The sequence below is a fragment of the Poecilia mexicana genome, unplaced genomic scaffold (genome assembly GCF_051168715.1).
Source record: "Poecilia mexicana isolate PSO_F unplaced genomic scaffold, ASM5116871v1 scaffold_8, whole genome shotgun sequence".
In the NCBI taxonomy this organism is placed as follows: Eukaryota; Metazoa; Chordata; class Actinopteri; order Cyprinodontiformes; family Poeciliidae; genus Poecilia; species Poecilia mexicana.
The window spans coordinates 23,512,056-23,622,829 of record NW_028263377.1 but is presented as its reverse complement, the minus strand read 5'-3'; the positions used below and the strand labels follow the sequence as shown (position 1 = coordinate 23,622,829).

Sequence of the window (110,774 nt, the reverse complement as noted above, 5' to 3'; positions counted from 1 at the left end):
TTTGTGCATACAGTGGAGACAATGGGCCCTCATGATCTGACAGAAGTGTTTATTGATACACTGAGAGGCAGCAATGTTTTAAAATTGGATCAGACTCGTCCTGGAAGGCATGGTGGCGAATAAAAAGGCCAATCTGGGAGTGGGATGTTGCGTTGCACGGCGCTGTCGCTGCCAGTACTGAGGTCTGGTTGTGTTTTCACACCGACACACGGGCAGGATGCTTGGCAGATTTAATTTCTGGGTGGGCTGTGGCGAGTGGCTGGTGTTAGGAAAGTGTGGAGCGGGTGTTTGAATCCCCGTTCCTGGGCCGTCTCCATGAGAAAGTGATGCCCAGTGTTTACTGTCAGAGACCTGGCTCCGCTTTCGTCCAGATGGTCCCTTCCTGCATCTGAGAGAGCCCCATCACCCCAGAGCCCAGATCTCCCTCTCTTTTCTCTTCTCTTATCTCATCCTCTTTTTCCACGCCATCTTATCTTTCATTCAAACCCGCTCTCCTTCTCCTCTTTCTAGTTTTCCTTTCATGTCCCACTTTAAACATCATTTTCATCAGTTTCTTACTTTTTTCCTCCTCTTTTCCCCCTGCTCTGTTTCCCTGCTTTCCTCCCCTCCCACCTTGGCATCTGTCATCATTTCTCCCCTTTTCAGTTTGAGTCGTTGGCAAATCAACCTCTCCACATGACCCCCGGCCCCTGTGACCAGCTCGGCTTCCTCCAGAGACATTAATATTCAAATTTAGCGCCGGGAATCGCCTGTATGTCAGGTAGAAGGAGGCCTAAACGCCGCCAGCGGCGCGCTCTCCATCTTCCTTTTGCCGGAGAGCCTTGAACACTTGCAGGTATTTAATGAGGCAATGGCTGCCATTAAAGGTGCTACATTAGCTGTCAGAAATGAGAGATAAGAACAAAAAAGGAAGGAGGCTGAATGGGCACTTCTGAAGGGAATTCAAGATTAATACACGAGGCTGAGATTGGATTCTGAGACATGTAAAGTCTTAAGTTATGTGAAGAAACCGCAGCGAACTTAAAGTGTGTCGTTAGTCATCCAGAGGGGTTACGGTGTTGATTGACAACGTTGGACTTCCTGCTGTAGAGTGTGTGTTGATTGACTAAAGGGAGGGAAAAGGATTGTTTTGGAGGGAAAAGTTTACGGGGAAATATATCTGTCAGTCATCTTAAATTGGCTACTGAGAAGCAGAGGAACACAGCAGACCACCTTCACTCAGAGGGAAAGCTGCTGGGCGTTCTGGAAACTTCTTCCTCCTCATCAAAGCAAAAATAAACCAAAATATCTCCTGTTTTTTTTAACTAAGTGAAAATATATGAAAGTTATTAGTGACTGACTGAAAATACTGGTGTTTAAATCATGTTTGGCCTGAACCCATTGTGACCAATTAGCTTTTTTTTTTTTTTAATTTTATCCGTTTTTGTTTTCTGTCTGCTGTTTAAACTTTACCTTTAATAACATAAAGTTACCTCATTTTTAAAGTGCAATCAGTAATACCTTTATAACAAATTTATATCAGTAATGATTTCTTGGTTAATGTCAAGTTGTCATAACAAAGACATTTTGAATAATGTCAACTTTGTATTAAAAGTGTCATAATTTACCGAATGACGCTTTATGACAACAGTCATAAATATTCATGAAGGCTTATTCATGTTCATGACAGGTGTTATGTCATGTTTATTACAGTGTCATGACAGTCTTATTCAACCTCCTTCAAATAAAGTGTTACCAAAAGTTCTAGAATAAGGGAAATAATCTGCCAGTTAGAACGGGACGATATGGCTGGAAAAGGAATCACGATATCAGCGCTTCATTTCAGTCCACATTGATAATTACTGAACATTTCTTTGTTTTAAATATCAGAAATACTAAAATAATATCAGAAATAAATAATAATCTAAAATGTGTGCCATTTTACAATAAGGCTCCACTTAGTAACAGTTCATAGATATGTTATTACATAATCTCTAGAAACTTTATAAATCCTTATAACTGTTTATTATCCATTAATTAAGAGAGAAGGAAACAAAATCTACTGGCTTCTTGCCAAATAGTGAACCAGATTTTATCTAGAAATGTTTTGTTTCGTTATACTAAACATTTCAAACTTCCTTGTAAGCACAAAGGGAGCCGTAGAGATGTGATAAAAAATAAAGAAAAATCAGAGCAAGTCCAATGTTTCGTTTGAATTATTGACTTAAAGCTCCTATGTCTTGCTGAGAAGTTACTTGTAAGTTAGTTTCATCTTTTACAGTAGAAACTAGACAAAAATCCTTGTTAGGATTTTGTTGTTTTTTGCAGCATGCTTTTGTTTTATTCCTCTCTCAATCACGTCCTGGTGTGATTTCCAGGGTACCTTTTGCTACCTGTTTGGAAGTCCTCTCCTCCAGCCTGTCCCTCCTAGAGCGAGGCGGTGGGAGGAGAATAAATGAGTCGGGTGCTGATGTTCAGCTGTTTCTTCCTTCTCCTCATGGTGTTAGCGCGGCTCGCCTCTCCTGTCGGTGGGTAAGCACTTTGCCGGGTGACAGCACCCATCCTTCACCGGGCCCTGCCATATGCTGTGCTGCTGTCAGAGGAGACAACTGCAGATGCTCCAGCTGCTCTCTCCCTGCACACTGAACAACACACACACAGCTTTCTGAGCCAAATAAAGAGGCAGAGGTGGAAAGAAACACAGCCGAGAGGAGTGCATGTTGACTTTAGTTTCTTTAAGGAAAAGTCGAGAGGTGGAAACCATGTTTGGGTATCATAAAATCTGGATCTGCATGTTAAGATGTGTGTTTGTTGAATAGAAAAAAAGGGATGAGAAACAAATGTTTTATTACTGGGACAAAAGGAAATAAATTACAGTATTTTGTTTGTGTGAACAGAAGAAGCTGCAGATGGGAAATGAGTAAAATGAATTGGATCAAAGAAGCTGATTGAGGGCAACAACGTGTAAGGAAAAAGAAAATACTTTATGTTTACTGTAATAGGTTTCTGACACTCTGGCTGGTGTGTTTGTATTCATTCAGCAAACATTTCCTTAAAGCACTAGATTGTTCATGACTCCTAAAGCTATTTCTCTCTCTGTTCTTTTGGAAGTGAAAACAAAAAAATGTTTAGCAAGAAATAAATAAATAAAAGTAGGAAAGCCCAGTGGGTTTTACTCACAGTCAACATGCAGAGGATCATGGCCGCTGCTGGTGCTGATACTGCTGAACGTCTGTGTCTGCATGTATATTCATTGGAACAAAAGCTGTCCAGGCACAACACTTGGCTGTGAATCAGTGCTGAAACCACGACACTCGTTCAGCAGCTTGGCTTCAAATCATGCATGAAATTTGCCTCTGTCTCACAGATTCCCACAAATACCTCTGTGTCTCTGTGCCATCGGTGGGCCGACAAGTCCGTGGGCCCGCTGCTGAGTTCTCAAAGTATTGCATATCAGAATCTGTTTGTTGGTATTCTGCTAATGTTGGAAAAACACTATTTCACAATTAAATAAAAAGTACAATTAAAATCACATGTGAATATGTTTACTAACACAATAAGCCATTAAAAAACATGGCCTCACCATTATCCTTCTGCCACTTCCTGTTGTCGTCTTTGTCGTTTCTGCCAGTAGTAACATCCAGTTGTCGATAACATGCATCCTGTGATGTGAAAAAAGTGTTTCCTTTGCAGTTTTAGACATTTAAAACAAAAAACAAATAACTATTATTGATATTTACTGATATGAAGCGTTTATATAGTGTTTTTCAGCCATGTTGTTAACCACTTTAAAGCATTTTAGCAAAGATTTATGTTATTAAAAATGCCTATTATTTTATAGCTAATTGTGCTAGCTTACATATAGGATATTCTAGGCAACTCACTCGCTCTTTGGTTACCTAGCAACAACCTGTTAAGCAACTTGTGGTTACCTAGCAACAACCTGTTAAGCAACTTGTGGTTACCAAGCAACACCCTGTTGAGTAACTTGTGGTTACCTAGCAACACCCTGTTGAGTAATTTGCGCAGCAGCAGTTTCAGATTTCGCCTCCGCGCCTCATAACTGCTTATAAATAAAAAACTGTGAAAACTGGTGGATAAAAGAGGAAAGGTCACGCTGCCAGTTTGACAATATCTTAGATATTTAAAGCAAAAAAAAAAATAAATCAATAGTTATTGACATCGACTGATATGAAATATTTACATAGTGATACATTTTTCAGCCATACTGTGTCCAAACCTTTAAAGCATTTTAGCCGATATTAATGTGATAAAAACGGCTAATATGTTACAGGTCATTCTAAGAAGCTTACCAATCACAAATCTTACATTAGAACAACTAAACTACTCAATTTCAGAAGATTGCTTTGGTTATTAATTATGATTCCAGCATTCCTGCATCCAAATGCTTCCTAACTCAAACATCCTGTCATTGCTTGTGATGATTTTAAATTGTGTTAGCAACAGGATCAAAGCCTGGGCAGTGGGAAGGAATAGCAAAGGGAGAAAGCTTCGGAGTAGCTCCGTGACATGGAGCCTGTTTACTCTTGCCGGCTGCAGAGCCGGGTGAGACGAGGGCGAGTCATGCATTATAAAAAGCTGCTGATGGGTTTTGTGCTCGGGGGTTCAAGCGACAAGTTTAAAGATCACAGATCTATTAAGCTGCTGAGATGAAATGAGCTTGTGTGCATGTTTGAGGGTGCATTAATGTGGTTTTGATGAAATTACTGCAGTCACTGGTAACTTCATTATTTGTTTTAGAAGTTGACTTTTTTTTCAACTCAGAGGATCCATTTCATTTATTATTTCAAGTCTACGATGACGCTGCACCGCATTTTGAAACTGTTTCATGATATTTACTTTTACCAAATCAGTAACACACATATGTGTATGTTGACAATCAAGTTCACTGTATTTAAAAGAGGAAATCAAGTTGGTGGTTAACATCAGTCCAGCAGCTTCTGCCTCTGATTCATTAAATAAAACATTTTTAAAAACCCTAAACAAACTACAAAGCAGTAGCTCCCAATGAACAGCTAGCATCAGTTAGCAGTTGTAAAATTAAACATAGCTTAAATGGACAACATTAATAATGATAAGAACATATACAAAATATGGCAAAGTTATTCATGAAACACTGTATGTGATTGGACTTGTGTGAACTATATATGAAAATATAATATTGGTAAAGAAAACAGAGTTGATCCTCTAATACACGTGTCAAACTCAAGGCCCAGGGGCCAAAAGTGGCCCGGCGTAGCCTTCTTTAGACTCCAAATTACGTCGATAAATCACTCCAGTTTTTCGCAAACCTGCAAGATTCACACAAAAGTAATAGATCCCCACATTTTTGTCAGATTTTTACTGCATATTTCTCTCAAAATTGGCCAAAACATTGGCTTTAAGTGACTGCTGCCTCAGTCTTGTCAAGTTATAGTCCATGATTGATCAATACAGAGATTAATTAAAAAGTCACATTTAATATACATACATTATCACAAATATTGTAAAAGTTTCTTACAAATATTTTTAAATTATCACCACAAAATCTGTGATTTTGATTGCAAAAAAACCAACAACAAAAAAAAAAAACACACAAAATATCCCGAAATCCTTTTCAGTGTGAAAAGATGTTCAATATTATTTAAATTTAAGAAACGCTTACTGAATGCTGAAACTATTTATTGGTATTTTAACAGTTTAGTGGGTTTTATCAATACATTCTGTCACTACCGGCCCTTTAAGAACATTCAGATTTTTGATGAGGCCCAAACTGAGAACGCGTTTGTTTGCTCTAACACAGCTACAAATGGCAACAGGAAAAAAGGGGGCGGAGTTGTCAGTTACCGGTTGCTATGGTAACCACCAACTGCCAAGAGCATCTTAACAAAACTGAATACACCAACAAAAGTTTGGAGAAACAACTTCCTGACTAAACAAAATACATTGAAAGAATAAATAAAGAGATTTTGACAAACTTCACATCTGTAATATTTTTAAAATAAAACCTATGTTGTACATGTAGTGAGCTGCATAACCGCCGTTTTGCTGCAGTGAGTTTTGTAAAAGATACGATGGAAATGATTTATTGGTCAGTGCCAGCAGTTGTGTTCATGTTTGTTTATGTTTCAGAGTTATCTCTATGGAGCTCAGTAGCATTTCTTTTTCCAGATGCCTCAAGCTGCAAGATTTAGGTGACTTCCAACATGTTGGTATGCTGCAGTTGTTGCTACAGGATGTTTTTTGTCAACTTCTGGGGAGAAATTTGACTTGTTTTTTCCTCTAACTTTGAATCCAAGTTGCCAGAATTTCATGTTATCCATTGAACTTAAAAGTAGTTCTGTAGGCTGTCTGAAAAATAGTTTCGACTTTGGCTGCTCTTTCATTTTCTCTCAGGAAATGAATGTTGTGTCTACGAAGAACACACTGCAAAAAAACAAAAATCAATCCAAGTAATTTTTGTCAAGTTTCTATTTGGAATATTTTATAAATATGTAATAAGACAAAACTAGCTGTTCAGCAAGATATAGGTGCTTGTTTTAAGAAAATAATTTCTTAATTCTGATTAAAAAGCACTCATTTCATTGGCAGATTATTTCACTTATTACATGGGGAAAACATATAATCTGCCAGTGGAACTCGAACTGAGTTGCTAGGTAACGGGCTGGGCTTGGCTGGGGTTGCTAGGTGACGGGCTGGGGTTGGCTGGGGTTGCTAGGTAACGGTGCCAATGGAACTCGTACTTTATCATCAATTATAAGGATTTATTGACTTAAAACAAACTCCTATATCTTCAGTTAATTTCGTCTTATTTCATGTTTTCTAAGATATTCCCACTAGAAACTTGACATGAATACTTGGTAAGATTTAGATGTTTTGCAGTGTACCAATTTTAAATGCCCCCCAAAAAACAATACGTTTCCACTTTATTAGTTCAGTTTAAGCTGATCAACAGCACATAAAGTTTTAAACGATTATTTAAAACTTTTGTAGAGCACTTTGAAATATGTTCAGCCTTACTTTCAGCTCATTTAAGTAATATTGTTGCCTTAATGTTGCACTCTGCAGCCAAGCAGACAAGCCGGCCTAATACGAACATTCAAATAGCAATTTCATTTAAACATTGGGAGCCCTGTGTTATTATAATTAGAAGAGAATGGAATACATTTAAAACCATGAAGCAGTGGCTGTGGGCTACAGCAGGTGCAGAGTGGTCCAGCAGTTTATATTCTGAATCGAATGAATCATAAAATGATTTCAATGATACTTTTCATCAGATGAGAAGCTGCTCTCAACCTTTCCTCAGATACTGCAAATGACCTGACCTTGCAAATGTGTAATTTAAAATGCATTCAGAGAACAGCCTCTGTTCTGTCTGTCCTGATTATTTCCTGGTATGATCGAGTCCAACGCGCAGTGAGAAATGTATGTTTGTGTCAGGATTTTTCCTTTGTATTTTCAGTCAGGTGTGCTGTGGCTTAAAAAAAAAAGTATTCATAACCTGAAAATGTTTCCATCATGTAAAGGTGAAACTTTTCCCAAGTCTAACATTTTTTTTCACCATTTAATAGATTTTCTTTAACCTCCTACTTTCTTCCTATGACCCCCACAGCATGATACAGCCACCACCATGTTTCATGATAGAAATTGGTTATTCAGGTTGATGCGGCTAATCAGTTAGCAACTTATTCTTCAACATGCTTTATTAGCACTAATAGGATAAAATGAAAATGTAACGTTTTGGTCAGCGTACAAAATGATGGAACACCACCGTTATACTGCAAAAAATGAAAATCTTTGAAAATTAGAAACAAGACAAAACTGCTTTTATAAATAACTTTTGAGCAAAATATGATGTTTTTTAAGTCAATAATTCCTTAATATTGATTAAAAATCAATTGTCAGATTGTTTCACTTGTTGCATTGGAAAATTGTCTTGTTACAAGTGAAATACTTTTCATTAATATTAAATAATTATTGACTTAAACCAATCTCCATTTTCTTGCTAAAAAAGCTACATGTAAGACAGTTTTGTCATATTTCAAGTTTTCTGAGATATTTCTACTAAGATCTTGATGAAAAATACTTGGTAAGATTTAGATTTTTTGCAGTGTAGTGGTAGAGTTCCACCATTACATTGTTGTTTTATCCTACCAGAATTAGTTGCTAACTAATTAGCTGTAACTGGATTTTATTAAGTGTAACAGCGTAACTGGGGTTGAAGATGCCACGATTTTACATAATTCTTTACAAAACGTTTGAACGCTGTTGCTGCACAGTTGAGTTTTGTTTTTCTCTTGGAGTTTGGAGCATCATTATTCATGACGTTATTTCTCCGGTTAGAAACAATTATAAAGTGTCTGGATTCTGGCAGCCGCTCTTTACTGACGCTGGCAGCCATTTCTGAAAGTTTCTGGCTCAGCTTGCGGAATTGGACGCCGATTATTTTCCTCCTCGTTTTTGTCACTTTAATAATTACTTTGAAAAACGACTAAGAAAGTTAATGAATTTAAGCAAAATAATTGGCTCTATGTTGCAAAAGCATATCTCCATAAAACAGGTGCTGATTGTTGAAGGAAAATGATATGTTGCGTGTAAAATGAGACTAATGGGAAATTAGGACGTGTGATTTGCAGTGCCAGTCGTGCTGCTGCAGAGAATCACACTGAGTCAGATCAGTGTGTGCCGTTTGATGAGGTGAGTGTTTGAATGCTTCCCTCCAAGTGTCTGAAGTGTCTGTCTGAACCGGCGACGTTTGCCAATGCTCTGGACGCAACCGAGGAAATGAGACTTGGAAGTTAAAACAAAAAAACAAGAACTGTTTCATAACTTAATGAATTTTATTAGATTTTTTTCCCCTCTCCCTTTTCAAACTATTTCACGCATGGTGAAACACTGTAAATCCATAAGCAAGCAGATAAACAAGCAGAAAAAGATTGATGTATTATGAATAAATCATCGGGTTGCTAAAACTCAATATTAACTGTGCGTTGCCTGGAGGCTTTAGCGGGAGCTTACGACAGATCCATCTTGATGTCTGAGGAGCTGACTGCAAGGCAACTGCTTTAGCAAGTACTTATCCTGGGAACTTAATTACCAAAACAAATGATGATTGTGATGATACAACGGCGATGATTCTTCATTACTGTTATTCTTTACCTAGGGTTGTATACAGAAAGTGTTTTTGTCATTATGATTATCAGCGTTGAAAACTCCTGGGTAATAAATAAAACCCAGTCGGTTATTCAGTCTGCGGATTGATTAGCCGAACGCCTTCATATCTTCATCACTGCCGGCTGTGTTGCTGTAAGTTGTAAATATATTTTTATGTTCCAGGCAGCAAATCACAATCAGAGTGTAACAATAGGTTTGTTCATTATGATGTTATTAAAGTTCTTAGAAACGTCAGCCTCTTCAAACACGGAGCAGAGCTTTTTATAATGAGCATTAGAGGAATCTGGATGTGGGAAAAACCGGAAATGATAAGATTTTCATTGATGAACCAAAATTAGAAGAAAAGGAGAACGGTGAATGTAGTGGGCAAAGTGTTGAACAAGACCTGCCAAAAACCAAAGATTAGGTTTTCTGTTATTGACTTAATACCAAGTAAATACAGAGCCAGTATCGCCAATAATATTTTTCATTTAAGTTTGATGTTCCATCAAACTTCTGAACTTTGGGTGTTTTGTAGTTTTTTTCTTTACATTATTTTGTTCACACTATCAGAAGAAAAGGAGAATTTGAATAAAGCTCATAATTAACATAAATTTACTTAACAAACAAGCAAAAAATGCACAAAAAAATAGTAATTTGAGAGAAAATCAACACAAAATCTGTTTTGAAGTGAGATGTAAAATGAAATCTAAAGCATCAATCTGTCCATGCTGGTACCGACCCAGAACTGATACCAACTTGGTATCGATGTTTAGGCTCAATCCGCCCACCTCTACTTCTAGGATGCAGTAAAAATCAAAATATAGAGGATTAGTTTGAAAGAGGAATGTGTCATGTGTCAAACCTAAGGCCCGGGGGCCAAATCTGGCCCACCACAGCTTTTTACGTGGCCCTCTAGACTCCAAATTACATCAATAAGTCCCTCCAGTTTTTCACAAATCTGCAAAATTCACACAAAATCAACAGATTCCAACATTTTTGTCTGATTTTTACTGCAATTTCTTTTTAAAATTGGCCAAAAACATCAAATTTAAGTGACTGCTATCTGAGATTTTACTGAAGTAAAAGTAAAAAGTAGATGTCCAAAAAATGACTCAACAGCAAAAGGTATTTGGTAAAAAGTCTACTGGAATAAGTGATGAAATTATAAATTGTTTAATATTTAATAATGAGATAATCAAACGGATGAAAATATAAAGCTAAGTGGAAATTTTGGACCAAAATGACAATAATTCATATAAATAAAAAATTTACAAAATCAGGAAAAAGAAAAACATTTCCAAATCAGTTTCTGGTGAATTTGTTGGTAAAATGTTTGTTCATCATTCAGTGGGTAGAAAATCCAGAAATTTTACTCAAGTAGGAGTAGAAATACTTCCTAATAAAATTACTCAAGTAAAAAGTAAAACTAGTCTTAAAGCTAAATGTTTTCAAAGAAGTTACTCAAGTAAATGTAATTACTACCAACTCTGCTTGTGATGCAATAGCAATGCAAAAAAGGTGTAATTGCATGTGGAAATTTATTTTGAAATAAGAAAATTACAACATCAGTTACACCAAAATATGTTACCACACCGCCTTCAGAGCCTGGTGCGGTGTGTGAACTCGTGTGTTTTGAGGAGGAAGACGTTGACAGTGACTGGAGATGACAGCTGAGAGCGTGAAGCCCGACAGGGCAGCCGGTGTTTCTAAATAACCAGGTGCTGCGATTTGCTTTCTGCCTGGTTAAACACTGGAATAATTGGTCAAGTTAGCCAGTAATTAGACCGGCTCTGCCACGCTGCATCTCAGAACCCAACGACGTCTCTGCAATACTAATTGGGCTATTTATACCGAAACACATTGACCAGGCTCTTTGGCTTCACTTTCAATTCGCTCTTCAGCACTTGTTTTTTTTTGTGGCAAGAACTCGGGACGCGGTGTTGGACTCTCCCTCTCTCACATTCCCTTTTCTCTCTCCTCTGAACTTCTGTCTTCTGCCCTCTGTTTCTTTGTCCTTCCATCTGTCTCCTTGTTTTTTCTGCTCTGTGCACAGAAGCTGCATCTCTCCCCGGCTTTATGTGCTGCTTATCAGCGTTTCATGAATGCCAGTTTCTGTCCCTTCCTCCTGTGATGTTTTGCGAGCATTCCTCTGTGAAAATGGAGAGATGGAAGTATGTCAGTCAGTCATCCAGACCTGCATCCCTCTGATTACATAGAGCCAGCTGTGGAAACCAGATGCCCTCACACCCACATGGATTCCTGCTCCTTTCTTTAGAAAAGTCACATTTTCTTATCTCTCCATCTCTTTCTGCCCTTGTCATTTTTCCACCAGAAATTAGCTGCGGCTAGAAGAGGCCATCTCAAACCGTAGATCCCCTCCAACATTTTGCTCACACTCTTTGTGTGTTATTAGTTTTCTGCTCTGTCTATCACATGGCATCCCTGTATCTGTATTATTCCTCTTCCCTCCCTTTAAGGCTTACCCTCGAACCCCCATCAGGACCAAACAAGGCTCCTTGACATTCAATTTCTTGCTTGCCACGCACTTCTCTTTTGTATGTACCTCGCCTCCCATTACAGGACTCTTTTTGTGCAGGTTGAATAGGTAGATGGAAGTGGCATTGGCTGCACAGCTGGGCAGATGGCTGAAGAGGGAACCTGGCTGTTTTTGTGTGTGTCTGTTTGCATGTCAGCCTTTTCTTTCAGCGCTTTTCCACCAAGGTCAGTTTGGGGGGATGCTTTCGTTGTTTTTTTGCCCATTTTACTGAAATAACTCAGGGAAACAGGGCAATGATGATTATGCTTTTATTTCTTTGATGCTAGGCATCTGAATAGCTGCAATTGTGCACAGGCTGATAAACAACGTACTAAACGGTTTGATAGCCTAATAAAGTCTGCTGTAATAAAGAAGTAAAGGAGCCTCTTTAAAATTCAATTTTGTACTTTTAATATCTCGTGCTTAATAATTATTTTCTCATAATCATAATAGTGTTAATGGAACTTTGTATCACACTGTCATGACAGAAATATTACCCAGTAAAGGAAACTGTTTGTAATTACCTCAGTGTTGTTATGGCAATCTTAACAAGAACTCTATGTTCTTGTTATGCTAGCAAAAATTATAAAAAATAATGTAGAATAAAAGCCTTTGATTAATATTTAAAGTGTGCAGCCGAAGTAGATTGTTTGTATTGTTTCAAAATCCACTTTATATTACTTCAATAAGACTACAGAGGACAAGTAATCACAGATCTGGAAACATGCTGTATTGTTTCCAGATCTGAAAAGAGAAACTTTAGTAAATTAACTGTTTTAAGTCTTACATTCCACATTTAAAGGAATAAAGTTTAAACAGTGTCTTTGTGCTAATTAAGAAGCTACTGTGCCTTTCATTGTGCTAACTAGCTGCTAATGTACAAAACAATCCATAAAACCACAAGCATATCATCATCATTGTGCTTGATTTAACCAGCACAGTTTACCCCTTGAACACTCTACATTAAATAAAAATGTCGGCATTAAACCCCACTGTGGAATAAACTAAATAAACAACATTGTGCTAACTAGCCTTTAATGTACAAAACAATCCGTAAAACCACCAGCACTTTCATCAGCTTAAAGCTAATTGGCTGAAACCAACATGTAGAACAAAAACTCACCTCTTAATAGCTTACATTTAAGATGGCCATGGAAGAAGGTTGAGTTTGTGATTAGTGAAGTATTTTTAGACCTTTTCTCTGCTGAAAAACCCAATGACGTTCCATTTTTGGTGTTGAATTCACTCCTCTCATTCCACTAGGGGGCTCTACAGTTTATTTGTGTCGGTTCAAGTGACCGCACGTAAAACCGGAAGTAACTTGACGACGAACCGGGAGTAGTTTATGTTATCGAAAGCTGACGCAAGCTAGTTAAATGAATCTTAAAACTGCTTCATACTGACGTAGAGTTCTGCCCAATGTGGTGAGTTAAATGTTATGAGTTATTAAGAGATGTGTTTTCTATTCTTCACGTGGGTTTAGGGCAACTAGCTATAAGCTAATAAAAGTGCCAGCGGTTTTAAGGATTGTTTTATACATTAGTAGCTAGTTAGCGCAATGCTATCTCTCGTTTAGGTAGGTTTTAATGCTGATGTTTTATTTACTGTAGCGTGTTTAAAGGGTAAATTTTATAATATGCTGGTTAAATCAAGCATAATTTGTGATGATATGATTATATGGTTCACTTTAAAGGTTTACATCTGTGATTTCAGTTTGTGTTGATTTGAATATTATACAACCATCATATCTGCCTAATGCACGTATGTCAAACTCGAGGCCCGTGGGTCAAATCCGGCCCGCCATAGCTGTTTATCTGACCCTCTAAATTCTGGACTAAACACTAGAGGTGTTTAAATATTAAGTTTTCAATTAAATCAATGCAGTTTTTATTTGTTTACTGACACATTATATCAGTCAGTCCCTCCAGTTTTTTGAGAATTATTGTGGAAATTCAAGCAAAAATCAATAAATCCCTGCACTTTTTTACGCTAAAACACAATTGGGACTTTATTGCAGATTTTTTTCAAATTGTCAAAAACTTAATTGTACTAAACAGCTGCCTCAGCCTTAACTGATGTCAGATTATAGTCCATGATCTACACAGCGAGTAATAAAAAGTCGCATTTACCGTCATAAATAAGCGCAAATTTTTCCAAAGTGTGACCACAAAAGCTTTTTTTTTTTTATATATCACAGAAAGTATCACAAAATCTTGAAGGAACTGAAAAGATGTTCAATAATATTATTTAATTTTAAGAATTTATTGATATTTTAGCAGTTTGTGATCAGGTTTTATCAATATATTCTGGAACAACCGGCCCTTTAAGAGCATTCAGGATCTTGATTTGGTCCAAAACAAAAATGAGTTTGACACCGCTGCTCTAATAAATAAATAAATAAATAAATATGATAACAAGAACAATGACTAACTTATGTTCTTTGTAAGAGTTTTTCAAAGAGATTTAAACTCTGACATCATTCCTCAGGTCTGTGGAAGGGAAACAGGCTTTTTCACACCACCTACAGAAAGCCTTAATGAAAACTCTTCTGACCAAAACACATCAGTTTAGTTTCTATGGTGTTTACCAAACTCCAAATTTAAATTTTCATTATGTCCCGAACAACAGCTGGCGTGAAAGTAAACCATTTTTAAGTGGCTTAGGAAAACAAACCTTTGTATCATGTTATAATTATACCTCAGGGAAGCAGAAAGTGACGGGTTAGTGTTGCATTTTTTACACCACAGGGAGGAAACCCCAAGGCTGACCCAGAACTTGTTGTGAATGTTGCATCCCTTCTGGCCCGGGAACATCCTGGGATCCTCCAGGAGGAACTGAAGACTGTCACTGGGGGACAAGGATGTCTGGGTCTCACCTCCCGAAATTTTACTTCTGCATTTCCTTCAGGTGAACACAAACAATGGATGGATTTACAAAAAGTAGGGACTTTTGTTATGTTTGTATGTTAAATATACAACTTTGGAAAAAATGAAGAGCCCACTGCTCTGAACCCCATTAAAAACCTCCTGGTTTTTCCACCAAATACTGATTTCTGGACTCTTCCTGAGTTAAACATTAGTTTTGTTGTTTCTAAATGAATATTAACCTGTTAAATTTGCATTATTTCAGGTCTGAAAGCACTGTATCTTTTTCTCACTTTCTGCAAATAAATACAAAATTTCTGCTTGTAATTTCGGAGACATGTTATCAGTAGTTCATAGAATAAAAGAACAATGTTCACTTTACAAAAACATAAACCTATAAAGAGTAAAATCTGAGAAACTGATCATTTTAAGCGGTTTCTTAATTTTTTCCAGAGCTGTAATTATGCAGACACAACTGTAACTTTTTGCTATGCACTTGCATTATGAAAAGGTAGCCACATTAAATGTTAGTGTTTTACCTTGTTTAGTGTTTTACCTTGCTAATGTCCAGCTTTATTTCTGTGTTTTGGCTGAAAACACATTAATTCAGTTTGGCAGTAAACTTCATTCATTGTGTCCGGTCAGTGAATTAATGGAAAGCTGCTAGAACTAATTACTGCCCATCCACCTATTGTGAATAAAACACATAAACTCAGCTAAATATGAAGCGCTAGCTTAGACAACAGATAATAAATATGTAATTTAATCAGTATTCTAATTTTTCTAATTATAAACAAACACATTGCTAAGTACAACATGTACCGTATGCATCACCAACTGAGTGTTGTTGCCTAAACGGAGCTTCTGCCTGGCATTTTAAAGCTGCAAGTCTGTCCATCGTCTGTCAGAAATTACCCAGTAATTATTGCATGTGATGTGCAGCCGTGTGTGTGTGTGTGTGTGCATGTGTGTGTTTCTGCAACGAGTCCTGCCGAGAGATAAATGAGTCTGGTTGACATTGTCTGGAACAGGTGGCGAAATCAGCGGGGAAGACGCTCAGACTGTTCCTGTGCATGGAGAAACGCACACTCTCAGGCTCTCCCAATTTGACTTGAATGCCTGGCTTGTTCAGGAGAGTTGCTAGTCTGATTGGATAAAGAGAGAACAATAGCTCGTCTTTGAAACGCTTCCATATTGAGTGGCTGGTTTATTGATTACAGAGGCATAGAGACCACATTAATCATTCAAAGCATGTTTGATTGACTTTCTCATCTCTTCTAATGAACTCTGCTATTTATATTTCTTTGTATGAGGCGGTTTAGTTCCTGTTTTGAAACATTTTCTGTGTTGGTTTACAGTAAAATGTGTCAAACTCAAAGCCTGGGGGCCAAATGTGGCCCATCGTAGCTTTTTATGTGGCCCTCTAGACTCCAGATTACATAAATACATCCCTCTAATTTGTCAACAAATCTGCAAAACTCAAAGTTCACACAAAATCTACAGATTTTCAGATTTTTACTACAAAATTTTGGGTTTAAGTGACTGCTGCCTCATATTGATGTCAAGATACAATCCAATACGGCGATGAATAAAAAGTCATGTTCAACACTAAACATTAGAGCAAATATCAGAAGAATTCTTGACAAATATTTCTAAATTAGTGCCACAAAATCTTTGATTTTGACTGCAAAAAAACCACAAAAACAGTCATGAAATCCTGGATGGACTGATCAGTGTGAAGATGTTCAGATTTTAAGAAACAAACAGCTATTTATTTATATTTTAACAGTTTACTGGGTTTTATCAATACATTCTGGCACAACAACTGGGATATTTACCTGCCATTCAATACATAGTCATTTGTGATATTTCAGTTTTTCTTTTTTAATAAATTTCTAAATTTCTGTTTTCTTTCTGTAAAGATGGGATGCTGAGAGTACATTCATGAGAAATAATCTGATCTTTTTTGATTTTGGTAAACGACTGCTATGAAACAAAAAGTGGAAAATGTAAAGGAATCTGAATATTCACCCCAGTTACATTTTTCATTTGAATTCCAGCTCCACTAACTCTATGCACAGTTTGGAGATGTGTGCCCAACTGGACCTTATTAAGGTATATTGGCATTGAGATTTACATTTTTCTGACATCCTTCTGTTTTCATCTGGTGCAAAAGTAGCTTTGTTGCCAAGAGAATCACAATAATTTACTTGGGAGTGTTGCCAGTTCTGTGTTTGCATGAAGACATGTAACCAGTCCTTATTGACCTCTGATGAACAATAACACGCCACCATGCTAATGTGAGCTCTCTAACACCCTATGAAGGTCATTTTTGGCTAAATTTTAACGATGTGGTCAGATGTTTTTCTGGTGTTGTTGTGAAATGACTGCAGGCAGTGTGTTGTGTGCGTACTGGGCAGTTTGAGTCCAGATTGTTCTAATTTTTGGCTCCACAAGGTTGGAACGAGCAACCAAATGGTATCATAAAAGACGGGCCCATTGTGAATTCATATTCTCCAACAATGACATACGCTACTTTAGCATCAGAGCATTTAATGATTTCCTATCCAACTTGGAGATTTTTGTCTCTGAGCTGCAGAATATAACCAGAAAAGCGTCTTAAATCTTAAATTAACCAGAAAAGCATCTTAAAACTTAAATTTCACGTTCTTTTTTATTGGTAAGAAGAAAAAAACAATAATCAACAGACTACAGACTCTAAATCTTTACAAAGACAAAAATAAGAAAACATTCAAAAATATTGTAAGGTTAAGCAGCAAATTCCATATTTTAAAATATGCAAATTCAGAACTACAAGAAAAACATTTGACGATGTTCAAACATGAAACTGTTCAAATTATTATATAAACACATGAGTACTGATGGATATAATATGTAATATTAGTCAGTTATTTTTGGTGTTTTTGTTAGTGATACTTGTTTTGTTTTTGGTGAAATTTAAAGATATAATGATTATTCATCAATCAAATTGATAGTTGAACTATTAACTATGAGTTTAGTTTTTATATGTGTGATTATACATGCCATAAATGTAAGATAAATGAATCAAAAGTGAAAATGTTGATAAGTTTATACCTCCACTCACTCTATGTAAAAACAAAAGTTTTGACATTATGCTTCATGCTGTATGTTTTCTGTACATATTCAAAAAATAAACAGATAAATTGGTAAATATGTGTATTGTAATTGCTTAGCGATTTTAGTATGATCCAAATGGAGGAAACGTTATTATTCAAGCTTCATTGTCTAAATTCTGTTTCACTGAGACAATAATTACATTTTTACTTTAATTTCTTATCAAATGTCTAATATTAATGTTTAACTTTCCATTCTTGTATTTTAATACATTCAGCATCTTTTGCAAACTGCTGTGTCCTGCAGGTGAGATTAAAACCTTTTTAGCTCAAACGAACGTGAACTCATTCCATATATTGCTGCTTTAATGACAGCTGGCGTCAGACTGAAAAGTTTGAGGAACCAGTGAACTGTGTGTCTCCGCGGAGACCAGGTGGGGGGTGGGCGAGGGTGTTCATTATTGGATTTGTTGAAACGTGTGTGTGAGGAGCCATTTTAATTATGTGCTGCTGTGGTTTGGGGTCTTCCCCTCGCTCTCTCGCTTCCTCTCCCTCCGTCTGCGCTCGGCTCGGTCCAGGTGACGTCCTTACCCTCCTTCTCGTTATTCCCTCTCTCGCCTGTTCCCGTGACAACTCTCTGGGCCGTTAATCACTGTGGAGACGGACACGGAGGGATCAAACGAAGGAGGGAGAGCAGCTCAAATTGACTCAATGCTGGATGTGTGGTCTCTGTGCCTGATTCTCTTTGTGGCTCTTACCTTCAGTTTATTTATTCCTCTACACCTTCTTCTACTTTCTTTTTGGTTTTCAATTTTCCTTTTGTATTACCTCCTGTTCCTTGTCTTATTCTAAAATTTCTCCCTCACCTGTCTACCTTTCTTCGTCCCTGCTTTGTTGTCCTCTCTCTCCATGCCTCGCTCCTCTTCTCTCGCTCGCCCATATTTTGTTGCTGCAGTATGAGCTCACCACTGTTCGGCTGCACAATAGAAACTTACCCGATATCTGTCCCAGGAGTTATACCTTCACATTTAGCAATGAGTTTGGTTTCTGTGGAAAGTATTTCACAGTATCACTGTGTGTAAAACTGCAGCCACAGAGCACTGCTTCGATGCAATAATTAGTAAAATTAGACGATTCTTTTACTTGCCGTCCAGAGCCGCGCTGCCGTGGCAGAACAAATCTGTTAACGAAATGAAACCTGGAGATGTAGGTATTATTAATTCAGTGTAGTGCACCACGCAAAGGGAAAAATAACAGAATAACTGTCGAAGAACAACTCAAAACCACTGGTATCGTCTCTTTTCTCTTTCTCTCTGTGCCGGATACACAGAACCGTTGCCGTAGCAACTGACTGACAACAGCTCCACTAGCGTGTCTGTATTCAACACCAAAAAACACACAAACGTTTCCCACTAAAGGACAGAACATTCAGTCCGTTACAGTTTTATGTTTGTATTGTAATAATTAATAAGCGATCATCTGAATAGTAGCAGTGATTGATTAGGTAATTTAAACCTCTGCGCTATTGATCATCTGTCAGAAAGTTGGTGTGTGGGTGGCCACTTTTTTTTTTTTTTACTGAACGGAAACACATCTACATGTTAAGATTGTCACAGTCAAGCTAGCGTAGCTCTCCTTCAGTGCTGTTTTCCTGACCACATTGCATCATGTTCATAGTTCAAGTCTTACATTCACACTCTGTGAATCTGTAACAATTGACCAGTTGGATGGACTTTAACTGTCCCACCTGAAATTTCATTACTTTAATGTTCATAAAAGTAATGAAGAGAATCGGTGACAAAGGGCAGCCTTGGCGGAGTCCAACTCTCACCGGAAACGAGCCCGACTTACTGCCGGCAATGCGGACCAGACTCTGACACCGGTCATACGGGGACCTAACAGCCCATATCAAAGGGCCTGGTACCCCATACTCCAGGAGAACCCCCAAGAGCTCTCTGCAGGGTCTGTGGACTCTCCCTTAGAGATGGGGTGAGAAGCTTGGTCATCTGGGAGGGACTCAGTAAAGCTGCTGAGAGTAATGCCCGAGTCAGCTGAGGTGACTCGGGCATCTGGTCAGGATGCATCCTGGACGCCTCCCTGGTGAGGTGAGGTGTTCTGGGCACATCCCACAGGGAGGAGGCCCCAGGAGAGACCCAGGACACCCTGGGGGGACGATGTTTCTCGGCTGGCCTGGGAACGCCTTGGGAATCCCCCTGGAGGAGCTGGAACAAGTGGCTGGGGAGAGGGAAGGCTGGGCCTCCCTTCTTACCCACTTCTGTTTAACCCCGGATAAACAGAAGTGGACGGACGGACGGACGGAGTTTCCCTAAAATACTGTGTAAATCTTTTGTTTGGGACCAAACTGAACGATGTTAAATGATGTCAAGATGTTTTCTCCACATTCCACAATTTAAAAAAAACAATCAAAAATGTGACTTCTGCTCAAAAAGCCATTAATTTCCCAATGCTTAATGGTGTCAGCAGCTTGAGTAGCAGATTAAACTAGTTATTAATGTACTTATTTGTGGTTTTTCTTGAGGTGATGGATAACACCAAATCCCCAAATGAGTCATTCAGTGGTTAGCTGCTTGAGCTACATATTATTAAGTAGTTGAATTAATTAACAAATCATGGACTTTGGCACATAATTAGTAATGTTAAAGTTTAATCGCTTGCTAATTAAGTATTCCTTTCTTAATGATAATTCCGAGTGTTGCCCTGTGAGCGCATAATGTGCATTGAAAGCATCACAAAATGGGGACATGATGCGTAAAACACGACCCTTTCTGCAGGGATAAATCTCCCTCCGCTGGTAAACATTTATCTGGTAATCGGCTCCATCTGTGAGGTCCGGCCCGGCCGGTGCCGGAGCGAACCGCTGTCACGGCTCGGATGATAAGAGCAAAAATACACAGCGGCGGCAGCGGCACCTCAAGCTGAGGAGCGGCACCAAGATGGGGTGATTATTTTAATCTTGCAGAGTTATTATACAGCAGTGATTTTAAGTAGCAGAAGTTGGAGTGATTTATTAAATTTGAAGCGCTGTAGTTGGTCCGGTCTGACCCGTCTGTGGTGGAGATTAAACATGACCTCTTCTGCCGCGGTCACGGCTGGAATAATCGACAGTAGCACAACAACCCAGGCGCTCTGGTTTCCGTCCATGCAGCTGAAGAATAGTTTTAGTTTTTTAGTTTTGATCTGTAACAGGGGTGTCGAACTCATTTTCATTTTGGGCCATATCAAAAATCTGAATCTTCTCGGTGTAATCGTGGATTTGCAGCGAACACTTTTTATAAGGTAAGAAGACTAACGTTCATACATTTTATAAGCATGATTAGAACACTTGCCATACATAAGGCACGATTAGACTGCCCTAACCAGTGGTAACCATGGAGACAAACATGTAGCCGAACATGTATGAAAAAACTGATTAGCAACTGGTCTTCCGTACGTTTCAAAGGCTACTCCGGTTTAAGGGGAAAAGCAGTTTATGTCACAGTATGATATAAATCATGTGGTGTGAATTCAAGCAAAGTCGGTAGTTTGACCAACACGTCAGGAGGGAGGAGGTACGGGTCCTTTTCTTAGTTATTTCCAACTTACTTAAATACCACCGTCTATGAGCCCCAGCCAGGTGTGTTACGTTCACAGACAAATTAGCTCGACTCGAACAAGTAGAAGCTATGAATAACCTGGCAAACACAACTTTGGAAAATAATTTCAGTCGTTATGTTCAAAACTCCCGTCCCTCACTTCCGACTGTCCGTAATGGCGCTTCGAATGATCAAGTAACAAAGGGTCAGTATCAAATATGGCATTACGGAGAAGGTACGAGTCTAACGGTTGGTAACCATGGAGACAGTGCCGCGCCGTCATGTAGCCTAGCATGTATGGGGAAAAAACTGGCTAGCATTTCGTCTTTTGTACGTTTTTAATGCTGCTCCGGTGTAAAGGGAAACTGTTTGTGACATAGTGATATAAATCATGTGGTGTGAATACAGGCAAATTGGTAATTTCATCAACACGTAATGAGGGAGGAGGTACGGCTCGGTTTCTAAGTTAGCTATTTCCAACTGTTACAAATACCGCCATCTGAGCCCCAACCAGGTGTGTTACGTTCAAAGACAAATTAGCTCGACTTCATCGCGGAGTACTACAAAATCTTCTTTGACTGACTGACTTCATGCGCCATATAGTGCGGAAAATACGGTACTCAAATCAATATTTTTTATTTATGTTCTACATTATTAGAATATTTGTTTTTAATATTTTCCAGGTGAAACAGAAACGAACAACGCTGATGTATACCAGCCTACTTTGTTGTGGAGAATGTGTATTCTCTAATATGCATTTTGTCCAATTTTGTCCAACCAAGGACTGGGTTTGCAAATTCGGCCTTTAGTTAGAAAACCTTCATACAAAACAACGGTTGCAAAACAACATTTACATGATAAAACTGCGCTGTCCTTGATTAAATGAAGTTTAAGTCAGTTTCCACATGCTGCTCCTGCAACACTCATTGCTGTCAATCATCCCATTGCTCTCCTTGTGCCCTGTGGCAACTCTGTCACAGATATCAGAGACTCCACCATGCTAGCAACTTTACCCACAATAACACCCAGCCTTTGTCTTCGGTTTGTCTGTTTCGCTCGCTTGCTGATGTTTAGAGCAATGCTTGAGCATGAAATGGTAGAAAATATGAAGGGGGGTTTTGTTTTCTCTTTCAACAACCAGTTGTTTTTTTCTCCTGTTGAGTTTTCTTTAGACTGCAACAGTGTCATGTTTTACTATTTAAGTAATATGTGTTTAATTCTTGTGATTTTGACATCTTTTCTGAAAGTAGATTTTGTTTGTAGACAAAAGAAAAAGACGCAACTGTTGCTACTTTAAACATGCACATTATTTTTAGCTGCAGCACTTTTTATAGGGACCTCAACTTAAATCTAAAGTAGAATATGAATAAATTGCTCAAAGGGATGAAAACACTCACAGGTAAATGCAAAGTGAAGAACTGATACAGTTTTTATAAGGCGTATATTTAATGGAAAACTAGCTCCTGTTTATATTAATTTATTTAAATCAAGTCTAGGGCAATTATTTTAGTAATAGAGTATTCTATCGATTATTCTTACGATTAATTGAGTATAATAAAAAATTTGATTAAGTGAAAAATATTGGTCAATTTCACCATTACAGCAGGATTACACCATCAGCCCAATTTTTCATATTTGCGCATCTCCAACATTTACTTTTCTGTAGCATAAAAAACTAAACTGTAACAATAATAACATTAATCAATAAAATTGGATGTTATGCTCCTGGCTCTTAGCACTTAGCAACCACCCAGAGGTGGAAGTGAGAGTGTTGCGCAACATAAATAATCACCGGCTGGAACACGGTGCGCTAAACAATAAAACATAACTTAACAAAGCTTCAAAGGAGATTATTTTCCCCGAGGAATTTTAATATTGAGGTACTCGAATCATTTGAGGAATCGTTACAGCCCTAATCAAGTCTTCATTCTAAAAAAGATAACATTTTGTTTCATGTAGGTTAGGACAGAAAAATGAGGGACGCAAAAACGCTGGTGGAAACTTTAACAGAAGAAAAACAGAAAAGTGTCCTTTTGCACCACTGACAGGACAAACGGTAAAACAGGTATCAGTTGGCCTGTTGCAAAAAGCAATAAATCAGTTAATCGCATAATAAATTAAAATGAACTCAGTAATTTCCATTTGCATGATTTATTGTTTTTTCCTCTCTCTTTTTACCAAAAACTGGATGATAAGTCTTCAGTCTGGTGCTTTGGTCTCAACTAGCCCTTTTTTGACGGATAATTTTGTTTACAGAGACTTTATAGTTCATTTTATCTGCTGTTTCTGTTGTTTTTGTTTATTTTGGATATTTAAGATGTCTTCCAGTTCCAGTGTTTGATTAGAATTTAAAATTTATTGATCTTTGATCTTTATTATGCCATTTTTACCATTATATTAGTTGAAAATGATCTAAAATGAAATTATTATTGCAATAATTACTGGAACATTTTATCATCCAGCAGAATATTATTGTGACAAGCTAGTCTCAGGAAACATTTTTTCAGCTGCAGTATTCTCCACTTTGCATCAAAACAAAGATGACTGCCTGCTGTGCTTTAGAGAAAACAATTTCAAACACAAGAGTACAATTATTAACAAGAACAACTGGCTTTTTTGTAGCAATTAGTGAGCTAATGATATTGCTGCATAAAAATAATCCCCCCTTACATCTCCTCTTTCTGTTGCACTTAAATGTTCTCACACAAATCAAAGAAAATTTAATGCTTAAGTATTGTGGTAGCAAATATTTCTTCACAGCTCTGTGATTTGCAATTCAGCCTCCCTAATTGGGATAAAGCTATAGTTTCTATAAATCTAGGTAAACAAGCATTTAATTGCCTGCTACAGTTAGGAATCTTTGTGAAATTCATGTAAATCCACCTAATATCCTCTGAAGTTAAGTTGTGAAAAGCTCAGAGTCCCCATGACACAGTTTGTTGTTTCCATCCGATGGGGGGTGGCGAGATTGAGCCGTGGTGATTTAGCCATCATGTCAGCGGAATATTGATGCCTGCGCAGCTCAAATGGGGAAATTATAAAGCACACGCCAGGAAATGCATCTTAATTGCTGCTTAACTGGGCATCTTCATCAGAAACGGGGAGAAATGGTGGGCCACGTCCCCATATGATTCAGAGAAAACGGATAGATGAGTTAACACTCCTCTGCAGCGCTCTATAGAGGAGAGACAAATGAGCTCATAAAGAAAGGCTCTAATAGAGGGCTGCTCTGTGAATATGGGGGAGCGGGAGACGCTGTAACTACAGGAGAGTTTTCCGTTTATGAGACAATTTCTGCGTTACGGAGGGATATCCTGTTACTTTTTTTTCTCATGTGACATCTGAGTGTTTGTTGTTTCCTTTCATTTCATCCAACACGTTTCAGGAGTCAGAAAGACGAGAGCGGTCGCCTCAACCCCAAACATGAGCGAGCAATAACCAACCAGGTGCATTTTCCCACCGCATTCGTAAAGAAGGAAACTTCAGCAAGTTCAGACAAGCTGCTGTTAGAGTTGATTATTTGTCAGGGTGGTTGTGTTGCTGCTCGGCGCTCGGAGTTGACACAAACACAGTAAACTGTTAGCACACCCAGCCTGACCCTGCTAAAACGCCTTTGGGTGCCTGGCTGACAATAAAGCCTTGTTATAATTGGTTTATTGCAGTGTTCCTCCTCTTACTGTGGAGGGGAAGGTTCAGGTTACAGTCACTGTGACACGGGGCAATATTGGCTGGCTTCAGGCACAGTCGAGCAGGAAGGTGTACCTTTTAGAAATCAGTAGAAATGCTCAAAACATGTTATAGTGTACAGATCTTGAAACAGACTTTGGTATGATATTAATTTGCAGTTGTGAAATGATCTCTTATTTTGCTGAAGTCAGGGGTGTCGAACTCATTTTCATTCTGGGCAATGTCAAATCTGAATGTTCTTAAAGGGCCAGTTGTTCTAGAACGTATTGATAAAACCACTAAACTATTAAAATATCAATAGATAGTTTTAGTATTCAATAACCATTAATTAAAATTAAATAATATTGAACATCTTTTCACACTGATCAGTGCTTCCAGGATTTTTGTGGGAGTTTTTTTTGCAATCAAAATCACAGATTTTATGGCACTAATTTAGAAATATTTGTAAGGAATCAATACGGCTATTAATTAAAAACCATATCGATTCCTTCACTGACTATAATTTCACATCAAGTAAGGCTGAGGAACCCAATGTTTTTGGCCAATTTTGAGGAAAATTTTGCAGCAAAAATCTTTTTGTTTTTTTGTGAATTTGTGAGTATAGAGCAGTGTTTCTCAACCCTGGTCCTCACCGCCCCCCTGTCCTGCATGTTTTCGGTATTTCCCTTCTGCCACACCTGAATTGCATCTCTGGGTGATTAACAGGCTTCTGCAGTACTTGATGGTCATGCAATCCTTTGAATCAGCTGTTCTGGAATAGAGGCACATCTAAAACATGCAGAGCAGGGGGGCGCTGAGGACCAGGATTGAGAAACACCGGTCTAGAGGGCCACATAAAGAGCTACGGCGGTCCACATTTGGCCCCCGGGCCTTGAGTTGGACACATGGCTTAAGTGGAAGAATGAAATGCAGCATATGAGTTCAAGATTTTTTTGTAGAACTTCTCAACTTGACACCTTGAAATTGGCCTCTGTCTCTTTAAGAAGCTCCAACTCTTTCTGACGCTCCGCATCCATTGTTGTCATCACAACAATGGCTGCTCTTCCATTGAGTATGTAATTGCTCAAAGTGGAATTATGAAACTAAATTCGCTCAATGGAAACACGCCAATTTAGAAAGAAACATACGTTTTTCGATGAAAAGTTTTTGAATGCGGACCAAAAGAGCAAATTTTAATGTCTGCCAAAATACCTACGTCTTGGTTTGATTAAAGTGAACTCTGGTGCAGTTTGAATGCTTATGTGAATGCAGGCCAATCTAATGGCAGGAAACTGTCACCAGGCATTCTGGGTAAGTTCAACCAAAACAAACTCGCACGTCTTGCGCTAGCGCAAGAAATACCTTGTAGGAGAAATCCTATAAATGCTAACGTGACGATACTCCATTTCTGTTTACATTTTGTGAAGAAGGAAGTTGCACTGAGGTTTTCATGTCGTTTCCATCAGTGGTTCTTGGTGCAGCGCCCCCACAGGTGAGGAGGGGGACACAGTTCAGTGTGAAAGTTTTAAATGTAACAAATGTTGCGATTTTGATCCCCCAATCGAACCGAATCTACCGGACTATGAGGTGTGAAAACGCCCTCAAAGCAGTCGTCCTTTTGTTCTCTTGGCTCTTTTGTTGTTAAACCTTTGTAGGTTTTCACCTGCAGTGTCCTCTCCGTTCGTTCAGAGCCGCGCGGAGATAAATGAGCCAGATGTCTTCAAAGAGACGACGTGCTTCATCTACAGAAGCAAGACGCCCAACCTGCACAAGATGGCCGATGACCTGCTGGCTGCAGCTGACCAGGTGGGCAATGTGTGTACTTACACCTGTTGCACTCCAGACATCCTGCACTGATCAGCCATGATGTTGAACTTCTTATCTGGTATTGAAAGCAGATTTTCAGACTTTTAAATCATTTACTTTGGTGCCGCTGGCTCAACTTTCTTATTTGTTTCTAATTAGCATTTCAGCCTGATGGTACATATAAGATATTTTTATAGGCTGTTAGTTTAAACTTGCACCCGAGAATAGCTTCATAAACCTGCAAATGCCACATTAAAGTTGTAGGAAGTGTGTACGTACATTAATAATGTCAACTGAAACTAAAAATAAGCCAATTAATTATGTCCCTTCTGTTTTGTTTAGCATATATAAGAAGTGCTAAGAAAACCTCTCATATTACTGGTTAAAACTATAGCAAAGAAAAAGGATAAAATGACAGTTGACTTTAAATAATTGCAGAAAAATAGACATAAATGTTCTCCAATAGTACATAGCCATGTTTTTATTGTGCTTATGCTCAGCGACAGAGTTTTAACTGCAGATTAAAGTCGCACCAAGTAAATAAGAAAAAGGAATGATTGTACCTTTGGAAGTTTTTGTTTAACACAAAGCATAACCAATGTGTTATTTTTCAGTCTGAAAAAAGAGGCGTAAGACATTTAACAACTCCACAGTTAGAAAATACGGTAGAGTGAATAGTGAACAATATTGTAATTTCCTGTCACTAGTATGAAAACTTGTGTTGAACCATTTTTGGAACTGGTTAACTTGAATAAGTCACTGATTATTTTCAAACTAATAAACAAATAATAATAATAATACTAAAAAAGCACTTGGATCTGAATGCAACATGTCCAAGTAATGCAACACCTTATAGAAATGTACAGGTGTAGAAAACACACATATTTACTGTAAAATGTAGTGGAATAGTGTCTTGTAAAATTGACGTTTTTGAGCTTTACATCATGTTATAATGTTATTCCTCAATCAAAAACATACCTGGAGTTTTGCTTTGATTCTTTCATGTGTGTTTGAGAGATCCTTTAATCTCCATGGCAACCATTCAGCTGTGAAAAACGCCTGGTTGGACTTAGCCCCGCCTTCGGGACTCAGCTCCTCCTCAGAGCTGCAGTTTCCAAGTTTCACAACTCCACCACTCAGCTCCTTCAGACTAGCCAGCAGCAATTAGCAAACAGCTTCTTATAGGAGCTGCTTCTCAGTGAAATGCTGGCAAAGGGTTGATATGATGTTGTGATGACTTCCTGCAGGCGGAGTTTCAGAAAGAGCAGATTTTAAAGCGACAGACGCCCAAATTTAAGGTGTTAATTTACAAAGTCATGTTTCTTTTAGCATCTAAAGTTAACGTAGTTACTTGATTGTGTTATAAAATGACTGGAAAACACGTAATGCTGTCTCTTTAAGTGAACTTCAAATCCATGATCAATTCCCTCAGTAGGGCAAACTGTAGCTGCGTTTACACGACTAATGTGCACAAAATTGAAATTGAAATTATGATATTTTTCAAAATTGCAGTGTTTCCATTAGGAGAATTTATTTTCTTACTCCAGTTTGCATAATTTTATGGTCAGTGGAAACGCAGATGCCGACATCTGCAGATTCCAGCAACGACTTTTGCCCTAAGCAGTCACCAGTGGCCTGAAACTGAAGTGTAACCGTTCAGCTCAACAGAGAGACTTCATGACTTTATTTTATTTTTCTGTATTTAAATTCCTCCACATTTTCCTATCATTTCTCCCTCTGTTTGCATGGTTATTTTCTCCTTCTCCGTCATATTTTCCCTCCCTCCAGTTGAATCCTCGCTGTTCCTGCAGTGAAGTAATTCTGTCTGTGTGTCATTACACGGTGCAGCAGTAGCTGTCAGTGACGCTGCTGTTCAAGTAATTCAGTTTGCCTGCCGTGTGTCGTCTCATGGTGTCGGCAGAGACTCTTGTCCTCTCTGACCTGACGCACGATTTCCGCTTCACCACCATCTCAACTACATGCTTTAAATAATTAGAGCAATTATCTGCTTTGTCACCTACAAAGCAAAATGTTATTTTTACTGAAAAGCTGCTTTTTTGCGATGAGTTCTTATCAGACAGTTTAGTCACATCATGTTTGGCCATTTAATGATAAACTTCAACTGAAGCTGGTAATTATGCTGCAAGCTGCCTTTTCAGAGAAGAAGGTGCTTATTAGCATCAATAGCTGCTGTTTTTGTCTGCAGAGAGGGGATTCATCCAGTGTTTCTGCAAACAAAAGCTTCCCCTTGGTCACCATCTAATTTGCTTATTATCTTCCCTGTGTTTTCTTAATTCTCTGTCTCATAGCCAGGCACATCTCCCATCCTTTTGTTCTGCTCTCTCTTACCTTTTTCTCTAGCTTTACTCCGTCTCCTGGCCCTCTTACCTCCTCTCCCGTCTCCCCTCTCTTTTCCTCGCCTTTATTTCTCTGCTGTTCTGTGCTCAAGAGCTCATGTGTGCTGAAAGGTGTTCAGTAATGCAGATTTCAGCCCCTAATCCCTGTCATTAATTGTGGTTATGGGCGTTATGACAGTTTAATTTTCGACTGCGCTGTTGTGGCGCTGGGAAAATTGGCCACGGGGGACTCCTGGCCAGCAAAGCGCTATCAACCCTCCTCCTGCGGACACAATCGACAGCAACAAAAGCAGCAAAACAAAAATCAATTTGGAGGGTGAATATCGAAAACAGACGGCCGCAGAGGAACCAATAATCCTGCCCCCAGCAGCCCCTCAACCTCTTTCCAGGCCCGCTTCTTACAGCCATTTAGTGAAGACAATCGGAGTTCGTTTTAGTGCGGCTCTGTCTCGTTTATTTATCGTCCCCAGGGACGACGCGAAGAGTCAAGAGCACAACTCTCCTTATCTACTTTGTTTATTAACTTAACCCAGTGAGACACAGACCTGTAATATTTCTATTTTAAGAAAAAAAATGTAGAAATACTGACTTCTGGTTTTTCACCCAAACTTAGAGACTGAAAGGGTCACAAAATACGACAACTGAGTAGTAATTAGTAATTGAGTAGTAATTAGTTACATGTACTTGAGTAACTTTTTTGAAAAAACCTTAATTTATAAGTAATATTACTCCTCTGTACTTTTTACTGGAGTAATTTGATTATGAAGTATTTTTACTCTTACTTGAGTAAAATGTCTGGATTTTTTAGCCACTGGATGAAAAACAAGCATTTTTTAACCAAAAATCCACCAGACACAGAAACACATTGGCATTTTTTTGTGCTAATGCATAGTTGTGAGTTTACAAAAACATATATTTGCAGTGATGCCAACTCCCACCTGCAGGTGGCAGTATATCTTACTTCTGCACTTCTGCCTCGGCTTTACTTGATGTCAAGTTCTAGACTGTGATGAAAAGTCACATTTACCATCATACATAAGTGAAAATATTACAAAATTTCTTAAAAACAATTAAAATTAGGAATTTATTGGGAAAAAATTGCAAAAGGAAAAAAAAGAGAAATTCTGGAGGGATTGATCAATGTGAAAAACTGTTGAATATTAATTGTAAGAACCGGCCCTTTAAGAACATTCGTGATGTTAATGTGGCCCAAAACGACTTTGATGCCTCTGCTCTATATAATAGATGTTTTTCCTCCACGTTACCACCAGTTTTCTGCTCCTGTCTGGATGAGGAGGTTTACTCCTCATCACCTCCTCCTTCGTCTGTGGCTGCTGCTGTCTTACCCTTCCCCTCCTGCTGAGGCGTCTCTCCTCTCGCCCTTTAGGCGGCCCGTCGCCTCAGCTGGCAGTACACTGACCATTACAGTTTGCAGGGGTTCACTTCCTCCTCAGAGAGCAGGGTCAGAGGTCGGCCGGAGGTCTGGAGCTGCTGTGTGGACGCCAAATGAGCACAGACGTAAACTCACACTCCCATATACATGCCAAGAGATAAACACAAGCGACTATGCACAAGCACACATGTGGATGTTTGTTTAGACGCAGTAAATCATGAGAAATGTCATTAAAGGCCACACAGCAGCGTGCGTGAAAGTGCAGGTCTGCACCCCGAGGGCCTCAGGAGGGTGAAGATTGCCCGGGGTCTCCTGGTTTCAGCTGACATTAGTGGGAGGTGATGACCACAGCATTAAGCTCATTATTATATCTGCTTCACACATGCTGAGAGGTCAGAACGGCTGCCAGGATTACCCGGGTTTTTATTGTCAAGTGTTATTAATTAAGCTTAAAAACGACGGTAGGCGTTTGTACTTTCCAGTGTTTTTGGTCTTACTATGGAAAGTGAAAAGCAGTGAAGGCTTTTGGAACAAACAGCTATTGATTTTCCTTTTTTTTTTTAATTTGCCCATTTCGTTGTGACATTTAGCTGTCAGTGACATTCTAAACTTACACTTTGATTAATGTCACAAAGAGCGGTCCAGACTATTATACGCTACATGCAGCTGAAATGTTGTGTGAAACCAAGATGCAGCTTGTTTTACCGAGCAGGAAGTAAAGACGTGCGAAGTTGATGTAAACAACCTAATTTATCAACATTGGACTGAATAATGCCATCGTTAATAGAGTTAAGTAGACGATCTTTTACCTGGAGGGTAAGTGCAGCCATGATTCTGTTGTAAAGGGATTATTTGTTTGTAAACGTCGCGCAGCTTGACTGCAGAAAGAGCCGCAGGTGGAGCTTTTTGTTTTTTAGTGACGCACCAATATGAAAATTTGGATTAATATTGGAATCCAATTACTGTTATGGCCAGTAACCAATATTTATTAGATGCTATGTTAATCAGATTAATCAATAATTGAAATAATTGTCACCTAATTTAGTAATCGATCGTGTTGATCGTTTCATATCGTCAGTCAGTTTCCACTCGTATAAATAACTCGGCATTAAACTCTGAGTCACTCGATGTTTCCATCATATGCCCACATATTCATTTGAATGTTTCTTTCAATACGTTGTTTTCTCTAAAATAAAACATCTTCTGGGTTAAATGTTTAAAAATATTAAGTAAACACCGGCCCTGCCAGCTGTTGTGATAAATCCTCACTCTCTCATAGCGGCGGCCTGAACATATGGAGAAAAATAACTTCTCGTCCATTTACTCTGTAATTAACAGCTTTCCTCACATTTATATGTTGTGTTCATTTTCTCTGCCTTGCTGCTGATGTGATGGAGATCCTGGATCTTTCAGGGAAATGACAGAAACTCTTCTGTCCTAGTTCAGGTGTGACCTCACTGCTCATCCCATCCTGGCCTGTTTCGGCTCCTTTTAGCCTCCATGGATGTCAGAAAATCTCCTGGATAGAAATGACAGTAGAAGAGGAAATCCACATCTCAGGATTTGATAAACTCTAGTGTACGGTTCTGAGACACTTTGTGACTTGATATGTCCTTATTTTTTCAACACTGCCAAACCTTAGGGTGCATTCACACCAGCCTTGGTTAGTTTAATTAGTTTAAGTTGCCTAGAAAGTCGTAATTAAACTCTGAGGAAGTGAACTCTGGTGCGGTTCGAATGCATATGTGAACGCCAACCACTTCCAAAGCAGGAAGTGAACTGCATCGTATGGCATTCTGGGTAATTACAACGAAACAAACAAGAGAGTGTAGCTCTAGCAGGAGAATCGGTTTGTGTTTTTTTTTTACCCTAAACAGAAGAGAAATTCTACATCTGATAAAAACTGATGCTTCTCGGTTTTTTCTTATATTTTGTGAAGAAGGAAGTTGCACTGAACGCCGTCTTCAGAGGGTCTTCCTGTTGTTTCCTTTAGTCGTTTTTGGTGCAGTGCCACCACAGGCGAGGAGGGGAACTGTTGTTTTGATTGTTGAGGATCTCGGTTCAGTGTGAATCAGAGCCGCACCAACTGAAATGTAACAAATATTTCACTTTTGGCTCCCAATCGAACCCAGCCACTGGTCTGAAAAGTCCGTTAGTCGTTATTATGATTAAATTGTCTTGAATGTGGAATGTTTTTGAACACTTCTCACTGGTGATTGTTTTATAAGCTAATCCTGCTTTAAATGTCTCCCCACATTTCTTGGTCGTCATGGAGACGTTTAATGGTCTCTAGCAAACGCTGAGATTTATTTACTCATTGAAAGTGAGTAAATACCAATTAGGTTACTTCTGAGACTTCACAAAATGTGATTTTAATCAAACATTTAAAAAAATAACAACTTATTCTATTAATATTTATAAATTTAATCTATTTTGTCCTCCTTTTTTCTTTTTTTGGCCACATGTAGCAGATATTATCTTATAATTTGCGTCTTGCACTTTGCCAGAACATCCAGCCTGTTTTTATATTTCACTCCATTTTCATTCTGTGGTGATCAAAGATCCATCTCCTGCCTCCAGCTGTGCAGGACTCTCTCTCTCTTGTTTGATTCGGCTTTGTGGCCTTGCTCAGACAACAGTTAACTTGGTAATCACTCCCCAGAGAGCTGGAGCTCTTCCTCTCTGTTGTCCATATTTTAGCAGGATTTCTCTGTGCCGGCCAGACGTCCGCTCCGCTGGGATTTAAGTAAAGCTCATTCCTGAGCCTCGCAAATCACTTTCCATCAAACAACCAGCCTGGCTGCTGATCTTTTGGATTTGCTGTTATTTTTGGTGGGATGTTACGGCAGAGTGTGGTTTTGTGGATTTGATTATTCATTAGATCAGGAACTAGTGAAGTTTTCTGCACTGTTTTTATGAATTTGTAGGAAATCTACAAAGGCAGGGATGCTGTGACTTATACAAAATGATTTCAATATTCAGCTGAAAAACACTATTTTTAATTGCGGAGATTCCCTTAAATCAAACGTGAATAAATCTGGTAAGTCATTAAAAAATATTCAGTCACAGGTGCTCAAATGTTTTTCCATGTTGGCCAAAATTGTAGACTAAAATTGATCATGTTTGGCTGAGAAATCAGAGACAAACTTGACCTTTTAAAGATCTGAGAAAATAACAGCATTTTCTAAAAACTGCCTGTTTTCTGCTGAGTCATCTTTTATAACCACAAAATAAGTTGCAGACGAGGTTCTAAAGAAAATAAAAAGTTTATCCCATCCGAGTCTGTCCTTCAGCCTAAAATATTCATGTAAAATATTAATTATATTTTGGGTATTTAAACTTTTCAAAGGGTTGTATGTTTACATAGCTCCACCGTTATTGACCTTGATATGATCACAGATTTGGAGAAACGTTGATGTGTTATTTATTTAATTGAACTGTCAAATAAAAAATTAAAAAAAAAAAAAAAAAATATATATATATATATATATATATATATATATATATATATATATATATATATATATATATATATATATATCAGCATTGTATCAAAATGTTATGTTTAAGCAGGTTCGTTAACGTGTAAAAAAAAAAAAACTACTTCAGGCTGAAATATATCAATTATTAAGGTCAAAAGATGGTGTGAAATTTAAAATTTGTTTTATGAGATAAAGTACCGCTTCCTGGTTGACAAACATAAGATACCACATTGAAATGCCACACAACATGCTGCTGCTATGGTGAGGTAAACAGACTGGACTTCATGTGAGTGAAAAGTTGAAAGAAAACCTCTGAAAAGAGCTTCAGACAGCATTTAAACAGTTTAAATTCCAGCCAATATTTCAGAGTTTGGTAATTTCCCTGGAAAGGTCAGTGTGTGTGTGTGTGTGTGTGTGTGTGTGTGTGTGTGTGTGTGTGTGTGTGTGTGTGAGGCCAACTGTGTGAACATGACAGCATGCGGTTCTGAGTGTGCATTCATGTCGGCTTATTTAGAAACGTCCATGAAAGAAGGAGGAGGATCTGTTATCCTTGGAGTCGGGCCCGTCTGCGTGACCTTATCCGTGTGAGCTGAAGTTTCAGGGTGTGATTTTTTTTTCTCTCTTTTCGTCTACCTTTGATAGTCAGCTTGGAGAGCAGCTTGCAGCCAATCGTCTGTGTCTTCTTTAAATGTGTGTGTGTTTGTGTGTCTGCTGGCCTCAGATGAGACAGCCGATGGGGGGATGGATGTAGAGATGCATGTGAAGAGGTACACTCTGTTATTATGCATGCTGCCTGAGTCCCTGCCTCCCTTTCCATCAGCTCCATCATGTTCTACGCCTTTTATAGGGGAGTCTGGATGGAGGCACAGCAGGTCAGGCCGTGGTAAGCTTTCCGTCCATGTCGGCTTGTTCTGGCTGAACAGAAAGAAGATCCAGGTGGAGATTGATTTCTGCTGGTCTGGTGTGTCAATAGGGATGGAATGAGAGCAGAGAACATTGTGTGTTCCTGTTTATCTGGGAGACTGAAAGCCATAGCTCTTATCAATAGGCTTGTCACAATAAACAATAAATCAATGATAGATTCAAACGATCTCAATACTTTCCATTTGGATGATTTATTGTTTTTCTTCTTTCTCTCTCTTTCTACCAAAATTGGTGTTTAGTTTGATGCTTTTCTCTCTACAAGTCCTTAACTGAAGGACAGTTTTGTTTACACAATCTTCATAATTCATTTTATTTATTTGTGTTGTTAATTTATTTTGGATTTTTTGCATTATTATGCAATTGCCATTATATTACTTGAAAATGGTCTCAAAACATTTTTGTTTATTGCAAAAACTTCTGGAAAAATGTATTGACTGAAAAATTAGCAGAATAGAAATACCCTTTATTGTCCCTCAATGAGGGATTTTTATGCAATAGCAGCAAAATTGACAGCATGTAGACCCACAAAGATAAATATATAAAAACATAATAAAGGTAAAGAACAGTAACGGCAAAATTTCAACATTAAGGAAGCCGAGAGCCGAGGAAATTTTCCACAAATACTTTTTCTCGATAGCTTTCTGGAGATATTGAGTTAATTTTCTGATAATTATTGATTACTTTCTGCTTTAAATATCCGAAACATCGCCAAAATGGTGTCATGACCTTTCCTGTTTTATCCACAGTTTTTACTCCATGCCGTTGTTTATTTTTAAGCATTTATGAGGCATGGTGGTAAAACCTTAAACTGCTGCTGCGCAAGTTGCTGTTGCTAGGTAACCACAAGTTACTCAACAGGCAGTTGCTAGGTAACGAGAGAGCGAGTGAGTTAGTTGCACCAGTCTTGCTTAGCTGAGACGCTGAGTGGCTAAACTCTTTCCTCTGCCTACATCCCCCAGAATGCTGTGCGGTTCTGGATCTGAGTTCAGTGAAATTATACATAGTTCCCACAGCTGTGCTGAGCCACGGCTCTGAGACCAACTAAAAGAAAACATACTGACACTCTTGACCAATATGCAAGAGAAAGATACATTAACAAAATGGCTGCTGTCGGAATCGACCCGTATGAAATGGGTAATGGAAACATGGCAGACGATGTGGACAAGCTGCCTCCGATCTGCTAAGATGGTTAACTAGCTAGTGAACACAGAGTGCATACAACATGGAGAAGCTTCATGTTCTGAAATCCATAAACACATACAATCAATGTTTCACAGATTTGTAAAAACTGAACAAACTCACATGAATTATAAGGTTCTGGTGACTGGCAGAGTAAATACATGTAGCAACAAACACGTAAGCTACACGTCTGTCTTAGCTTACAGATAAAAGTTACATTAGCTAAGCTAATTTCGCTGGTTTGGCAGTAAGTACTACATTAAATATCACTGATATTTATATTAGCTCTACACTGAGGTATTGTACTCAAAAATTGTAATTAAGTAGTAGTTATAACGTACTTATATTATTTATAACTTTGATAAGACTAATTCTAAGCTTTTTAATTCCATAGCAACAGCCTACCAAGATGGCTGCCAGTTACAAAGTTCACAGAAGTGTGACGTCACACGAGAACTACGAACTGAATATTCTGTCAGCTGTATTGTCTATTAATTTGATCATGTGTCTTTTAAGATCAATGTTTCTGGTTTATTGTCCCGCCCTTGTTGTGACGTGAAAAAGTTCAAGATGTCAACTCATGCTACAGGTTGTTATACAACATCTGCATTAAAGATTTCTTAACTTTACTGGACTTATTAGTGTCGTTTTACCCGTTGTTAGCTAACACTAATCGTTCATCATGTAGCGCCTGCAGACCAGCACTGCCTAATGCGACGTTGTTATTAAGAGCATTATAACCTTTGTGAGGAGATAGCTGACCAGCTATTCCTCATGATATCCCGAATAATCCACTCAGATATAATCGTCCGTGACAGGCAAGGAGAGCTCAGGCCTTGGGGCAGAGAAATGGAAGGATGAAGTGACAGGGGTAATGGATGGAGAGAGGGATGAAGAGTGATCGGGTGTCATACAGGTGGGATAGGGCCAGACAGATAGCGAATGAAGGTGCAATGGAGGATGGATGGCCGGAGCACCTCAGACTCTGACAGCGCCGGGAGATTTGTCTTCTTTGCACACCATTTGTCTTGTTTTTCCTTCTCCGCCATGTCCTCGCAAGTTAAATCTATTTACTCTGACAATTCAGAGGCGGCCTCTGTGCCTTTTGCCATGATCCGACTGCTGCGCTGGAATGCTTGGAGCTGCCATTTTAGGCTCAATCTAAGGGTTTGCTTGGGAATTGGAAGACGCGCACCGACAAACAGACTGTGATCCACAATGAACTGCCTGCTAATAACCCTGGATGGAGAAATTAGAAGCAGACCTGGGAGTTGAGTCGCACCCACACACACACACACACGTATATATTTATATATGAGCTGCTAATTGCTTCAATCCGTTGTGTGGATGTGCCGGTGCAATATTGCAGTGCTGTGGGTGTTTGCCCAGCTCATAACCGCAGACCAATGTGGCAGAGACAAGCTCATATATTAAGATAACCCTGAATCGGAATAGAATTGTATTTCCCCGGCGGTTCGAACGACTTCTGTGGTTGTAAACTGATAGTGGATGAGATTTGGCTTTAATGAAGCAAGACTTATTGTGCGCAGAGCCACAGAGGGGAGTGCATGGGTGTATATGTTTCATTATCTGAGGGGTGTGTTTAGGATGTGTCCATTTTTTTCCTTAACAAGGAGTGCTTTCATCCTCACACTGATTGTTATCGTCTCGCTTCTTTTTTTTGCGTGCTTTGAGGTCATACTGTATGCATGAAAGAAAGCAGTGATTTGTTTCACCTGAACTAATCAAGTTAAAGGATTTTTTTTATTTGCGCCCTTCCCTGCTGTAATTTCTTCCAAGGTTGTGTTTGTGTGTTCGGGGAATGCAGAGAGCGTCCTCTTCATTTGTTTATCGAGACGTTCCCTTCAGTCCTGGCTGTAATGAGACACCAGAAGTGACCTGAAGAGTGATGGAGTCGAACTCAAAAGGACAACAGATTCACAACAAGAAGAGAAAAAAAATGAGCTGCAGAAACATTAGGCTACCTTTACATGAGACCTCTGCCTGAAACTTCCAGTGTTTTCGCATGTTGATTGGGGAAAAGTCGAACATTTAGACGACACCGCCAAGACAGCTTGAGTCAGCTGTAGTTGCCATTCCAGGCCACTAGATGGCGATCGCATTGACCGTTACCTTCCACCTCATTGTAAACAGTAAATCATTTTTATTTTTCCTTGATTAAAAGGCTTGTATAACTATATATTTTTAATCAGGAATTGTGTTAAACTTAGCAGGTTTAGCAGCAAAACGTCACAATGCGACTGTTTTTATTATCAGAGCTTACATGTTGTTTGCACAACGGCCATTGTACAGAGAAAAAAAAAGAATAAATTTCTTATGAAAAATCTCAGAAGTTCTCTTAAAAAACCCTGGAAATTTCAGTTTGAAAAGTCAAAAAAATGTGTGAGAAAAAACTCAGAAGTTCATATTTTTTCCCAAAAATTTCTGAAGTTAAGCTTAAATTTTTTTTCTTGCTAATTTTCTATCTCAGAAATTTCCTTGTTTTATCTAAAAAAATATGAAATTAATATCAAAATTTCAGAATTTTTTTATTACAAATTTTGACTCCTCAAACTCAGAAATTAATTTATTTTTCCAGAAAAGTTGTGAAATTCATCTAAAAATTTCTGATATTGATTTGAAGCAAATTAAAATTTGTATTATTATAATTATTTATGGCCCAGATACGTACATGTGCTTTCACGCCTGTGCAGCGTTTCACACGTCTGCTGTTGGTGTTACAGAAATATTTCCCTCCAGCATCAAACCTCTTGAACACTTTTTATGATGTTATAATTTAGTCCTGGAAGAAACCCTGACACAGGCATCACAAGGCCTGAGACTGAGGCCACAATTCAGTAATGTAGGTTATGTCATATTCTTGCATTAGAATGGCCCAGTCAAAGTCCAGACCAAATTGAAATGAGGAATCTATGGCAAGACAGAAGCTGAACCTGTTATACATGCTTGCAGTTCTAGTTTTATTTAAAAACTAATCCACAAGGAAACACTGCTTTGTTTTGATCTGCTTAATAAAATGCAATAAAAGTTAAAAACTTAAAGTTGTATGAACACTTGCAAAACTCTTAAAGTAACAAGAGCTTTTGTTTAATCAATTAATTGATCAAAGCTGAGTTTCTGAAGTATGAAGTTCTCTTCATTAGTGGGATCTTTTTTGTGATTAGGGATTTCAAACTAGTTGAACTGTGTTTTAAAGCAAAGGCTGACGCAGCTACAAACCTTACAGGTAATTGGGCTCACATCATTTTTCCAGCGAAGTATCCCCCTTTAATGCCACCTCATGCACTTTAGCGCCGGCTGAAATTCCTGCTGGGATTATTAGCTCAGTTACCGAGCTGCGAAAGGAAATATTTTACCACCCCTCTCCCTGTGGAGTATTAATCCTGTCAGAGCAGAGCTGAGGAAAAGCAGTACAATGGAAAGTGAGATGAATGAAATACGAATGCAGGACTGAGCAGAGCTTTAATGTCTCAGAGCCAACATTTGGCTTTATTTATATATATATATAAAATACACAGACGTCTCACCAGATCTGAAGATGCACCTGAACAGATTAGGACTTTGATTTAAATTCTGCCGGCATGCCAACATGCTCACAATTTATAAAGTTTGATTGTCTCCATGGCATCTGAACGCGGTAGCGTGTTCAATCAGTCTTGTTCTGCATTTTTTGAACAGAAAAACCAAAAAACAGAAGGAACAGAAAGGAGAAAAAAGACATGAGCTGCGACTCACTTCTACGGAAATCAGAGGTGATTTCAGTTTTGTCACAAGATTAAAACAAGACGCCGGAAACTAATAAGAAGAACAGCAATGGCTTCTCGTGGTGCATTGACTGTAATTTCTGTAGGAAAGTTTGTTTGGATGTGTAGACAGAGCAAGGGCGTCTTTATTACGGCCATTGTTTACATCTGGCGTCTTCTGGTGCAGAATGATGACGCATGTCTCTCATCAAAACATTTATACAAATCCCTCAATTGGATAGACAGCTGCAAAAAAGTCAGATGTGGGTAAAGTAACAGTCCATAAATGATTACATAACATGGGAAAAGTGTAATATTTTAAATGAAATGATCTGCCAACAGAACTGGCACATTTTAAAAGAAATATTACCTTAAACAAGCTGATGCAGCTTGTTGAAAAGCTACTTGTAAGTTAGTTTTGTCTTATTTTAAGTGAAATAAGATATTTGCACAAGAAAGACCAAAAATACTTGGTAAGATTTGATGGTTTTTGATTGTTTTCCATAATTAACAAAATATTGATCAAGAAAATTCATATTATAGTAATTAGACCTTTTAGGAAAGAAGTGAATGTTTTGAAAACATCTTTAATTAATAGTTTGTCAGAATTAGTGACGATATGAGTATTTCTTTCTACACTGCAAAAACACAAAATCTAACCAAGTATTTTTGGTTTAGTTTATAGTTTAAATATTTTATTACACTTGAAATAAGACAAACTAACTTACAAGTAACTTTTCAGCAAGATATAGACATTAGTTTCCAGTAAAAATAATTCCTTAATATTGATGAAAAACACATTTTCCTTTGGCAGATAAATTAACTTATAAGATAGAAAACATGTCTTCTTATAGGTGGAATAATTTGCAAGTTGAACCTGAACTTTGTCATCAATATTTAGAAATTATTTACTTAAAACAAGCTTCTGTATATTTTGCTGAAAAGTTACTTGTAAGTTAGTTTGTCTTATTTCAAGTTTACTTAGAAATTAGACCTAAACTTGGTAAGATTTTGTGTTTTTTTAGTGCTCATTTTTGAAAGTGTTTGATTTCAACAAAAACGATCAAATTAAATGTATTTTTAGAAAAATATCTATTGCAATAAGCAAGTCTTGACAAATAAAAGTGCCAAAATGAACGTAGAGGTTCCTGGAAAATCAGAGTTCCTGTTTGGTGTCGGATGAAAACATTGAACCCGAGGGGCTGAAAATAGTTCACACAATAGAAGAATTAAACTGCTGAAGGGCAACACAGCAAAACGGGAACCAAGCCTTTCCTTATGAGAACCGCGGTCCATTTGTTACCTGTGTGTGGGTAAATGAGAGCCTCTCTTAGCCTCGTTAGGCATGATACACTGCCTCACCCAGTGGCACTGCGCTGATTAAAATTTACCCTCCGAGCTGAAGGAGGCGGCTAGCTGAGACTGCATTCCTGCACCTTCAAAGCAAATGGGCTGAAAGGTCACGGCTCAGCGACCTCCGCAGCCATGCCTTATTTATTTAGCCCCGCACCTCGCCTGCTGCAGGGATACGAGGAGGGCAGCGGCTCTTCATTCATCGATGTGGAATATCTGATTCTGCAGACATAAAGACGTCTGATGGGAAACGGAAACATTTCTGTCCTGTCGAACTCTCGTCTCTTCCTTTAGTCTGCAATACAAACTCTGCAATCTGTACTCTTGAATAAACAGATAAGAATCTCCCAGTGTTTTTGATAACAGAACAAGAACGCACACTTTAAGTTTTTTATATTTTCTCATGTCTGAGCCTCAAATTTCAGTGGATTTAGTTGGATTTTTAAGTGATTCGCCAACAGAAAGCATCACACCGTTAGCTGCTTTTCCATTACAAATGTGAGTAAAACACAAATTTATTTGTCCAGTTTCTAGTTCAAATGTCTGAGCAAGCTTGAAACAAGACAAGACTAACAAGCAGCTTTTAGCAAGACATAGAAGCTTGTTTTAAGTCAATTATTCCTTAATTTTGATAAAAAGTTTATTTCCCACATTATAAGTTAATCTGTCTGCCAATAAAACTGCTACTTTCTCATCAAAATTGAGGAATTATTTACTTAAAACAAGCCTATATATCTTGCTGAAAAGTTACTTGTCAGTTAATTTGCGTTATTACTGACGTATCTGCACCAGAAACTAGACCAAAATTAGATTTTGTGTTTTTGCAGTGAACTCTTTAGCTCTCAGTCAGTAGCTCAGTTTAAGTCCAGACTAAACATTCATTTACTCTCCCTGACCTTTAACCCCAGTTAAAAAACAAAAACGTAAGTAAAATAAAAATGTGGATATTAGCACTTTGCTGATTCAAGATTCTGCAGCTGAAATTAAGTACGTCTTAGTTTTTATTCACATTAGTTTGTGGTATTTTATGATCCAGCAATTCAGCTAAACACTTTTACAGTGAAGCTCAACATCAACCCAAATATGTGAACGATTAAAATAAAAAATGTCCAGTAAAGTCTGAATGAGAAAGTAACACTCACCCATTACTTGTAAATAAAACCCACGGGTGGTTGTGCTCAGCGCTAGCTGTTAGCCACTCGTAGCGCTCATAGTTACAGTCCTTAACCCTTTCATGCATAGTGGCCACTACAGTGAACAGCTGTCTAAAGTCATTTTCTTGTGGATTTTTATGTTATAAATGCACACAGACCACTGAAGTGGACACCAATGCATCATAAAATAGACGATCAACTACTGGCCATCAGCTGCAGATGCAAGAAATTATTTTTGTTAAATCCAATATGGCCGACAGACCAAAAGCCTGCCAACCGACCCGGTCCCTCCTTCTACTGTAGACGACTCTTGCAGGTAAAAGAAATATTGTGACATCAGAACAATACTACTGATGTATTTTTCAAATAACAACTTTATATTTGGAGAAAATTACAATTGATCACCTAAAAATAAATAAATACATTTTTTACAAAAATCTTTTCCAACCTTTTTTTTTTATGCCTTAAGAAAATCAAAAAAATTTGGAAAAAAAAATCCTGACACAAAGGATCATAATTCATGCATGAAAGGGTTAACATGCCTTACAAAGTTCTTACTGGTCTGTGAATCCAGGTTTGGTTTGGGTTTTTCAGCTTTAGTTATTTCTTTTTTAGCCGTTAAAAAGCATCTTTTCAAACGCGCTCAATGTCAAACCTTTTATATGAAATGCTGTGAAAACATTGCCTGTAATGTGACCGGATAAGTTATTGCTTTCACCTTATCTGAAATCTGGTAGCTTCTGCTCATTATTTTTGTTTTTTGGCGTCCGCCTCCCCTCATTTCAACCCCACTTCTACTTGGTGCAGATTGTCTGGTGAAAACCTGCAGCGTCTGCCAGTAATCTGCCACATTTGAAGGTTCTGCCGTGTTATAACGTGCCAAGCGCCGTTGTTGTGAACAGCTGTGGCTGTAATTGTTTCTATTATACAGAAGCCAAGTTATCTGCTGAAATGATGACAGAAAATTGTCTCCTATAATCCATGTTTGCAAAACTCAAAAGAAGGATATAGTTCTCCTAATACAAATCTGAAAGTTGAGCTTTTGCACAAACTTCTCATTGCTAAACAATGAAAGGCTTCCTGTGGTCGGTAAGTGTTGGTCCAGATGATGCTCAGTCTTGCCAAGAGCAAAAATTCGCAAAGAAGCAAGCTTGCAACTTTTAAGATGAATTAGTGGCGGCTTCCAAAAATCTCCCACCATCAGTCACCCCCAGCAGACCCGATAAACTGGGCTCACGCTGAGTAAAGACCATCCAGTACCAGAAGGAAGAAAAGCTGCGAGGCAACAGATTTTAATCTCCTCCTGTTTCATCGCCTTTCATCTTCTGTCCTCCCCGTTTGGGTTTGTTGCATGAAACTCTTTGACAGGTACAAACATCAACTGACTAATTACTCCCAGCACTTTGGGATAAAAGTAAGGAATTTGTTTTTGGAGCAATAACGGAGGAAGCCGTTAACTTTGAAGTGAACGCTCATTACGGTCGGACTCCGACGTGCTGCAGCGACGTACACCAACACCTGCAAAACCTGGCCGTGGATTCGCATGCTGGCAGGAGGAAATACTTTCCAAATCACCAGCACATGCAGCTAAACTCCTGTTTTATTAGATTTCTGCCCGTTTGATAACTTTCTGTACATTTAACTGCTTTTTATTTCTCTGGAAATAGTTTTTATATCGACTGAGAGTGAAACAAACTCGATTCACCTCGTTGGTCGTGGTGTGGCTGGTAAATTATGAAGCAAGATTTTAAAGGCTGCGTTTTGTTTTACTTCATGTTTTTAGAGATTTCACACATGAAATGGAAATGTCAATTAAGAAAACTGCAACAAAAGTAAAATCAATCTGTGCAGAAAGTGATCCAAATTGGATCCAGGACTGCAAAGAAGAATTGTAAAACAGATTTATTTAACCATAAAAAGCTTTTATTGAAGACAAAACCATAAAAACAAAAACTGGAAGAAATAAGACAAAATAAAAAAACAGTTTAAATGGCTTTCAGACTTATTGTTGTTTCCCTGTAGTAAAAATGGAGCGATGATGTCTGGAGTTTATTTATGAATACCATCAACATTATTCAGGACTCAAACTGTTGATCATATAATTGTGCAAAATTGAATTATGAAAATAAAAGGAATCGTCACAATTTAGAATAACTCATGTTTTTTGGGATTAAGTGTTTTTTTTGGGTTGTGACGAAATTAGATTGGAGACATTTTTTCACATTACAAGTCATGGGACCAACAACAGGATGTTACTACTGGAGGAAACGATGAAGAAGACGACAGGAAGTGATAGGAGGATGATGGCCCTGCATGTTTTTTAATTATCTATCGCGTGAACAAACTTCTTTACATGAGATTTTAATTGCATTTCTTATTTAATGCAAACACAATAGTTGGACAATTTTATTTTTCGACATAAGCAGAGTATCGAGAAAGTAATGGAAACGCAGCGACTGAAATCCAGGAAACTGACAACAAATAATCAGTGTTTCCCACACTAGTTGCATTTTAGTCAGTTTTATTCCAGCTTCCTGTTTTATAGGCTTCCTTTGCAGTTTGGTTTTAAATAAACTTTTCTCTACCAGCATGCTTCAGATTTTCTGCGCGGTTTTGTGTCTTGGCAGTCAGATCTGCGCTCCGATGCACATTAAACCGAGTCAATCTGTCAGCTGTCCATCAGATGTGAAGCTACATTTTACATGCAGATAGAACTTGGTAACATGTTAGATTTCTGGGCTCTGAAAATCGTTAACAAGGTGTCATGAAACATCAGTACAGATTGACAGCTGGGTGGTCAGAAGCTCAGCCGTCCAAAGAAAGGAGGGTAAACTTGAACGTTGGGTCTGTTGTAGCGGTTTGTTCATTAAAAACCCGGTTGTGTAGGGAAAAATGAGCATGCTGTGTGATGATTCTCACTTTAACTCCTTCCTCTAGTCTGAGTCACAGTTCCTAAGCTGATTTCCCCGTTACTTTCCGTCTACAACACTTTGCGTTTTACTTTTCTATCCATTACGGCTCGTCTGTTAAGATGCCACTCAAAGCTCTTTCAGCGCCTGTAGACTTTCTCTTAAACGTCCTTCATCTTCGTATTTCTCCTCGCTGCTTAGAGTTGCAGATTTGACGAGATGCTACTGGATCGTTTTGTCTGAGAGAGGAATGTTAATATTTGAAACCTGCTTATGAAATAAAGCAACATAGATTGGAGTCTTCAATGAAATCACAATAAGTGACTGAATACAGGCATACATGTTAGATTTCTCAGCTCAAAAATTTATTCATTTACATTTTTGGTACATTTGATTGTTTGTTTTTTACTTTTTAAAGTTTTATAGTTTTTATGTCTATTTTAAATTTCCCATTGAGTGAATCTGGAAGAGGATTTTAAAAAAACATTTTCCCCCCTCAGATGTCTGATTCTTGATCTCACAAGATTGAAGTCAAAATTTTGAGGAAAAAGTCAGAAATTTATTTTTTGTTCCTTGCAGATGATTCCTCAATTGCCACCATATTTTAAAGCCAGTGTTGCACTTTTTCTTCAGTTTCAGTTAGGGCTGAATCGATTAATCGCGATTAATCGATTAATGAATCATCTTCAACTTATTTAGTAATTGATTAACTGTAGCAAACACTCAAAAAAGACCGTTTGCTGACAAAACAGCATATTCAGAGCAGCATCTAAGCCGAAACTGGACAGTAAATATGTACATTTGCATTTAAGATTAAAAATAACCACCAAAACCTGTCAAATGGTGGTTTTGGCTTCAAATTATGTAAAAATTAATCTTCTATTAAACATGTTTTGGTATTTAATTATTAATCAGTCAACAGATAAGCACTAAACCATTTTGATACTCAGCATAGCAGAAAGAAGTGAGCTTTTCACATGTTGATGTTAGAAATATTTTATCTTCTAAAAATAATCAAGCTTTCACTAAAATAAAGTTGTTTCATTTTACACAAAAAAATATTTATTTTCTTATTCATTTGCATTTTTTCCATGTATTTCTAAAACCTAAGCGGTTAATTGAAAAATCTGCAATTTTTTAAATGCGATTAATCAATTAATCGTTTGAATAATCGATTAATAAAATCATCGTTAGTTGCAGCTCTGGTTTCAGCGCTTTAAAAAGACGAGTGCAGATCCTGATTTTCCAAGGACAACACATTAGCGCTCATCAGGTGGAGCGTTGACCTGATAATGAGCATTAAACTCATTTACCTGGGGGTTATAATTAGAGGTGAGCTGTCACTAATTAATCACAGTCCATCACTCTCAACGTTATAATCTCTGGGTATCACATCGTTTTAAACATGCATCTGCTTCACTGGGCACCATTGTGATCGTCTCAATACTTGGCTTTAACCTGCTTAGTAAAGCACACACACACACACACACTTCTGTTTTATTCCTCATTCCTCTGCCTCAGAGATATACCAGCTCTGGTTGTGACCTTTCTTTCTCTTCCTCGTTTCTGCTGCAGCTCTTTGATTTATTCCTCGCTGGCACACTTACATCGTTTCACTTCAAACAAGGCTGCAAATCACACTCCTTCCTCCAGGCTGTCTTATTGTCATTTGTGATTAGTGCTGATTTGTCAAATTAGACCACCGTAATCTCACAATTAAATGATCTAATAAGTGCTGTAGTGGTATCAGATGAAACTTTGCTACTCATTTGTATGCTGAAGCTCTTGAAATCAGCTCAGCTAATTGGATCATTTCTTCCACGATCAGCGAGGTTTTAGCTGCGTTTCCCGCCCTGCTTCCAGATTATTGAGTGATAGACACGTTGCAAACTCGGTTTTTCAAAAGCACCTTGGAAAAGAAGGATAAACAGATAAACTTTTACCCATGAAGAACGCACTTAGATCTGTTTACTCTGAAACAGATACAAACAGGTCCTAATGATATGACTAATTAAAATTTGTGGCGAGGATATGTTTTGAGGCGTTTCATACACTGACCTTATGACTTCCTTCTTCTCTCTATGCGTTTCATGTCTACCCCAGTTTTGTACTCATTAGTTAAACTGCATACAGTTGTGGAGAAAAAGCAAAGTACATCCCACTTTAGAAATACCAGCAGCAGTAACTCTGAGGAGTCGTTCACCATGAAGACAAACTTTTACATGTTAGGGTCTGCAGGTTCGGCCATTAAGAGCTACCATCCTGTAGCTTTTGTGCTGCGATTTGAGCGACAGGGACTTCTGGTTTACTCACAATGTCGGTGTGACATTAAACCAGAAGTTTGGTCATTTAGTGTCCAGGATGTGCCGCGTTTACCTGAGTGAAATTAGTCCACCTTCTTCAAATCAGAGGAAATCGGTATCAAACGTTTGTGTCGCTGTCATTTTAAAGATATTAAGAAACGTTTCCAGAGGTCATGAAAGGTCAACCAGCTGCTCCGCCTACTTCAAATCAGAGGAAATTTTTCCAAATCAGTTTCTTTCAATTTAAACTTGATAAAACTTTAATGCAAACTGCAGGTGTGTGTGTCTGAGTCTGGTGAATTTTTGGTTAAAACATGTTTGTTTTTCATTCAGTGGGTAGAAAATCCAGACATTTTACTCAAGTAAGAGTAAAAAAGTATTTGGTAAAAAGTCTACTCACGTACTGAGTAACTGATCAAAATAGTTACATCATCAGACAGCCAAAAATATAAAATTAACTGAACATTTTGGTATTTTAAGGTCGAAAATTACAGTAATTTACATAATTAACAAAAAAATAATAATAAAATCAGGCATGATAAAAATCTAAATCAGTTTTTCTCAATAAAAAACTGATGAAACTTCAGCAAAAACTGCAGATGTGTGTCTGTCTGGTGAATATTTGCTTTGTTTTCACTCAGTGGGTAAAAAAAATCTAGAAATTTTACTGAAGTAAGAGTAGAAATACTTCATAGTAAAACTACTCAAGTACTCGTAAAAGTCAGTTTTTTCTAAAAAGTAAATGTAAAGTAACTCCAGGTAGCAGAGGCAGACTGGATCTGCTCTAACTTCAGCGTGATTACTCAGCTGCCTTTGCTCTTTTGGTCCAGTTGGACTTTGTGAGCATCGGTTGGAGTCGTTCTTTTTCTAAGAACGATTAAATGGCGGCTGAATGGCCCTCAATCCCGGCCCTCAGTTGTCCTTTATGTTTTAGGCGTGTCCCTGCTGCGACACACCTGACTTTAATGAATGGGTGATTAACAGGCCTCTGCAGCACTTGATTGCCTGCTGAGGAGGAAGTGCAATCATCTGCACCAGTTGATCTGGAGCAGACGCATCAGAAACATGAAGGACAATGAGCCCCGAAGGCCAGAGTTAAAAATACTCTCTTCTATGACGTTTCCACTGACAATATTTGTGTATTAAGAGCTATTAGAGATGCTGGATGATAAAGAAATATGTTGGAGGAATACTGATTCAGTGAAGGTAATTGAGTAGAAATGTTTTTCTTTAATGTCATCACAGCTCTGTGTCTCTAAGCTCAGTGAGACTGGCTCAGTTGCAGATGGTTGTTGACTCATTAGTGCCAAATCAACACTCTGCCTTATGATACTTTACATGAAAACTCTTCACCGTTCAGTTTTGCTCAAAATGGAGATTTTTGCAAACAGCCAGACTGAAAAGCAAAAGACTTAACAGCTCAAAAATGGTTGAACTCCTGTCTTTAGCAGAACATTTAGTTTGTGAAAATAATGAATGGCTGTCAGAGATGATTTAATTTTTGCCAACATACAGAAATATAATTCGGAGAAACTGTTTTGACTTGTCTAGTGAGTCTCTCACAAGGCAAATATAACTGTTGTTTATATTTACATCAAATTAACATTTTTCTTGCTAGTACCGGGTTGGACCCCCTTTTGTCCTCAGAACCGCCTTAATCCTTCGTGGCAGAGATTCAACAAGGTACTGGAAACATTCCTCAGAGAGTCTGGTCCATATCGACCTGATGGTATCACACAGTTGCTGCAGGTTTGCTGCACATCCATGATGTGAACCTCCGGTTCCACCACATCCCAAAGGTTTTCTATTGGACTGAGATCTGGTGGGTGTGGAGGCCATTGGAGTTCAGTGAACTCATCATTCAACAATCCAGTCTGAGGTGATTGGTGCTTCAGGATATGGTGCGTTATCCTGCTGGACGTATCCATCAGAAGATGGTCCACTGTGGTCATGGAGGGATGGACATGGTCAGCAACAACACTCAGGCAGGCTGTGGCGTTGACACCATGCTCAGTTGGTACTAATGGACCCAAAGTGGGTCAGGAAAATATCCCCCACCAGCCTGAACCGTTGATACCAGGCAGGACGGATCCAGGCTTTCATGCTGTTGATGCCAAATTCTGACCCGACCATCCGAATGTCGCAGCAGAAATCCAGACTCATCAGACCAGGCGACGTTTTCCATCTCCTACTGTCCAGGTTTGGTGAGCCTGTGTGGATTGTAGCCTCAGTTTCCTGTTCTTAGCTGCCAGGAGCAGCACCCGGTCTGGTCTCCTGCTGCTGTAGCCCCTCCAGGTTCAACGTGTTGTGTGTTCAGAGATGCTCTTCTGCAGACCTCGGTTGGAACGATTTGAGTTACTGTTGCTGTTCTATCAGCTCCAACCAGTCAGCCCATTCTCCTCTGACCTCTGGCATCAACAAGGCATTTGCCCCACAGAACTGCTGCTCACTGGATACTTTCTCTTTTTCAGACCATTCTCTGTAAACCCTAGAGATGGTTATGTGGGAAAATCCCAGTAGATCAGCAGTTTGTGAAATACTCAGACCATCCTGTCTGGCACCAACAACCAAGCCACGTTCAAAGACACTTAAATCATGTTTCTGCATAGTTCTGATGCTCAGTTTGAACTGCAGCAGATTGTCTTGGCCATGTCTACATGGCTAAATGCATTGAATTGCTGCCATGTGATTGGCTAATTCAACATTTGCATTAATGAGCAGTTGGACAGTTGTACCTAATAAAGTGGCCGGTGAGTGTATAACTGTTGTTTATATTTATATCAAATTCAAATTTATCTTTGCCACCGTATTTTTGGACATATATGTGCATGTATAAATCCCCAAACATGCGTATTCATCCATGTACACAAAAATGGTGGAAGTAGCTTTTTCTAGTGTGCCAGGCATAAAAAATGATTATTTCTCCAACATATGTTGAAAAAGTGTTTTTTCCTGAAGGAATGAAGTTAATAGGTCTTTGAGCAGTCTGCCAGATGGTAACAATAAGTGAAGTGTACGGAGGAGTCAATCTTAAACCACCTCAAAGACAGAAGGTGCTTTCCAACACAGTGATTTTATAAGTTCTGGAGACAGAATTAGTTGGAGCCTAATCTGAGTTAAGTAGATCCAATCACTTCAATGGCCCAGTCAAAGGAGAACCGTACTTGCGAGACTGCATTGTGCCAGGGTAGAAACTGGTGGAAACTTGTCATCCCGTTTGTGGTAGAAGTATTTCTTTCATTATTTCCAATGAAAGAAATAGTTCAGAGTTGCATCATTCAGAGTCATGGACATGAGTGAGCCGTGCAAAGCAAAGTCTGTAAGAAAATGGATGAATGACTTTGGTGGGCTAGTTCCATTTTGAGGCCTGTATTAAGGATGTGTCAATGTGATAACGGTATGGTATTAGACTAGGGCTGTAACAATCCCTTGAATGATTCGAGTACCTTGATTATTAAAATTTCTCAGGGCAAATTCATCTGCCTCGAAGCTTTGTCAAATTATTATTTTATTATTTAGCACACTGTGTTCCGGCCAGATGATTGGTTATGGTACGCCATGTTCTCACTTCCTCCTATGAATTGTTGCTAGATGACAAGTGCTAGTAGCATAACATGTAATTTTCAAGTTCTGGGTTTTTATTGATTGATGATAATGTCTGGGTTTTAATCGTTTTTCGGGAGACCAACAAGCATTCTTAAATTGACTGTCGCGATGCCTGGAGTACGGCAACTTTTCTCCTCCCGGTGCTGCTGCTGCCTGGTGGCCGGTGTTCAGAGCGAACGGCGGTGAAGAGCGCGGCAGGTGCATTTATACAGGTGAGCGGATAGACTGAACTCAGCGGGCAGCTGTGCTGTTGATGCTTAACGTAAGTGTAGCTGTATGGACAAACCTGAAAAATAAACTTCATATCATCCTGGTCACAACAAATAGGTGGCAGAGTGCATTGTGGTGGTACGTAGCTGGTAGACTTGCTTCTGTGTGTGACAAAATCCTGTCACTAACTTGGACATAAAAGCTGGGCAAAGTGAGAGTTTGTCTTTTAAATTGACTGAAGATGAATACATAAACTAAAAGCTGTTTTATTTAAATATCATTTCATATTTTTGTATAATTTTTGTCCAGGTTAACTAAAAATTGAGCTATTATTGTTAAAGATTTATTTATCAAACTACAGAAATGACATTGTTAGGGATGCCCCGATATGAAAAATTGGGCTGATGTTGATATCCAATATTAATACTGCTGTTATGGTAGAATTTACCAATATTTTACTTTATCAAATTTTCTATTCAATTACTCAATTAATCGTAAGAATAATCGATAGAATACTCGATTATCACCAAAATAATTGTGTACAACAACCTGTGAAAAAGCTACTATTGCGGCCTGCAAAAATGCACCACTGCCAGTGAAAAACAGCCAATCGGAGCGAGGAGGAGGGTCTTGGTGCTGTCAATCATCCTACTGTATGCTGCTCAATGTGCTCATAGTGGAAGAACAACTTGCCGTTAAAGGAAAACAGTTTATCCACCATCATCAGTGGCTGTGCTAATTAGCATTAGCATTCACGTCAGGGTATGTTGTGGTGAACACGAGTGATTGACAGCAGTAAATCCCTCCTCCTGACTCTGATTGGTTCTGACTGAATGATGTGTTTCTGTAGTTAGTACTCAGATTTTCTGTCTTATGACACAACAGAAATATTCCCAGATATTTCTGGGAAGAAGTGGAAAATATGTAAAACAGTTTTTTTATATGAAAGTTACATTCTGCAGCTTTAAAACGAAAATTCCAACATATTTAGGCCAAGATGTTCAACCAGTCCTGGATTTTTTTAAGTGTAAACTTGAGTAAACTTTAATCTATGAAGTGTCTGACAAAGAAAAAATCTTCAGTTTACAAGGGAGCAGAAACACTGGATTCTGGAGCAAAGAAAGGAGACTGTCGTCCCGTGAGACCATGTTCCATAACTACCTGAGGGTAAGAAGAACATGGATGAAATGGCGCTTCCATCAAGCACCAACACCGACCACACAAGCTGGTGTGGCAGCTTTATGATGTCAGTTACTTCAGGATGAGGTTCAACAACATTGTGCGGTTATAAAAAGTAGGTCAGCTTCCAACAAGCTCAGGTTCTAAGCGTTTCGTGGAGCGTAAAACAGTCCAGAGTCCAAACTTTAACCCAGTTGTGGGTCTTTGAATCTTGCAGATTACTTCACACGCTGATCTGTCATCATTAGAAGATCTCAGGGGAAAAAACTGACGCAGCAATGTGTGGAAATAAAATGTGTCATTGCACCAGCTGAAGGTGGTAAAGCGAAATATAACCGGAGTGTGGTAGCTTCTTTCGGAGGAGCTTATAAATAAGAAACACCATCGCCATCCTGACTGCGTGTTACAATGGGAGTTAAACTGTAATTAAGCCAACAATAATTTACAACTTTTCTGCTTTGAAAATAAAGATAAAATCATGTGGAGCAGCTCAAAACGGTGTAAGTTGTCTCAACTGTCCATTACAAATGTGCCCAAAACTTTTTCGGTATTCTGCTAATGTTGAAAAAATATTGTGGTATTTCCTTTAAATAAGATACGCAGTTAAAATTACATGTGAATAAGTTTGTAGTCATTAAACATCATTATTCTCCAATTACTTCCTGTTGTCGTCTTCTTTGTGTTTTTTTTTAAAATTATTATTCACCCATTAGTAATATATGCAACAAACATAAACTGACAAAAACCAGGAAGGTTTATTGAACTACAAAATAATGAACCAGATAATAAAACAAGTAATGGATATAAAAATAAAATAACTGACCAAATAAACAAACTAATGAGGAGGCCTACATTAAAATGAATAAATTCAAAACATAAATGAAACATCATCAATTGGTGTCACAACGAAAATTAAATTAATTAGCATGTGGATTAGGATATACTTTTTCATTCAATAATGGCAGTTATGTTCTAATTTGAATTATTTTTAGTTCTCTAATTGATTAATCTAGCATCACAGATATTTCTGGGAAGAAGTGGAAAAGAGGGGGAGAAAAAGAAAGAAAAATAAATAAAAGTATTAGCCAGAACAAAGAATATTTTCGCCAACCGGATGCTGATCACATGACTCGTGACGCAAAGAAAGTGTTTCCATTGCAGTTTTGCGAATTAAACCAATTTCAATGCATCCAAAAAAAAACACCTTATCCAAACACCGAAACCTTCTTTTCATCGAAAAACAAGTTTTTAAAAAATGTAGTTTCCATTAAGCAAATTTACTTTCAAAATGTCAAATGGTTTGTGCTCAATAGTAAAAAAGCTGCTGAGAGTCTTCAGAAACACAGAGGAGTAAACATGGAGGAAGTGTGTGTGTGTGCGTGCGTGCGTGTGTGTGTGTGCGCGTGAGCATGTCGGTGTGTGTGTGTGCGCGCGCATGAGCGTGTCGGTGTGTGTGTGTGTGCGTGCGTGTGTATGTGCACATGAGCATGTTGGTGTGTGTGTGTGTGTCTGCGTGTACGCGTGTCGGTGTGTGTGTGTGTGTGCGCGCGTGAGCGTGTCGGTGTGTGTGTGTGTGTGCGTGCGTGTGTGTGTGCATGTGAGCGTGTCGGTGTGTGTGTGTGTGTGTGCGTGCGTGCGTATGTGAGTGTGTCGGTGTGTGTGTGTGTGTCTGTGTTTGAATGTGAAGGGAGTGGGACCAAAAATCCCTCATTTCACCGCCTTGCAGAGGGATGCCAGCATGATGTATGAGGTCACTCGTCCTTCAAGAGGCTTTGCTGTTTCTGCTTTTATCATGCATGCTGTTCCCTCAACACACACACACACACACACACGCGCGTCTCTGCGTACCTGAAAGGTCACCGTGAGGATTGTTGGTCCATCTTTTTGGCTATTACCCTTCATTAGTCGTAAAATATTCCCATCCAGCTGACTCTGTAACAGTCGCTGCTTATGAGACATTTCTGTCCGACCTCATGAATTCTTCAAAAAGCCAATTGCTGGCTTCTGCAGAAGTCCCGGATCGCTCTGGTGGGCTAATGGGCCCAATCAGATCATCACAGATTCTCCTCACAAGTTTCCCAGATCGCGACACAAGCCGTGTTTCTGCTAAACTGTCAAGCAAATTAGAAGCAAATGCCTAAAATGTAATCTTTCTACTTCTTTACAAAAGAAAAAGAAGTCTTCAACTACCTGGACTTCAGAATTAGACTTCCTGCTGTCGATTTTAGCACATTAATACTTAAAACCACATACTTGGATTTAACAGCTGGAGTTGAAGCTTTTCATCTAAAGCTCAAACACTGCGTCCCAAAAGCTGCATTACTCTGATTATTTCTGTAAACATTTTGCTGTTTCTTCACTTCATGTTCCACTCATACATGTTTCACTGATGTTGTAGGATTTACCTGCTTTAGTTTCATTGCAAAACAATAAACTTGATTTTTCCAAAAATGTACCAATGACAGAAACTATTCCTACAGTCATTGGCATTGCAAAAGATGTCAAAAACACAATAAAAATTAATAAATGGGTCAAGGGCAGCTTAGCCAAATCGTAAAGAATCTTTAAAACATTAACCAAAAATAATCAGCTGTCCTGTTTCAGGATGTTAAATAGTTTTATACATAAATGATCAAAAATAACCAAATTCCACTATGGAGTTCTGCACCATAGCAGCGGAAATGACCTAAAAATAGAACCCAGCGCTAAAATTAACAAACCCGAACAACAAAATCCAAACAACAAGTAACTCATCGCTTCAGTTGGTAACTCCATACCAAGTTTTCACCAATTTTTGGGACGTAAAAAGTAGCACTTTCATATAAAGCACTTTCATAACAGCGCCCCCGGTGGCTGGATGAATGAACAGGTCATTGACTTGATGAAGTTGGTGAAATATCAGCCGTTACTTTTTTCTTCCTAATGTCGCGTAGCAACACCCAGTTGTTGATCACATGATGTGAAAGAAGAGTTTCCATTGCAGTTTTGTGAAATAGACTACATTTTTTGTTTGTTTTTTAATGACTTATTGCATGAACAAAGTTATTTACCTGTGATTTTAGTTACATTTCTTACTTAGTGGAAGCAGCACAATTGCAAAATTGTGTTTTTGAACAGTAGCAGAATACTGACAAAGCTCTGCACACATTTATGAAAATGTTTATGGAGTATTGAAAGGCCTTTTGTCACATATATTTTAATAATTTTTTCGGTTTTTTAATTGCGATTACATTTCACATGAACAAAAGAGTGATTTATTTTACCACAACTTTATTAGGGATGCTCTCCTCTGTGTTTGAAATCCAGAGCCAGAGTTGTTTACTTTCTGTTTTTCTTTGTGCTCATTCCTTTATTTATGTTCAATTCACAGTTTTCATTAAAATGCAAAGGATTTTTGACTCCCTCACTTATTCCTCGTCAGCCTCCCAGCCTTCCTCCCACTGCACCAGAGCATTATCTGGACTTGTAAGGATTTTAAAGTTTGTCATGCTGTTCACTCATTCTCATTTTTTTTCCTACACAGCCAGGGAAATGCAGAAATCTACACAAACCTCAGATGTTGCTCACATTGTAATGTCGTGTAGCTGAACTTGAAGCTATAAATATTTTCTTTCACTCCAGAATCATGAATAACTTAAGAGTTAAAATACCTTAAAATGTCTCCACTGGACAGTGTGGATGGATCTGTTTTGCAGGTTTGTGTTTGTACAATCTTTGCTCTCGCATCGTGATGCATCCATGGCCGGTGATTTTGTGGGATGTGATTGTTTGTTGTTTTGTCTTTTAATGGGACAGAAGATGAAACATGTTGTATTAATGGACCCAATCATCATCATGAGATGCAAAGTAAAAAAAAAAAAATAGCAGTGAGTAAATTACAGATGGTGCACAAAGGTACGCATGCAATGATGGGAATAATAATCATCAGTGTGCTGTCGCTGCAGCTAATGACTATGACCGTGACGCCTTGTATGAAATACAGCAGCGCTCCTTTGCTGCTAATTTAGACTGTAATTGCAGTCTGCAACGACTTTAAACATATTTTCACTTCTCATTATTATTAGTTTTTACATCACTTCTGATTTATTTTATTTCCCGTCGATCATTCTTCTCCTTCTTCCTAAAAAGTAACGGTAAACTGTCTCTCTTAGTCCCATAAATGAGTGTTTTCAGCATGTGAGAGCTCTAACACAGTGGTCATGCAATAAGTAGGTTAAATCAAACCTGTGCTGCAGCAATCAGTGAGTTTTATGCTGCTCCGAAGGGAATTCATTAATAAACAGCTGACAACATGAAGCCCACTGCAGAGCAAAACCAGTGGGGAAGATGGTTGATTATAACGAAGGACTTCAACAAAAGGCGCTTCAGAGAAGCTTCCTGCTCGCCGACCCGGGCAGTTTGGTTCAGGCCCAATGGCTTTGACTGATTGAATGATTTTCTTAAAGGTCACCTATTATGCTACCCTGAACAGGTAAGGATAGGATTTGTGGCCTACACAAAACATGTTGATTACATTTTATTGCACAAAATCATTCTTAAATAACAGGATTTCAGCCTGCTCAGTTCGAGAATGAGCTGTTTTAGGGCATCTTGTCACTTTAAATCTCAGTTATCTGCTGCTAGCCACGCCCTCCAGCTCAACGTTTACACTCGCATGTGAAAATGGCTTCAAACAGATGCACAATTATAAAACCGTACATCTTTGAAAAGCACGAGTAGAGCCTCCTGCACACCCAATTGGAATATAGGAAGTGGTTTCTGAATGAAAACAACAAAATCCTTGTCTTTTCCAGCAGCCATTGTTCAGTGAATAAAACCAGCTGTCCAAACATCCTGGAACTCTGCTTGGTTGCTAGGCAACGGGCTGAGCTTTGCTGGGGTTGCTAGGCAACAAGCTCAGGTTGCTAAATCTGTGACGTTACATTCAAGAGGTTTTTGAAACGGCTCATTTTCAAAAAAAACATTAACGTACTACCTTCTGGATTTTTGTGTGTTTCAGCTCCTTTTTTAGAAGTAGTACAAACCCAAATGGAAGTACAGAAATGTGCGTCTCCTTTAAATTTTTCTATTTAATGTGTAAAAGATTGTGTTGTTTTTTCTCCACACCTATAAAACATATTGATAAAGAGCCAGTGGGCCGTTTGAACCCAAAGGGTTTGATTTTTTGAGGTGTGGCACTTGATCAATTTGATCAATTGACGTATTTTTCTTTTTAAAAGCAAAACGTGTGTGCAGATAGAGGGGGAAAGGCATAAATAGATACTTTTTGTTGTAATTTGGCAGTTTTGAAACATTTATTTCTTACTTTTTGATCTAATTTCTCCAGAGGTGTGGCTGCTTCCTGAAATGTCCTTCTTCGGTTCTTGGTACTTTGACTATAAGTCAGCAGGAGTTACCAGCCGTCACTTTAAGCATTTTTTGTCACTGTGCTGCTCATAGATGCCTCTGGGTTTAATGGGGCCCCAGCAGATTTGATTTGCAAACCCACATGCTTTATTTCATCTACATTAAACACCCAACACTCCTCTGATTGAGGTTTACAACTGCGATAAAACAGGTGAATAATATACGCACAATTTTCTCAGCTACATCTGTTGCTTGACTGTGTTTGTGTCTTAACATTGAGAAGTGGATAGATGCTGTAATGTAATTATTTTTTACTTATTTGGATTTTAAAAATTCAGGTTTTATGAATAAACTAAAAACTGAGGAAAACTCATCACAGTTCTTTCTGTAGAGAGTTACACAGAATGCATCATAAATTCTACTTTTTATCAGACGGCACTTGTGAAAAATATGAGCCAATATGAACTTTATGGGCTGTATCCCAGAGCAGCATGAAAAGAAGGGTGCACAGACTCAAAATAATAATAAAATAGGACACTAGATTATCTACTTTGAGCTGACAGAAAGCGAAGAAAATTAGAATATAAATGGTTTAAAGTTGTTTTTCACCTGTTTATCAGCTTATTTTCTCTTTGCCGTGGCGCTTTGCAGCTGCTGTAATTTTTTAAGCCTTTAATAAACAACAGAAACTGCCCCGTTTGTTTGAATATATATCATCCAATAGGATGCCATATTTCATAAAGTATACGAGTCATGGTTTGTTACATTTAACAAACTAATTTTAACAGCAGCAATTATGTAATAGTAAATTACTGACCAATATAAAAGACCAATTTGCTAAGTCCTCTCGTATTTTGACAGAAACCAAAAATATTTATAGATTTATCTCAAGGGAAACATTAGCTTTGATTTAAGACATATTTATAGAAATAGGGTAAGAAATAAGGGCGCTACGATCGTTTTTGTAACGGATTCCTGCTCATTGGAACAGTTTGGGTTTGTGGACATGACTCAGTGACTCGTAGCAATGGCCGCCTGCAGGAGCGTCGCTAGCGTTAGCAGCTAATAGGCGAAGTCCGAACTAGTAACGGAGAAATCCTACAACCACTAAAATCTGACACCGATCCATTTTTGTTTACGTTTTGTGAAGAAGGAAGTTGCGCTGGTCTTCTTCAGAGGTTTCGTGTCGATTCCTTCAGTAGTTCTTGGTGCAGCGCCCCCACAGGCGACTGGAGGAACAGGCTTTTCGGTTAGTTTGGATTGTTTGACAGAGTGCAGGGTGAATGCAGCTGAAAATGTAACAGATGTTGCAGTTTTGGTCCAACGAAGACTACCGGACTATCAGGTGTGAAAACATCCTTAGATACATTTTTATAAAGCATACACAAACCTTTTGTGATGGAAGTATTGATAGTCCAAACAGGGAAGCATAGCAAGCAGCTTCTGTTGATCAGAAACATAAACTGCATGTTTATCTGATCTTCAGAGTTACACTCTTAAATTCAAGGGTTAGCATCAGAAATTATCTCTAAAAATCAGTTTCCATGGATGTGAGGAAGATCCAAATCAGCAGGCAGGTCACAGATTCAAGTCATGACTCTGACTGTGCCTCACATTAATATCACTTCCAGTCACAAGAAAAATTACAGTAAAAATAAACGATTACTTTAAAAACTGGATCTGTCATGGAGATGAATAATTTTGGTTTGAACAGAATGTTTTTATTGGCACCCAGGTTGGATAACATGCAGAGATATTTGCTGCTGGATTCATCTTAGTGCTGAAAAGCCACATTTTAACACAATCATATTTAAAAGAACCTGAAAAAACAAATATTGTGCTACATATGTTTTCATTCATGTATTTCGTTGGGCATTTGCAGAGTTGGGTAGCAACTCATTACATTTGTTTGAGTAGCTTTTTTGAAAAAAATTTACTTTTAGGAGTATTTTTACTGCGCTGTACTTTTTACTTTTACTTCAGTAATTTTATTTTGAAGTATTTTTACTCTTACCTGAGTAAAATTTCTGGTTTTCTGAATGAAAAATAAACATGTTTTATCCAAAAATTCACCAAACATAGACACACCCCTGCAATTTTTGTTAAAGTTTCATAAGTTTTTTATTGAAAGCAACTAATTTATAAAATTTATTTTGCCTGATTTTATTTTTATTTGTTACTTATATAAATTATTGTCATTTTGGTTCTTAAAATACCAAAATTTCCACTTACATTTATATTTATATAAACCAATGTTTTGTTAAAACGTTGGTTTTTTTATTGAAAGAAGCTGATTTAAAAAAATTTGTTTTGAGTAATTTTGTTTTTTTTATGCTACTTTTATGAATTATTGTCATTTTTGTCCTTAAAATACCAAAATGTAACTTTATATTTTGGTCGTCTGATGATGCAATTCATAAATATTGAATATTGAATTAGTACTTTTTACCAAATACTTTTTACTCTTGACTGATTACTTGGACGGCTACTGTTTAATTTTACTTGAGTAAAAATATGTTGAAGTAGTGCTACTTTTACTAGAGTACAGTTTTTGGGTATTTTACCACCTCTGGGCGTTTATTAAACCCCCCAAAAAGAAAAAAATAATATTTTTGCACCCGGCTGAAGGGTCCTCTGTGTGTCACAGGCGGTCTTTTGTGAAGGCCAGGGGTGGACGATGTGAGATTGGCATCAACTGGCCCAGAAGCCAAAATGATATTAGAGCACAGTGGGGGTCTTTAGTGACAGAGGTGTTAATAAAATAAAGATGAGCCCGGGCCCATGGTATTTACACAAGGAGAATCCGATTACGGGGGACTGTTAGTTCTGCTGTGAAGCTCCTGGGTTTTGATGAAAAGCAAGGGGAACATATTAAACCTTAGCCGTTTTGTAAAAGCCTGCCTTTTGCCATCCGCGTCGGCCTCGGAGAGAACCTCTGTGTCATGTAAATAAAGAGGGAAAGGAAGAAGGATGATTGCTTCCGAGGGAGAGGGACAGCACTCTGTTAGGGAAGCACAGAATGAAAAAGCGAGAAAGGCTGAAAAATGTGTCAGGGAAATTTATAGAGAAAGAAAATGGAATCTTCTGAGCGATGAAAGATGGCATATTGAAAACTGGGAGGGAGAGCGCTGGAGCAAAGATGAACGGCAAGGCCGCATTGAAATGACAGAAGCTCCACTCAGCATTCGGGGCAGAGCAGAGGTTTGCATGTGGACAGAGCTGCAGCGCTCTGCTTTCATTCAATACTTCAGCATGAAAGCAGCTGAACTCCTCTGATTATGATCAACATTAGAGCCCTGAAAAAAATGAATAAATAACGATTTGGTTGCTATGGTCACCTAATGAAAGTTGGGGTAGAGTTGTTTTTTTATATTTAAATGTAATGCATCATTCACTTTCAGAGCGATGGAGGAGATTTTGGGCAATATGTCAACTTTAGATTTTGACGTTAAATGGAGTAAATAATTTTTTAAATCCAGCATTCCTCCATAAAAATGAATAGATCCTGCTTTAAAGAAATCTAAATTTTCATATAAAAACATCCAATCTCAAGTATTTTTGGTCTAGTTTCTAGTGCAAATATCTTAGTACACTTGAAAATCCTCAGGATTATATGACGACTCTTTTTTACTGAGATAATATGGATCATATTCTAAATATGCGTGCATTTTTTCGAGCTACCTCGTCTGTTCCAGCCCGTTTAGGGCATTAGCTTCTTGGTGTGATCCGTTTTGTTCTGAACCGGAGAAATCCACTTCCTGACCTCCATCTGAATGTCGCGCGTCATCCGGGTCACGTGTCTGAAACCCAGCAATAGGTGCAGCAGATATGACGTCTCAAGGTTGGGGCCATGATGGTGTTGCGTGAGGAAAAAGGCTGAGATTGGAAATCCACACAAAGGCAGCAACTGACTGTTGTTTACACGCCTATGGTTGGATATCTTTTCACATCATTCAACTGCACAAACATGATGGGGTTGCTAGATTAAAAATGACGAGATAAAACAATAAGAACTGTTTTTCTCTCATATCCAGTTCATAAAAAGTCCAGTCTGTCGTGTCCGGGGTCAGAGAAAGTTTGAGGCTCTGTGCATCAGGCCTTTCCAGGGGCTTCAAGGTCACGCCACTCACCAATGCTAAAAGCTTTGTGGTCATTTTTTCCCTGCTAATAGAATTAGCAGGCCATCTGTTTTTGTGCGGCGTGCCAGCCCGGATCCCCTGCTAATTATGTTATAATATCCCGTTCAGCGGCAGCCGTCTTTTTAATATTCCCCCAGCAAACACTCCGGGGGCAGACTTCAATAAAAGCAGGTGGCTGGAGACAGAGACGCAGAAACAGTAACCCACATGCTCCGTTCTAATGAAATAACAGTGAAGCTGAAAGTGTATATCTTACCCGAACTGGGAAATATGCTCAGAGTCTGAGCCATGTTGCCAGGCGACTGCTGCCTGGAATGGCGTGTCTGGAGTGACGGACAGATGGAGGAAGGAAGGACGCGGTGAAGCCAAGCGGCTGGAGTTAGAGCCTTTCCAAGTTTATGAGTCTGGATGGACGATGTTGCTCTGTTGTTGTCACTTCAACTACGAGAGCAGCGTTTGCAGTGTCACATCAGGGGAGGCGCGCAACACAGTTTAATAATCTGAGTCCTCTTCTCTGCAAAATCCGGTTACAGCCACAAACATCGCTCACTGTGTCTGCCTTTACAGTTTAATTATGGGATACTCAGAGCTGCCAGCGCAGCTTTTCTTGTTTGCACTGTAGGTGGTTTGTAATCTGAGTTTAGTCACTTTTTTCCCCCCTTACAAGCCAGGTCTTTGTTTAGCTGTTGTTTCCTCTGCACATTGACCTTGCTCCAGACAAAGTGAGACAGAGATTCACCCGAGCACTCACATTGCGCCTCATTAAATTAGAGTACTGTCAGAGGGGAGCTGAAATAATGCTGCTCCACCCATTGTCTGTCCCTCTTTGTCATCTGAATGAGGCGTGTTATATCGCCTCTCTTGTTGCCTCGCCTCTCACAAATGTTGCTGTTCATGAGAGGCGTCACATTTTCTCTCCTGTCTGCAGCTTGTTATGAGTATATCTGCTTGTATAAGGTAATTTTATTTATACACCACATTATCAGCAACAAGGCAGCTCAAAGTGCTTTACATGAATTCGAAGGAAATACAAACAAAACAACAAATCAAAAGAAAGACAAAAAGGTAAAAGTGTAAAATTACATATTGATTACCTAATGTTTAATAGGAATAAGTATTCGATCTTTTATCAACTAGTAGGGGTTTCTCTGGACCTTATGTTGGTTCTGTCACATTTAACCTCATACATTAGCACAAATTTTAAAATTCCTGGCAAATATCTCCAAATTAAAATCTGACCAAACAACCAACCAACCAACCAAGCAACCAACCAACCAACCCAACAACCAATGAACCAACCAACTCACCAACCAACCAACCAATCAACCAACACACCAAGCAACCAACCAACCAACCCAACAACCAATGAACCAACCAACTCACCAACCAAACAACCAACACACCAAGCAACCAACCAACCAACCCAACAACCAATGAACCAACCAACTCACCAACCAAACAACCAACACACCAAGCAACCAACCAACCAACCCAACAACCAATGAACCAACCAACTCACCAACCAAACAACCAACACACCAAGCAACCAACCAACCAACCAATGAACCAACCAACTCACCAACCAACCAACCAATCAACCAATGAACCAACCAACCAACCAACCAATGAACCAACCAACTCACCAACCAACCAACCAATCAACCAACACACCAAGCAACCAACCAACCAACCCAACAACCAATGAACCAACCAACTCACCAACCAACCAACCAATCAACCAATGAACCAACCAACCAACCAACCAACCAACACATCAGACATTTGCACAAATATCTTAAAAATGCCTTATAAATATCTAAATTAGTGTCACGAAATCCTGGGAGGACTGGTCAGTGTGAAAAGATGCTCAATATTACATTTTAAGATACACTTACTGAATGCTGAAACAAACAGCTATTTATTGATATATTAACGGTTTAATGCTTTTATTAATACATTCTTTCACAACCGGTCCTTTAAGAACAGACATTTGATACGGCCCAAAGTAAAAATGAGTAAAGGAGTCACTTTACGTTTGTTTTATATCAGAATGCTTCTACATTTGTCTCTCAACTTGAACTGCTGCATCTAAATGTGTCTGTATTGTTGTAAAAACTGCAGTTTTAATGCTAAGATACACAGCAGGGAAATTTCACATGCGCAATCCTTATTAGTGCTGAACCTCAGGAAATTGTTCTGAAAGGGAGGAGGTTCTTTTATCTCCGCAAACATCCCGCTTGCTAAATGAGAACAAATTGTCCACTGATTAACATGTCAGGAAACCGGCCACAGCATTCGTCTACTTAGTGACTCCACAATGTCGCTACAAGAGCAGAGAGATAAAGAATAGAGAGAAAAAGAGGAAAATTAATATCCCTTTGAAACTGACAGTGGGAGTACCAAATTACTATGCTGCTCCTGCATCCAAGTGTCTGACCGGTTGTGTTGATTGGGATTTCTCCCCTGAGGTAAAAGGCCCTCTGACAGGATTCAAAGCTTTAGCTTACCGTCAGACGCCTGTCTGTAATTTGTGATTACAGCACAAGCAGAAGGGGCGGCAGGGATTAATTCAATCCAACACACAGATCTAATTCTTCACATTTGCATATTAATGATAAAAAAACGTTGAGTCATTTTGGCAGGTGGTAAAGCAGAAGATGGTCAAAACTTGGAAATTTGGGTATTTACTTCTCCTGTGTCTGGTGGGCTGAGGTCAGTGTCTAGTTTTGCATGCATCTGCATACATCTCCATCGAAATGAAGTGATTTTACTTGTAGATGTTCCAGTGGCTTTCTGCTGCCCCCGTTTCCTGTTTTATTATTACAGTTCATACAGTGATCGCTCATTTGTAAAATTCTCAAGCAAATTGTTTTCAAGGCCCAGAGTATGTTTCGTAAAGAGCCGACCCTGAGCGAGCTAACAGTCTGCTCTCTCTTTCCGATGATTAACCTTGAACGAACGACGGTAAATGATGAATGGAGCCCAAGTTGAAAGTTGGGGTTGAAAACGATATTATCAGAGATGCTGAATTTATTTTTTTACATCTGTAGCCTGATTAATGGCTCTAATATTTAAAAATCAATTAACTGCACCGTTCTTTTAGCAACCCACTGAAGAATCTGTTGAAAATTTGTCATAGTTGATCAAAGTGAAAGCTGTTAAAACTGTCGTCCTTAATTAGAGCAGCGGCGTCAAACTCATTCTCATTTTGGGCCAAATCAAGATCCTGAATGCTCTTAAAGGGCCAGTTGTACCAGAATGTGTGTTATGATCCGTGTTTCTGTGTGTTTATTTTTGAGATTTTCTGTGTTTTTATATAGATCATGGACATGAATCTGACATGAATTAAGGCTGAGGCAGCTGCACAGACAGACAGACAGATAATTTATTAGTCTCCCATAGGATAAATTTCTGCAATAAACTCCCAATTATTTATTAGGATTTGTTGATTTTGTGTGAATTTCCACGATAATTTTCAAGAAACTGGAGGGACTGATTCATATAATTTGGCAGTAAACAGATAAAAACTGCATTGATTTGATTGATAACATATTTAACCACATTTAGTGTTTAGTCTATAATCTAGAGGGCCACATAAAAAACTATGGCGGGCCAGATTTGGCCCACGGGCCTCGAGTTTGACACGTGCTTTCGGGTGTTTGGTTTTCATGATTTACATAAGAGTTGTCGTAGCCAAATAATATTCAATTAATGGCATCTTGAGGTGCCAGCTTCTTTGTGGGGTTGATTATTTCCGTGTTTATCTTGGCTCGGCGCCACATGGAAATTCATGAGCTTCATTTATATTGCAGTTCAGATGGAAGCGCTCTCCCGAGACAAGGAACGTAATTGTTGTTATTAGCCTGTAGAGTTGGGCAACAATGGAGCTCTTAGACAAATAAGCTTAATCAGGGTTTGGATATACAGACTTTAATTTTATTTTGATTTTTTGATTAACTTCAGATTTTTTTATTGGATTTGTTGTCAATCATAACATATAAGGGTTCAGTTAGAATATTTAAGTTATTACTTCTAGAGGGTAGTTTTTAATCAGAGAGAAGCTGTTTATTTCTAATCGGCATTCAGCTCCAACCAGGGGAAATACATGGAGTCTAAGTTAGCAGAGGAATGTCTGTATGAACAAGCAAATCAGATCAATCATGACTGTCAAATCATAGTCAATTTAATTTAAAGAATGAAACTCACTTTATACATAGTTGAAAGCAGATATGTACTTTCATGTTAGGAAAGGACTTAATTTTATATTCTTATGAAAATGAAGTAAGATTAAACTTTGACTTTAACTTAAAAAATGTTTCTTTACTAAATTATTCACAACATATCACAACAAAAGAGTCAATTTCTCTGTAGTGTTTCCTCAAATTCTTTTGTTCTTTTTTGACCTATTAAAGTTATAAATATCATCACCTTCCTAAAATAATGGCCTAAGGCATTTTCTTTTGCCAAACGTGTTTTTGATTTGAAACATCATCCACTTTTATTGCCAAAAGACAACCAACCAAAGCCACCGACCCACCGACTGACTCACCAACCAAACCAACCAACACACCAACCCACTAACAACCAACTCACCGACCGACCAACCAACAATCAACCAAAACCACCGACCCACCGACTGACTCACCAACCAAAACCACCGACCCACCGACTGACTCACCAACCAAACCAACCAACACACCAACCCACTAACAACCAACCCACCAACCGACCAACCAATAATCAACCAAAACCACCGACTGACTCACCAACCAAACCACCCAACCACCCAACCAACCAACCAACCAACCAACCAACCAACCAACCAACCAACCAACCAACCAACCAACCAGAATTGTTTCGCCCTGACAAGGATTTTAAACACAACCCATGAATAATGTTTGAACCAAAACTGTTTTAACCAATGAAAGGTCTATTGGATGTTTTTACTTTGATTTTCTTTAGTTTTTGGTATCTATATGTAAGTTAAACCAGCGATGACGATGATGTGGCTGATTTTTGCATAGCCGCTTTATCCTGGGTTGTTTTCTTAGATTTTTCACACTCGTCTCTTTTAACCCGAGTGTCTGCATTCAAAACTTTATGACTGATTGTTTTGGGAGAAACTTATCCTCGGAAGTTGTTGCCTTCGCCTTCTGTGCAATCAGCTCTATTCTTTAGAGGAATCAAGTAAAGTTTGTCCACTTCCACATATCTGGAGGATTATACTTTGGGAAATGTTTAAACAGAATCCACCCAAACGCAGCGTTGCACCACTTGGGTCTGGTTCCTGTGATTTCTTGAAGTTGTAACTCTCTTACTGACTCATGCAAAAGCATCCAGTGTTGCATCATTTCTCTGCTGCAGTCGTTTGTAAAGCCGACTCTTGGTTGTGGTCGGCTGTGCCTGTGGTTTATGAGCCACGCGATCAGCCCATTAAACCCACCGCTCTTTTGTAAAGGTTGTCTGCCTCTTAAACGGTGTCATCTTTATTGATGTTTCTCTCCCCGAACCCCCTCCCCCAACCTCATGTAGAGAAATATGCAATATGGCCCTGGTTTAAATTCAGTTCTCCAACGCAGGTTGTTTATTATGGCAGACAGGCCAGCTATAGAGCCATAGCTTTAGAGCGAAGGAAAAAAAGTGTCTGTGTGGAAGGGGCCGACTGTCCCAGCATGAAATGATACAGCAAATTAATGTCTTCCTTTCACAGATAGCTACACAACTCCACACCAACACGCAGAGAAATACACACAGCAGTGGCTCCACATGCCATATCCCGCTTAGCCCTGACAATGTAGCAGCTGTGAAAGTGGCCGCCTCTGTGATCGGACGCACAAATCACAGCAGGAGAGATGAGATGGTGCCGTCCTGCCGCTCGGAGACCCGGGGAGAGCTGAGGCAAAGGACAAGCTGCCACTCTCCTGCCATAAAAACCAAAGAGGTTACTTTGCTTCTGCCTCCATCAATGCATCAAAGTCATTTTCACAGCCACTCTTTGCTCTATACGACCATGGAGTTGGACTTTATCTTTTAGAAGAGGCATCAGGGTTTGCTGAGGATGAGAACCTTTCATCCTGCTCTTATTATCTGGTACGCTTCTTTAGACAAAAAACACAAAATCTTACAAAGTAGTTTTGGTCTAGTTTCTAGTTTTTTGTTTGTCTTATAGTTAAAATAAGACAAACTAACCTATAAGTAACTTTTCAGCAAGATATAGAGGCTTGTTTTCAAGTAAATAATTTCTTGATATTGATGAAAAAGTGTATGTTACATTGGCAGATCAATTAACTTATAACACAGGAAAAATTTCTTGTTATAAGCAAAATATTAATACCAATATTAATCATTTATTTACTTAAAATGAGCCTCTATATCTTGCTGAAAAGTTAGTTTGTCTTATTTAAAGTTCACTAAGATATTTGCACTAGAAGCTAGACCAAAAACACTTGGTAAGATTTTGTGCTTTTGCAGTGTTGATGGCTTTTAAAGATCTGCAGCACCAATAAATGTGTTACAGAGTAATACCTCTTCCTAAGAATACATCTTTGTAGTTTTCTGGACTAGCTGCATTTCCATTACAAATGTCTGCAAAACTTTGGCAATATTCTGAAAAAAAAAAACACAATTTCACAATTGTGGTGTGAAATTGTGTTTTTGTGGTGTGAGCACTCATATGTTTAATTGTGGCGTTTCACTTAAACTCATCTGTGAATAAGTCATTTAGAAAAACATCCTCCTACAACTTCCTGTCCTCTTTTTCGTCCGCCAGTAGTGACATCCACTTGTTGATCCCGACTTGTGCAGCTTGTGTGAAGTTCTCCATCTCATTAGTTTCAGTCCGTTATACGTACTTTCTCTGATTATTTTGTTTTTAATCAGTAGCTATATTTCCATTGACCATATAACTGCACAATTTGGTATTACAGAAATAAGTTTGCTTCATGGAAATGCACCATTTTTTGATAAGTTTTTGTGCTCAGATGTTTTTTTTTTAGCTTTATCCAAACTAGTGTATTTCACAAAAGGCTTTTCGTCTTGGATGTTACTACTGACGGAAATGATGAAGAAGACGACAGGAAATGGTAGGAGGATCATGGCACATATTTTTTTTGAACAGACTTATTCACATGTGACTTTAATTGAGGTTCTTCTTCAATGGAGACACCACATTTGTGAATTTGTGTTTTTTTACAGTCTTGACCATTCACAGACATCAAATTAACTGTGTTTGCTGGGATGGAGATGCAGTGTTGATGAGCGCTGTAAGCTCGCCATGGCGCTCCAGTCTATCCCCTACCTCTGCTCTGCAACCCCCTGACAATCTCCCCAGTACCTCAGAACTGCTAATGACTGCTAATTGTGGCACAGCAGGCGTTTGGTGGTGGTGGAAAAACTGGATGCAAGCAGCCATGCCTGGCAGCGGCGCTGCCCACCACCTGGGAGGCTCTTGGCCCCTCAGATATTCGCTCTATCTATCAGAAAATATCGTAAAAAATTATTAGCTCGAGTTTTCCCTGTGAGAAAATAAACTGGACCACCAGAAAAAGTCATTACCTATCAACTAATTTGGATTAAACCAACTATAGACATGAAACCGACATAAAAACCAACAAAAATAGCAGGAAAAACATTTCATTAAGTTACACCAATTCTAACAATTACAACATACTTATACACTGCAAAAACACAAAATCTTACCAAGTATTTTTAGTCTAGTTTTAGTACACTCAAAAAAAGACTAACTTACAAGGAATATTTTAGCAAGAAATGGAGGTTTGTTTTAAGTAAATAATTCCTTAATACTGATGAAAAAGTACTAGTTTCATTGGCAGAAATATTTATTTGTAACACGGGAAAAATGTCTTGTTATAAGTGAAATAATCTGGCAATGGAAGTACCAGTACTTTTTCATTGATATTAAGGAATTATTTACTTAAAACAAACCTCTTACTAAAAAAAAATCCTTGTTGTCTTATTTTGTGTTTTGCAGTGTATCTGAAATCTTGCAACATGGTAGAAAAAAATAATTAAATTTAAGCTAATAACCAGAAATATAAGCGACAAGTGGCTCAGTGAAACAAACTCATGTTTGTTTTTGGTCAAATAAATATTATTCTGTCTGGTTGTGCCAGAATTTGTTGATAAAACCCATTAACAAACTTTTAAAATATTAATAAATAACTGTCTCTGCATCCAATAAGTACTTAGAATTAAATAATATTGAACATATTTTTAAATTATTGTTTTTGTGACTTTTTTTTTTGGAATCATACTCATACTCGGACTTTTCCAATATTTGCACTTTTTGTTACTCACCACATCAATCACAGACTATCAGATAAGTCAAATAAGGTTGAGGCACCAGAGAAGTCAATGTAAAAAATACTGCCACCTACAGGTGGGAGTTAGCATACACTCAATGTTTTTTTTGCCCATTTTAGCGGAACATTTTTAATAAACTCACAAATAGGCCTGTCATGATAACAAATTGTCAATTGTTGTTTTGAGACCATTTTAAAGTAACATAATAGTAATAAAAGCATAATAATGCAAGAACACATTCTCAAACTTCACATTGTAATGAACATTTAACAGCAGAACTGGAAGAAATTTTTAATATCCAAAATAAACAAGTAAACAAAACAACATAAACAACAAATAAAATGAATTATGAAGTCTCTGTAAACAAAATAAAAAAGGGCTAGCTGAAGACTTTTGTAATCCAGTTCTTGGGAAAAAGAGAAAAATCAATCAAAAGTCACTCAAATGGATATTACTGAGCATGGATTAATTGATTTATTGATTATTGTGAAGGAGATACTCACAGAGATGTGCGGTCTCTGTTGATTTTGTGTGAATCACAAGAAACTAGAGTAACTGATTGACGGGTGTTTTTACCAATAATCCTGTCATGTTGGTTAAGATTTAAAATGCACTCTAACACCCCTACGCTTTCCATTAACGCTGAGCTGCTGCTGCGTCGGATCAGCAGGCAGACGCGCCAGCGTCAAAATTGAGAGATTGCATGGGAGTGGAGGTCCAGCTTCACGGAGAGCCTGAAGCGCAGCCTGCAACCGTTTGGCATGAATACTCCAGCCTGGGCTGGAAGATTTGTGTTTGGGAAGTGGACTCACGTTTCGCTTTTTTCCCAAGGCCACAGGCGGACGGGAGCGGACAGGGACAGCGCTGGGTCTGCTGAAGGCCTCCCTCATGTTTCAGTGCAGCCCCACTTTGTATTTCACATACAGCTTCAAAAAGGTTCAATATTTTTTGTCACTCATATCAGAAAGTGAAACTCACACAGCATATAGATTCATCACACATAGAGTGGAATATCTTAAGGCTTTATTTCTAGTTATGTGGATAATAAAAACCTCAAATTCAGAGTGTCAGATCATTTATTGGGCTTATTAATAAAGTGGGATATTTTTATTCAAATAAATACTTTGAATAAAAATTAATGGAAATAATGTATAACACAGCGGTGTTGAACTCATTTTTGTTTTGGGCCAAATCAAGATCCTGAATGCTCTTAAAGGGCCGGTTGTGGCTGAATGTATTGATAAAACCTGATCTCAAACTGCTGAAATATCAATGAATTATTCAAATTAAATATTATTGAACATCTCTCAGTCCCTCCAGGATTTCGTGATACTTCTTGTGATTTGTAATTTGGACATATCTGTGCTTATTTGACGGTAAATGCGACTTTTTGTATAGAGCATGGACTATAATCTGACATCTGTTAAGGCTGAGGCAGCTGTTTAGTACAAGTAAGAAAGTTTTTGAACAGTTTTGAGAATTTCCACGATAATTCTGAAGAAACTGGAGGGACTGACTGATATAATTTGGAGGCAAACAGATAAAAACTGCATTGGTTTGATTGATAACATGATATTTAACCACATTTAGTGTTTAGTCTAGAATCTAAAGGGCCACATAAAAAACTACAGCGGGCCGGATTTGGCCCACGGGCCTCGAGTTTGACACATGGTATAAATATTGAACAAACATCTTCCTTCTGTCAGAAATTCTTCATAAAAAGAGAGAATAAATGTAATTTACAATACTGAACACTAAAGAGAAAACTAAGGTAAAATGTAGATTTGTTTCAGTTATCGATGTTAAACTGGAATGAATTGAATTATGATCTCAAATTAGTTTCTTTTTTTTATTGAGCTTTAAAATTATAAAAGCTTATACTGTCTGTCAGCAGGTTTTCTGATCTGCCTGCTATTTGGTCACATTGAGATAAAATGTTATTTTTTTCCAATCATGCGTTTAATTTAAACCCTGAAACAAGCTTCTTCCTGTGAAGCTGAATCTTGCCAGAGCTCCAAATTACAAGGCTGGATTTTCCTGATATTTTGTCCTAACTTGACGTTATTGTTTCTGATCGATTTGGACTTTAAATGAGCACAGCAGACTTTCAGTCAGAACAGGCCTGGATGGGCATAACTTCTGCTGTGATCGATCTGACAGCAGCAGCAGAGGGCGGCTGATTGATATTATGCTCCTGGATTTCTTCACGAGGGAGAAAAGTTGATTTACTTCCACTGACTAGATAATAGTCAAAACAGAATATTTGTCTGGCTGAGGACTTTCAGAAATCATCTGCTCTACATCTATGTCAGTTGATTTTGGACAACATTTGAGAGACTCACACCTGGACTGAATGATTCTTAGGTAATGAGATTTTAGTCTAATCGGTTCTGCCCATTTTGAGTCGTTTTAGAGCATGTGTCAAACTCGAGGTCCGTGGGCCAAATCCGGCCCGCCGTTGCTTTTTATGTGGCCCTCTGGATTCTAGACTAAACTCTAAATGTGCTTAAAAGTTATGTTATCAATAAAAACAATGCAGTTTTTATCTGTTTACTGCCGAATTATATCAACCAGTCCCTACAGTTTCTTGATAGATATCATGGAATTTCACACAAAATCAACAACTTTTTTTGCGCCAATTCATAGTTGGGAGTTTATTGCTAATTTTTCTCAAAATTGGTCAAAAACTTTCTTACTTGTACTAAACTGGTGCCTCAGCCTTAACTGATGTGAGATTATAGTCCATGATCTATATAAAAAGTTGCATTTACTGTCAATAAGAGCAAATATTTTGAAATTAGTACCACAAACACTTTGATTTTCTTTTTGTCACTTTAAATCTAAATAATCTGTTGCTGGACACGCCCTCGAACTCAACATGTACGCTCACATGAAAATGACTGCAAACAGATGCGCAGTTACACAGCTGTACTATCTTTGAAAAGCAGAAGTGGAGGCTGCTGCACAACCTACAAGAATGCAGCAAGTGGTTTCAGGATGCTAAGTCAACAACAAGACTCTTGTCTTTTCATACAGAACCAAACGTGTTGCAGCACAGCTTGGGTTGCTGGGTAACGGGTTGGACTTCGCTGGTTGCTAGGCGACGGGCAGTTCCTGCTGATTCGTTACGTTACATTCTGGAGGTTTTTGAAACGGCTCACTTTTCGTTTAGCAAAAAGCATAAGCGTACTGCCAAAAGACGGCTGGGTGTTTTTATAAGCTGAGAAACCCAAATGAAAGCACAAAAATGTGAATTCTCCAGAATACGTCCCCTTTAAATGTAATCTTAGTAAGGCGCAGATAATCAGAACATAAAAATAAACAAGTAATGGATCTATATTTTGTGTTTTAAATTGGTTTACATCCCATAAAAGGGAAAGTGCGTCGCGGCACACATTCAATAAAATGAAAGCAGATTTAAAATGGCAAATAAAAACCTTAAATGGCAACTTGTGGCTTATGTTTCGCTTTATCATTTATTTATATGGAAATATCTGCAACTGGGGTAAAAATAAAACCATAAAAAGTAGATGCTCATTCTTTGCAGAAACTGCTGTAATCCTGTCTGTGTTAATGGGGGGAGTGAGTGAAAGTCCTGTCATTCAGCGAATACCCCGACAGCTTCCAGCTCCTCAACAAATTCTGATGATGTCTGCAGCCATGATGTGATAAATGGTATATAACTGCTACGCTTGCAGTTTGAATGGCTGCAGATGAAAGTAATTCAGATCACCTTGGTAGTTATGAAGTTATCCAGCTTTCTCTCTTTTTGTAACTCGGTTTGTCTCTGCGAGATCGGAAACTCGTTTGCTTCATGTGTGAAAGGGAACAAAGCTGACCTTGAAAATCCATGTTGTGTCTGAAAGAGACGCCCTGAACCTGTGGCGTCGAACTCACTGTGGGCCAAATCAAGATCCTGAATGCTCTTAAAGGGCCAGTTGTGCCAGAATGTACTGATAAAACATAAACTGTTGAAACACATGTCAAACTCGAGGCTCATGGGCCAAATCCGGCCCGCCGAATACTTTTTGTCATTTTTTGCAATAGAAATCAAAGTTAATGAGCTAATTTGGAAATAATTGCACTTATTTATGACGGTAAATGCGACTTTTTATACAGATCATGGACTATAATCTGACATCAATTAAGGTTGAGGCAGCTGTTTGGTACAAGTAAGAAAGTTTTTGACAATTTTTGAGAAAAATCTGCAATAAACTCCCAATTATGTATTAGCGTAAAAAATACATAATTTGTTAATTTTACGTGAATTTCCACAATAATTGTGGAGGGAGAACCTATAGGGTCTTATTGATATAATTTGGCAGTAAACAGATAAAAACTGCATTGATTTGATTGATAAAATAACATTTAAGCACATTTAGTGTTTAGTATAGAATATAAAGGGCCACATAAAAAGCTACGACGGGCCGGATTTGGCCCACGGGCCTCGGGTTTGACACACGTGATGTGACACCTCCGGTGTCGTCGAGCTTTAGCTGCAGCGGTTAGCCGGTGTAAATCCGGGGTAAAGCTCTGCTCTTCGTTCAGTCTCGACACCACACCCGTTCTCTCACCCTTCGGTCCATTATTGGATCGGCAGCTGAGCAGACGTCTGGATCTGCGCCGTCTGTGTCCTTGGGCTTCTTCATCGCACATTCTTCAAGTGCCAATTATAATGCCAGCGGAAGAGCGATCAGAAGCGTGCGTGCAACGCTGTGATAAATCCATGTTGTCATCCCTGTGGTGTATTTCATTTGCTATAGGATTTGTCAGGAGAGAGCAATGCTCAGATGAAGTACCCGGCCCATTCTTTTTTTTAATTTTGTTTCACTCTATCTTTCATTTCTGCAAAGAAATTTTATTTTTTCCTCTTCCTGAACTCCCTGCGTCAGCAGCAGCACCTAAATCTGCCCGGCTGAAAGCGCAACTTCCAATTAAACTCTCATATCCATGCAGAAAGAATAAGATCGCTCATTCTCTCACCTACTCTTTGCTTCATTAATGTCATTTCCTTCCATTCTCAATTACCTTTCTCAATTACCCTGCCTTGTTAGAAAAACAGGCGTGCTTGAGTACAATATGAAATGCTAATTAAAGTTTAAATGCAGAACACAGAATTGGATCTCTGTTGTTTTTTCTCTCAGGATTCTGATCCTTGGCTCTTGCCTTTTCTGACTCTCCCTGCAGCAGATGGCTTTGGTCAGAGGTGGACAGGTAGCAGACACCTGTGCACGTCCCCCGAGGCACTCGCTGCCACCGAGCTGCAGCTACACCACTCCCAGTGCTTTGAACACCTCCAGCCTTTCTGCTCCCTGCACCACCTTCAACCCCTCCTCTCCTCCTGCATCTCATGGGTCGCCTCCCTCCTCCTTCCCAGTGGTTCTGGCCTTCTGGATGGAGCAGATGGCAATAGAGGGCCAGGAGGAGACGACCTCTAACCTGGGAGCCAGACCTGACCCGGTCCACTGCGGGTTCCTGCAGTGAGTGTAAGCATCAGGATGATTAAAATAATGCGCTTTTGGGTTTGTTGTTTTAAAAAAGAACCTATTTCACTGTTTTAACTGGACGATATGGCATGAGGTTAGTCCCTAGGACATAAATCATTTAGCACAGCGGTGTCCAAAGTGTGGCTCTGGGCCCATTTGTGGACCTTGAAGTGATTTTTTTTTTTTTGGGCCGCTGAACACAAATTAAGAATGGTGAAGTATTTGGCCAACAAAATAGAAAGCAACTGATGATCTAGAAACATGAAGCAATATTTAGCTTTATATTGTACAAATCTAGAACTCAACCTAGAACAACTGGAACCAACATCTAGTTTTATACCTCACTAATCTTACCAAACATGGAGAACCAACATTTACTTTTATCAGAACAAGAATCCAGAGAAACCTCTACGAGTTTATAAATAATCAACTACTTATTCTTATTAAACATGGGGAACCAAATATGCAGTTTTATACTTTTACCTTTTTGTCTTTCTTTTATTTTGTAGTTCTGTTTGTATTTTCATCTAATTCATGTAAAGCACTTTGAGCTGCCTTGTTGCTGAACATGTACTATATTAATAAAATGACTTTACCTAATGATCAGTGATATACAGATTTCATAAAAGTTTTCTTTTATGAAATTTGTATATCATAAAAGATATACAGATATACAGATTTCTTTTAAAGAAAACAATAAGAAAACTTATTATTTTCTTTTAACTTATCAGGTAAAAAAAACTAAATCACCAAAAAAAGAAAAAAATTTCGTTTTCTATTTTATGAATTTTGTGACATCAGTAGTTAAAATGTGAAAGTTTCGTCTCCCAGGACACAACGTGACGTCACGCTCTCCAGAGCTCCGCCATGATGGACGTCAAAACAACCAATGCCTCCGCTAAAGTTAGTCTAAAAACAGATTCTGTGACCTAATGTCGCTTCTATTTAGTTATTTTCACTTTAAATATTGCCTTAGGATGCTGCGTGGTCGGCTGTACAAACAAGGATGCAAACCAAACTTGTCATTTTATTTTATAACTTTTAACGAGGACGGGGTATGGATAGCAGCCCTCGGTGTAATGGCGGATTTGCAGCGAACACTTTTTACAAGGTAAGACGACTAATGTTCATAAACGTTACATATGAGTACATATGATTTGAAGCATATCAAATATTTCACTATGGCGAATGTAGAGTCTAACGGTTAGTAACCATGGAGACAGTGCCGTCACGTAGCCTAGCATGTAAGGAAAAACTGGTTAGCATCTCGTGTATGTTTTTAATGCTGCTCCGGTTTAAGGGGAAACGCGGTTTAAGACATATTAATATAAATCATGTGGTGTGAATTCAGGTGAATTCATCATATAAACTATTTCTCAATGCAACGCTCCTAAAAAATAAAAAAAACGATTGTAAGCAGTTAAAAAAAAAACTTGATGACTTCCTGAAGGCGGTGTGTTGGAAAGAGCAGAAAGTTCTTAAAGAGACAGGGGCCCAATTTCAAGCCATCAAATTGCAGTTATGTTTGATATACGCAGCATTTTAATAACAATTGAACGTCACAGTAGCTTAATTGTGCTTTAAAATGGCACTTTGTGTCATGAGAAAATGGGAAATTAATTGGATTAATTGGAAATATTTTACACAGAACCTTCATGTTTAGCTTTCATTTTATCTAACTTTATTTACAGCCTAAACTTGTGGTCCATAAAAAATTGCTTATTAAAAGTTATGTTTAACTTTTAAAACATGATGATGCTTGAGCTTTACTTGTGTTTGTTGGGTTACAATTTCACATCCTGTAATTAAAAAATAACTGAACCGTTTCTATGGAAACTTGCAATTTTATGGGCTGAGGTTACATATACAAAGTGTTCCTCCAATTTGCTGAGGTCATGCTCTGGTGTTGTTTTTGATGTTTTAATAGGTGCAGAGACTTTACAAAGCCCAAACACAACTTTAAACCTCATGTACTTTCTGATTTTATTATTTTTTTCTTCGAGATAAACCTAATTTCCATGCGTGGGTGAGTTGGAGCCCTTTAAGTGAGCGAGATGATGGATGTGTTGAATTGAGAGAGATACTGAGTCAAAAATGCACGTGGCCCAAAGGAAAAGCGGGTTGGAGGATAAATGTTTCTCTCCACCTCTGAGTTATTTCAACCCTGATCTGTCCGGCCTCTTCTGCATACCAGAACTGTAAAATAAAAAGGTGTTTTGTCTCTATTTGGAGCAGAGAATCAGTTCCAAGGCAGAGGTTTTGAAGCTGATTTATTGTTTTTCTCCAAAATTCATTTAAAATTCATTAATTCCAAGGGGACAAACTTACTGAGCTCAACCCAGTTTCCTTCATTTGCCCGGTGAGTCCAAACGGATTGTTGTTCTCCCCAGACGATCCCCTCTCCGGTTTCTTCCTGTTATTAAATATTCAAATCTCCACCGCAATCACTCTGTTTAGTAAACACTCAGGGGAACACACAGAGACTATTAACACTGAGACGATTGCAAGGCTTTGTTTTTGTTTAGTTTTGTTCACTGGTGTGACAGAGATGCTAATTGCTGAAGGATTGCCGGTTAATTGTTTTTTACTGTCTCAAAACTGTTCCCACAACTAAACTAGAAGTTATTTTTTTATTATTGTTTCCTCTACCATAGATCTATGTATTGTAATGATGTAAATTTGCATAATATATATGTAACTATTTGTTTGTCTCAGGTTCAGACTTCAAAACAGATGCATCTGTCCCCCATTTCTGCTCTTAAACATTTAATAAAATACAAAAACTAAACCTGAACTAACTACAGAGCAATAGTTCCCAATGAACAGTTAACAAAAACTGTTGTAAAATTAAACATAACTTTAATGCACAACATTAATTATGAGAAATAATTTACACATAAAACCCCTATATATAATTTAATTAGTCTAAAATGTTAGTGCCATAATACTTTTAAGAAAACACAGAGTTATCTCTGTGTTATCCTTTATTGTTTCTTCCTGAGACAATAAAGGAAGAAATTTTTAGATTAATCACTGAAATTTTTGAGAAAAATTTTTTAAATTTCTCAGAGTTCAAAATGTTGAAAAATCTCAGAAATTTTGAAATTACTCTCATGAAATTTTCTATAAAAAAATTGAAAATTTCTGAGCTCCAAAACTCAAAAATATGTGGGAAAAACTCATAAATTTTGAGATTAATCTCAGAAAATTTTGAGAAAAAACTTGAAAATTCTCTGATCTCAAAAAAAGTTGAAAATTTGTGAGAAAAATCTCAAACATTTCTGAGATTAATCTCAAAATATCAGTTTTTGTCAGAAATTTGCTCTTTTCTTTCTATTTACAGTTACCGACGGCAACAGAAAAAAGGGGGGTGGAAGGGGCAGCTGTCAGTTGCTGGTTGCTACGGTAACCACCAACTGTTAAGAGCAGCTAACATAACTTATATGCCAGAAAATGTCAGGAGAAAATAACTTCTTGACCAAACAAAATTAAGCTGATGAATAAATGAACCAATTTTGACAAATTTTACATTTCTAATAATCTGTGTTACATGTGTATAATCTGAGAATGAGTATTTTCTGATCCTTCATTCCTCGTCCTCCGTCAGATTATATAAAGGAGTGTTGAACTGATCTACTTGTCTGGTTCATTTGTCATTCCTGTCCATTCTGAGGGCTCCTCGTATTCTTTAATTTTATTTTTTTTAATGTAACAGAATGTTTCCCATCTGATCTGAAACGCCGTGCTGTTTTCTAATAAGCACCACAGCAATTTCTGATTGTTGCTAATGGTGGCACATGCTGCCATCCTGGGAACTCCAGCTGTGCGCAGGCGAGGACGGGCATCTCGTCCCTTCGCCACAACGCGCTCTCTGCGTTCAGGCCGCCGCCTGGGGAGCGTGCATGCCTGCCCTGGAGGTGATACTAATGGGGGATTTTAACTACATTTCCCTCCTTCATCCTTTCCTCACCTCTTCCTCTCCCTCTGCTGCTGCGGATATGAGCCTAGAGCAAACACGGGGCGCTCTCATTAAGCGACTGGTATTAAATTCGCTGTTATTAGAGAGGCCTGCTTTCATTTCACTGGCACAGCAAACCACAGAGACCCACAAGAGATTCAGACTGAAGGCTGAATTACTCTCAAACGTCCAGGTTTGTTTGAGGTTTTGTGTTTTTGAGTCTGATACACAAAGAGCGTCGAAAAAAGTTGCATCTGCTGCTGCTTTGCTTTTGTGTTACTGTCGAGAAGCAAAGCGTTTTATCTTGTAAATTGGTCTTGTTTGCATTTTTTCAGGCTTCCTGAAGTTTTTTTTTTTTCCGGTTTTCTGTTGGACTTCTGCAGATTTTCATTTCTGAAGCATGAATTTCACCTTTTCAGGGAGTAAAAAATTACACTGTTGAAGAAAAAGAGATGCATTGTAAAAATATTTTTGCTTGTTACTAGTGGAAATATCTTAGTTCACTTGAAATAAGACAAAACTAACATGTAATTTGTCAGCAACCTTGTTTTAAGTTAAAAAAAAAATCTTGACAATGAAAAAGTGCTAGTTTTATTGGCAGCTTAAATTACTTAAAACATTTTCACATTTTATAGATGAAATCAACATTTTCTTAAAAGTCAAAACTTACTAATAGTCATTTTTTTACTTAAAACAAAGTAACTTGCTGAAAAGTTACTTCCGGTTTTCAACTTTTAGAAATTTTCCAAAAATGTTCCAATATTCCAAAAGTTGACATAATTCCATAATTTTTAGGAAAAACTTTGAAATTTTGCAAAATTCAAAAATATTCAACTTTGTAAGACCAGAACATTTCCACAGTTTTGATTACTTATTTCTTTAATTACTTATTTTAAATTTCTCAATTTATACCTTTTTTTCTAGCAAATTTGTGACTTTTGGATCTCAGAAATTTCCACTTTTTTATGTTTAGAAAATATCTGGCTTGGAAATTTCTGAGATTTAAAGTCACAAATTTGCGAGAAAAGAAAACTGAAATGTTGAGACAAATCTCAGAAATTTTCAAAATTTTTTCTTCTTTTTTTACGTATTTCTGAGATTAATCTCAAATTTTCTGAGTTTTCTTTTCTCGCAAATGTGCAATTTCTGGATCTCAGAAGTTTCCAAGTTTTTCCTAGAAAAAAGTTGGAAAGTATTTTTGCAGTGTGTCTTGTTTTTGTGATTTTGAAAATCAGTTCAGCACAGTGGAAGCAGTTTACTAGAGAATAAATTAAGTTTGGTAAGAGCCAAATAATGTCAGTTCTTCCCAGCTAAGCTGTATTCACAGAAGAAGGACAAACACTTTTCTGTTGGAACAAAACCTGATAAAACTTCTAAAAACCTTCAAATGTCTGTTCAATTCCCATATGTGAAGATGAAAGTCTCCTAGACTTGAATGACCTATTTTAATCTAAGAGGGGATATTAGGATGGGAGGAAGGGAGGAGGGAAATTAAAGTTGTACGGTTGTAAACCACCAGAGAGTCTGCCAGCTTTCATAAGGCGGGACAAAGGGCCTTTTTGGGTCCGACATCCTTTCATTTTCTTTACTTGCAGAATTTCTAGATTGCCTCAAAGGTGGGGTTTTCTTTCAACCGTCCCTTTTGGTTAGAGACATGTGGACACAGAGGACAGCACGGCCTAAAAATGGCCGCCGCTCTGTCAGCTAGCGGCGGCCATTTTTAGTGTGGTCTCCTGCTCCAGGTTTGGTTAGGTTCTCCATCTTGGACTTAGAAATGGTTTGTTAAAGCAAAAATAACAAATTTAGAAAGTTATTCAGACTTTACAGGAGATCTTTCCTTTATTACAGCCATTATTATCTTCAATAAGTCTTTAATTAAATCAATTACAACAATATTTAATTTCCCTTTGGGATCTATGAAGCATCTTTGTGTTTTAATCTTGGAGAATTTAAACGTTGGAGTTTAAACAGGATCTGGGTCGGTGTCTTACCTTTGTTTCTTTAATATGTTATTTTTAGATATTAGAATATTTTATTCTCAGAATCTATAAACTTTTGATCTCAGAAGATTAAGGTCAAAATTTTGAGAAAAAAAGTTTAAATTTTGAGATTAAAGCCAGAATATTTTTTTCCAGTGGCCATTTTGCTCTTCTGTTGCACAGTATGGCGTCATGTTGAGGTAAAATGTTTATACTAAAAAAACTCCAAAACTATTTTTCACAACCATTTAAAAGATTGTAAGAAAGTCTGAAGAGTTGAAACTTTGTGCTGTGTGCCTGCTGCTCCAGACAGCACAGTTTAACATTAACACAGCAACACAACCGAGCAGAAAGCATTGCGATGATGGCAGGGTTCCCTGCATGCTGTGATCCGCCGGAGAGGGTGGCCATTTTTCATATTACTGCTCACCCCCTGTCTGACATGTCAAAGAAGGACACGATCAATACGCGTACAGCAGCCAGGCCTCGACTCGGCAAAATCAATGCCGCTTATTTGATCAAAGACTGCTTCCACAAGCCATGGGCAGAGCGTTCATGAATGCCTTTCTAATGTGTGGCGGCAGGTTGTGTAGCGTCTGGAGTAAGTGTACGCCATCGCCATCCCTCTGCCTGCAGAAAGCGTGCCTGTCAGCGGCCCCTCGGGGCACAGCGAGCTGAGTGACGGCGAGCAAACCGAAGTGGCTCTGACAAGGGAACTGGCATCAAATTCCCTGACAGCAACCTCCACAACTTCCTCTGATAAAACCATGTCACACACATAAGGAGATTACCGAGTGGATTTAGTGAATGTGAAATGTGAGTGAGCATGGTCCTCTTCCTCCTTTACCTCATGAGGAGCCCGGCGGTGTGACACGCTGCTATCTGCTGTAGATATTTGGTTCTAGTTTTATAAGTAAGAAGTAAAACCAGCTGGCAAAGAGTTCAGGTTGCAACCTGACAGAGAGCCGAGTTAAATGTACCTAGGTAGAGTACACCACAGTTAAACTCAAGTAAAACTAGCTCTACTTCCACATATTTTTACTCAAGTAAAAGTAAAATGTAGCTGTCCGAGAAAGTACACAAAAGAAAAAAAAAATTTGGTAAAAAGTTTATTCAAGTACTGAGTAGCTGATCAAATTATCAATCATTTAATATTAAAAAATTACATCATCAAATGGAAGAAAATTTAAAGTTAAGTGGAAATTTTGGTATTTTATGAACCAAAATGACAATATTCATATAAGTAGCAAAAAATATCAAAATCAGGCGAAATATTTTTTTCCAATTCAGTTTCTTTCTTATGACACTTTAACAAAAACTGCAGGTGTGTGTCTGAGTCTGCTGGATTTTTGGTTAAAACATGTTTGTTTTTCATTTAGTGGGTTGAAAATCCAGAAATTTTACTCAAGTAAGAGTAGAAATATGTCATAATAAAGTAAAAGTAAAAAGTACAGCACAGTAAAAATACTCCTATTAGTACTTGAGTAAATGTAGTTAATTACTTCCAACATGCCTTGTTGCTAAGGGAGTTTAATGAGCATCATAAACACATTAGAGTCACCAAATATGAAAACAACCAATAAACACCATCAATACACATCAAATATGTTGATCAAAGCTCCAGTTTTTACCAATCAAACTGGTGGGTTTTAGTCTTAATTTGAAGGATCTCAGTGTTTCGGCAGTTTGCAGTTTTCTGGAAGTTTGCTCCAGATTTGAGGCTTAATGCTGCTTTTCCATGTTGGTTCTGGTTCTGGGGAAGCAGAAAGTCTATTCTCTGATCTACACGGAGCCAGTGTTCGGACTGGTTGATGTTCTCCGTCTGCCTGGTTTTAGTCAGAACGCCAGCAGCAACGTTCTGGATCAGCTGCACTGTTGCAGTAATCAATGCGACTAACGATAAACGCATGGATGAGTTTCTCTAGATCTCACTGGAAATGTTCTTCAGGTGATAGAAGGCCGGCTTTGTAACTGTTTATGTGACTCTGAAGGTTCAGGTCAGAGTGGAACGAATACTTTTATCAGTATGTATGAGTTACAGACTGAAAACAAGCTGGCATATCCTGCTGAAATGTTGCTTGTAAGTGCATTAAGATATTTGTGATGGAAACTAAACAGCAGCACTTGGTAAGATTTCCTTGTTTTTGCAGTGTGTGCTCGAACAGTGAATGCTAAATAGTGGGTTTGGTTGGAACGTGTCAGTGAAAAAATCGTCCTCAAAGATGTAGAACCGTCATTAGAGAGAAGAGGGCTTCATTTAACCCTGTGTGTTTTTCCTGTTTGTTTAAGTTGCAGGCGCCGGGTTTTTTCATGGTGGCAGGCCCTTCTGTTGGCGCCGTAAAGCACAGTGGTGTGTTCAGCTGTGACTGGGACTCATTAGATGAGGAGAATGTCCGTCATGGTGCCTGGCTGTCTGCGTGTTGGTCATCCAGCAGGGGACGAGGAAGAAAGGGTACAGGCTGAGTTTCCCTCCTCATCCAGGCTCTGTCGTCCTTTTCTTGCTTCCTTCTTTGCCCCGCTGCTTTCTCTCTCCATCTCTCTCTCTCTCTCTTCCATCCTTCTTTTCCTCCCCTCTTGCATCTCTCAACAGGGGTTCATCTCTTGTGATTCACTGAAGCCCATTATCAGTTCCCCGCCAACCTACATCCCCAGCTAGCCTCTCAGCAACAACACACAACTACTCGATCAAAGCCCCAAGAGGCTTGGCAGCATGATTGATGCTTACCAAGGAATTCATTGTTGTTGACCTGTGTAGCCAATCCCAGTCATCTGTGCTGCCATTACTGCACGTCCTATGTGGTGTTGCACTGCGGTGTTGTTAGCCAGGCATCATTCTTGCTCCATCCCAAACAACCTTCAGTAATAAAAGATTCTGCTAGGTGTGCTGGACAAATATGACAAACAAACCTGACATTCTCTTATTTATACCTCTGTGAAGCCATTTCAAATCCGCCGTGATAGCAGCACACTGTAGCCGTTAGCAGAGAGCAGCGTCCGAATCAAAACCAATTTGCACTTACTGCACGTTAAAGCTCACAAACATCTGCCACAAATTAGACTTTGATACAAACAAAGTTCAAAATAGGGACAAATGAGATCTGTTTGTGCTCATTTCATGGCTGTCATGTCTTCATATGACGACTGCAGAATCCCTGAAATGCAAAATGCATAAATCCCTACAAAACAAAGAGTTTTGTACGACGTTTTATTATGGCATGCCTGGTTTACATTCAAAGTCTATGTGGAGGTGCGTTCAGGATGCGTCAAGTGTTGCACGATTTGAAGCGTTTCGAGCGTTCGATGTGCGTCCAATGCGTCGGACGCTGGGGCTGAAAAAACTAAACTCAACGATCGATGTGGCGCGTCAGCCAGCACGTGGTGGAGCATTTTCCAATGTGATCCCAGAAAGAATAAAAAATCAACTAATTGTTGCTGTTTGCTCTCGACCAATAAAGTTATGACTACAGAGACAGGAATAGAAAGGACTGCGCTTGGAAGAGGATCAGCAAGGAAGCTGGAATGTCGGGTAACTTATAACTTTTACTATATTTCCCCCGCATTTGAGCTATCCAAATCCGTCCAGCACAATCATTAAGCCACGTTAAATAAACGTATTTATTTAGATGAAACATGCAGGAGACAGTGGGTCAAGGAGTCTAATCTCTACGCCCACCCAGAGCAGAATATCAAGCGTCTGACTTCAGAGTGCACACTTGAAACGTCGGATGCGTTTTTGACTCATGAAATGCATTTGGTGTGAACGCACCATTAGGTCCATTTTCAATAGAAAAAAAAAATTCAGGCCAAAATACTCAGAAATTTTGAGAATGATCTGGAAAGTGTGGAAATTTTGGAGTTTCAGAAGTCAAACATTTCTGTCTTTTCAGTTCTTCTATGATTTCCTCCTTCTGGAATCAGTTTTCTTTCCGACACATTTTCATTCAGAGGACGGTGAAGTTTCCCCTCAGAGTGCTTCAGTGTCAAATCTTCATCCATGTGTGGAGCGGCTCGGTCTGAACTAGTTTCTAAACTCTGTTTATTGTTTACTCCCTCCTTTCCTTTTCTCTGTTTCTTTTCATTTGTTGGACTTTCCTTCAAGTCAATGGCTCCTAGATTTTATTTTTTTTGCTCTCTTGTCCTTTAGTCCTGAACGTACTGAGAGACAAACACAACAAAGAGGCGCTGTAAGTCACTGGGCGCGTTGACACATGAGAGTTGACGTTTGATGGCCTCTGTGGCTCTGAAATGAGGAAGGACATCACTCATTTCCAACCTCAAATTGCTTCGCTCTCACGTCTGACCCTCTGGTTTAACAGTCTGACCCCTGCAATTTATCTCTGGCTCTATCACACAAAAACTAGTGTTTACTAAACAATCAACATAAATACTCAGACACACTTACAGAGATGGATTTGATCTAAACGCATGGACAGCTTCGCTAGTTACAGAAGAGGATTAGGACAGAATTCTGGAAAAAAGTTAATTTTGAGAATAAAGTCAAAATTCTGAGAAAAAAAGTTGGAATTCTGAAAAAAGTCAGAATACTCAGATTAAAGTAAAAATGCTGAAAAAGTCAGAACTCAGGGAAAAGTCAAGTTTGAGATTAAAGTACAAATTCTGATATTTACGTCAAAATTCTGAGTAAAATGAGAATTCTGAGAAAAAGTAAAAATTCTCGGATTAAAGTAAAAATGCTGAAAAAGTCAGAACTCTGAGGGGAAAAAAGTCGGAATTCTGGAAAAAATAAACTTCTGAGAAAGTAGTCAAAATTCTGAGAAAAAAAAGTTGGAATTTTGAAAAAAGTCAGAATTCTCAGATCAAAGCAAAAATGCTGAAAAAAATAAGAAGGCTGAGAAAAAAGTCAAAATTCTGAAAAAGTCAGGAATCTGAGAAAAAGTCAAAATTCTGAAAAAGTCAGGAATCTGAGAAAGTAGTCAGAATTCTGAGAAAAATGTCAGAATGCAGTGGAAAAAGTCAAAACTTTGACTTTTAGTGTACGAAATCTGAGGTTAAAGTCTGATCTTTTTCTTCTAATCTTCTTCTGTGGTTATTAAACATTACTGATGTGGCCACGTCTAACTTGATCATATCTCCATGGCAACAGATTCGCAGTGACCACTGAAGGTGTAACTGACGCCCAGGTGGCTCGGCGGCGAATCGGCTGAACTGTGGAGGCTTTCAGTCTCCTGAGTAGCCGAGTTTCATCCAGTCCCTGCGTCTCCGTACCTTCTGTCAGATTGCCCTGTGGAAACGGCGGCCCTGCTCATATAACTTCATTACTTTTTAATGCAGCTATAATTACTCCAGCATGTTGTAATTGGACAGAGATATGAGAACAATAAAGGATGTCAGGACAGAGAACAGGATTTTAATTGTGGGTTAATGATATTTATTTTGCAGCATGGCTCTCTCTCTCTCTGAGTCACAGCTCAGTCGTGTGGGCTAAGTATTGGATCTCCTGGGAGCGGGGAAGGGGGCTTTTTTCATTTTTTCCTGGTGAGCTGAAGAGATGCTTTCTCCCCTCTTGCTCTGGTTTTATCAGAGAGAGGCAGCACATTAACCTCAGATCTGATTAAGGGCTGTAACAGAGCCAGGTCTCACCGCGGCCAAGCGGCCGGGCTCCTCTGGACTCAGATTAGACCCGACCCATGACCGCCGTGTCAGTAACACATAATGAACTTAGCTTTATCAGCCCAATTTGTCTCCCGGTGGGTAAAAAAAAAAGAAAGAAGCAGCAGGAACGCCGTGTCGCGTCGATCGAATGGGAACCCTGCAGGTTAATGCTCAGATAAGAATCACATTGCTCTATCAGTTCTCATGACAAGAAAAACAGCTGTTAATTTACAGATGGGGTAGATTGGATAAATACGCCTCAAAGTGCGGGTCGGGGGCCTTTTGCGGACCTTGGAGTGACTTTGTGTGGCCCCCAACTGTGAATCACGAATGACACAAATTTGTCCTGTCCATCACAGTTTCAGATGCTTTTTTTAAATTTTTAATCAGGGTAAATCACCAACATAATTTCCTGACAATAGAAAATGTTTAATAATAAGCAGAGCCATGTTTATGTGGGGACTTTTACTGAAGAGCCGAAGTTGCTGTGCATAAATCAGCTTTTATTTAATTTATTAAACTTGGCCAAATATAACAAGTTTTGAAAGAAAATGACTGACATATTTTCAAATTTGTTAAATAAACCTATTTTTTTTTTTTAAAACTAAGTAAAAATTTTCTAAAGCAGAAAATGTAACCATGGAGACAATGCCGCACCGTCATGTAGCCTAGCATGTATGGAAAAAAAGTTGGCATCACCATATGTTTTTGACCACTTTTCTGGAAAATTTTCAGTAAACTCACAATTATGCATTAGCGCAAAAAATTACGTATTTTGTTGATTTTGTGTGAATTTCTGCAAATGTAGTAAAACTGGAAGAATGGAGTAATGTAATTTGGCAGTAAAAATTAAAGGCATTTTGATTTAATTAATAAAATAATATTTAAGCACACCGGGTTATATTTATGCATAAATCTAGAATCTAGAGGGCCACATAAAAAGCCGCGGCGGGCTGCATTTGGCCCCTGGGCCTTGTGTTTGACACGTGATGTAGAAAATTTTGTTCTGTGATTGTTAACAAGCAGAATAGTTAATTTATTTACTCTGACATTAAACGTGCAACAGAAAGTTGGCTGCAGTCGATCCCAACTTGATTCCCCCTCAGACCAAAATGAAGACGTCACATCTTGTTATGAGCTGCTAAGGATTGATGGGCAAATTATACACCTCCATTAATGAGCAAAGGGATTAACAAAAACGGGAAAAAAAAGAGACCGATAAGAGGCGGGAGGGGAGTTTCGCATCACAATCAATTACTGTGTTCGTCCACCTGCGGTTTGCATTCGCCGCTGATGAGGAGGGGATTATCAGGCAATGAGAGAAAAGATGAGATGAGTACAACCAACAGATTAATATCCTGCCACTGCAGCCAAGGGAGAGATTAATTTCCTCCTTACTTCCATTTAAGAGACGGCGCATGCGTCTCAGCGGCCGTTCGCTTTAATAGAGAGAAGAAGTATGTGTGATCTGTTTGCTGCCTGCCGGTTTGATGGCGAGAACAATGAATGCCGTTGGTCAGCTAGTGAACTTAAAGCAAGTCCATCGCGGCGCCCTTTGCCCCCTGTCTGGGTGTGTGTTGAGCCAAGGTGTGATTGATTGGATCTCTGAGTGCTTGTGCCACCGGGAGGCAGAGGAACGAACCGAAGTGCGGGCTTATGCTGAGATTGAAGCATGCGAGGGGAGTGGGTGTGCAGCGTGACACGCTCCTTTAGATTTAATTTGATTAAATGAGAGTGCTGCCACTGTAACCAATGAGAAAAATGATCATACCCATATTTCTGCAACATTAGGCTGATAAAAAGACGGCATCACAGAGAATGCATGCTGAAAGTAGCATAAAATACAATTAAAAATTAAAAACTAGCTCCAGATCTCAATTTATTTATTAGAAACTAAAACATGCAATACTAGGTCAACATTCTAAAACATGCAATACCGCTATAGAAAAATTTGCCTTTAAATGTGACATATTATGCTTCTTTGAACAGGTTAGGTGGGCGAAACAAAACATATTAAAGTTTTTGCACAAAATTATTATTTTGAGCTCCTTTCAGAATGAGCTGTTTTAGAGCGTCTTGTCACTTTAAATCCAAATAACCTGCTGCTGGCCACGCCCCTAACTCAACGCTCTCGCACGGGAAAATGGCTGCAAACAGAAGCGCAGTTATACAAACCGGCACCTTTGAAAAGCATTACTAGAGCCTCCTGCACAACCAACAAAAAGGTAGCAAGTGGCTTCTGGGTGATAAGTCAAAAACAAAACATTTGTCTTTTCCAGCAGTGGTAAAACCAGCTGACCAAATGTGCTGGAATCCTGATTTGGTTGATATTCAGTGTTTTACTAGTGATATGAAATTATATCCAATTTAACTGGATGTTATGCTGCTAACACTTAGTGATTAGCAACAATTCAGAGGCGGAAGTGAGAGCGTTGCGCAACATAATCAATCACGGGATGAAACACGGTGCGCTAAATAATAAAACACAATTTAACGGAGCTTCGAGGCAGGTTTCCTCGAGGAATTTTAATAATCGAGATCCTCAAATAAATCCAGGAATTGTTAGAGCCTTAAACCTTAAAGCAGTGGCTCTTGAGGGCCGACATCCTGCATGTTTTGGTTCTCTCCCTGGTGGCAGTAACAACCTTTTCAACATGTCAATGTTGTTAGGCCTTCCAATGAGCCATCATTAGATCCAGGTGCGTTAAACCATCTGGATCCTTCCTTGAGGACCGAGTTTGGGCACCACTGCCTTAAGGCATTTCACAGAGTTAGCTCATACAACAAGCTTAGCTGATCCAAAGTTCCACCAGGTGTTTACTAATTGCTGCTGGCTAGTCTGAAGGAGCTGAGTGAGGGAGCTCTGAGGAGGAGCTGTGCCTTAAAGACGGAGTTAGGTTCACCCACGCGTTTTGCACAGCTGAACGGTTGGCATGGAGATTAAATTATTTCTTAAACATGCTTTAAAGAAGCATGTCTGTTTTGATCAGAAAACATTACAGCATGATGTAAAGCTCAATTTTACATAACACTGCTGAATGTAAAACCAAACTTGATCTGATCAACATATAATCCCTGCTTTAGAAAACTTCTCCCCCAGAAGCTGTTAGTAAACTAACCGTAACTTTTTCTTCTGCACCAAGCTGTGTGTGACCTTACTCGCTCCCACATGTTTGTCTCTGCGATGTTTCAATAAATGAATGAAAACTTTACAAAAAACAGAATCAATGACTTAATGACACTGGAAAATAATTGAAACTAAAAAGCCAAGAACACAGACTTTGAGACATACAGCGTTGCTTTCATGTCGAGTCTGTGCAGCTTTGCATCAAACTTTCTTTGGCTGTCAGCTCTGGGCAGAAACTGTTCAAACTGAAGGCCGAGAATGGCTTCACCCCCTGGGGCAAACTAAATAATTAACAAGCCTTTAATTACACCTTAAAGCGAGCAAATGACCTCCAAGCCCCCTGGGAGGGGAGATGATGGAGGAGGTGTGTGCAAATGCGTGTCTGTGTGCTGGAAACTGCAGAAACGCAACGCATGGAAGAAAGTGGCCAGCACATCCTGGCCAGCTCATTTACTTTGACATTTGAGCAGAGGCTTCGCCGCAGGAAGTGACTGTAAGAAGGAGGAAACCGAAGAGTCTGACTCACGCAACTGACTGACACTCCGGGGTCAATCCATCTGAGCCCAGGTGAACGAGAGGAGAGCAGGCAATCGATGAGCCGGCGCTTTGACAGAGTGTTGGTGAGTGGCTGTATTTCCACGTATTGAGCTTCTGCGTTCCTAATAAGGAGGAAGATTTACAGCAGCAGGAACCTAGTGACACCGCTCCGGAGTGGATTTCCAACTGGAACAATGCGAATACCCACAGCAAACATCAACAAATCCAGCACAGATTTATGCATCTCTAAGCCGACACTGATAAGATGCTAAGCAAACAGTCGCATGCAAACAGTTTTAGGTGAAATTTTAAAAGAGAAAAGGCCTAAATCCATTTTCTACACACTCCTTTTAAAAATGGAGCCATTATTGCTACAGAGAATATGAAAATTTGAGCCGATGTTGAAATCCTATAGTAACTTTGCTGTGATAGTCGAAATTACTAATATTTTATTTTATCTAATTTTTTATCCGATTACTCAATTAATCATAAGAATAATTGATAGGATACTCAATTACTAAAATAATAATTTACAACAGCCCTGAAAGGGTTAATAGAGGAGCCATGATGACTTCCTGAAAGAGCAGGAGCTTCTTAAAGAGACAGACACCCAATTTCATAGCTCTAAATTACAAAATCACATTTTTTTTAAGTCATATTCAACATGTTGCCCGATTGAACTCCTATTACTGCTCCTCTAACTGAATAAATGGATATTAAATAAAACGTTTAGGCACTGGAGCAAGCTAATTGGCTGAAGTTTAAGCCATGCATGCTGGCCCAACATGCAGCAGCAGCAGCAGCAGGTGAGTTTGTGTGCTGCGGATCCCCAGAGATCCTAACAGAGCGACAGAAGGTCTGATAAGACTCTTGGAAGCCATTTGGTGTAAAATTCGCGTCCTGTCCTATTCCACTCAGCCCCATGATCTCACCTCCGTCCCAGAGGGGATAATGACAGTGATACCTGTAGAAGGTGGTCTGCTCTGCAGCCTACCTGGGCACAGAGGCAGCAGACAACAGGCCATTTAAACCAATTCCAAGCCTGTCAATTAGGCAGGTGATTTGTGTTGGACAGAAATGTCTTTGGCACCGCTCCCTCCTTCACTGTGCGCACACACACACACACACACACACACACACTCCACCTCTATCCTGCAATCCCTGGGTGACTCGAGGAGCCATTGATTGGTTGAGCTGTTCACCCCTCAGACAGATCGATAATCGCTGTGTTCCTGGAGCGAGCGGATGGCCAGTCGCTCGTTTACCGGTTCCCATGGGAACTGCTCTGCATCCCAGGGGACGCTGACCACCTTAAAGGCTTCGCTGATTTTTTTATTTATTTTTTTAATGGCTCGCCTTTAAAAGTTAGGCTGAATCAACCGCTGGGGGGATTCATTTGTGCTGATTGATAGATGCTGTAATTGGTGGCAAAATGGTAAAATCCAAAACTCTGAACTCTGACGGAGAGTTTTAGAGGTTCTTGTAATTTTTCCTCATTGTTTTTTTAGAACAGATGAGGTGTGTGTGTGTGTGTGTGCGTGCGTGTGTGTGTGTGTGTGTGTGTGTGTGTGTGTGTGTGTAACAGCAGTGTAATGAATTTCTCTTGATTAAAAAATTCTCACAGAGAGCGACTGCTGAAACTCTATTGATTTCCATTAAAAGTAATCAAACTTTTCATAGTGTTAGATGGGTGTGGACTCTTTGTTTTCATGGTGAAATACTTTTGACTTCAGCTTTTAAAATGACCACCAATCTACACAGAAATGTTTAAGTCGTCTCATTCATCAATCACAGCAAAAACTCAAAATCTTATCAAGTATTTCTGGTCTAGTGTTTCTTAGCACACTTAAAATAAGACAAAGCTAACTTAATAGGTCATTTTGAGCCCTTTTTGGACTTAAAGAGACAAATACTATATATTTTTTAGCTTTTTGTCTTTTTGTGACACTGATGTTACCTGAATTTTTCTTCTTCTTGTTATTTTTATAACTTTCTGTCCATCACATTCCTCACAGGAGACAAAAAGAAACAATAAAACTTGTTGGGGGTTTTTGTCAATGTGCAAAAAAAAAAAATTATAAGCAGAGGTTGGAAAATTACCCAAAAGTTGTATTCAAGTAAAAGTAGCAATACTCCAACATATTTTTACTCAAGTACAAGTTAAAGGTAGCCATAAATAAATTACTTGATTAAGAGTAAAGAAGTATTTGGTAAACAGTCAAATGATCAATCATTTAATATTTAGAAATTACGCAATTAGACTGAACAAAATATTAAGTTAAGTGGGAATTTTGGTAGTTTATGAACCAAAATGACAATAATTAATATAAGTAACAAAAAAATCAGTTTCTTTCAAAATAAATCGTATGAAACTGCAGGTCTGTTTCTGGTGGATCTTTGGTTTTAACATGATTGTTTTTCATTCAGTGGATAGAAAATCCAGAATTTTTACTCAAGTAAGAGTAGAGATACTTCATAATAAAATAACTCAAGTGAAAGTATAAAGTACAAGGTAGTATAAATACCTTGTACTTTACAAGGTAAATGTAACTAGTTAGTACCCAAATAACTTCAGAAAGACTTGTTTCAAGTAAATTTCTTAATATTGATGAAAAACAGTTTTTCATCAGTATTAAGGATTGTTGATATAAAGCAAGCTCCTTTATCTTGCTAAAAAGTTACATTTAAGTTAGTTTTGTCTTATTTTAAGGTGTGTAAACTAGCCAGCGTTCTTGGTGAGATTTGGTGTTTCTGCAGTGCATCCCTCTGATTCTTACTGTATGTGAGATGAGAGTTTTTCTAATCTGAACTCTGAAACTATTGGCAGGTTATTTGTTGGAGCCCTCTCCAAAAAAAAAAAAAAAAAAAAAGCCTGTAAAATTTAGAGCTGTGTCTTCAGATTCATAAGCCACCAAACCAATAGCTTTGAGTTATCTGGAGCATGAATTTCACACTCCTACCAGCCTTGAATCGCTCGAAGCATCAATCTCCCTTCTATTAGACCTGCACTGTCTGCTTCATGGCCGTGTTTTCTCGCTGGAGTCGGGCGAATATTGGACTGCAGATGGATGACACAGACATGCGGAGTAAGAGCGCGAGCAGAGGTTAGATGGGGCTGAAATATGCACGATGTTTAAGCTGTGATACACGATGAAGAATGGCAACCTTCCCCCTCCATCCACGCCGCCCTGTCCGTCGGTGCCGGCGCCTCGTAAAGAGTCCTGTGTGGCCCAATGTTCGGGCCGTAAAGCCGAATTAAAATATTAAATCTGTCAGGGCCTGTCCTCGTAAATAAAGCCATATATCAGCCCTCCATCCATAAAAGTGAAAAAGGGTCGAGGCGTTTTATGAGGCGGATCGGAGCGGACCCATTTCAGGGTGGATCGCAAAGAGCCGCTGCATCGCCTCTCGCACCTGTGGAGAGAGCTAATTACTCAACATGTAGCGATGGGAAGGAGGGCCAGATCGATGGAAGGAAAAGGATGAAAAGTCAAACTTACAAAGCATCAAACAAACAGGAAAAGCTCGCAGGATCTAAAACTATTCCTGTTTTTAAATGTTCTAATCAGCGGCGTCAAACTCAGTTTTATTTTGGGCCAAATCAAAAATCATGAATGCTTTTAAAGGGCCGTATTGATAAAACCTGTTCATAAACTGTTAAAATATCAATTATTAAAATTATATATTATTATTGAACATCTTTTCAGTCCCTCCAGGATTTTGTGATACTTTTTGTGATTATTTCAAAGTGTTTGAGTTCTAATTTGGAAATATTTGTGCTTATTTATGACGGTAAATGCAACATTTTGTATAGATACAGGACTATAATCTGACATCAGGTAAGGCTGAGGCAGCTGTTTAGTACAAACAAGAAAGATTTTGTCAATTTCTGAGAAAAATCTGTAATAAACTCCCAATTCTCCTCGAGTTTGATGCTTTAGTTTATTAAGGATCCACTTTTTTCCACTTTTGATACAGATATCTGAGGTTTATCGATCCAGTACAAAAAATGATTCTGAATTGACTGAAAATGTTCTGAAATACAAATTTAGGGCGTGTTGCATTCAATGTTTTCGCCATTAGCAGAATACTGAAAATGCTTCACACAACATTTGTACAGCTATTATTTTAGCAGAGAATTTATTTTTATTTATTTATTTTTTTACATTTTTCATTCTTCAAATCTGATTGGCCTTGTTGAAATTATACAGCAGCTAATTTAAAAAAAATGTCACTAAGGGCACCAATTGTCTCAGCAGTTGTTGGTGCCTCTTCTCTATCAAAAAATATGAATAAATGTCTAAAAACTGTTATTTTCCCCAGTAGTAGACGAGTTTTACACCAGTGAATCTGAGTTGGGTTTAGTTGCAAACCAATTAGTAGTGAAATGTTATATTTGCTTTGCACTGTAAGAGAGGTTGGCTACGGTGTTTTTCTCTAACTTGACTCTTGAGTTTGTCACATTAAACAAGGAAGACATGAATAAAACATGACTTATTTATAACTGATTAAGATAAAAACAGAAATGAGTTCTGAAACTCGGGAGCTTTCCTAAAATGTTTTATTCAGCTGGGTAGCATTGAATCTCACTGTTGATCAGATATGCTAATGTCTTTGTGAAAGTGTTGAGCTCTTCGCCTTTCTTCTTAAGGAGACAGTGCTATATATTTTCTAGATGTATATTGCCATTTTATTGCACAATCAACTAACTATACCTTCAGTTATAAAAACGCTTTGACTCTGTAAATTAGCGCCTTGAAATTGGGCCGCTGTCTCAGGAATGTAACAAGTCAGCAGGCACCGCCCGTTACCTAGCAACCCCAGCAAAGCCTAGACCGTTACCTAGCAACCCCAGCAAAGCCTAGACCGTTACCCAACAACCCCAGCAAAGCCTAGACTGTTACCTAGCAACTCCAGCAAAGCCTAGACTGTTACCTAACAACCCCAGCAAAGCCTAGACCGTTACCTAGTAACCCCAGCAAAGCCTAGACCGTTACCTAGTAACCCCAGCAAAGCCTAGACCGTTACCTAGTAACCCCAGCAAAGCCTAGACCGTTACCTAGTAACCCCAGCAAAGCCTAGACCGTTACCTAGCAACCCCAGCAAAGCCTAGACCGTTACCTAGCAACCCCAGCAAAGCCTAGACCGTTACCCAACAACCCCAGCAAAGCCTAGACTGTTACCTAGCAACTCCAGCAAAGCCTAGACTGTTACCTAACAACCCCAGCAAAGCCTAGACCGTTACCTAGTAACCCCAGCAAAGCCTAGACCGTTACCTAGTAACCCCAGCAAAGCCTAGACCGTTACCTAGTAACCCCAGCAAAGCCTAGACGGTTACCTAGCAACCCCAGCAAAGCTCCACCATGTTTGGCTTCTAATAAATAGTAAAGTTTTGCTTGGAATTAGGAGACATATTGTCAGCAGTTGATAGAATAAAAGACCAATGTTCATTTTACTCAAACATTTAACTATAAAGAGTAAAATCAGAGAAATGTATCATTTTATGTGGTCTATTAATTTTTTTCCAGAGATGTGTATGTAAGGAATGTTTATATTTGTGCTAATGTATGATGCTAAAATTGACTTTTTAATCACTCGACATATCAACTATACCTTGACATTAGGTAAGACTTAAACCAAATGTTTTCAGCCAATTAAAAAAAATAAATAAAAATTTGCAGTAAAACAAAAAAAGTGCAAATCTGTTTTTCTTTGTACGGATAATAAAAGCTGATCACTTTGCAGTGTCTTCTTCATTTTTTCCAGAGCTTTATCTGTTGTAAAAACATATTTTATTTGTTTTTACAGCACATACCGCTCCTCCAGTTCTCCGGTGTCTCTGTCAGTATCCATGTCTGCCCATAGTAATTTCTTTCCACAGTTGACCTGCCTCCCCTGGCGGTCCAGTCCAGTGGTCCCTGAGATCATAGCCATTAGCATTAACAGGTGGTAGGGATGTTGGGATGGACGTCCACCTGCTACTGGGCAGCTGCTTCTGCCCGCTCAGCTAATTGGCTGGCAGGTGGCCTGGAAGACGCCAGAGTGTCTCAGCCAGGCAGGAAGTAGGAGAGCAGGGACATCACGTCCTGCTGCACCCAGGACTGAAGATGAAAAGGCTTCTGCAGAGCTAACAACACAAACCGCACCTTCACCATACAGTAAATACACAACTCGGGATCTGTTTTTAGCTAAAATAGACATGCCCATACATGTGTTTTTTTTTTTTTTCCCACACACACGCACTGTAAAAGCACAAAATCTTACCAAGTATTTTTAATCTAGTTTCTAGACCAACAGTGTCAAACTCATTTTTGTTTTGGGCCAAATAAAGGGCCTGAATGCTCTTAAAGGGCCGGTTGTGCCAGAATGTATTGATAAAACCTGATCGCAAACTGTTAAAATATCAATAAATTCTTAAAATTAATGTTATTGAACATCTTTTCAGTTCCTCCAGGATTTCGTGATACTTTTTGTGATTTTTTTGTAATAAAAATTAAAGTGTTTGGGTACCAATTTGGGAATATTTGCGCCTTTTATTATTTATGGACTATAATCTGATATCAGTTTAGGCTGAGGCAGCCGTCTAGTACAAGAAAGAAAGTTTTTGACAATTTTTGAGAAAGACCTGCAATAAACTCCCAATTTTCTTTTAGTGCGAAAAAGTTGTTGATTTTGTGTGAATTTCCACGATAATGTCTAAAAAACTGGAGGGACTGATTGATATAATTTGTAGTAAACAGATAAAAACTGCATTGATTTGATTGATAACATTTAAGCACATTTAGAGTTTAGTCTAGAATATAAAGGGCCACATAAAAAGCTACGGCGGGCCGCATTTGGCCCACGGGCCTCGAGTTTGACACAGGTGTCCTAGAGCAAATATGACAGTCCCCTTGAAATAAGACAAATTAACTTACAAGTCATTTTTGATCAAGAAATGGAGGCTCATTTTAAGTAAATAATTCTTTAATATTGATGAAAAATTACTAGTTTCATTAGCAGAAATGTTCACTTATAAGACGGGAAAAATGTCTTGTAAGTGAAATAATCTGCCAATGGAACTAGGAGTTTATCATCAATATTAAGCTCCTGTTTCTTGCTAAAAACTTACTGTAAGTTAGTTTAGTCTCATTTCAAGCGTGCTTCATTTGCAGTAGAATCCAGACAGAAGTACTTGGTGAGGTTTTGTGTTTTTGCAGTGCGCAGCGTAACCTTGGCTCCAGGGCGGTTCCTGCGGCTCCGGTCCGGTAGATAGATGTTCCTGGATGTTGGACTCCATAGGAGTCGGCCTTGAACTGGGGACTTCTTCCCGTTTGTTTTTTTTCTTTAGCATCGGTTACTGGCTCCCAGTTTCCTCCTGTGTGCTGCTCCTCTCCCTTTTTTTATCCTTATATGTTGTTTTCAAATTGGTGTTTTGCCAATTCTTCTCCTCTCCTCTTCTCCTCTTCTGGCTTAATTAGGATGTGGGGGAGCTGGGTGTCGGCTGGGTAAGCTCGGTATCAGATGATTAATTGCTTGAAAGGGGGGTGCAGCAGCGATTCGGGGGGCAAGGTTACAGGATGGTGCACGCCTCTCCCTACTCTATTTCTCTTTCTGTCTCAGCAACTTTGACTCATCTGTCCTCTCTTCATCTCCGTCTCATTTACCCTAGCATCCTCACCTTTCCCCTTGTTCGTTTGCTGTAAAACAAATCCCTGCAACGTTTCCTGGTCTGACCCGCGCCGGCGTACCGGAGAGCGCCGGCCTCGGAGCGGGAGCCGGCTGCACATATGTGTGCCGTTAATTAAGATAAAGGGCCGACGGCAGACGAACGGCAGCACAAACCAGCTGTTCATCAGCGCAATGATCATTAACTGCGTGTATTCATTAGCAGGCCTGTTTTTTTTATTTCACGTGGTCAACATGCGCAGCCTAAAGCTGTCTCCTGCTGTAGTTTTTAGCAAATCTCACCGGCTTGGCTGACCTTGGCGGCCGGCAGGCTGAATGTGTCAGACTGTGGCTATGATTAGTTTGCAGATAGCGGACCTTGTCCAGAGGGCAGAAAATCTATTATGTGATTGGTTTGGTGGCGCTGGGCTTTGCAGTGAAAACATCAAGCCGCAGCTCAGTGAGGACTCTAAATTTAGATTAATGGAAGTGCAGCTGGATAAGTCCGTAATTAATAGCAGCAACTTGCACAGGGTGTGTGCGTTACCAGGCATCTCCCTGACCCACATTCAGGTGCATCTCCAGAAATTAACAGATCAATAAGCACTTCATTTACTTCAGTAATTCACACCCAGAAGAGGAATGCATGTCTCTTATATGTTCTTACACACAGATTTGGTCCATTTCAAGTAATATTACAAATTATTTGGATGCACTGATCCACTTTTTCCACTTCTGATACTGATAAAAGTATCTGAGGTTTAGTATCAGCCGATACTCATTCAATTAGTAAAATGTTTCTTTTTTTTAACCCTCACAGACTGAATGTAGTGCTGACGATCCAGCCAAATGTGCAGTACCGTAATTCCACCACACGTTACGCTTCCTGCAATATTCCAGCGGTTTCTGAAAGGGGAGACGTTGCACTTTCCAGCCAACATCGAGTTATTACGGTAATTTCAATCCCGCGGTAGCAGGGAGTGAAATTAATCTGAGAGGCGCTCTTTTAATAGACGGTAAATTGCGTAAATAACTAGCTAGATATTGAAAGTTCCAGTTGTTACAGAGAAATGGGCAAATACATTTACTCACAGGACATTTAAAGAACTGCATACAATAAAAAAACAAAAATATCCAGGCTGAGATTTGAACTTTAGGGCTCAAAGGGTTCAACACAGACATAAATGTACTGAGTTACAGATTTATTTGATAACTCTGCACCTGTACAGCACGTTAAATACACCAATAGCTTCAAAATGTTGGTCAAACATGTAAAAGCAACTCAAATTTAATCTGTTCAGTCAGCACAAAAAGGAGTAAAAGGCCAATGTAAAATAAATAGTAAAGAAACTAAAATTGACAAAAATAATAGGTTGACTACCTGCGTCAAACTGCAAAAATAAACTGCAAAAATCTTCTTTCAGATGTTTCAGAAAGTGCAAATAGGAATTCTGAATATAACATAAAATAAATAATAAAGTCTAGAATTAGAGCAGTGTGTCAAACTCATTTTTTATTTTGGTCAAATCAAGATCCTGACCGCTCTTAAAGGGACGGTTGTGCCAGAACAACCGGCCCTTTAAGATAAAACCTGTTCACAAAGAATTACTACTAAATAAATAAACTGCTTGTTTTTGTTGTATCTAATACAAACTGGGAAGTTGAGTGGAAAGAAAAACTGCAGTAGATTTAAGACGACCACAGCCCAGTTCAACATACTGGGAGACCCACTCTGTGTTGAACTGGAGCTGAATGTGTGGTGAACTCAGACATCCCCATGTTTATATGCACCCCTGTCATAGTAATGTGACTTCTCATGCATTTCATCATTTCATTGTAGATGCTTCGGCTCTGCTTTATGGCGGCCGTTGTTTGTTTGTTTTATAGAGTCAGTTTTTGTGTCTGTGAGGACGGCTCGAACAAAACGCTGCTTCAGCTGCTCTTTCCATTCAGCACCATTTTGTTTGTCCCCAAAGCTTTTTTTTTTGTTCTGCAGCCTCCATATTCTGGATGCTGATGCACATGTTTTTCTTTACCTGCACTGGAGTTTTCTGACCCCTCTTCATTGTCTCCTTCCTTCTCATCTCGGTATTTTCCACTTTCTCCCCCTCGCTCCATCGCATGCAGCTGTCCGTCAGCGTGGGGCCTCGCGTCTCTCCGTCTCTGATGGATGGGGAACACGTAGGAGGAGCAGCCGTCCTTAATAGACACGGCGGATTGAAACGCTGGGGAAGTAAATGTTAAGGGCCTCATAAAACATCCACTTCCCTGCCTGTGTCCTGCGCTGCCCTCCCCCACATCACCCACACACCTCCCTCACTCCCTCAATCATCCTCCCTTTTTATTCTGTGAATCTCCTCCCACACACCACCACCGTCTTATCAGTGAGACGCAATTTGGTCTGTCTGAGGACTCATTAGGCTGGATTTGAGACGTCTCAGCATTCGTGGCGACTTTGCGTTTGCTTATTTTTATTTTTTTCAGCTTACAATCTTTACTGTAAACACAATTGTGGAGAAAAATGTTGTACACGTCTGTGGGGTGGACCTGAACTGAAGAGCCCACTGCACTGAAACCCTCCTGGTCCTTCCACCAAATATTGATCTCTGAATTCTTCCTGAGTTGAAACATTAGTTTTGTTGTTTCTAAATTAACATGAACTTGTTTACTTTGCATTATTTGAGGTTTGAAAGTACTGCATCTTTTTCGTTATTTTGACCCGTTCTCATTTTCTAAAAATTGAGAACTACAAACTATTTTATTTATTAGTAAATAATAAATTTACTATTTACTAATAAATAGTCAAATTTTGCTTGGAATTTCAGAGACATGTTGTATAGAATAAAAGAAGAATGTTCATTTTACTCAAACATAAACCTATAAAGAGTAAAATCAGAGAAACTGATCATTTTAAGTGGTTTCTTAATTTTTTCCAGAGCTGTGAATAAGCGGAGCTTTAACTCTCCTGTACTTCTAAGACGGATCGAGTGAACCCCACCTGAGCTTTTTACCTGTGGGGTCAGCAGTTTATGTGTTTTTTGTTGTTGTTTTCTTTTCATGAAGTGAAGAGTTGACAGATAAATCAGTTGGCCGACCGTGACATCTGCTGCGCTCTTCCTGAGCGTCGTGCTAATGATCCATTCACATTGATCGTGTTTCGCGCATCAAAAACGTGTTCTGCTATTCAAAGATGTACAATTGTATAATTGTGCATCTACTCACAGCTACTTTCCCGTGTGAGTGTAAATGTTATGTTTGTGGGCGTGGCCAACAGCAGCTAATTTGGATTTAAAGTGACAAGACTCCTAAAACAACTCATTCTGAACTGATCTCATTATCTAAGGATGATTTATTGTGCAAAAAATATCATGAAAATGTTTTGTTTAGCCTATAGACCTTTTCTAACCTGTCACCTTTAAGATAGTTAAAATCAGGTTTGGTCTTGGAAAGAAACCGGTCTTGATAAATTCAGATTCAAAAAAGGGAGGTCAACAATCAACAGTTAGGACAGATGCTAAAGTATTTAATTTTTACCTTGTATTGATTAAATAAAATTGTCATTCTTCGTTGTTTGTAGTTATTCTACCATGGAAAAAGATCAGATTAAATAGTTTGCAATAAAATCTTAGTGATTTATGCAGGTGAGGAGTTCAAGTATCGTTTCTGTGGATCTGTGTTGTCGTAAATCTCCAAATGTGGCGTGTTGCTGTGTACACACACAAGACCCAAGGAGACCCCCGACCTCAGATAACCGTCCGCTCCAATTGGATTGTAGAAATCTACAAAGAGGCATTGGCAAAGTAGATTTATTTCCTCATGCCACAGGCGGCGGACGAAAGAACAGCGTTAAATAGCCTCCATCAATAAGCCCGGCTCCGGCTACCGTGTTTGCAACAGCCGTTAAGGTTGGTTTCAGAAGTTATGGCTGCGGGGTGAGGGCTGCACTGCTGAATAACTCAATTCCCCTCAAGGTTTGGAGGTCAAGAGGAGTCAAGGACGGCGGCGGGCCGGGGATGGGTGGAAAGTGAATTAACAGGAGAGAGGACGACGGCTGTTTCATCTGGAGCGCTGACCCTGGTCATAATTCCAATCGTCTGACTTGTTTGATGCAGAGAGAAATCCCTCAGACTGAAAGGAATTGCCTTTCTCTAACGTCTCAATCACAGCCGTGTGTGTGCGTGTGTGTGTGTGTGTGTGTGTGTGTGTGTGTGTGTGTGTGTGTGTGTGTGTGCGTGTGCGTGTGACCATGATACCAATCTTAAAAAACTGACCCTGAATTGAAAACCCTGCAGCGGATCTCTGAGTGTGCTATAGGGACGTCTTCCAAAAAACAACGCAGAGCAAATGTGTCAAACTTGAGGTCCATGGGCCAAATCCGGCCCGCCGTAGCTTTTTATGTGGCCCTCTGGATTCTAAACTAAACTCTAAATGTGCTTAAATGTTATGTTATCAATAAAATCAATGCAGTTTTTATCTGTTTACTACAAATTATATCAATCAGTCCCTCCAGTTTTTTAGACATTATCGTGGAAATTCACACAAAATCAACAACTTTTTTGCGCTAAAACAAAATTGGGAGTTTATTGCAGGTTTTTCTCAAAAATTGTCAAAAACTTTCTTACTTACTAGATAGCTGCCTCAGCCTTAACTGATGTGAGATTATAGTCCAGGATCTATACAAAAAGTCACATTTACCGTCATAAATAAGCACAAATATTTCCACATTAGTACCATAAAAACTGATTTTATTTAAAAAAATGTTCAAAAGTATCACAAAATCCTGGAGGAACTGAAAAGATGCTCAGTAATATTTAGTTTTAGGAATTCATTGCTATTGCAACAGTTTATGATCAGGTTTTATCAATACTTTCTGGCACAACCGGCCCTTTAAGAGCACGCAGGATCTTGATTTGGCCCAAAACGAAGATGAGTTTGACACCGCTGGTTTAGAGCAAATGAGAGCTGTGAAGAATCTGCCATTAATCATCATAACGTAGGAGCCATCCAGCGATGAATTGGAAACCTTTGGTCCATGCAGCCTCAATAATCCAATTACCTAAAAACTCAGAATATAATGGTAAAATGTTTAAAATCTGAAGCTTGCAGCAAACCCTGTTGTAGATTTACTTAGTTCTCTTTAAGTCAAATAAATGTATCAAGTTTTAGATTTTGAACCTAAATGTGTAAGTTTGTGAAAGTTGTTTAACTTTTTATTAGAGTTGAATGAACTAGAGATTTTAGGTTAGCACTTAAAAAACTGAAAGAAGAAAAAGACAGGCGTGGGAACTATTTCCCAGAATGCTTAGCGGCGTGTTTTTGTTTGCTGAGGTGGAAGAGACCTGAGTCTGGTGTTTTATTAGGGCAAACATTTCTTTTAATCTCCTGTTCACAATAAATGTTTCTGAGCTGAATTCATTGTGATGTTTAATCAAATTCATTATCAGATCAGAAATTTTGTTGAAACAAGAATTTAAATTATTCTGAAGTAAAACAAGTCGTTATTTTAGCTCGATAATGTGAGTAAAAAAAAAAAATTCTTGTTGACGAGGCAGCAGGTTTACTTTCATTTTCCTTGAAATGTTTTACAGTGTTGACATTTTGCTGCAAACTCAGGGAACTCCAACACTTAATTTCACATCAGCCCAGTTCGTTCTCAGCTTACCCAATTAGGCTCCCTGTGCACCCGGCAAACTCTATTAACAGTCTGAACGCCTTTTTAGCACCATAGGACAGCTTTAATACTGCATGAAGGCACTTAAAAATCCTAAAAGAATAAGGTTTTATCTTCAAATAATTAATTATGTCAAAACAGCATTCAGGCTAAAAAGAAAGAATATTCAGTTTCTATTAAAGTACAGCTCAATATAGAAAGCTGTACGGTTTATTAATAGCGTCCGACTCCAGCTAGGGTGGAAAAGCTCAGAATCCAGTCTATGATGATTATCTCAGCTTCCAACCTTCACAGCAACACTAATTGTTTTAAAAAATCTCCCTCAGAGATGATGTTGTCTGCAGTCTCAAAGAGAGCTGAGGACAATCTGCTGACGTCTCATTTTAATGATAGATATCTCTATTCAGCAAATATTTTCCTGCTCATTACCTGTGGAGTAATGTGGGCTCTATCATTGGAGACTTCTGCCAGAACAGAACACCACAGCTGGTTTTCAGGAGAATTAGACGCAGGGAGCCGATTTTCAGACTCAACGTCACTGTAAAACCTCTGAAAGTGGAAATGAAAGTCTTGAAAATGCAGTTCAAGTCAAAAGGAAAACTGTTTTGGTTTTAACTCAGAAATTAGACACGTTGTCTAAATGTTGTTTTTTAAGTTCATTAATCTGGAATTGTGAATTTTAACTTAATGCTGCAATTTAAACCAAATAATTATTTTACAAAATGGAAGAAATCACATTTCTCTACTATTTCACTTACAGAAACTTTAAAATAACGACTAATTTTACTTTAGAATAATCTAAATTCTTGTTTAATGAAAATTTCTGATCTGATGATGAATTTTACTAAACATCACAATGAATTCAGCTCAGAAACATTTGGTGTGAACAGGACATTATCCTCAAGCTTTGCAAACTGTCAATAAGTTAATTTGTGTTATGGAGGAATTATTCACTCAAAACAAGCCTCTATATCTTGCTGAAAAGTTATTTGTAAGTTAGTTTTGTTTATTTCAAGTGTAATAACATATTTGCATTTCAAACCAGACCAGAATTGCTTGGTAAGATTTTGTGTTTTTGCAGTAGCGTCAGATTTTAGTGGTTGCAGGATTTTTTTAATTTTGTCTTTGGTAAAAGATTATGAGCCATTTCTCGCTCCCACGTGTTTGTTTTGATTGCATTTACCCAGAATGCCCTGCGCTGTAGTCCACTTCCTGCTTTTGGAGCGGCCTCCGGTCCGCTTGGTGTTCCTATATGCATTCAAGTTCACTTCGAGTAAACCGAGATCTGAAGTTTTTCGGCAGACCGGAGTTTAATTCTGCGTTCACACCTCCAGAAACAAACCGGACTTTCTCAACAAAGTTGGATTAAAGCGGATTAAACAGGTCTGGTGTGAATGAACCCTGAGAAATTCTACCTTAGTTTAAAATATTTGGTGTATGTTTAGTTCACGTTGACTGGTTTTAGTCATTATGGCAAGAGGATTTGTCACTAAATCTCTAAACTTTAAAAATGACCTTTTACATGTTGCTGCCAGTTTTTCCCTTTGCTGTTTATCTGAAGACTGCCTGCTTTGTCAAAAAGTTTGGAGGATCTGTGGATTAAACTCTCTCTCTAACTCCTGAAAATAAAAATGAGAGGATCTCTGCTCGTCTTTTCTTCTGTTAAAAAACAGACCTGTGTTTCTGACCTTTCTGAACACAGTTGAGCAGAAAAAGGATTTGAAATGGCAAGATAAAAATAATAATAAAACAAACGGCATCCATTTTTAACACGGTTAAGCCTTCTTATAAACAAGTAAAGACAAATAAGATATTATCGTCTACCTAGACAGGCTTATGCTGCTGTATAATTACTGAATGTAATTTAGGACATTTTAAGTTTTCAACATTGATTTATGGGATTTAAGACAGAGAGAACTGCTGCTTTTTCTAAAATTACATTTAGCTAACGGATAAACATTCAAATGAAAGTTTTTAAATTAATCTGGCTGTATGTTAAGTTTCAGCAGGCGATGAAACGGGCTGCTAACTTTCCAGCTGAGCTGTCCAATCATTTCAGTAAATAATTAATGTTGTCCCCTATAAGTTTGCATATAAACGGCTGGTTTTCATGGTCGCATCGCACACAGCACTTAAAGTTTCTGTTGGATGTTTCCTGAAGTGTCAGTGAAAGAGGCTAACAGGATCTTTCATGTTCGCCTGTTTTCGTTTAGTTTTACCACCAACTCAGAAGTACTCTGAAGCAAACCAGAGACTGCAGACAGCAGGAAGTCATGTCTTCCTGTGAAAGGATGATTTCTGTCTCTTAATGGATCGTATCAGGGGCGTCTGCAGGATATTATCGGAGGGTACGAAACTATCGCTGCACCCAACCCACAAGAACGCAACCACATCTCAAAACCAACACAAACCTAAACCACACAAATACAGGCCACACTCATGTAAAAACAGCAGACCTCTTCCGCTGTATTTACAAATCATACCAAATAATAAAGACGGGAAAGGAAAGCCAACCTATGTGATCCACAAGAGGAGGATGAAGGTTCCCAGGTTCAGGTGGTGTATCTGAGATGTCCAGAGGAGGAGAAGGTGAAGCAATAATGTTTGCATAATTTCTATTCTTTTGGCAAATGTTTTGTCTAGATTTAACTGTTTAACCGACAGTCGTAGAGCGACGCTCAGGAAGAGTGCAGCAGATGTCACGGTCGGCCAATCGGGTGATCCGTCAGCTCTTCAGTTCACGAAGCCACAAAAAAGAAGAGCTCATAAACCGGCGACCCCGCTACAACCACCAAAAAAACCCGCCAAATAAACAAAACTGACCAATAACATTTAGGCTTTGGCGTTCCCACCCTCACAGACTCCCACAGATGTGCGCTACGTACAAGATGTTTTTCTGTTGTTAGTTGTAAAAGCTTTACTTTCTTGTTTGCAAGACTGAAGAAAACTACATTTACAAACAAAATGTTGATAACCCAAATAATAAAATGTTTTATAACTTAACTAAATAAAATTAAAATAAGAAAAATGAGTTTCCTTCAGAGAAAATACTTTGAATTTTAAGTTTATTATACTGAGCAATAAACAAGAGTCGGATATTTTATGGATCCTTTCTACTTCACCTGGAATCCACCTCCCACTTCATTTGTTCATTTGTTGTTGAGTCTGTGAGGAAATTCCCGTGGTCAACTGTTTGCACAACAACAGCAGCAGCAGCAAGTTAGTGTGATGCAGCTGAACTTTACTTACAGAGCATATTTGCATGTGCCAGCTGCAGTGAGCATCTGTAGGTGGATATTCTGCTGCCGGGTTGCAGATTTCTCCACCGCCCGCAGCTCAGGTTCGTCCTGAGCCAGACACAGGTCTCAAACGTGTTTTTAAGGAGATTTAACAGGTTTAAAAGGCAGGAAAGAGGCTTTTTGAGTTCTGAATATGAAGACAAGTTTTGATTTTGTGTTGGAAAGAGCAGGTGAGAAATGGGGCTTGATTAGTGCATGTGTCAAACTCGAGGCCCGAGGGCCAAATCTGGCCCGCCGTAGCTTTTTATGTGGCCCTCTAGAGTCAAGCCTGCACACTAATTGTACTTAAATATTGTTTTATCAATCGAATCAATGCAGTTTTTATCTGTTTACTGCCAAGTTATATCAATCAGTCCCTCCAGTTTGTTAAGAATTATCGTGGAAGTTTATTGCAGATTTTTCTCAAAAATTGAGAAAACTTTCTGAATTGTTTTAAACAGCTGCCTCAGCCTTAATTGATGTCAGATTACAGTCCATAAATAACAAAATGTCGCATTTACCGTCATAAACTAGCGCAAATATTTCCAAATTAGAACCACAAACACTTTGATTTTTATTGAAAAAAATCACAAAATAAGGAGGAACTGAAAAGACGTTCAGTAATAATACTTAATTTTAAGATTTCATTGATATTTTAACAGTTTATGATCAGGTTTTATCAATACATTCTGGCACAACCGGCCCTTTAAGAGCATTCAGGATCTCGATTTGGCCCAAAACAAAATTATTTTGACACCGCTGAATTAAGGCGTTCTGTATTGTCTGCTGCTGAGTCGGCACATCCTTACGATGAACCCGAGCGGCAGAGCCGATAATGACGAGAGGCCGACGCTCTGCAGCGGCAGAGGAGAGATGTGAGGAAGGATAACGAAAGCGCTGGAGCCCACTGGCTGTGTGTTCGACTTCTCAAGCTCCAGCGCTGCAGTGTGTGGACTGGACTGTCAGCAGAAACAAACCTGCAGAAACATGTGTGAGTTGGGGCTTGGAGGAGGTGGAGAGAAGCAAAATTAGCACAAAAAAGAAAGAAAACGAAACCCAACCAGCCGTGTCTCTGAGAGACAGTTTTTCATCATCCAATCAGCCCTGTGGTTGGGCCTCAGGAGGGAGCTGCTCTCTCAAAGAAATCACAGCCTCTGATTGAAGGCTATAAACACTAAAAATTAAATTGATGTAAGGAGACAAGCTGAGGCGGTGATGAAGCGGTGGAAGCCTAACCTTTCTCGTCTTTTGTTTTCCATCCTCACAGCCTCACTGAACATCTTTGCTCTCCTCCGAAGACTTTGGCACGCTTACTTCTCAGTTACACGAACGCAGAGAAAAAAGTGTAGCATTTCACACCTCCTGCTCAGCCTCCCGGTTCTCTCTCTCTCTCTCTCTCTCTCTCTCTCTCTCTCTCTCTCTCTCTCTCTCTCTCTCTCTCTCTCTCTCTCTCTCTCTCTCTCTCACACACACACACACACTCACACACACACATGCGTGTGTGTGGATGCCGATGCGGTCCTGGCAAACAAGCTCGTGCACGGCCACACGTCCACACCTGATCGTCTTCTGACGCAGTGAATAATTACTTTGCCAAAGGGCAGAACTGTGATCCCTGGCTGGTATTTAAATCCTTGTCAAAGAGTTTAAATCATTCCTCCTCTCCATCACATCACCTAGATAAGGCCAATACAGAGATTGCAGCTCTTATGTCTTCATAATCTCCATCATGGCCTCCAGCTAGAACCGAAGCTTGAATTTCCACGTCGACATTAACCGATATGCAAACCTATTCAGCCACCATCTACAATCTAACTGCACTTCTTCCTGCTGTGCTCCAGAAAGCATAAACCGTTAAACTTTAGCCACACTATTTACATCTTAAAGGGAATATACTAAGCATAAAATCACATTTTACACGTTTTTATAATTCTCTTTGGGTTTCTTTTTGCCAAAACAGTTGGGTTTTGGCAATAAGTTAATGTTTTTTTTGTGTCTGGAAAATGAGCCATTTTAAAAACTTCAGGAATGTACTGTCACAAATCAGCAGGCACTGCCCGTTACCTAGCAACCCCAGCAAAGCCCAGCCCGTTACCTAGCAACCCCAGCGGTTTGGTCAACTGGTTTTACTGCTGCATGCGCTGCACAATGGCTGATGGAAAAGGCAACAGTTTTGCTGAGGACTTTCCATCCAGAAACCACTTTCTGCATTCTTGCTGGTGGTGCAGGATTCTCCACTACACTGTAAAACATTTGAAGGTGGTTTAACTTGAAAATGAAAGTCCACCTGCTGTCTTGAAAATGCAATTAAAGTCAACAAGAAAATTGTTTTGGTTTTAACTCAGAAATTAAAGTTCATGAAGTTGATTTAACAAGAGACAAGTTGTCTAAACTTAGTTTTTAAAGTTCATTAATGCTGGAATTTAAACCAAATAATTATTCAATGCGTAAGAAAAGACTGCAGTCAACTAAGAGCCACATTTCTCTATTATTTTTACTCATAAGTTAAAATAACTACTGATCTAATAATGAATGTTATTAAACATCACAATGAATTCAGCTCAAAAACATTTAGTGTAAAAAGGACATAAAACTGAACATTTGCCTTAATAAAACAAGAGTCAGATCAGCGTAACGCTCTTCCATACAAAAACACACCGCTAAGCATTCTGGGAAATAGTTCCCACTCCTGTCTTTTTCTTCTTTCAGATTTTTAAGTGCTAACCTAAAATCTCTAGTCTATTCAATTCTAATGAAAAATTAAACAACTTAAGTCTATCTTTCACAAACTTGCACATTTCGGTTCAGAATCTAAAACTCGCTGAATTTATTTGACTTGAAGAGCAGAAGATAGTAGCTACAACTAAATGTGGCTGAAATGTTTCACAGTGTAGTACTTTTCAAAGGTTGTAGCCATTTAAACGTTGAGTTGGCCAGCAGCAGATCATTTGGATTTAAAGTGACAGGACGCCCTAAAACACAAATCTCAAATGATTTTGTGTAAAAAATGTGCAAACACGTTTTGTTTTTATCGCCTGTAGACGTTTTTTAACCTGTTCTAGGAGCTTTAAAGCCTCCCCTTCTCCACACTACAATGATTTATGCTTTCCAAGAGTTTGTGTTGGCCTAATGGAGGTGAAATTCTGCCTTTCTAATTAGTTTA

General features: G+C 38.8%; 1 protein-coding gene and 1 long non-coding RNA gene across 2 annotated transcripts; one reads left to right on the top strand and one right to left on the bottom strand.

Annotated features, from left to right (window-relative positions):
- Positions 1–10,292: 10,292 nt before the first annotated feature.
- On the bottom strand, positions 10,293–12,920 carry LOC106924221 (uncharacterized). Its single transcript, XR_001419582.2, has 2 exons — positions 12,795–12,920; positions 10,293–11,284 (listed from the first exon to the last, which is right to left on the bottom strand). It is a non-coding gene; the product is annotated as an uncharacterized LOC106924221 (long non-coding RNA).
- Positions 12,921–13,007: 87 nt separating this feature from the next.
- LOC148158103 (uncharacterized) lies at positions 13,008–77,373 on the top strand. Its single transcript, XM_088007935.1, has 4 exons — positions 13,008–13,095; positions 14,419–14,578; positions 26,579–26,695; positions 75,503–77,373. Exons 3-4 carry the CDS (start codon positions 26,663–26,665, stop codon positions 75,797–75,799), a joined length of 330 nt encoding a protein of 109 aa, XP_087864061.1. The 5' UTR covers positions 13,008–13,095; positions 14,419–14,578; positions 26,579–26,662; the 3' UTR covers positions 75,800–77,373.
- The last annotated feature ends 33,401 nt before the right edge of the window (positions 77,374–110,774 follow it).

What these genes read in the sequence shown, in the direction of transcription:
- LOC148158103 (XM_088007935.1), top strand. Translation starts at nt 26,663, where the DNA reads ATGGCCGATGACCTGCTGGCTGCAGCTGACCAG. An exon ending in TGCTGGCTGCAGCTGACCAG is followed by an intron (nt 26,696 to 75,502) that starts GTGGGCAATGTG and finishes CTCTCCCTGCAG; the next exon opens with CAGATGGCTTTGGTCAGAGG.